The 140,944-nt window shown below is 51.9% G+C and overlaps 7 protein-coding genes across 9 annotated transcripts; 4 read left to right on the top strand and 3 right to left on the bottom strand.

The window, feature by feature from the left end:
- Positions 1–61,718: 61,718 nt before the first annotated feature.
- Positions 61,719–73,818, top strand: LOC308048029 (uncharacterized protein; the record flags this gene model as incomplete). Its single annotated transcript, XM_080356871.1, has 7 exons — positions 61,719–61,779; positions 62,082–62,168; positions 62,511–62,588; positions 62,804–62,907; positions 63,410–63,563; positions 72,160–72,291; positions 73,190–73,818. The coding sequence occupies 7 exons, from the start codon at positions 61,719–61,721 to the stop codon at positions 73,816–73,818; spliced, it is 1,245 nt and encodes a 414-aa protein (XP_080212997.1).
- Positions 73,819–76,828: 3,010 nt separating this feature from the next.
- Positions 76,829–79,510, bottom strand: LOC308048028 (fibrinogen-like protein 1-like protein; the record flags this gene model as incomplete). The annotated part of the gene is made up of 3 exons (XM_080356870.1): positions 76,829–77,465; positions 78,416–78,535; positions 79,453–79,510. 3 exons carry the CDS (start codon positions 79,508–79,510, stop codon positions 76,831–76,833), a joined length of 813 nt encoding a protein of 270 aa, XP_080212996.1. The 3' UTR covers positions 76,829–76,830.
- A 2,635-nt stretch (positions 79,511–82,145) lies between these two features.
- LOC308048027 (fibrinogen-like protein 1-like protein) lies at positions 82,146–87,699 on the top strand (the record flags this gene model as incomplete). The annotated part of the gene is made up of 4 exons (XM_080356869.1): positions 82,146–82,149; positions 83,829–83,972; positions 85,942–86,004; positions 87,071–87,699. 4 exons carry the CDS (start codon positions 82,146–82,148, stop codon positions 87,697–87,699), a joined length of 840 nt encoding a protein of 279 aa, XP_080212995.1.
- Positions 87,700–91,336: 3,637 nt separating this feature from the next.
- VPS37D (VPS37D subunit of ESCRT-I) lies at positions 91,337–93,713 on the top strand (the record flags this gene model as incomplete). Its single annotated transcript, XM_080357207.1, has 4 exons — positions 91,337–91,459; positions 92,451–92,622; positions 92,964–93,046; positions 93,225–93,713. The coding sequence occupies 4 exons, from the start codon at positions 91,337–91,339 to the stop codon at positions 93,711–93,713; spliced, it is 867 nt and encodes a 288-aa protein (XP_080213333.1).
- A 7,167-nt stretch (positions 93,714–100,880) lies between these two features.
- Positions 100,881–102,888, bottom strand: DNAJC30 (DnaJ heat shock protein family (Hsp40) member C30). 2 transcript variants are annotated; one of them, XM_080356801.1, is made up of 2 exons: positions 101,743–102,888; positions 100,881–101,435 (listed from the first exon to the last, which is right to left on the bottom strand). In XM_080356801.1, exon 1 carries the CDS (start codon positions 102,847–102,849, stop codon positions 102,229–102,231), a length of 621 nt encoding a protein of 206 aa, XP_080212927.1. In that variant the 5' UTR covers positions 102,850–102,888; the 3' UTR covers positions 100,881–101,435; positions 101,743–102,228. The 2 variants fall into 2 exon arrangements, with proteins under 2 accessions (XP_080212927.1, XP_080212928.1); XM_080356802.1 differs by having other exon boundaries at positions 100,881–101,953; positions 102,032–102,888.
- Positions 102,889–102,916: 28 nt separating this feature from the next.
- On the top strand, positions 102,917–117,288 carry BUD23 (BUD23 rRNA methyltransferase and ribosome maturation factor). Of its 2 annotated transcripts, XR_013923075.1 has the most exons (13): positions 102,917–102,988; positions 103,077–103,114; positions 103,306–103,401; positions 103,586–103,668; positions 103,766–103,862; positions 104,686–104,782; positions 105,594–105,644; positions 106,214–106,299; positions 106,512–106,557; positions 106,850–106,911; positions 107,992–108,081; positions 108,220–108,555; positions 117,245–117,288. XR_013923075.1 is itself a non-coding variant. In XM_080356800.1 (12 exons), the coding sequence occupies exons 1-12, from the start codon at positions 102,941–102,943 to the stop codon at positions 108,272–108,274; spliced, it is 849 nt and encodes a 282-aa protein (XP_080212926.1). In that variant the 5' UTR covers positions 102,917–102,940; the 3' UTR covers positions 108,275–109,625. The 2 variants fall into 2 exon arrangements, 1 of the variants encoding a protein (XP_080212926.1); XM_080356800.1 differs by lacking the exon at positions 117,245–117,288 and having other exon boundaries at positions 108,220–109,625.
- STX1A (syntaxin 1A) lies at positions 112,064–136,815 on the bottom strand (the record flags this gene model as incomplete). Its single annotated transcript, XM_080356868.1, has 8 exons — positions 112,064–112,141; positions 112,878–112,988; positions 114,573–114,707; positions 114,915–114,988; positions 119,766–119,874; positions 129,036–129,109; positions 132,940–133,014; positions 136,770–136,815. The coding sequence occupies 8 exons, from the start codon at positions 136,813–136,815 to the stop codon at positions 112,064–112,066; spliced, it is 702 nt and encodes a 233-aa protein (XP_080212994.1).
- Between the last annotated feature and the right edge of the window lie 4,129 nt (positions 136,816–140,944).

Raw genomic sequence — 140,944 nt, 5'->3', positions numbered from 1 at the left:
GCCCTGTTGCACTGTAGCGTAGCCTTCCTAGTCAAATTATTCTCTGCTTTTTGTGATGCTCTCTGGAGTCTGGGAAGCACATAATTCAGTCTCGCCAGGTCTATTCAGAGAAGGAATAGCCAAGCAAATGCCTGAATATCAACTTTTAACCTGCTGTATGGAAGTATTATTCTCCTTATTAAAACTCCTTAGCAATGTCATTAAATACAGAAGAAAGGAAAACCAAAAATTTGCTGGAAAAGAAAGATTATGAGTATCCTACACTGAGGCCTGATTAACAAGCCAAGGTGATAGGAAAGTCAGCACAAAAACTTCTGGATGGGAAAGGATGAGCAGCAAGGTGCCAGGAAAAGAAGTCTCTTCACATGTAAGCAGCTTATTTTGGATTTTATACGACACCTTTGACACAGCATGACTTGATAAACCACAGACAATAAAAAGAGTGAGAAGCACTAACATTGGCATTCAGGAAAATATCACTGGATACTGCGACACTTTCAGGGAAAACGTCAAGACTCCGCAGCCCTTTTCGCACCTAACACCGCCAGTGATGCATACGGAGACAATTTTCATATATATATGCTCAGCAATACCACAGAACATCAAACACAGAACTTTTTGAAATGACTGGAATATTTACTTTAAGGGCAGAAATGAAGCATGTTTATAGTAGATCTCCAGTTGCTTTTTGCATCTATAGTACATCCTAGTTCAATTCCATTTTTGTAAGTTATTAAACTAGCTAAACCTAAAATCATTCTACCCATGCAAATAATCTGTCTACTCAAAGCATGATTCAGATGCTAATTTTATTCAAGTAGCTTCAATAAACCAAGTTGGGAGAGATCTTTATAGACACCTTAAACTTAATCCCCAAGGCCCTATCAGAATAGGGATCATCACAGTCCTGCATTTTCAGTGCATGGATCCAACCAAGTACATCTCCAGACAGTAAAGAGTGCAAACCTAGGCCTTCAGCGATGGACCCTTCATATAAGAATATTGATACTACAAAGACCACAGAAGCATGACAGCAGCAGATTTCAAATATGTCCTCTTGCATCTTTTTCACTTCCCCCACTCAAACAATTTTAGTTCTTTTTCTGTGCCACAATCACTGGGTTGCAATTCAAGAAAAGGAGATAACAATCATGTGGAAGGCTGGTATTTTATACACACTTTGATGGGTTTATTTTGCAGGTCTACAGGCACTGAGGTTGTTACTAAATGTTTCATCTGTTGTTATTTGATTTTATGCATGACGCCACCATAAAGACATATTTTTAGCCTTGTGAAGTGTTTTCCCCTCTCCGTTAATTATCAAGTACCTGACTGATTGCTCATGATTGATGACCGACGGGGAGAAGGTTCAGCAGGTGTTAACAGTTTCATTAATGTGAGAGGCACAGAGGAAGGATGTGGTCCATAATTCCATCAAACTGCTTGCTGCTGTTGCCTGTAAGTGGTTTTCTCCATGGCAGAGTGTGTGTGCTAATGTATTATAAAATGAAAACTGAAATTTCAATAAGGTGTTATTACTAAAAAGAGTTTTACTAAAGGAGTGTGATTATTTCTGATCTTTGTCTATGGAAATTATTTTTTATTTAAACATTCAAGTGACATAGAAGGTATAGTCAAGTGAGAAAGAACTTGAAGTGGAATAATCAAATTAATTACCACAAATCAGAATCAGGAAAAATAACTTCCATTTTTATCTAAAACCTATCCCAAAAATTTCATATAGTTGTGAAGAGAAATTCATCTACATGAAAGACTTAAATCTAATTTTTAAAGTTAGTAATTGAACAGGAAGTTATCTTAACAGCACTATAACTTCCTTTGAGACGTGAAATGTAGCCAAATTATTTAAATACATAACAAATTTGAAATTTATTTATAATGAATCAAAATATAGACCCACCTTTCTGGTGTCTTGTGCTTTGGTGGAATCTGTGCTGTTGTGGTTATTTTTCTGTGTTCATAAGCATTACCCCCATCTTACGTTTCCTTAGCTCTTCTTAGATCCTGAAAGGGGTAGGCTAACATTTTTGCCTACAAAGCACTTCAGTGAAAGAAATCACGATACCTACCAAAAAAATAAAATCTGATAAGACTGGGTTTTATGTAATCTCAGGTAATCTGTTACATACATGTGGTGTACACAACTGAAGTAACTAATCCACCTAATAGAAACACTTGTGCATACAAACTTGGAGATCATGAATATGAAAGAGATGACCTGATGATTTTTTTTTCAAACTTTCTTTTATATTATTCTCAAATAGTTACATTTTTCTATTTCCAAAAGGGGAAAAATTCCTAGAAACAATAAAATCCTCAGTCCAACAAAAAAATCATAAAAATAAATAAATGTGAAAGAGACAGCTTTGGACTAAATTAATGCTTTAACATGGTTCAAAAAGGTAGCTAAGATGTGGACATTATTTCAAAACCGCAGTTTTAAAGCGAAAAATTAAAACTGTATAGAGTATATGCAACTATACTTAAATATATACTACTGAGTATGGTTAGCAGTGAATCCTTTGCTACAGAAATAATAAGAGCTTTTTTTTTTTTAAGCTTTGACATTTTCCAGGTAAATACAGGGATACATATATTACCCAAAATTATTAAACATGCCAGAAAATCAAGCTAGATGTGCTCCTTGATGCCAAAATCTGTATTTATATTAATTTTGAAATACAGATTATAGAAATCTGTATTTGTAACTCAAGATAGATTTGATGCAATAATTTCTTATAAACTATTAAATAAAAATACAACCTCTGAATATCCCATCATCATTTCATTACTATAAGTGTTACTGAAAGTCATAAAATCCTACTTCAAGACCTCTTGAAATTTTAGCAAGCTTTCTAATCAAGGCTGATATGATAAATGATTCCAAGTCTGAATCCTGTTAATCTAACATGCAGAAAAAATAGTTTAAAAAATCAAGTACAAAACAAGAATATGTTGTGTTTACGAAGATCCAGCAATCGTGTACGTGATGGTTGTAATGTACTTTCTTTGAGGTTTTAAAAATGTGAATTCGAACATCTAACAGCATAAAATACCACATGCTGCTCATATCATGAACTGTTTAGAAAAGTTTTATTAAAAGAAGCTCTTAGGTTTTAAAAGCTGTTACAAATTTCAGGTATAAAATTCCTGCCATGTTCCAATAGGATTTCTAATTCTAAATTCAGTAAAAGCTTTAGTAAAATCTTGTCCTCTTCTTTCTACCACATTGGCAACCCTTTCCTGAAAACTTCTTGCTGAAACTGATTCTTTTTGCTGTTGAGACAGAACAATGAAGTTTTCTGAGCACTACGAGAACCTTTGCTCCTTCCAGATTTTGAACACTTCTACAGGAACAAAACGATTTTGGTTTTAAAAAAAACAAAAAACACATGTGAAGGCTTTTACTCTGAGTAGGAATGGCAAGTTAGACATTTATTTTTCTCCAGACTTCAATACTTTCAAGTTGAAAATCCACATCAGTGACTTCAAGGAAAGTGGTAGACACAATAGGCCTTTTTACAGTGATGTTAAAAAATGGGAGGGGGGGGAAGGTCTTCTTGAAAGTAGCAAAAATAGGAAATTTCTGGTTGCTTTCAGTAACAACGTGGATGAAGAGACTGGGTGTACCCTCAGCAAGTTTGCTGATGATACCAAACTGGGAGAAAGAACTAACGCACCAGAAGGCTGTGCTGCCATTCAGCGAGCCATGGACAGGTTGGAGAACTGGGCAGAGAAGAACCTAATGAAGTTCAACAGGGGCAAGTGTAGGGTCCTGCACCTGGGGAGGAATAACCCCAGGCACCAGTACAGGTTAGGGGTGGACTTGCTGGAAAGCAGCACTGCAGAGAAGGACTTAGGAGTTCAGGTTGACAATGTGTTGACCATCAGTCAACAATGTGCTCTTGCAGCCAGAAAGGCCAACGGTATCCTGGGGTGCATTAAGAAGAATGTGACCAGCAGGATGAGGGAGGTTCTCCTCACCCTCTACTCTGCCCTGGTAAGGCCGCATCGGGAATATTGTGCCTAATTCTGGACTCCCCAGCTTAAGAAGGACAAGGAATTACTGGAGGGAGTCCAGCAGCAGGCTATGAAGATGATTAGGGGTCTAGAGCACCTTTCTTATGAGGAGAGATATGAGAGAGCTGGCTCTGTCCAGCCTGGAGAAGGCTGGGAGGAGATCTCATCAATGTTTATAAGTATCTCAAGGGTGGATGTCATGAGGATGGGACCAGACTCCTTTCAGTGGTGCCCAATGATAGGATGAGAGGCAACAGTCACAGACTGAAGCACAGAAGGTTCCATCTGAATATGAGGAGAAGCTTCTTTACTTTGAGGGTATCAGAGCACTGGAACAGGCTGCATAGAGTGGTTGTGGAGTCTCCTTCTCTGGAGACATTCAAAATACGATCACAGAACTTCAGAATGGCTGGGTTTGGAAGTGTGAAAAATGCAGTTGTGATTCGTGCTAAGATGTTTAATGTTTACAGGTATAACCAAATGAGGCACGGACTCTGAACTTGGAAAAGGAAAATGTGGTTAAGTTCTATGTAAAAAGTTATGAAACTTGTTTAGGAAGTTATATTGATAGAGGGAACTAACACTTTAAGGGTTAAGCAACTATATAATAAGGGCCTACTAACAAGCTAACATTTTAAATAACATTATTAATATCTAGTTTAGAGCTGTATGTAACTAATTGTGCTAAAAAAAGCAGGACTTCATTAAATGCCGAGATAAGAAGTTCTACAGCACCAGCTGCAACCTTGAGGAGACAAGATAGCCAAGATTTACAGCAAAAAGGGGGCGCCAGTCTGGTTCCAGTCGGTTTGGTAGCTCGGGTTCCAGCCAGTTCCTCCTAATGAGCCAAAGGTAAAAAGTCCACTGTGATGAAGCTGAAGGAGCCTTCACCCAAAGACCCCTAAAGACCCTTCCTCAAATTCACCAAGTGACACTGCGCAGGCGCAACAGGGGAGGGTCAAGGAGGCGAATATGTAAATGGTTATCTGAGACTCATTTTAATAAAAAGCGGGAAAGGTCATGAATATGTATAGGCGTTTCTGGGGTCATTATGAATATGTAATACCATACTGTATTTAAGCACACTTCTTATTGTTAAAAGTGTGCGTGTTGGGCGGAGTGAATCCCCCGCGCACCCAGCGCTGTTTTGCTTATGCTCTAATGAACACGTTTTTACGGAACACAAGGAAATGGATTAAATGTTGTTTATCCATAGAAAAAGCGTAAGTTATTTATTTCAATTGGTGACCCCGACGTGATAACCTTGGATAGCTCTGTGTTAGCTCAGGTTCAAGGGAGGCGTCCCACTTTAATAGTGGCCCTTGGACTGGGTGTGCGGAGAGCTACCAATGTTATTCAAAATTAAAGCATAAGCAAAAGAACTGAGAAGAACTGAGCTCACTCCCCCTGAATGCTGCAGTTTACCTGTAATCCAGAGTGCACGAAGGTCCCTGACGGGAAAAGTGGACTGTAAGTACCGCCGCGTCGGGTAGGTCCTGATGGGAAAAATGGACTGTAAGTACCATCAGGTCGGGTAATGTGATTGTGTGACTGGTGTTGTTTGAGACGCAATCTGGTTGCAAAGCGAGTGCCGAGTCCTTCTAAGTCCGGTTCCAACACCCCGCGAGGGGCTTGGCCACTGAAGGGACAAAGTGAGTGAAGCACTCTCTCTGTGTTGTGGGTTTATGCCCCACATTGTAAGCTAGCGGGTTCGATACCCACGTTGTGAGCCAGGTTTCGTGGGTTTGAGGTTCCCACAGGAGGTCGAAGGGGAGCGACCTGCAGGAGGTACCCCCCCCGACAGTCCCTTGGCGGGGGGGGGGGTCATGTTAGAGTTTTGGACCCCTCAACAGTCCCTTTGGGGGGGGATCATGCTAGAATTCTGGGATGAAGAGAAGTTCACCCAAGGAAAAAGCAAAGGATAAATGGAGTCAAGGAGTGGACCCCCCAGTTAGTAACAAAAACCTGGGGAGATATAATAAAGAAACTAGAAAAACTCAAAGAGATAAGGAGAAACAAGGAGTTAAGTCACTCCCATCCCATCTGTTGGGACGGGACAGTTTATTTGGTGTCAGAAGTGGGATATTCTGTGAGAAGCGGTTTGGGGGGGGATAGGAGCCAGAGGCTCTAAAGGAGGACAGATCGGTCTGTGCTGTGTTCTCCGGCAGTAGGTCATGGCATCCTGGGTCAAGCCAGGCCTGGACTGCTCCCTGATATTAAGTTTGCTGAAAGATTATAAGGCTTGCCGGAGTCCTGAGGGTCTTAGGTGGGCTTCTGGACATTGGTTGTCTCCAGATATTGTAACTGAGCAAATAAGAGACTTGGCAAAAGAAAGCAGATTTGAGATTTCTGCTGTTTTGGAAGCAGCACTGATAGCTGCCCCGAAAGACAAGCAAACTGAGCAAGAGATCATTAAATCACTGTAGACAGATTTACAAGCAGAATGGTTTGAGCTTCAACAAGCGGAGAGAGAATTAGCTGATAACAAATGAACCACAGAAAAACTTGCAGAACAGTCTGCAAGATGCCTTTTAGTACTAGCTTTTTTTCTTTGTGGGTATCTTTTTGAATGTATTGCAGTTTCGTAAGTCTTTGCCTGTTGTATGGTATAGTAAGATCACAGATTGACCCAAAATGTACATTTTGTGACGATGAGCAATTTGGCTCTTGACTGTGTGAATGTGGTGATGGGGTTTTGTGTGTGATAGCCATTGCTTTTCTTTCTGGCATGCTGGCTTTGTTCTGGCATCTGGACTTGCACGGCTCTGTGATAGGCTGTGTCTCATCTCGGTGTGCTGGATTTGGCTCTTTCGTATGCACACCGGATGGGGGGTCCTGGTTTGGGGATGGCAGTTGTGGCGCCCCAGATGAGACACTGATAAAAGCCTTGCCTGGTCCAGCTTGCTGCGGTGGGGGTGGTGAGTGCCCATGGATCTCCAGCACGCACTGACCTGTTTTGTCAGGGAGACCCAGCGGTGCCTCCACCTGCTGAGCAGTGAGCGGTTCAAAGGTGCAATGCTAAAGTTGAGATATTGTCTTGAAGAAGTGTAATTGTGGTCTGTTCGCATATTTGAACTTGGTATTTGGTTTGCGTGTCTGAGCTCAGTATTTTAGTTAGTATATTTATATTTGGTACCAAAATAATTTGTTTGGGGAGATCATTATAAAATGAGAACCGGTTCCATTACTAAAAGTACCACCTTGCTCCCTCTGAAGATGCATCTGTACACATGAGAGTAAAATTAGTGGGGGAAGTGATTTGAATGTGAAATTCTGAGTTAGCTGTATTGAAGTTAATGTTGTTCTGTGGATAGACTGATTTGGATCTAAAATTAATGTAAGGGATTGATGTTTAATATGTTGTTTTTCTGACGTCTGCAAAGGTAAATGGGACTGAGGAACGTAACTGTTGCTGAGCTAATTGGAACTGCATATGAAGTGTATTATGGCTGGAATTAAATGGAAAAACAAGAAAGCAAAATATCCCAGGCCTGTGTTGTAACATAAATCACAAGCCTGTGCTAAGCTGTAAGATAAACTGAACCTCCCCCGTCCGTGTGGCCTTGCCTGTGTCTAAACTGCAGCAAGGAGAGAAAGAAAAATATAGAGGAAAAAAAACGCTGCTGGAAGCGGCGGAGGGGGAAGGAGGCGGGGGGAGGACAATCTGTATGCCTCTCCAGGTAGCCTGACACCTGAAATGGTGCGAGCTTCTCTAGAGAAGTAATAGAAACTGAGGGCAACAGAAAGTAGAAATTTGGAAATGCTGTTAGATGAAGCTTGGAGATTATTCAGGAACAGGGAAAAGGAAGATTGTTGAAAGGATAAGGAAGTATGGAACTGAGGAGGTTGGAAGGCTTTGGAAGCCTTTAGAGAGAGGTCAGTATATATATATTGGAAAAATGCATGTTGGTGAAGGTACAGAGGAAGTAGGCAGAGAGAGAGACGGACAGTAGCAAGTTTTGAAAAAGACTGATGGGAACCTGGAATGAACAGAAACAAGTGGAATTTTTGATGGATGGACAATAAGTAACAATTACATAGTAGGTAAAGGGAGTCACTGGCCAAAGTGAAAGGGCATATTTTTGTGAACGTTTGAAATACAAATTGGGTAAACAAGTAGGTATTGATAAATTTCTATATATGTCCAATTCCTTGAAACCTTTTTTGGGAGAAATTTGTTGGAACAAATGGGTGCAGTAATCAGATTCAAAAAAAAAAAAAAAAAAGGAGAAATTACTCTGGAGGTAAATGATCAACAATATATGAAAATAATGGGCTTGCTTTTAGCAACTGTTCCCACAGAAGGCAAGATTAATGAAGAAGTCGTGAACCAAGTGTATCCCGGGATATAGACTACTGATGTACCTGGAAGGGCAAAAATGTTGCACCCATCGAGGTAAAAATCAAAGAAGGAGAAAAGCCGGTAAGGTTAAAACAATGCCCTTAGAAAAGAGGGGAACAGGGTTAAGAATTAGAGGGAATAATTTTGCTGACCAAGAAGCCGGGAAAGCAACAGTGCTACCTTTAAAACCAGTTGTTTTACAGCTTCTGAAAGAAGGATCAGAAAGTACGGGAGAGAAGTCGTTCACTCCAAAAGAAACGCAAGAATTAGAAAAGATAGGAGCACAACTTAAAAATAATAAGTGGGTATTACCAGATAATAGAGAAATGGTTCCAAAAAGTTATGCTAGGGTAATTTTAGACCAGTTGCATCAGAGAACTCATTGAGAAACCCGAGCATTGGGTGATCAATTTCGTAAGTATTTTGGGTGTTTTGGGATATATGAACTAGCGAAACAAATCACCCACGGGTGCATGACTTGTCAAAAGATAAATAAAGGAAACATGAGGAGGGCCCAAGCACGGGGAAGAAAAACTGCATATAGACCTTTTGAAAGGATCCAAGTAGATTATACAGAACTTCCAAAAGTGGGACGGCACAAATATCTGCTAGTTATAGTGGATCAATTAACACAATGGATTGAAGCCTTCCCAGCAGCGAGAGCTAATGCTCCGTTTGTGGTCAAGATATTGTTAGAACAAATCATCCCCAGGTTTGGGATGATTTTGGCCATTGATTCAGATAGGAAACGTATTTTACATCTAAAATACTAAAGGCTGTAGTATCTGCTTTAGGCATAGCCTGGGAATATCATACTCCATGGCATTTCCAGCGTTCCGGAAGGGTAGAAAGAATGAACCAGACTCTGAAACAACAACTATCTAAACTGATGATTGAAACTCAATTATCTTGGGCCTTTAGCTTTACTGAACATAAAGACAATGCCTAATTCAGACACTGGCCTTTCCCCTTATGAAATGTTGTATGGCATGCCGTTTACTCAGTGGATGCCAACATCCCCTCCTGAAATTGGAGATTTATCTTTCCAACACTATGTGATCATGGTAAACAAAAATCAAAATGAACTAAGAGAGAAAGGGATTTTAAACCAGACTCCGCCTTTAGGGTTTCCGATTCATAAAATACAACCTGGGGATAAAGTACTAATTAAAACCTGGAAAGAAGATACTCTAACTCCACGATGGGAGGAGTCTTTTCTTGTTTTGTTAACTACAGAAACAGCGGTTTGGACTGCAGAGAAAGGATGGACACACGCCTCTCGAGTTAAAGGACCCCTGACGGAAGAAAGAATCTGGAAAGTAACTCAAGGACCGGGGGAATTGAAATTGAAATTAACACGGGATCGGTGATGTAACTACTATCAGTATTGTTCATATGAATGTCCAGTATAAATGAAAATCAGTATGTTTTAATAGTTAAGCATGTTGAACTAAGTTGGATATGTAATTCTTTTATCTGTATTTGATGTTTAGGTTGTAATGAACTGTGGTATAAGCATATCCACGAAGGGAAATTACCAACAGGATTGTGTAATAAGCATTTAAGAATAGAAGATAAGGAAACCAAAGCTAGGTTGAGAACTCTAACAGTTACTGGAAGGATACAAAAAGAATAGTGAAAAATGATGGGAGGTATTTACTAAAGGGGTGTATGGGAATTTAGAGAGTCCACCAGTGATAGGAAGAATAGAGTGTAAAAAGAGAAATCAAATTTCGTGTTGTCCTGTTGCTCCTGGGGAGTGAAGGCCAAGAGTCTGGAATACGATAAAAAGTCATTACCTAACGGCAAAAACAGGAAAGGCGGGGACACTACCCTTGCTGCCGAGAAGATGATGAACTCAGCTGCCAGCGGCAACCTGGTCGGCCAGAGAGGCAGAGGGTGTAGAAACCTGGACCTGATCCTCTTGCTAGGAGTGGTGACTTATTGTTCCCAACTTAGCCTGGCCAATCCCTGTACCAAGTGCTATGAGCGCGTGAGAATAGGACGACTGACACAATATGTTCTCAGTCATCACACTCATGTTAATTCTGGATGTTATGATAGAATAAAATTGGAAAAGTGTGAAATCCAAGGGCAGAAGTTATGGGTAGCAACTAATCTAGGGAAAGGTGGACTCGGTGTAGGCTCTGCCTCCTGCCTTAGGGGAGAACAGAGTATCTGTTTTTCACAAACTGGTATGTGGGGCTATTCAGATGGAGGGGGAGTGTAAGATCAGTATAAGGAGGAGTTAGTTAAGAGTGCTACTCAGGAATTGAAAAGAAGGCAAGAGAAACAGAAAGCGGTACAGAAAAGCAGTGATTGGTATGAAGAAATAAGGCAAAAAGACAAGGGATTACAATTACCAACAGTAGGGAAAAACCTGTTTATAGATCTTATGGAAAAGACAGCCTGGGAATTAAATGTCACATCATGCTGGATATGTGGGGGGTCTCAAATGGCAGAACAATGGCCTTGGAGAGGAGAGAGTGTAAGCCCAGAAGGAGTATGGAACAGAACTCATATAACTCGAGAAAAAGACCAAAAGCATGGGTATTAAGTCACTTAATAATAGGGCAGATATGCATATCAAGGGATGATGGTAAACGAGATTTTACTGAATACGCTGGACAAACCCCTTGTAAGTTAGTGTTGCGGGCAAATTAATCAAATACTTCTATTCCTCCCACTTGGTGGCCAGGTCCACCTAATGGATATTGGTCTCGAAATTGTAGCCTGGGAAATGAACAATATGCTGGAAGAATCAAGGCAAAGCAAACCCCTTTGAGGAAATTGGAGATTGAAGGAGATATTGGCAGAATCCTGGCTCTACCGATATAAACGAACCATGGAAAGCCCCTGATGAATTATTTTGGATATGTGGGAATAGAGCTTATAATGAGTTAATGCCTAGGTGGAGAGGGTCCTGTACAATAGGGATAATTCAACCAGCATTTCTGCTTTCACCAAAGGAAAAAGGGAGTCATCTGGGGAAACCTCTGTACGAAACTTTAAACAGAGAGAAGAGGGGTTTAATAAATGTCCCCATAGGAGGAATGCAAACTTGGAAAGATGATGAATGGCCTGCAAAAAGGATAACTGAATATTATGATCCAGCCACCTGGGCCCAAGATGGAAGCTGGGGATACAGTACTCCAATATATATGCTAAACCAAATTATCCGTTTGCAAGCAGTGGTTGAAATAGTAAGCAACTGGACAGCTGAGGCACTGAATCTTATAGCAAGACAATTGTCTCAGACCAGGGCTGCAGTGTACCAAAATCGGGTAGCCTTAGATTATCTTTTAGCTGAAGAAGGGGGTATCTGTGGGAAATGGAATACTTCTGAATGTTGTTTGGAAATAGATGATAATGGGGAAGCTATAATGAAAATAGCAGAGAAGATAAAACGAGTTGCGCATGTACCAGTACAGAAATGGAATTCTATACTTACTAGCCATTGGTGGGATAACTTATTTGGGGGAGCCTGGTGGAAGAAAATTGGGTTCATGATAGTATGTGCATTTCTGGGCTTACTGTCTGTACCATGTATGATTCCGTGCTTTATTCGGTTAATACATTCAGTAATCCAAGGCATGCAAATCTCAGCCATGCCTATAGATCAAAGAACAGGGTATAAATTGATGATTTTAAAAGATAACACCAAATTGGACCTAGCCGCTGCCAGGCAAGTACTAGCTAACTTTGAGGCTAAAGCACGAATCAATAGGATAAAAAGAAAACGGGTGAACTGTGAAAAATACAGTTGTGATTCGTGCTAAGATGTTTAATGTTTACAGATATAACCAAATGAGGCACGGACTCTGAACCTGGAGAAAGGAAAAGGTGGTTAAGCTCCATGAAACTTCTATATGAAGTTATATTGACAGAGGGAACTAACATTTTAAGAGTTAACTAAAACTTATAATGGGTGCCTACTAACTAACACTTTAAGGCTTAGTCACACAATAAATGCTTAGTTTAGAGCTTTATGTTAAGAAGAACAGAACCCCATCGAATGCCAAGATAAGAAGTTTTACTGCACCTAGCTGTAAACTTGAGGAGACAAGATAACCAAGATTTACAGCAAAAGGGGGCGCCAGTCTGGTCTCAATCGACTTGGCAGCTTGGGTCCCAGTCAATTCAACATAATGAGTCAAAGATAAAAAGTTCACTGTGACGAAGCTGAAGGAGCTTCATCCAAAGACCCCCAAAGACCCCTCCTCAAATTCACCAAGTGGCACTGCGCAGGCGCAACAGGGGAGTGTCTATGGAAATGGTTCTCTGAGACTCATTTTAATCAGAAGCGGGGAAAGGTTATGAATATGTATAGGCATTCCTGGGGTCATTATGAATATGTGATACCATACTGTATTTAAGCACACTTCTTATTGTTTAAAGGTGTGCGTGTTGGGTGGAGCGAATCCCCCGCGCACCCAGCGCTGTTTTGCTCATGCTCTAATGAACACGTGTTTAAGGAATACAAGGAATTGGATTAAATGTTGTTTATCCATAGAAAAAGCATAAGTTATTTATTTCAAAACAAAATAAATTAATAACTTTAAAAAACATCACGCAGAGGATACATGAACGGCCACTAGCGTCACAGAGGCATCCCAAAACAACTACAGGTAAATAACAACAGCTAAAAAACCAACTTTAGCTCTGAACTGAATCCAAACGACAGACAGTCAGCAAAATGCAGAAAACAAAGCGAGGGTGGAGGGCAGAGTAAAGGGCTGGAGGCGCTGGCAATCCAAAAATCGACCAGCACTCTGGCAACATTCAATAAACTGCGGGTTCCATGTCCTGGTTGGGGATGTTATTACCACACGACCCCACAGGAATGACGACACCCACGCTGCAGCCCCTCACCCACACAAAGAAGAGGCCTCTCACCCACGGGTACCAGAAGAAATAACCACTTGCCTGAGGGGGACAAGGGCTCAGTCCAGGATACATCCAGAAGAAAATCACTCACCAAGGAGGAGGTGGGGGCTCAGCCCCAGGATGATCATCCTTAGACCGTGTCCCTGAGCTGAGGTGAAGGTTCTGTCCGCAGCCCCACGGCTCGAGAAAACCCCTCCCAGGGTTCTTCGGCGCGGGCTCTGGGCCTCTGCTCCAGAAGCTTCTCCGGGCCTGGGCACCTCATTGGCCTGTTGATCGGGGTCTCACCCCCCCGCTCCCCCAGCCCGGGGGAGGCGACTGTGAGGAGCCACCGTGCCCGGGCCGGGGGGACAGGCACAGAGGGAACAAAAGCTGCTAAAGAGCCATCAGCGGCCCTGTTGAAGGCCCCGGGCCCCATCGGGGTGTGCCGCTGCCACACTAGTTACACAGACAAACGCTGCACCAAAAGTCCTGCTGTGTTCAGAATCACAGAATGTCAGCGATTGGAAGGGCCCTGGAAAGCTCATCCAGTGCAATCCCCCCATGGAGCAGGAACACCCAGATGAGGTTACACAGGAAGGTGTCCAGGCGGGTTGGAATGTCTGCACAGAAGGAGACTCCACAACCCCCTGGGCAGCCTGGGCCAGTGTTCTGACACACTCACCATGACGAAGTTGCTTCTCAAATTTAAATGGAACCTCCTGTGTTCCAGTTTGTACCCATTACCCCCTGTCTTATCATTGTCTGTCACTGAGAAGAGCCTGGCTTCTTCCTCATGGCACTCACCCTTTACATATTTATGAAGGATGCTGTTGGCCTTCTTAGCCACCTGGGCACACTGGTGGCTCATATTCAGATGGCTGTCAACCAACACCCTCAAATATTTTAAATAACACAAAAAATGTATTAAACAACAAGCCCCTTACACAATACGAACAGCTGGTAAAACATATTCAATGGGCTATCTGACCTTAAAGTCATCTAGGAAATCTTAATCCACAGGAAATGCAGACAAGTATTGTGCTTTTAATTTTCTAAGCTGCAAACATCAAGCAGCATGAGCATGGATACCCACAGATGGTAAGATCCTTCCTAGTGGTTTTTGAAATGAACAGGAAAATTCCTGTAAACGGACCTCTATATGCCATACGCGCACTTATTGTGAAAGGAAACAAGACAGAGTAACACAAGCAGGATCACTTACTCAAAGAGTAAAGTTTAAGAGCAGACAGGTATATCCAAGAAAGCTAATAAAGTGTTATGAACCCATTTTATACTGCCCTACTAAAATAACATTACAGACTTAGAAGTTGATATTTCCTTCTATTATTGTATTTCCAGTTTGTGCTGATATATTTTAACTCTTTGCACTCACTGGTCAAGGTAAATATCTGAAATACCTATTAGAAAATACCAACAGATTTCAATAGTGTTTAAAGAAAACATAGCCTTCTAATTAAAGTAGCCCAGGAATATCTTAAAATCCAGGCAGAACTGCACAACTAGCTATTATAATTTCCAACTGAAGTAAGGAATGCGAAGCTTCTCTTTGTACACAAGATTTGAAAGGTTGTCTCAGGAACAGAGTCACAACATACCAAGTTAAAAAAAAAAACCACCAACACAACAGTGAAATAACAGAACCTGCTAAAATAATTTAGACACTACTGTAACTGTTGTGTGTAAAAATGAAGATAAAATACTTATCAGTTTGCTATTTATACCTATATGAGACAGTCTTTTTTTGGTGAAAAACTTAACTCCTGCAGGAAGAGCTTATCATGTACTGAAATAACCAGATTGAAGTTTTGACATATTTTTGAAAACAAATACTGCTCTTAATTGTAAGAACAAGCAATTTTAAAGATAACCATGAAATAGGGAAAGCTGCAAAATATCCACTAGCTTTCATTAGACGTCTACTCAGTGCTCAAGTTATTTGACTTGATGAACAGCAGAGCTCAGATTTTTCCAAATTAATGGCCATGCAAGTCGTGAGTTTATTACATTGCACAGACTTAGGTAAGCTGGTTACTAGAATGCTTTTCAATGACAATAAAAATAGCAACACATAGTAATGGTGCAAAAGTAATTTAAAACCGCAACAGTAGACCTTTAATTACCTTTTAACACTACACCTCAGACAGTTGTTAATGACCTGTAAAGAGATGCCAACGCTAAAGCAGCAGCTTTGCGGGCAGTACTTTCTCAGCCGTTTAGAACGACCCGCACTCAGCCCCAGGCTGCCCCGCGCTGCCGCAGCCACCCCAGCCACAGTGCAGCGCAGCGAGGACAGAGCTGCCGCCGCCCCATCACCTCACCTCTCCTCATCCAAGGGATTTATGTCTTCCACTCAAACCCTATCAACCTCAGTAACACCGACAAAAGCAAGGCGGAAGTAATTCTATTGGTGTTTTTCTTGACCGCTCCAAGAGGACAGGGGAGTACTTGGAGACCGTGTCAGAGACAACAGCTCTTGCTGTACTTCAGAGCGCATTACTAAACTCAGGAGCCCCCCACAGGGCTCCAAACTGCTCCCAGCTCCGGCGGCCTCACGGCTGCTCCGGGCGAACTCCAGCAGCGGCATTTCCTGACGAGAATCTCAGCGCGTTCCCGGGAGCGCGCGCTCACATGGGCGGGGAGGGGCGGGGCGGGGCCGGGCGGAAGATTGACATTCAGAGCGACACGCCCCACTGGCACGTGACCCCCGTGCCGTCTCGGGCTGAGCGGGGTGCGGAGGGAGCAGCTGAGGTGCCCGTGGGGCGGGTGGCCGGCGGCGGTTCCTCCCGTTAGCCGTTACGGGGCGCGTGCCGAAGCGGAGCGGAGCGCCCGTTTCTGGGGCGCGCGGGTGCCGTTGGGCGCCGTTTCCCTGTCGGGCGGCGGTGGCGGCGAGGTCGCCGCGGTCGCCGCGCCCGGTTGAGCGGCGGGTACGGAAAGGGAAACTGTGATTGCTGCCCCAGCTCCCCAAAGCAGTAACCGCGGCTTTGCCTTCCGAAAGAGGCTCGAGCCGGTGGGTGAGGGAAGGACGTTACTGCCTGCTGCTTTCTCTCGGGTAGCTCTCGCCTTCCGTGTCCGCCGGCGAGCCTGGAAATCACAGGCTTTTCCTGGGCTTTTTCAGGCTTTCCTGAGCGGAACTCTGAGCGGCGGTGGAGCTCTTCACTGGGAATACGGCCTCTGAGCTCGCTGGGGCGGCAGAACCAGGTGAGGGCTGTGCGAGCGGTCGCTCTCGCACCCGGCACGGCGCGGCTCGCACCCGGCACGGCACGGCTCGCACCCGGCACGGCGCGGCTCGCACCCGGCACGGCTCGCACCCGGCACGGCGCGGCTCGCACCCGGCACGGCTCGCACCCGGCACGGCGCGGCTCGCACCCGGCGCGGCTCACAGCCGGCGGTGTCCCGGGGCTGCCGGAAGGACGGAGCGGAGGAGTCGGGGCCTGGCCGCTGCCTCTTGGGAGTCAGTGTCAGTTTCTACACAGGATGCAAACTCTTTTGCATGTAGTTGCAGCAATGAGGATTTATTTCTATTCTGTAGTGCTTCTAGTGTTTGCTATAGCGAATAACGACAGCAAAGGACTAATAATTAAAAGCTGCTAACGAGGGTAACAACCAAAAATAACACCTCTTTTCTCTGGTTAAGAAACTACTGCACCTCCTATGTTTGGCTTGTACCTGAAAGGCAAAAAGCTGCCTTGCCAGTTATGCATAACATTTGCTTTAAGAACTAAAATCAGTATTTTTAAGTGTGTGCTCCTTGTTACAATTTTGATAACTTTAAGCTTAATATGATTGAATCAGAGTACAGTTTCATTACTTATCAGCAAAATACTGGGAAAAATTGCTCTGCACAATTTATAGACAATGAGTTGATAGGCTGTCCCGAATATGTTACTGTCACTAATGAGTGTTGTGGGAAAACTTGATAGCACAGTAGGAAGTAGGACAAGATCATAGTGCATGAAGTGCTACGCCTGTGCATCACTTGAACCTCAACATTTTAACTGATACTAGATTTTGTATGACAGCTTTGGTTGGCCAAAGATGATAGACCAGCTCATAAGCCCATATCTTTATCAAGTTTTGCATGAGTATTTATTATACCATGATTTGAACAAATTGTGTGTTTTCTAATATTGATTTTGCATTATATTATTGATTTAGTTTGTTTGGGTGCAGCTTCTTATTTATAAATCATTTGGCTCTAACTAGAGCTCAGACTAAATTCATGGTAAAGTGGTAAGAGTTGCCTGTTCTATCAAGGAGTTGAATTCTCTCTTTTAAAAACTTCATGTGTTTTGAAGGCTGCCAAATAACAAATTTGAAGTTGGCTTGCATACCAAGTGATTTAAGTTGAGACTTGCTCTGAGTCCAATATATGGATTGATGTTCCTCTTGTTTTATGAGTGTGAAATCAAAGTTCTAAAATGCTGAATGTGTGTAATATGCATAAAGATACTCTCTAAGCACTACTAAATATTGCTTTGTATCATAAATACCTGTTGTGTTAAATATGTAGCTGTAAAGGAGATTCTCAGAATGAAATGATCAGTTATGAATTGAGTTTTAGCTGTATTTAGTAGCCTATCACAAAAACATACAATGAAATAGAGGAATTACATATTTTTGTGATAAGCTACTAAATACATAAATTATTGTATCAGAATGTCTTTAGGGATTCACTGTTGCAGGTGAGTACACCTGTAAGTGGTGTTGAAGGTTTGACCCCTTTTGCACCTGTGGTCTCTGATGTTTGCAGACTGCTGTGCCTGAGGAGGTTGGCTACTTTTGCCTTTCATGTCCTTCAATATCCTTTTACTCCTTTTTATCCCCTCTATAATTTTTCTGTTGTCTCATTTAGGAGGTAAGAACCACTTGGATGTATATAAAGAAAAATAGGCAAAAAGTTGTTTTAAATCAAAACGTTTGCATTACCTTCCTGACTTCCTTTTTCTTCCTCTTTACCCATTCCAGTTACAAAGGTGTCACTCAGATTTTGACGTATTTGTTAGAACAAGGAACACTCCATGAACAGTAGAAAGAGCTGTTATTTCTCCCTTGCAGCCTTCTGCTGGTTCTTTCATTTGTAGCGCGAGTCATCTCTGAAATCCCAATAGCCAGAGTTCAGATGAATAAGGAAGAGTGATGCCTTAGCTGATGTTCTAACTCAGCAGTATGAAATCTCATTATTCATTATGCTTTGCTTCTTTTAGAGAAAGCATCTTCTGACAGACTGCATTTCTTCATTCATGTTTGTGTTTGTTCTGGATGTACTTGAATGCTTATATCCATTTATCAGTGAAGCTCTTTTGACCCAAATTTTTTGAACGTTTGTTAAGAACTGCAGGGTTGAGTTCACAACAAGAAGTTGTCACACATCCAGCTAATTGAATTGGACACACAATGTGATTTGTCATATTGAGGCCTTGTGGATCATTAGCGTATATGTGTTTGTGGGGTTTCTAGGCAGAAACTCCATTTTTAAAAATTTCTAAAAGAAAGCAGAACAAATGCTAAAGAAATAGAATTCATTATTATTACACCATCTTTGTAGGCTTTTTCAGGTCCCATTTTCATTAAAATAATTGTACTAAATGGAATAATTTTATGAAACATGTGCATTCAAAGCGCTACACTGTTACACTTATTTCTGACTGCTGTCAGGTTTATCTAGATGACAGCCCATGTTGTAGCTGTGATTCTCAAACATTGTATTTTGCAGATCAGAGGCCCAGTGTGGCACTTGGACAGTATGAAATACATGATATTTTCAGAACCACTGTTAAGCAGGTATGTGAACCCAGGGATGGAAGTATTACGAATTTTTGTTATGAAACTGGAGACAAACATTTGCATACATAGAGCACAGCCTGCTGCAGTGTGGCCTGGCCTTGTGTTGGGTCCGTCACACAACTCTAGAGTTGCTTGTTGTTTTTCCAGGCAATAGCAGAAAAAAACTGCCTTAGCAGTGAATTCTGTTACTTTCATGCATTTTTAAAACTTGGTAATCTTCAGGAGAATATATCCCTGAAAGAATACTTGATTTCTACTTTAGTAGACTTTTTCACTTTTTAGACTTCTCTTTTGTAAGAGATTGGTCTCATGTGGAGGTAACTTTTTGAGCTGGGAACCATATGGCTCTCTGAAAGTCTGTGCAGAAGATGGGGCATCACCACTTTGCTGATGCCAAGATACATGGAAATTAACTTAGAACTTGCACAAATGTAGGATTGTTTTTTTTAAATGAAATTATTCCACCTCAGATGCAATTATGCTTTCTATCAGAGCCTCTCTAGGAAAAAAAAAAAAGATAATTATATCAAATTGGGCCAGAACTCAAAGTTTTTTGAACATAAACCTGAAAGTGATCATGTGGGATATTGTATATGATAACAGTACAGATAGAACGACAACTTTGGGTTGCATATAAAACTGTAAAACTACCTGCAGTCATGTCGATCTTGATTTCAGTAAAGCGTTTGACACAGTCCCCACAGCCTCTTTGTAGCTAAAGTGGGGAAGTGTGGACTGGATGATTGGGTAGTGAGGTGGACTGAAGGAAACTGTGAACTGGCTGAAGGAAAGAAGCCAGAGAGTCGTGGTCAGTGGGGCAGAGTCTAGTTGGAGGCCTGTGTCTAGTGGAGTTCCTCAAGTATCAGTACTGGGACCAGCGCTATTCAATATATTCATCAACAACTTGGATGAGGGGATAGAGTGCCCTATCAGCAAGTTTGCTGATAACACCGAACTGAGAGGAGTGGCTGACACTTCAGAAGGCTGTGCTGCCATCCAGCGAGACCTGGGCAGGCTGGAGAGTTGGACGGGGATACATTTAATTACACAAGGACAAGTGTAGAGTCTTGCATCTGGGCAAGAACAACTCTGGATATCAGTATAAGTTGAGGAATGACCTGTTGGAGAGCAGTGTAGGGAAAAGGGACCTGGGGGTCCTGGTGGACAACAGGATGAACATGAGCCAGCACTGTGCCCTTGTGGCCAGGAAGGCCAATGGCATCTTGGGGTGTATTAGAAGGGGGGTGGTTAGTAGGTCAGAGAGGTCCTCTTTCCCCTCTACTCTGCCCTGGTGAGACCACATCTAGAATATTGTGTCCAGTTCTGGGCCCCTCAGTTCCAGCAGGACAGGGAACTGCTGGAGGGAGTCCAGCACAGGGCAACAAAGATGATCAAAGGAGTAGAGCATCTCCCTTATGAGGAAAGGCTGAGGGAGCTGGGTCTTTTTAGCTTGGAGAAGATGAGACTGAGGGGTGACCTCATTCATGTTTACAAATATGTAAAGGGTGAGTGTCAGGCCATTAGTTTTTCACAGAATCACAGAATGTTAGGGATTGGAAGGGACCTCAAAAGATCATCTAGTCCAATTCACCTGCTGGAGCAGGAACACCTAGATCAGGTTACATAGGAAGGTGTCCAGGTGGGTTTTGAGTGTCTCCAGAGAAGGAGATTCCACAACCCCCCTGGGCAGCCTGTTCCAGTGTTGTTTTACTCTCACTGAGAAGAAGTTTCTTCTCAAATTTAAGTGGAACCTCTTGTGTTCCAGTTTGAACCCATTACCCCTTGTCTTACCATTGTTTGTCACCAAGAAGAGCCTGGCTCCATCCTCCTGACACTCACCCTTTATATATTTGTAAACATTAATCAGATCACCCCTCAGTCTCCTCTTCTCCAAGCTAAAGAGCCCCAGCTCTCTCAGCCTTTCCTCATAAGGGAGATGCTCCACTCCCTTAATCATCTTTGTTGCCCTACGCTGGACTCTCTCAGCAGTTGCCTGCCCTTCTTGGACTGAGGGGCCCAGAATATATAGGGGAAAGTACGCCTGCACCATGCTTCACAAACTTGCTGGCCTATGGTCTGCCTCAAGAGAGCTTTCCATGAAGAAGCTGGAAAACTGTCCAAATTGCACGGTGTACTGAGTGTTTGGAGAAGTGGTGTTGTGAAATGAAACATGCATGTTTTATTTCACTAGATGTTCTGATATGGATGCAGGTCCTTTCCTAGGTGATGTTCAGATGCACCAGCTATTGCTCCTCTTCTCTGAACATTTGATCTTGGCCATGCAGTCCAACTCAGTCTTGCTAGTGTCGATATACCCAGCTTTTTTCATTCTTAATAGTTTTTCATATTCAAAAAATTCTTTAAATGTCTATTATCATGGAGACTGAGGTGGAGGTGGTGGGACTGTCCTCTCAACCACAGAAAAACTGAACTTTTTAATGTTTCATGTAAGCACTGAAAAGCAAAGTAGTATGTTTAATAATTAAAACGTGATGCATACAGAAGGCAATTTTTACTTGTGATCTACATGCAGAAGTTTTACTCTGGTTTTGGTTAGTGCACTTAGTTCAATCTGTCCATCATAAAGATTCTGCAATTACCATTTTTGAACTTGGCTGATTTTGGAAGGCAATTGAAGCACTATGCTTTTGTTGCACTGTTTAGTTAACAAAACAGTCTATTTGACTCATGTAACTGAAATTTCTACTCAATTAAGTCCTAAACTCTTATCTCAAATCTTTGCTGCATAAAAGATGAGTTATCCACTGTATCCCTAAAAGAACTTGAGTTAATTAAGAATCAATCTGTAACAGCTATGAGAATTTCAAAAGCCAAGTTTAATGCTCATAATGACTTCTGAATGCTCAGGTATAACAAGACTTAGCAACTGTTAAATTTAAAGGGCATCCTGTGACTCTCCTTACAAAAGAAAGTTCCTTTCATTTACTGTATTACACTGAATTAAATTGTCCATCTTTTACAGTATCAGTTGGAATTAAAAAGTGAAAGAATGAATTACTGAAGTTTGTGTCACTGAAATGAATGCTTACTCTTGCATGTTTTTGTGTTAGGAACAAGTGAGTGAGATGAGACTGAAATGTGAACAAGTCATCAAGGAAAATGAACGGTAAATAATTGCACTGCCCTATTACTGCTGCTGATTTTTTTTTTTTTAAAATTTCTAAAACTTAATCTTTTTTTAGGACCTTGAAATCTTTTGAATCTACTTAATAGTTGAAGATTTTATACTCACAAGCTTAATGTTGAAGTCTTGAAGTGCCTAATATAGATTACAGCACCAGGTTTAGCAGATCTAACTGTGTCTCTTAACTAGCTGTTAAGCTGTTTCAAACTGTTTGTGTTCATAGAGCATAACTTGATTAATAGATTTAAATACGAGTTGGAAGTAAACAGTATGTACAGATGGAAGGTATGGTGTACTTCAGTTGTTAAAAAAATCCCTGTTAAATACTTTGCTGAACTTAGTTTTTTGAATTTCAGGCTGTATGTGGAGTTGAAAGATGCTGTTGAGGACCACCTGGAGTCTCTTCCTTTCATGCTACCAGGAACTGATATTCCTGGAGATGAACAAACAGTGAGAAACTATCAAGAACAACTACAAGTGATGAAACAAGTGCGTGAGATGAAACATTTTTACAGTTTTATTTCCTCCTATCCTGGATTCATATAGGAAGTTTTTAATATTAATTTGTGCTTGTAATTTTACCTAGTTGACTTGATCTTTAGATTGAATCCCTGACCAGAAAATCGATGAAATATTTTGTTCAGTTTAAATGTTCGGAGTAGTTTGTCATTTTGATTAAAACATTGTAATGTGATGTGAGAAGACAAGTATATATGAGATATAGAAAGTAGTAATTAAATCTGAGAATATAAGCAAAAATTTTGAGTTTATTATAATGTATCAATCCTGCTGCATATGATTAAGTTGAAGTTAAATTGACAGCTGAATTGCATTTGAATATTATATATACTGTAGACCTACAGTAAATACCTGTAAGTTTGAGCTATAAAAAGTCCATAAAACTTGCAATTCACTTGTAGGTGGAATTTGAACTTGTAAGAATCTGCTTTTTTGCATCTGAATTTGGTCTTTTGTCTGTGTAGTTTTAATATATGCAGAGGTAAGTAGAGAAAATGGCATTTCTTCAAAATAGAACTTAAGACTTCTCTTTTTAGAGAATAATACATGAAGGAAAATGTGATCTAATTGAGTATTTTATATAAACCATTGTTTTGTCTGGCAGAAAGTATTACAGGAGCTTAAGCAATTCCAGGAGCAGTGCCAGGAAGGTACAACTGAAACACAGATTCCCATGGCTGAAAGGCAAAATCTGAAAGTAATTTTCAGTTCTATTTTTATTAATTTTGGTATGTCTTTCTAGAATGTAGGGAATCTGGGTCTGTGTAATCAAAGTGAATTGGATGGGGGGCGGGGGGTGGTGTTCTACCAGTACTGTTAATTACTTTCTATAATAGCCATCTGAAGTTGAGTGGTCAGATGTGGCCAGTGATTAATGAGATCAATTCACTGTTAGGACTGGAAAGGTTCTTTATTTCAAATGTATGGACAGGAACTAGGGGAGTTCACTGAGGATGAATGTGTATGTGCACAAGATATGCATTTGCATATAAATAATAAATTTGGATTGGATGGTTGGAAATCTTCAGTAGAGTTCAACACCTGAAAAAGCTGCTAAAGATTTCTGAATTCCAAGGTGGAAGTCTTTCATGTTGTTCTCATATGTTTGAATCCTGAATTTTGTCTCTAAGATCACAGTGGAGTAGTGGGAAAAAGTAGTCTCTGTTTCCTGTTGTCATTCGGTAAAAAAGCATGTGGAAACAGATGAAGAATAAAGTTCACCAGTATTCTTCTAACACTAGCGTCTATTGAGCAGCTGGTTTCTCTGCTGCTGTTTCTGGGGAAGGTCTCTCAGTAAATCTTAGTTCAGAAAAGAAGCTGGTTTGCTCTGACAAGCTCTGTGAAGATGCTCAGCGTGTGAAGAACTAATAGAAACTTCATGGATGTGTCCATCTCACTGTTGATATTTCTAGGTCTATAAAAAGATAATACAGAGTTTTAGAATTTGCTTTCTGTTTCCAAGTACACTGGACTTGTGGGCGCTGTTACAATTCACCTATGTAACAAATTTATTTTTTAAGGATTTTGTTGTTGTTGTTCTTTTGTGTTATTAAGTCCACCTCAGCAATATGTTATTTTCCAAGAATCGGGTAAAACATCTGTACAGCTGTTGTGCTCTGTCAAGTTTCATAACTATTCCAAGGAATAGTTGTGAGGACTATTTTACCTGTGTGTAGTTCCAACTTATTGCTCCTATTCCTTCTGTTATTTTTTTGTTGCATTGTCAGTTGCTGGTAACATACACATGGTAGAGCACACAGAGTCATTGGTAGCTGTTGCAGAATTTAGGGTTGGCAGATTTCACTTCTCATTGGTAACTAAATTCTTGGTGGATTGTAATGCCGTCGGAACAAGAGTGAGGTTGAGCTGCCTTTTATTCTTAAATGCTACTGGTCTCCCACAGAGAAAGACTTCTCAGCTAAATACATGTTATTTTAGGTTTTGCTTTTAATGGTGGAGCAGAAAATAGCTACCAGAGGTAAATGGGTGAGACCAACTAGAGTTAGAAGTGACAGAAAGCAAAGGTGAGAGAGGAGACCATTGTAAGGGTTGGACATAAATTAGGGAGTTGTTGGAATAGGTTTCTGGCATATACTTGGCCTTGAGACTGTTAAATAAACACCGCACAGTACATGCTCTAGCTCAGGAGTATCTTCTCTGCTCTGAAATCACTTGGCATGCTGCAGATAATTCTTTTTTTGTTTGTTATGCTGGTTTCCCTAGGAAAATAGCATTCAAGTTCAGGGACTCAAAAGTTTAATCTAACAGGTTTTTGTATAGACACAAGACATTCCATATGGCAAAGAGCAAATTAAGTGTGTCCATACAGGCATTATTTTTAATTATGAAGGGGTACATGTCTGCTGATCTGCTTAGCAAATTCCTCTAAGTAGCATTGTAGTCTGTGTGGCTCTTTAAAGGCACTATTCATGTATGCTTTCATATTTTGATAGTAATAGTGTATGAGTTTTGGAAGGAGGCAATATGTAACTGAGTGAAATTCAGATATGCTTGTCAATACTAAACTTAATTTGCCAGATTACTAGGTTAACAGCTAAAAGTAATCTAACAAAAATCTACACAGGCATATTGAATTTTCTGCAACACATATACTTTTTTTGAAAATGTTTTAAATTGACCATGGAACTCTTTAATCACACACTTTTTATGATGATTATAAGAAACTCTGAATTCTTGTTCTAGAATGAACTGACTAGCCTTCAACAGTTGATTGAGAAACTGCATACAGCCAATGAGAAAACAGAGTTGGTAAGTAAAACCTTCTAAACAGTGACCTAATAAATTTTGGTTTTTTTCCTACTAGAGCCTCAAAGTACAAAAGAAAAACAAAGTCACACATAGACACCTGGAAAAGAGCTTGTGCCACTCAGATTTGCAAACTTCTCTAGTCACTATTCAAAAATAGAGTAGCAATGGCTTTTTTCCCTGAACTCCAAACACCAAATCAGGGTGGCTGAGAGATTAGCTCTTAATATTGTGTGAGCTCTTTGTTCAAGAAGTCAGTGGTAAGTTTACATGCCAATTTTTTTTTAGGAATTTTTCTGAGGCCTAATCTAGCGCATCATCCACTTCCCTAGCTTTATCCTAGGACTGCCAGGAGTGACAAACAATGTTAGTGTCATAGGAAAAGTGAAGTGAAAGACATGGTGAAGTTTTTAGCTGAGCAGCTGCTTCTCTGCAAGATCTGATTCCTGTATGGTTTTTGATCAGTGTTTGTCTCGGATACTGGCAGTGCAGAAGGACTCCTAACCTGCTCTAGGCAATTTGCTCTCTTCTGTCTTTAGGGTGTGAAATATCGTAGGTATGAAGGAAAGATGACTCTGTATTTGTCATGGTGCCTCTGCTATTGAAAACTTCTATATTGCCATCTTTTCCCTTTCTCCGCCTTTTCTATTTTGTTCAAAGCAAGTCAAGTCTTTGTTCTTTGACTATGTTTTTAAGATATCTAATCATTCTTCTTGCTCACCTTTAAATTCTTTCCATTTGTGTCATCATTCTTGATCTGTGGTGCTGGAAACAGTACAATAATCCAATTGAGCACTTAGTAATGTTGAGTAGTATAATGCAGATTACTACAGAATTGTATCTTGCAAAGCAGTTGTCCTCTTTCCAAGCCATTTTGTTAGTATTCGTAAAAGCAAAATAATGCACTCAGAGGAAATTTGACGTTATGTAGTCAGAGATGGTCTCAAAATTAACTGTTCTCTAAAGATAGGTACTTCAGAGTTGCTGGAGGTGTTGCTGTCCAATAACAATTTCAGGCAAATAAAATGATGAGCTTTTAAAGCAATTTGATCTGCTATTGCAAGCAAATCAGTAGTAGGTATCTGAACAAAATAGAATCAATGCTTAAAATAATAAAATTGGAAAGAAATGATGTGGAGAGGAAAGGAGTGAAATATGTGAACTCTTTGAAAGACATAATGTTAAGATTAAGGTAATCAATTTGTTTGCATTATCTGTTTGGCAAGGTCTGTTACCAAAGGCCTCAGAATGTCACGGGATAAAGAAGCATGCTCTCTCTTGAACTAGTGAACTTAGAAATGGGCAGTGAAGAGCCAGAGTAACTAGTCAGGTTTTTATTGTGGTAAAACAGCCGAGTTTCCTAGATGTGCTTGGGTTGAAGCTATTAAGCATATTTACAAATATTCTGGAAATGAGGTTCGGTATTGAGTGTTCACTAGTGATGTTATACTATTTAGGGTAATGAAAAGTGAAGTGAACTGCAGAAATCTGCAGGGAGGTCTCATGATGTTGAGTATCTGAGTGAGTTTTAGCTGACATTTCATTGGTATTAAAGCCAAATAATGCATGTGGGCAAGAGGGAGCTTTCACTTTGGGTGCTCTGTGATGGTCTTGAAATTATCACTCAGAATAGGTATTTTAGAGGTAGGAAGCAACAGTCAAAAAAATAGGAAGTTGGCAATTATTGGGGATGGGGTGGGGACGGGCATGGACTATTGTGCTTAAGTTCATGGTACAGTGGCATCTTGAATGATGCCTGCAGTTGTAGTCATCTCTGGTATCTCAAAAGGGGATGCAAGATCTAGAAAAGGCCAGTAGGGTAATGAAAATATGGAAGGATTTTCACATGAGAAGGCAGCTGAAGAAGAATGACACCTCCAGCACTATGGCTGGCATGGAAAAAGTGAAGGAGAAACACGTGCTCCTTGTTTCTTGCCTCAGGGCTGGAGAGCATTAAGCATGTCAATAAACAGCCGATTTAAAACAAAAGAATTATTTCCAGCAACATGTGGTCTGCTGTGATACTCATTGCCACAAGCTATTCTAGATATCTAAAGTGGATGGGAATGTAGGTGATAGGTCTGAGCTATTACAGCTCTCAACTTGGAAAGTTTTTACACTCCCTAAAGAAGGGGAGAATTAGGTAACATTACTCTGTGTTTGCCTTTCTACAGTATTCTACCTAAACCTGGGCACTTGGAGACCAGCCACAGTGTTAAATAGCCCTTATCAGCTATTTTTATGGTATTATGTACTGTAAAAATGCCCTATACCAATTATATATATATATATATATAAATATAAACATTTTCAATCCAATATGGAGAATGTTACAAATATCTCCTTATTTTGCAGAGCAATTGACAGTTGCAGGAAACTGTAACAGAACGGAATGTGGAACTAGAGGAGCTACGAAAACAGCTGAGGTATAAGCCAGGCAATTTTTAAAATTGTTAAAGATCTTTTCTATAGTTTTTCTAACCTGTTGCTGTATCACGGGCATTGTTTGTACTGCAAACTGATTTGATGGTGATAGTCACAATAGTTTCAGTTAATGCCTGTTAAGTTCATTACAAATGTGTGCATCATTATTGTTAGGGTAGCATATTTCCAGTTAGTTTTGTTTGATCCAGCTGATTCCTGACATATTTAACATTTGAACAAAGTGTCAGTATCACAGCAAAATTGACTCTGAAGATAGGCTTTCATTAGAATACAGTTTATAAAAATCCAGACTTGTTACTCTATGACTATAAATCAATGTAAATCTATTAAAAACATCCAAAAGTATTAGAATGGTCTACAATGTATGCTATAAAATCCATGCAAACTACTTCTGTGTAACTTCATGTTGAGGAAACAACTGGTAAAAATATTCCAGATTTCTCTGAGCATCACTGCAGGAGTTACTTTAGAGCTATGTAGAGCTGCTGTCATTAGCTTTGTGAAGGTAACATTATACCAGTTTTAGGGCTGCAAGAACTTCTAGCTAATCTGAGAGGAATGTGAGTGTAATCAGTGCCCTAAAATAGAGATACAAGATTCCTCTGAGACCAGTTTGTCCAAAACCAAGAATGCTATGGGTAGAGTAACAATGGCAAAGGTTGCTCCTGGTCATTATCAGCCAGATTAAACATTTACGAACAGAGTTCTGAGAAGACAGCTTGAAAGGAAGCATGAAAACTTGTGTTTGTGGGTGACAGACCTTAGAGTGACAGCCTAGCAGTGAAGGTGTGTTGCAGAAAGTCCCCGCAGAGCTGTGCCGGCCCCGGCTCCAGCGGGGCGGGTGTGGGTGAGGAAGGGCTGAGTTGCCTTCCCCAGGAGGGCTGAGCCACTTCTGTTCAGCCCAGGGAGAGGCCGTGGCTGAGCTCTCCTGCCCCAGGGGCTGAGGATCTTCTGCAGGACTAGGAGCACAGTCCAGGGCAGGGAACGTCCGTCTATTGCGGAGCCCGTAGGCCGTGATGGCCACTGTCAAAGACAACAAGAGAAGAGACAACTGAGGCACTTGGGAGAGACACAGAAAGGGAAGCGGGCAGCCTAAGGTATAACCCAGCCTTAGACCAGGTTCTAAGCTCTGGTTTGTGTCTGACAGGTGTTTACCACGTGGGACGGCTTGGTGCCTTATCCCTCTGGAGCACCACAGCAGAGTTAGGAGAAGACCTCAGTGAAACCCTGTCCCTGCCCATCCAGCTCCATAAGCTCCAGGAACAGCTTTATCATCTGCGCTGGAGCTCAAAGGATGTTGCTGAGCGGGCTCTGCAGGAAGGCGTGAAGCAGGCAAAGCTCCCAGGCGTTACCGGACAGGTAAGGGCACAAGGCAGAAGGATCTGCTCAGGGGTTTTATCCTCCGTCCGCACGTATCCTCCTCCATTCCCTGTCACGGCCAACAGGCTGTTGCTGCTGGGATAAGTGCTGTCATGGCCACGCTTCCTTTTCCTGTTGCTCCACACTTCCTTATGGGGAAGAGAGAGCGTGACGGGAATGACAGCTGTCTGAGTCGGACCTTCCTCTGCGCCCAGATCTCGGGTCCTCCTCAAGGGAGGACTGGAAAGAAAGAATGGTCTCAGCAGTGCAGAGTTAAGCTGGGCCTATCTCATGCCCAGAAGGCTTGTCTGCCCGTGCTGCCTGGCCTGGGGCCACTCCACAGGAGAAGCCCCTTCCTGCAGCTCCGGCATTCAGAGCACTGGAGTGAGCAGCCCCCCCTTTCTGATCCTGTCAATCAGAGCAGAGAAAACTTGGGAGACTTCCAGGCAATGTGGATGTTCATTCCATCTGAGATGGGCCTTGTCCCCGTTCACCTTGGTTGGCCTTGCAAGGGAGCTGCTTGCCTCTTTCTTCTGCTTTAACTGCCTGGTGGCAGACGGCTGCACTGCCCGTCTTCTTCTCTTTCGTTTTGGGTTTGAACTTCAGTGCTTAGAAGTGCCACAGTTGAAGCTGGAATCAGCTTGACTGTCTGGACCCCAAGTGCACACAAGCGGCCACATCCTGTAGGACGTGGGACTGCTGATCTGCCAGTTAGAGACCAGAAATACTGGGCTTCCTGAGGGTTCTATCGGTGCTGGCAGTGAGCAGTGACAGGGAGGCCATTCTGTTTCCGTGGCTTTCTAGAGAAGGCAACGAGACATTATAATGACACCAGCACTGGGTCTTCTGACTGTGGAAGCCTGTGCCCCAAAGCAGGCGAGAACTTTCCAGTGTATTTGCTGAGGCACCTGGTCGCTGCTTCTTCCTTTGCAGTTCTCATGGCCCAATGAGGGAACATCTGGACCACGACAGGTCAAAAGCCCCCGCGGGGCAGCGGGAAGGGAGCTGCTGATCGAGGCCGTCACTGCGGCACTTCTGTCAGTGCTCACGGGCCAGAGAGGAAAAGGCGACTCATTTCTCCTTGTCCTTGCAGAACGAGCTCCCTGGGGTCGTGAATTACATCAGGATTCAAGTGCTGAGCAACTGGGGCCACCCGGACTACACCTGCCTGTATCGGTTCAGGGTGCACGGTGATCTGCCCAAAGACAGGGGAGACACAGCAGTTTCATCTGTCGATAAATTCCTTTAATGTTCACCCAGCCGAGTTCCCGTCTGCTTTGCCTGTGATGCTGCCTGGTCCTCCCTGAGCTCAGTCGAGCTCCTCGGCCTTCTCTACACCCACCGGCTTATGGGAGACTTCAGGAGGCCACAGCAAGATTGTCCTTGTTAGGGAAAACGGAAAACTCAGTCACAAATCTGCAGAAAGCCTGACATGCACACACTTGCTGCGACACAGGAACATCAGCAAGGCCCTGCCTGGACACCAAAGATCAAATTAGTGGACAGCTTTCCTGTGCAGGAAGCAACTAAGGATCCACTGAGTGGAACCATCTGTTACCTGTTTTCACAAGAGGCACATGCTGCTTCCGCTTCCATCTTTCAGTCTGTTACCTATGAGAAAATGGAAGTGTGGTTTTTGGGAAGAAGGAAACCTTAATTGGAAAGTTGCTTCATGGACTTATTTGCCTCTCTGGGCACATCTCAAGTTAATAGCCCAGGAAATGTTACAGAGTGATTAGCAAAGCAATCCCAGGACACTTAAGAGATCCCATAATCACACGAATCTGTCTTTTCACCCGCGCTCCCCAAGCCCCAAGGCAGGAGCAGGCAGGGCAGTCGTGCGCTCGGGACGCACCAGGGAGGAGAGAGCAGGACCAGCGCTTGGCACCCAGGGCTGGGAACAGCAATTTGTGCTCTGAGCTGGGGTTTAGTCCATGTGCAAGCCCAGCACGGGTCCAGATACCAAACTGAGGGTGTCAGTTCATCCCCGGTGCCACACGCACGGCGTCTTCTTCCATCGCCTCCTCCCCATGAGCTGTTTTCCAGCCCCTTCCAGCTCACACACCTGCACTCTGGCTCAGGGCTGCCTGGGGCTGGTGGCCCTCAGGGCAGCAGCAGGAACCGCTCTGACCCTGGTTGTGGGGCTGCCCCTGGGCTGAGCCCTCGGGCCCAGGGCTGCTGAACTGGGCCATGCGGGGGCCCAGGCTGCTGAGGTCAACAGGTCCCCCCAGCCTGTCCGTGCTGGGAGACACCTGCTCCTGCAGCACCCCTGGTCCTGATCCCGAACCTGGTCCATCCTCATCCAGAAGTACACTTTAGTCTGTTTTCTTTCTTAAAACTGGAGATAATTCAGGTAGAGGCAGAGTCTGTTTACACATCCGAGTAGTTTGGGGACAGAGGCCAGTGGGGGGCTGGGACCCTTGCGGGTGGGGGATCTTTCTGCCATGTGCCCTTGGCCTGGCGCTCACAGCTGGGAAGGGACTTTCCAAAATGCTGCTGGGAGGAGCCAGATGTGGCCACCCCCGGCAAAGCCTCAGGTTCTGCTGCCAACCTGCCCTCAAATCATCTCTGCCCAGCTGGACATGGCCCAGGAATCACTGCCAGTGCTGCAGTTCTCCGTGGGGCAGCGTGGTGCTCACCAGGCACAGCCAAAGCTGTTCCTGTGCCAGGAGAAGACTTCACACAGAGCCTTGGTTGATGGTGACAGTTCCCACCAGCCATCCCACCCTGGAAGGTCCAGATACCACAGAGGAGACGCTGACTGGTTGTCACTTCTCTTGCAGGAACAAGTTTGAACAGCAGGAGGGAGGCAGGACCAGAGAGTCCAGGAGGTCAGAAAGCACATCAGACAGCTGGTACAGTCATGGTGACAGCAGAGGGAGAACAGAAAGTGATGAAGTGACCTGGCTGGGACAATGTTTCTGGTGTGACACCTGCCACACAAACACAGAGACAGATACATCACCACATGATGCAGAAGGCAGAAGTTAGAACACATGAAGCACCGTGGATCAGCTAGGGACCATCCAAACTACATGTGGGAAGGACGATATACCTGGTGACAAGAATCATCTGCCAAAGGATGCAACAGAAGAGCACTTGAAAATGAAAGATTAGATAATGTGGGGCAGCAGCTGACCTAACAATATCAAAACTAAGTACAAATTCTGGATGGTTCCCTATGGACACAACAAGACATGCGTAGAAAGCAACTGAACAGGGAGAATAAATCAATTGGTATAATATGTGTGAAATGTCAACGGCACAAAGAACACACCCTCCTGGTAGAAACTAAAGCTGCACTATTTTAAGGAACATTTAACGAAGAATTGTTGTTTTTACATAACTGAGGACCTGGCACCTGACCCCAGCAGGGGGGAAGGACCAAGAGACACGGGGCTATGAATCCTTAATGTAAAGCAGTCTTTGGCTGGAATATATACTGACACCTGCATACATACTGATACCTGTATATACAAGTTAATTTAGGGGGAAGGACCGAGAGACATCAGACTATGAATCCTTCATGTAAAACACAATCTCTTCCCGGAATATATACTGATATCTGTATATATACTGATAATTGTATTGACAAGTCAATTTAGGAGAAGTGCAGCCAAAGTACCAGGAATCCATATTGATAAGGGGAAGGGTTATTGTCTGCGCCCAGGGAGTCTGTAAACCCTGAAGTACCAGCCAATGGGGAACAGGGAGGAAAATTGCGGCCGGGATTTTGGGGAGATATAAGCAGGGGCTTTTTGCCCTATTTGGTGTGCCTGCCTTTAGGCAGAACATCCGGGCTTGCAAAATCATTATTAAAATGTGCTTTGCTGAGAGATCCTGCCTGGGCCTATTATATTTGCAAAATAATTGTTTCCTACACTATTTTTTTTTTTAAATGCAGTACATTTATTATAAACATTCAGACAGGGAAAAGTTAGGGTTACCCTTCCCATTAAAAATGTTTTTATTTCATGCGGTTATTTGATGGCATCAGTGTGGAGAGTGTTTCTTTCCTTTTAGTCTCTATAGGGACAGACAGAGGCCTCGGTGGGTCCTGGAGGAGGTGGGAAAGGTGCCTGGGAGGGAGGACAGCACGGGGAGATGGGGACAGAGGTGCAGACAGAGAAAGAGCCGGTGCTGGCACTGAGGACACTGCTGCTGTGCCGGCGCTGCTGGGGTCACAGCTCCAGAGCGGTGACAGACATGAAGGGGCCACTGGCTTGTGCTGGTCCCTGGTGGAGCAGAAATCCCCCTGCAGCCTCTGGAGCTCCGCGCAGGAGCAGTGTCGCCACCACGACGGTCCTTTCTGCACCCCTTGTTCCACCCATGGACGTCAGGCTCTGGTCCCACACGACCCAACACGTCCTCACCAACCACCGCTCCCCGTCCCCCGCTTTGATGTCACACACAGACAGTTGCCCACAGTCCATGGGCCGCCCCTGTGAAACGTCCATGAAATGTCACAACAGCCATTGAGCTCATGGAGTCCGTGGCTCTGGGCTCCGTCTGTCCCGTGGCCGCTCCGGGCAGCACACGTGTCTGTTCACGGGCACCAAACCCAGCTCGGGTGGGAACCAAGAGGGTCCCCTCGTGTTCAGTCCCAAAGCACCACCTGTAGCATCTGCCCGTCCTGTGAGTGCCCAGAGCCTCCTTCTTGAGGCCAAATCCTCATGTTCAGGGTCCCATCGTGTCTTTTATCACCCACGGCCTTTGTTCAGGGCCCACAGTTTCGTTTTCAGGTGGAGCTCGTTGCCTGGCAACAACCAACCACAAATCTATGGGAAGTCAGAGAACCCAGGACAGCCAATCACATTTGAGAAGGCGGGGTGAGTCATGTGACTGATAGGTAACCAGCCAATCAAGCTTTGAGGCCTGCAGGAAAGGTGGTTGGAGTCGAACAGCTTGTCAGCGTTGAGGGGCGGGCTGTGCTGGCTGCACCAATCACGCCTGGCGGGAGTGCAGCACATGGATGATTGACAAGAGGTCTGACCAATCATTTGACGTGAGGAGCCAGGGAGAAATCCCAGACCCAGCACCGCCATCCTGACAGGGCTGAAGAGGCCCCAGTGTCTAAGCAGCTCCATCGCTGCTCTCTCACGGATGGTGGGAAACGCCCCGCGGCGCTGGTTCCAGCAATGGCCGCGGAGCCGCTGGCCGCGCAGAGCCCAGCCCGTCTGGGCTGCTGGATCGTGGGGATATTGCTGCCCGGCTGGAGAACCTGCCCGTCAGAGTTTGCCACGGAGAAGCCATGTGCCCGAGAGCCGGTCCAGTGAAGAGCCCGACCGAACAGCCAGCGGGGACGGGCTGCCCAGGGTAAAGTGGCTGAGGTAGATTTGCACTGGCAAGATGAAGGTGAATTATTGATGGCCCATTGGGCCCACGATGCCCCAGGTCACCGAGGAAGGGATGCGACACACAGATGGGCTCGTGATTGAGGGGTGGACTTGACCATGGACTTAACAGGTTATCCACCATTGTGAAACATGCGCTACGATCAAGCAAGACACGCGGTAAAAGCCTGTGTCGTATGAGGGGTGGTGACAAGTGTCTGTATCACAGTGCCACAAACCTGCCATGGCGAGAGCTCTGTGCTTACAATGGTGCAGCCACCACCGGATGGCGGGAAACATGCACCGTGCCCCACGGCACCGCCCGCAGCTCTGTCCTGGGCCTTGAAAAGCGAGTCCTGTGGCAACGTGGTGTCGCTGGGGAGTAATTGAGGGTTCTGCTCCCTGCAGAACAGTGTTTAGATTTCTTAAAGACAAGTGCAACTTCAAGAATTCAGTGGCAGGTTGCCTCTATTATTTACTGCATGGGGGAAATATGCCAAGCCGAATGCTGCTGGCCTTCTCTCCAGGTGCCTGTACGCGTTCACGAAGCAAACTGTCCGGATTCTTGCCTCCCTGATAACCGTTCACGCTGGAGTCTGTGTCCTGGAGCTCCGAGGACAAACTCTCAGGTGAGGCCGTACCCATCACGGTGCACACGGTCAGGATTCTTCTCTCCCTGATAACCCTTCGCTCCAGAGCCTGTATTTCAAGCTCTGAAGGCAAACTTTCAGGACAGGCCTGTACCCGTTTGCAAAGCGAACTTTCAGGCATTCCCTTCCTGACAACCGTTGGCCCTGGAGTCCATGTTTAAAGCTCCGGTGGCAAACTTCTCTGGTTCCACGCGGGCTTTGTTGTGTTCAGCTGCAGACATTGCTTATTGTCCATAACCTTGCAGTTACTGTTTTGCCTGAACGCAGATTTCTTTCTTCTCAGTGAACTGCAATGTAGGCCTTATCTTGTAAGTGTTCAGTGTACTTTGTAGTTGCTTTTGGTAGATATGAGCAGAACTTTACAGCTTAAAATGTTAGCAAATCCAGCTTACCAAGTAACATGAAGCAAAGAGTATATTAAAAACCATGTCCCTAAAGAATGGATTGTATTTAGTGTGCATCTACTTAAGGTAAATGATTAATATTAAATTGGTCTCATCCACTGATCTCTGAGTAGTAAAACCATTGCCACACAGCTCACTTATTTATGAGGGAGATCTCAAAGTGGCTTATCCAGGCTGTCATATTTATGGAATGAAGTGATTGACTCGTAGTCAAACTGCAAACAGTAGGAAAAGTCTGCACGAGACTTGTGCGCCCACGAGTTCCCGGCGTTCAGTTGCCGTTCTGCTTCCCTGTGGGTCTCCGGGCAGGAGTTCTTGGCCTGGTTACGGCTCAGGCCCTTCCCTCCTCTGGAGCCTGGACCAAACTGCTGCGGGTTTGGCTGGGGGTGATTGGGGGATCGAGTGCATCTGCCACACGTGGCAGCGCAGAGAGAACTGAGCCAGACAACGCGACTCCTTTCCGCAACATCCTCATAGACGCCTGGAGCAAGGAGCGTGGCATTGAGTAGGTCTGTGACATCCCCATCATGCACCAGCCGCTGGGAAAATGGAGCGGTGCAACGGACTGTTCAGGACTATGCTCAGAGCAATGGGTGCTGGAACTTTTAGAAACTGCGATTGAAATTTAGCAGCCAGCTGCCCAGGGCTGAGCTGGCCTGAGCCTCCCAAGGGGACATCCTGACCCTCCCCGCCCAGGCACAGGGTCACAGTGGGGCCCTTTGTGACCTCACTTGGTGACACCCACTGCCCCGCTTGTGATCACTGCAGCTGCAGCCCCAGCCCACACTGTCCGACAGGACGGTGACGGGACAGGGTGTGAGCAAGGAGCTGGCGAGAGCCCCGAGCGTAGCCCACGTCTGTCAGAGAATCAGAGAATCTTTTTGGTTGGAAGCGACCCTTAAGATCACCGAGTCCAACCACAACCTAGCTCAAGCTGCCCCCGGCAGACTCTCTGCTGCCCAGGGCAGACTTGGAGCGAGGAGCTCCTGAGCTCAGCTCACGTCTTTCTCCAACGAGGAGCACACGGGCGCATCCCACACCTTTCACCGCTGCTTTTGGCAGAGCTGCATCACCGAGGAGTTTTGCTGAAGCGTCCGCCTTCCCCATTCCCAGTCCTTCCCTTTGTCTGAAAAATGGCAGAGAGACCCCCCATCCGACCTAGGCTGGCCTGGCAGCAGAGACCCCCCAGCCGCCCCCGGGTGGCCTGGCAGGAGGAGGTTGGGGCTCCCCAGGAGGTCACATGTCCACCGCAGCCCAACCAGGTGGATGTGGTCCAGCCACCACAGCTCGGTGAGTGAGGGGCCCTGATTGTCTGGGCAGAGTGGGGCCCAGCGATCACTCCCCGCTCGACACCAGGGTCACGGTTCCCCACACGCTGGCAGGGGGTTCCATGGGTGGTGATTATGCTGCCTGAGGCCCAGGGCTGCTCGGAGCTGGGAGCCGGCCCCAGCACAGCCTCTGCGGGCAGAGGGGACCCAGCTCCTGCTGCAGGGCACGGGCAGCGAGAGGCAGCTGGGCGGGCAGGAGGCAGCCGTGCTGTGGAATGGGGACCTTTCCTGCCCCTCTGAAAAGAGTTCCTCACCCGCTGCACTGGGCGCTTTCCCCGTCCTGCCTGGCTCCAGCATCGCAGCCCGTCTGCTGGGCACCCCCAGCCCTGACACGCACGGGGAGACTGTGCTGGGGCAGTGGGTGTGGGGCTGGATGGGGGGCCGAGCTCCTTCTGCTCTGTCCTGCCTGCAAACCCTCTCTGCAGCCCTCCCTGCTCTCCCCCTTTATTAGATGCCGATTCGTTACCCATGAATGGATTTTTAAGGGGATACATGGACTCCATCGTGTCCTTTCTCAGCAGCCCAGAAAAGGTAAGAGCAGCCGCTTTAAAGGTGGCTGTGCCAGCGTCTGCTGACAGGGGCTCTGCTGCGGGTGCTGCAGGGTGCTGGCTGGGCAGAGCTGCTGCGCCCAGGTCTCTAATGGGCACTGCACCCCCATGCTGTGGTGCCACTGGCCACTTGTCCCCATCTCACGCTCCCTGTTTGTCTCTCTGCTCCCCGGCTGCCAGGAGGAGAGCCACAAGATTGGGTTTCTTATGGACATCCGTGACCTGTGCGACACCAGCAGGCGCCGCTGCTCGCCAAGGGATCTAGATGTCTTCTGCCAGAGACACGAGCTGGCAGAGAATATCGAGGTGGGGGGATACCCGGCAGTGCTGGGGAAGGGGTCAAGGACTGTGGCACCAGCACCTGTGAGGACAGCGCTGGGCAGGGCCAGGGGCTGGTGGCGCTGGGTGCTGGCAGCTGCAGGTCCCATCCCGGCTGTGCTCTGCAGGTGCTGCTGGAAGAGGAGCCCAGGGACCAACTGCGCACGGCGCTGCGGCAGATCGCCATGCGTGCCATTGCCGAACTGAGGTACCTGCCCATCCCTCCTGGGGACGCCTGCACGAGGGCTCGAGGCGGTGCTCCAGATACCAGCGTGCGGCTGGCTGCTCTCTCTCTTTGCAGCGCAGTGGAGAGGGTGCTGGAGGGCAAGGAGACAAGGCTGCTCCAAGCCTGCTTCTCCAGTGTCTTCTTGCTTCCTCCAGAAGTCAAGGACATGGACCTTTACCTCTACTTAGAAGTAAGTGCTGTGTGAGCTACAGGAGCCCCCAGTCCCTCTGTCTGCTCCCCTATCACCCCGTGCTGCAATATAACCAGAGATCCAAGGCAGGGCAGGGTCTCAACTCTGCTGTCACACCCTCATCCCTTCGTCCCCTGCCTGTGGGCCTGGCCACGTTCAGTTTCACAGGCTGTTCTGCCCATAGCAGATTATTTGCCCCAGGCACAGCGCAGCAGCGCGGGAGTCGTCCCTCGGTGCTGGGAGTACACATCAGTCTCCTGGGAGTGAGAGGGATGGCTGGAAACATGATCACAACCCGTTGTCTTCTTGCAGACCATGCGGTCCATGGACAACATGCTGCAGGCGTTGCTCCTCAACTCTCGTGCCTCCAGAGTCAGCGAGCTGCTGCAGAATATCTTCCAGGTCTGGGTGTGCGAAGTTTGGGCTTCACAAGGGCTATTCCTCACCCTGGGGGACGGGGTGTCCACTCTGGAGGTGACAGTCCCACCCCATGCCATGCAGAGAGCGCACTGCCGGGAGGGTGCCCACCTCCCCGGAGAACCAGGGGCTGCCCACCAGACTCTTCCGCAGCACAGTGGCCGCAGAGGGTGGCATCTGCCTTCCTGCCTGGCCATGGGGCTGGCCCGGGGCATTTGTCCCAAAGCTGCCAGGGACCCCAGGGCAAGAACCTCACTACAGGCTTTGGTCGAGTCCTGGGGAATCTTTAATGGAGCGGGACAGTCCAGCACAGGAGTTGAGTGGTGCTGCTTCTGCTGGAGCGGTGGCTGCTCCCAGGGCTCACCAGCAGCTTCTCTCTTCCCAGATGCTCTTGACTTTGAGCAGCTCCGAGAGAGAACATGTGCGGCAGAGGGCCGTGGGGAGGATTGAGTGGCTGAGCTTCGTGTTGGCTGAGAATCCCACACTGGAGGTAAGGAGCCAGGCACCCTCCGGCCAGACCGTCTGCCCACCCCTGCACCCCAGAGCAGCCTGCAGCTCTCCCCACGCGGCGCTGTTGCCCAACCAGCTGCTTTAGGAGCTGTAACCGGCACGGCCCTGGAAAGTCCTGCCTGCCCACGGAGCCCTGGACATGCGCTTGGGTTCAGGGCTTTGGCACCAGCTGCCTGTCCTCAACCCTCCTGCTGTTCTGTCTCCCTCACCCAGGCCTGGTGCCGCTCTAGGACAGACATACACGGCCCTGTCAGCTATAGAGACATCCAGATCCCAGAGCTGGGACAGCTGCTGGGGCATCTCCTCCTTTTCCAACATTCCTGGGAAGAGGCAAGAACTCTGGCTCGAGATGCAGTGCAGCACCTCGCTGTCTTCTTGGCTGGACAAAAGAGTAAGAAACGTCGTGTTGGGCTTGATCCCTCTACACACAGGCATCTCCCAATGGGTCTGCTCCTGTTCCTCACCTCCTTTGTCCTTCCCAGCTGCTTCCCATAGCATCCCAGCTGCCATTTTGCTGCAGCAGCTGAGCGTTCTCCCAAAGTCTGGGATCTGTTCTCTGCTGCTCTCCTTCCTCCCTCCCTTCAGGATCCTGAAGCCCGCTGTTTTGTGGTTCCCAGACCCAAACATACGGCTGATTGCCATGACCCAAAGCTATGATTTTCCTGCCAGTGAAGAGCAGGTCTATCTCTGAGTCCTCCTGGCTAGAGCTTCCAGTGCTTGGAGCAAGAAGCTATTCCTGATGCCCTCCAGAATTCTCCTTGACCACTTATGCCCTGCCATCATGAAGGCAGATCTCGGGGTGCTTTGAGAAGCTTGCTGACAAAGCTGCTGTGCTTTACTGAGTTCTCTATGTTTCCCCACCGTTTAGACAGGAGGAATCAAGCACGACAGCCCCACTTGGAAGATCCTGACAGCTCCTCTGAAGATTGGCTAAAACCCAACATCATGGTAAAGAGCTCTTGCTGGCACTCTTGTTGGTGGCACCAGCAGGAGACTTGTGTGAGCAAAGGCCTCCACAATCAGGGGGCTGGTGTGGCCTCCCTGTCCCTGCTGAGAGGATTCCTGCTGTCCCTGAGCAGGGAGGATGCGAGGGCTGCTCTCCAGTGTCCCAGCAGCAGCCCCAGTCCTGCTGGCCACCAGCAAGCCCTGGTTGGTGGCAGGGCCAGCACCCTGTGCCCATGAGACCAACCCTCCTCCCTCACCCCGGGCCTCTCTCCTCCTCCCCAGCAGTCAGTGCCGCCCCTGCTGCCAGCTTTGCTGCGGGCACTGCCGCAGCACTGCCGGGCGTCTCTGCAGGGCTGCTGGCACTGCCCGGCTACGCAGCAGCATCAGGGCACTCGGTGTGACTTGGCTTCGCTGCCTCCCTTCCTCCCGTAGTTCTTTGCAGAATACCTCCAGCCTTCTGAGAGAACAGACATGGTCCTGGTGTTCATCGGGGCAATGAGAGACTCCAGCACCTTTGACAAGGAGGCGGCCAGAAACATGCTGGACATGGTCAAGGGAAACTGCAATTTCTGGCTGGTGGATGTAAGTGGCCTGAGGCTGGATTGCCCTTTGGCCCTGTCAGGCCTTGTTCCTCCCTCCGTCAATCTCTTCCTCTCAAATCCCGGAGTCCTGGGCACCTGAAGCCACCTGAAGGTGGAAGAGAAGGATGGGAAGGACAGCTGAGGAAACGGCTGCACTCCAGTGGCAGCACCATCCTCACCTGTGTCTCCTCCAGGTGCCAAAGATCGTGAGCTGCATCCACAAAACCCTGGGGTGCATCAGCACAGCACCAGCCCGGCAGAGCGTGGAGTCCCTAATTGTCTGGATGGCTGACAAATGCCCTGGGGAGGTGGTGTCGACGCTGCTGACAATCGCACCACCAGGAGACAGGTACTGGCTCCAAAAGCCATGAGGGCTTGTTCCCTGTGGGGAGAGGGGCCCGGAGACGCTCTGGCTGCCAGCGCCAAGGAATCCTGCAGGACACCCCCGAGGAGCAGGACCCTCCATCCCACCACGCTTCCCAATGCTGGGGGTCAGCCAGGCCCGCAGCAGCCACAGCTGAGCAAGCCAGCCCAGAGCCCCGCACTGCGCTCCTGCCAGCCCCACGGGAGCAGCAGCTCAGCCTCTGCTGCTGCCCAGGGCATCCCAAGCGTCCTGCAGTGCGGAGCCCGGACACGCTGCTGCGGCCCAGGCTGCCCTGCTGACAGAGCGCTCTCTTGCAGCACTGCCCTGGCACTGTGGGAGGTGATGTTCTCCGTGCCCCAGACCCTGCAGAGTGTTTTGAAGGAGCTGCTCATCCAACTCCGGGACCCAAAGAGCAGGCTCTTCTGCACGTACCTGGAGGACCACTGCCTCGTTAGCTTGGCTGTGAGTGACCGGAAAAGAGCCCTGGCGCCCTTGGCCTGGGCTGCCCTGGGAACCAGGAGCTGCACGGCGCCAGGAGCCCCAGCAGCTCTGCCGGTCGCTCACTGCTGGCTTGCTTTCAGATACTGGCCAGCAGTGATCTGGGAGATCAGGAGTTTGCTCTGATCTACATGGCCTTCAGGTTTCTGAAGGAAGAAAGGCCGGCCATGCTCTCCCTGGTGCTCAGGGGCATGATGACGCTGTCAGAGAGAGACGAGATGGTGAGTGGGGTGTCGCCAAGGGCAGCCATGGTGGCAGCCAAGGGCCGGGGCAGTGGGTTCGGGCTTGGCCTTGGCTGGCAGTCAGGCGCTGGGGTGACTGCTCCAAAGGCCCTTCCTGCCGTGGTGGGGCCTGGGGGCTGCCTGGGGAGCTCTCCAGGCATCGACCTGGTCCCAAAAGGGCAACTCTCTTCTTCGTACAGGCAAGAAAAATGAAGGTCATGCTGCCAGACCTGATGTGGATCCTGCAGTACGGCAATAAGGCCATCAAGATCAGGGCTCTGATAGTCTTCAGAACCGTGATGGCTCAGCTGGAGAGGGAGGAGGCCAGCCCCATCGCCGCGCTGCTAGCAAAATTACTCCTGCCCCTCTTTGATGACGTAAGGCTGATGTATAAGGCTGATGTATAAGGCTGATGTATAAGCCTGAGTCCTGCGAGTGGGCACTGGACAATGACAGCTGCCCTTCTGCCCAGCCACTCAAAGCAGGGGCTTCTTTCTCCCCGGGGCTCCTGTGGGATGGTTTCTGCGTTCTGCAGCCCAGCCCAGCTTCTCCCTGCCAGCTGCTCCCACAGCTCCACCCCACCATGGCTGCTGAAGCTGGTGGGGGATGCTGGGACGGCACTTTGAGGCACAGGCACTGCCTGAACAAGTCCCTTGAGTGGCCCTTCACGCACCCAGGGCTGCAGATCTGGCCACAACTGCAGCGTGCACAATGCCGCCCTGGAGCGTCTCCCCTCACATCAGCCATGCAGGAGCTTCTGCTCCCCGTGGGCAGAGAGCTGCTGGTGCTCAGGTCCTACTGTGCTGCTCCCTCCCAGGAGCTGAGCCAGCTGAGAGAGAGCTCCATCAGCCTCTTCAGAGACCTGATGAAGATGGTGGTGCGGAACGACAAGAGAGAGATGAAGAACACAGTGCGACTTGGCCTGCTCCCTCTCTTCTTCCACATGAGTGACCAAGTGCAGAGCGTGGCCAAGGTACAGATTCCAAAGCTGAGCAGTGATGCAGGGAAGAGACCCCTGGAGGTTTGGGCCAGGGCATGTCCCTGCTCCCTAAGGGCAGAATCACCCCAGGAACGGAGCCCAGAGCAGGGGGACACCAGGTCTCCTTCCCCAACCGTGGTGCCATCTCCCAGCTTCTCCTGTTCCACAGGCCGCTGGGGAAGCCCTCCTCGGTGCAGCAGAGCTGCTCAGGTGGAAACAGCTCAAACAGCTGGTGCAGACAGAGCAGACATGGCGGATTGGAGAGAGCTTGGTGAGGACAACCCCCAAGGCCCAGGGCCCAGGCTGGACGGGGCTGCCCCACGTGTCTGTGCTGTGGGCTCTGCAGATGTGCCTCGCCTGTCCTGCTGCAGCCCTGAGCTGCATCCTTGTTCCCTGTGCTCAAGAACAGAGCCCCCAAGGGCTCTTCCCTCTGCCCCGCAGCCAGTGGGAGGGAGGGCTCTCAGCACCCCTGGGACCCCTCGGCCTGTGTCTCTCTGTCAGCCTCAGCCCCACAGGACTCCTGACTGGAACACGGGAATGGCCGGAGGGGAAGGGGAACGTGGGTTGTTGGCAGGAGAGACTGATCCAGCCAAGTGGGGAGGGACAGTGACATGCCCATCCCCTTGTGCTCTCTCCAGCTGGAGCACGACAGGAGCAGAGCTCAAGAGCTCTTGAGTCAGAGCCTGCCGTACCTGAGGGATGCTCAGGCCAGCTCCCGAGAGGCGGCCGTGAGGTTCATCGGTGAGTCACAGCCCCCAGGTCCCTCTTTCGGCAGCCCGGCCCCAGTCCCCGCTGCTGCCCTGGCACAAGGAGCAGCCCTGTGGCTGCCAGAGCCCCGGCTGCCCCGGGCAGGGCCTTGGCCTGCCCTCCCAGCCCTGCTCACACAGGTGGCCGTGGTGGCCGTGGTGGCCATCTTGCTCGGTCCCACCATCTCGGCTCCTGCTCTCCCTGGGGTCAGCCCTGATGAGGGGAGGGAGCAGGGGCTGACGGAACTCTGTGCCCAGGGCTGGCTGCGCGGCCCCTGAGGGACCGAAGGCAGGAGGAGGAGCTGGCTGAGATCTGCAGCGGTGAGTAGGGAGCGTGGTCGGGAGGGGCTGCCCGGGGGTCTCTGCAGACATGGGAGCTCATCTCGGTTCTGCGTCTTTCTGTTGCAGCCCTTCAGCCCTTGAAGCAGGACAGAGAACCCTCCATCTGCTCCCTGGCAGCTCAGACCATCCGCATCCTGGGCAACCCAAGGGAGCAGCCAAGATCGCGATGGACCCTGCGAGCCCTGTGCTGCTGGCCCCGCTAAGCCCGGCGGAGATGCAGCTCTTCTCGGGAGGAGGGCTGGAGTTTAATAAAGCTGGAGGAGAATGCCAAAGCCCTGGTGTCCTTCAGATGTGCAGCGCCCTGAGCAGACGGTGTCGTTGCTGGGCTCTCCCGCTGCCGCAGGACGTCTGTCCCTCAGCACAGCCTGGTTCCAGCCGTAGTTACGGTGCCGGCGGGCGGGCGCTCGCTGGTCCCCAGGCCCTGCCCTGCAGGGTGAGGCAGGGGAGGCAGATGGCCGTGCGGGTACGGCTGGCACGGGGGCAGCAAAGACGCGCAGGTTTAGAGTGGGGCTGGTCCCAGCGCCTCAGGAGCTGTTTCCCACTGTTTTGCCCTCAGCTCCCGCCATCCCCCGAGGGTTTCCACAGCGCCGCCTCAGCGAGCGAGACCCAGCCTGGCCTGGGGTGTCTCCAGGGATGGTTCATCCACCACCTCTCTGGCCAACCTGGGCCAGGCTCTCACCACCCTCAGGTGCAACAATTCCTTCCTCATGTCTGGCCTCAATCTCCCCCTTTTTAATTTAAATCATCACCCCTTGTCCTGTCTCAATGGGCCCTGCTAAAATGTCTCTCCCCATCTTTCTTACTGGTCCCTTTCAAGTATGGAAAGGCTGCACTAAGGTCTCCCCGAAGCTTCTCTTCTCCAGCTGAACACCCCAGCTCTCTCAGCCTGTCCTCCCAGCAGAGCTGCTCCAGCCCCAGATCATTGCTGTGGCTCCTCTGGTCCCTCTCTGGCAGGTCCATGTCTGTCCTGTTCTTAGGGCTCCAGAGCTTGACACAGGATGCCAGGTGGGGTCTCACCAGAGAGGAGACCTGCTGGCCACGCTCCCTTTGATGTAGCCCAAGATACAATTGGCCTTCTGGACCGCAAGTGTGCATTGCCAGCTCATGGCCCGTCTTTCATTCTCCAGCACTCCCAAGTCCTTCTCCACGCGGCTGCTCTCAACCCCTTCATCCCCAGCCTGGACTGGTACCCGCGCCTGCCCCGACCCAGGTGCAGGACCTCGCGCTTGGCCTTGTAGAACCTCGTGAGGTTTGCACAGAACCACTTCTCGAGCTTGTCCAGGTTCCTCCAGATGGCCCCCGTCCCTCAGACGTGTCACCTGCGGCACTCAGCTTGGTGTCATGCACAGACTGGCTGAGGGTGCGCTCGATCCCACTGTCTGTGTTGTTGATACAGGTATTAACCGGTACTGACCCCCGTACGGACCCCAGAGGGACACCCCTTGTCACCAGGTGGTCAATTTGGGATGCCCTAACTCTGTGCCCCCCCAGCCCCGGGGCATGTGGCTGAAGAACCAGGTGGCCATCAGGGAGGACCCCTGGCTCCTGGCCCGGCACAGCCGGGGAGTCCTGACCCCCCAGACCTGCAAACCAGGGACAGGGGCACCTACAGCTGCTGGGCGGTCACCAAGCTGGGGAGGTGCTGAGTGCCAGCTGGAGATCCGGGGTGCAGGGGTGTCCCCAATACCTCAGGGAGGTGCCTGAGATCTTGAGGGGCACCCTGGGGTCCGGGAGATCCCTGGGATATGGGGGGGGCAGTGGCAGCCCCTCAACATGTGCCTCTCCCTGCACAGTGCCCCAGCGAAGGTGATAGTGAAGTAGGACAGGGCAGGGGGGGGCACGATTTCTGGAGACCTTGGGGGCTCTGGGAAGGGTTAATTGGAGGGCTTAATTGGTGGGGTAGTTTGCGGTGTGCTCAATTAGGGGCTGTGCTTTTTGGGGGTTGTATGTCTAGCTTTGGGGTCTGTCTTTAATTTGGGGGGTGGACTTAATATTGGAGGGAGTTTAATTTGGGGGTTGTTTAATATTGGGGGTGTCTAATTCTGCAGATGTATGTTTAACTGGGGGGGTCAGTTGGGGGGTGTAGGTTTAATTAGGGAGCTGTATTCAATGTGAGGGGCTGTGTTTTATTGGGGGGTGTTAAATTATGGGGTGCTTTATTAGGGGACATTAATTATGGGGGCTCCATTTTGGGGGCACGGCACTCCCTGTGATGCCCTCCCCGCCCAGGGCCAGAGGTGCACGGGGTCAGGGGGTGACGGTGGCACTGGCCACGCCAGCAGCAGGAGGTCGGGGAGCGGAGGACGGGGCTGGTGGCTGCGGTGGCCACTGTCACCTGGTTGGCGGCCTTGGTCACCTGCGGGGACAGAGACGTGGTGAGGGGGGGATGGCGTGGGGGGGCAGGGGCATGTGGTGAAGGGGAGACATGGAGGGGGGGCCATGGGAGGTCGTGGTTGTGGGGACAGGCTGGGGGGACAGGGCCAGAGACAAGGGGACATGGAGGGAAGGGACAGGGGCACCGGTGACGGGACACAGGGAGGGGAGGCAGGGACATGGCTGAGAGGACACAAGTTGGGGGACACAGTCCCATTGCTGAGGGGACAAGTGGGGTCCTCCCGTCCCGCCACCCTGCGGGGGCCACGTGCTGGGGCATTGCTCCTGCTTTCCAAGGAGAGGAAGAGCAACTGCACTCGATGGCAAAGGGCTGTCAGGACTCGATCAGCGTTCGTCGGGATGTGGGGGGGAGGAGGAGGTGAGGCCCACCTGGTGGAGAGCCAGCCGCAGGCTGAGGTGATACGATGCGCTGGCCCAAATCTTAGCGAACTCTGGAAGCACAAGGGAAAGACCCGTCATGCTCTGCGGCAGCAGCCGGGAAGCCGGCAGTGCTTTGCGTGCCCGCGGGGGCACGGGCTGTGCTCCACGCGGCTCTGGGGGGCTCAGGGCAGGCCCTGGTGTCTCCCCAGCAGGGGCTGGTTTTGCTGGGTCACAGCTCTGAACACACAGAGCCCACGCGGCCCACGAGCACCTTCAGCTCCTCTATTCAGACATGAGCTCAGGGTGGGCAATGCCCAGCGCCAGGCAAGGGCAGCCCTTTGGGGCCAGGGGCTTCTGCCTGGGCTGCCCCAGGAAGGCAGGGGCCACGTCAGGAAGGGAACCAGGAGCCCTGGCTGCCACATCAGCCCCTCAGCCCTTCGGGATGGTCGAGCAGGTCCCTCCTCGCAGTCACCACTCCTGAGCAGCCACCCCCGACAGTCCTCGGGTTTCCATGCCTGATCCCAGAGATGTCCTTGACCCGGCCACGCTCATGAAGTTGGGCCTGAAGGCCTTACCATAACACTCCAGCTTCTCAATGGCTGGAGCCAGGTGAGGCTGCAAGAGGAGGCGTCCTGCCATCTTAGTTCCACTCCTGCTTCAGGTCAACAACTGCAGAGAGTGGCTGGACGATGGCTTTCCTGCTCCCCGCAAAATGCCTCCTCTTCCTCCTCTCTGCTCTTCTCGTCTTCCTTTCTTCTCCTCCTTCTCCTTCTGAGCTCTGGTCAGTTGTGGGGATGGACTAGAAGCTTCTCTCATCTGAGGGGTGTCCCTGGCCAGGGGCCCTGTCCGCCAGCCAAGGGACATGGCTGTGACCGTAGTGCGCTGGTAAATAAAGAATGCCGCTTCACGGGATCATTGACTCTGCTGTTATTTCTCCATTTCAGTGGGAGGGGGCAATGAGGACCCTGTGGGGGGCGGGAAGGGGTGACAAGGCCCCAGGGCCTGTGGGGAGACACCCCCCACTGCCATCCACACACAGACCCCGACCCGGGTCCCCCGGCCTGAGCAGCGCCCGGGGCTCGGCTGGGCTGGGGCTGGGCCTGCCCACCAGCCTGGGGTGAGAGATGCGGTTGTGATTCATGCTGAGATGTTTGATGTTTACAGATACAACCAAATGAGGCATGGGCTCTGAACCTGGGAAAAGGAAAAGGTGGTTAAGTTCTATGTAAAAAGTTATGAAACTTGTTTAGGAAGTTATATTGATAGAGAGAACTAACATTTTAAGGGTTAAGCAACTATATAATAAGGGCCTACTAACAAGCTAACATTTTAAACCACATAATTAATATCTAGTTTAGAGCTGTATGTAACTAATTGTGCTAAAAAAAGCAGGACTTCATTAAATGCCGAGATAAGAAGTTCTACAGCACCAGCTGCAACCTTGAGGAGACAAGACAGCCAAGATTTACAGCAAAAAGGGGGCGCCAGTCTGGTTCCAGTCGGTTTGGCAGCTCGGGTTCCAGCCAGTTCCTCCTAATGAGCCAAAGGTAAAAAGTCCACTGTGATGAAGCTGAAGGAGCTTCATCCACAGACCCCTAAAGAACCCTCCTCAAATTCACCAAGTGACACTGCGCAGGCGCAACAGGGGAGGGTCAAGGAGGGGAATATGTAAATGGTTATTGGAGACTCATTTTAATAAAAAGTGGGAAAAGTCATGAATATGTATAGACGTTCCTGGGGTCATTATGAATATGTAATACCATACTGTATTTAAGCACACTTCTTATTGTTAAAGGTGTGCGTGTTGCGCGGAGCGAATCCCCCGCGCACCCAGCGCTGGTTTGCTCATGCTCTAATGAACACGTTTAAGGAATACAATTAAGGAATTGGATTAAATGTTGTTTATCCATGGAAAAAATGTAAGTTATTTATTTCACTGTCACGGCCACCAGCTCCCCATGGGCACTGGCGCCTGGGCCAGCACCAGCGCTCCCGAGCCGGGAGCCCCAGGAGGTGATGGGGCCCCAGGGGTTTGGAATTTGACAGTGGACTTTGAGGTGCGGAGAGGGAAACTGGCAGCTCCTACACACCAGGAGGCGCTGTTTTCAATTAGAATGAACAAAATGGCTCATGATGTTCAAAGACAGTTTAGTGCAAAGGACTCAAAAAGACACTGAAAAGAACTGCTCGTTCACAGGAGACGCCATTAGATGAGCCATGATGGTTTCCTTGTCCAATTCTGGGGTTCAAGAAGGCCCATAAGCAAAGCCCCAGTGTTATAGTCAAACACAACTCAAAGAAATTTAGAATATCTTTTATTAAAGATAAATGAGCAAAGCAGCGCTGGGCGGCCGGCAGTCCCTGCTGCACCCAAAGGCACGCACACTGAACTGGGGCACACAGGCGCTTATATACCCACTGTAAGTACACGCCCCCGATCTTCTCCCTGATTGGTCGGATGGGTTGCTATGCTGTCAATCAGTCTCCCCCGCACAGCAAAGCACATCCCCCCATGAGCACACAACATCTTTCCCGCCAAAACCTGCAAAAACAGAACGTGGCAAACTCTGGTGGTTTAACATTTACACAACTCAGTGAGTCACCAACTACCAACATATTCTTGGTGTGGTTAGCAAATTTAGTTCAGTTATGCAATCTATAACCCCGGTTTTCCACTAAAGATGTATTTCAGTCACATCCTCCAGCTTCTCACGTGCAGAACCGTTGAGGGCAAAGATGGAAACGAAGCCCCATCCAGCAGGAAGCCGGTGTTGCCAAGTGTTGAGCAATGGTGCCTGCTCAGGGCCAGGACACACCTCAGCAGGCCATGCGGCCTCACCCCCTTTGTGTGCTGGGGCCAGGACCCGGGGTTGAGGCCACGCTCACCAAAATTGTCCCTTGGCCGATCCAAGGTGGGATTCTAATATCCTTATACCAAGGGACAGGCTGAATCGTTAATGCGAAAAACCAGCAGTGAGCTGGAAGAGAGTGACTGAGCAAGACTTGAGATCAGCCCCGCGCCTGGCGCAGCGGAACCCCATCCTTCACCTCCCGGCTGAAGCCTGGCTGGCCATCCCACCTCAGCTCCAGCCTGCCTTTCCTACCAGGGGCTGTCCAACAGAGCTTTGGCAGAGTCCGGCTACCCAGCTGCCCCCCATGGCTTTCCTGTCCCCAGGCACGGCTCCTGCCTGGGCTGTCACTGTCCCCGTGGCACACGGTGGTTCCTGCACAGCTCTGGGTGCCCCTGACAGCGCTGGCCTGGGCGCCCCGCAGTGCCCTGGCTGGGCGAGCCCCTGGATGTTCCCCTGCAGCTCAGCTCCCCCGGCTGCCCAGCCTCCCTATCCCCCTCCTCCTCCTCTTCTCTGCCCTCCTCCTCCTCCCTGCTCCTGTCAGGGATGTGCAGCTGCCCCCTGGAGGCAGGAGGGGTTTCAAGCCCCTCTCTGGCCCCTGCCGTGGGGTCTCACCCAGCCCGTTCCCGTGGCTGCAGAAGTCCCCGGGCGCCCTGTGCGGCCCCGTGGCTCAGGGTTGGCTCCCTGTACCCACCACCACCGGCTCACCCCCCACCGCCCCAGGGCTCGGCTGGAGCGGGCTCACTCGTACCGCTTCGGGGGGACGGTGTTGTCCTCAGGGACTGTGAGGGGCTCTTCTCCGGCCTCTTCCCAGTCCTCCATAATCGTCCTAATCTCCAGCAGGTCACAGCTGGACTCGTCTGACTCCACGCTGCTCGGAGAGCTGTCTGAGGAGCACTCGGAGGAGTTGGATTCCTGCACAGGAGGAGACTCTCATACAACAGCCCCGCACCCGGAGGGTGCTGCTTCCCAGCACGCAGACCCCAGAACACTTCTGGCTGGACCACACGGGACAGGGAGAACCGGGAGAAGGAGCTCAGCAGGCCCTTGGGGTGACCTCTGAGTGTCACCAGGGTTTCACTGCAACTCCTGGTCCCCGCTCTTGCTCAGGAAGGGCAGCATCACCCGCCCGGCTCTGCTGCAACAACGCTGCTGTGATGGCTTGGGTGCTAGAGGTACTTTGCAATCTCAGCCGCCCCGCAGGAGAAAGTGCTCTTTGCCTGCAGGAATCCCAAGTACCTGGATCCTCTGCATCTCCTTTGGTTGTTCTCCCTTTCCTTTCACACTGGGTGTCTCCTTTTCTGCCTTGGCCTTTGCTTTCATTGCTCCGGCTGAGTGCTGTTTCCTTTTTTCCCCTACCGCCAGCTCTGTTTTCTTCTTTTCCTCTTCATCCAAGTATTTCCAAATGTATTGTGGAAGCTGCTCCTCCTTCTTCTTGGTGTTGTTCTGTGAACTGGAGGCCTATTGTGTCCCAGTTCCAATGAGAGTGATGTACAGGTCTACTCAAGTGAAACAGCGAAGTAAACTTAACAGCAGAGTCAATTATATTATTAAGCAGCATTCTATATTGACAGAGCTGGGGAGCTCTGGGGATTATCGCCCAGCAACTGGATGCTCTTGCGTTGCTTATATTCACACAATTTTTGCATGTTAATTACAATTTGGGGGAATGTTTAACATACAATACATCTGTACTAGGAAATTATTACATAAACATAAGGTGCAGTTATTTATTTCATGGTCTTTGCTGCTATCTAGTGTCATTTTACCAGTACCACAGTCTCTTCTGGGGGGCTTCTTGGTGTCTTTTTAGGTGTCTGCTGATTGACCTCTCCACATCTTCGGCTCTGGGCACAAATGCAATTAGTGCTTACTTACATAAGTAATTCATCCGTTTCTTACCTACAATGCACCTACTAATTTCTAGCTAAACAAAAGCTAAATACCCTGCTGCTAAACAATATATTACTTAATCTTTTGTCTCTAGCTTGTCATGCAAGAGGATCTAAAACTTCCAAAATATCCCTTTTGTTTGGCAGGTAGTTAGAAAGCATTCATGGTGTCTATTGATTAATGATGGGTACATCCTTTGCAACTTAATCTCAGTATACATTAATTTAGCAGCTTCTCCTCAAAAGCCTGTGCTAACACTGGGGAAGGTGGTCCTTTTCATCCCTTGGGAGGAAAGCCATGTTTCCTGGCAGGTCTTGGGCATGTTCTGACACTGTTTTTTTGTCCAGGTCCTCGTGCCTACAGTGCACCGTTATTCCCGGGGGAAAACTGTCTGGGTGGCTTTCTCTCCTCCTTGTGCTGAAACGGGGGGTTCCCTGGCACAGCCGGTGGTCTCCAGGAGTCATTCTGGGGAGGGGAATCATTTTTCTCAAGGGAACCCAGCTCTGGGATTTCTACATTGGTCCTGTGCACACACATTTGCTGCTGGAGCAGGTTCACTCCACAGGCATTGCTTCTGAGACATCTGAGCACATGATGGAAAGAAGCTCTGATTATCCAACACCCTCTTGAATTCCGATCTTGCCCTTCCAGTTCCTTGTACAGCCTCACAGATTAATGCCTCTGCAGCTAAAAGGAGTCACCTCCCTCCCCTCAGTCGTTGATAGCACTGCACAGCAATTCTGGCACAAGGCAGAGCTCTGCAGAATCCCACCAGATGCAAGCTACCGTTTGGACAAGAAAGTAGCCCTCTAACCCTCGGCCCCAGGCAGATGGCAGTCTCACACACAGGAAAGAAAAGGAGCAGGAGAAACCTCGTGGAAAATGTTGGCTAAATGCCTTTCTAGGTCTGCAGTAGGACAGATGCATAAAGCTTTGTCACTGTCCCATGTTCCTCAAACTGAAGAAGACCAAGCAGGGAGGTCCCCACCAACGCAGCCACTCAGTCCCGTGGCAGTTGCACACACCGTGAGGAGATCTGGAGCTTTCAGTAGGGTAGCTAATTGCTCTTTAACATCTTTTGTGCCCCATTGTGCCTATTCTCAGTACACACCTAGGTTGGTGCCAAGATGCTGAGAGTCACATCCTCCTCCATGCCAAGGCATGGTGACTTAACCTCCACCTGGCTGCAAGGGCAAGAGGGGTGGGACGCTTAGTCCACATAGAATAGTTTGGGTTGAAAGGGACCTTCACAGCTCATCTAGTCTAATCACCCAGCCATGAGCAGGGACATCTTCACCAGCTCAGGTTGCTCAGAGCCCCGTCCAGCCTGGCATTGAATGTTTCCAGGGATGGGGCATCCACCACCTCTCTGGACAACCTGGGCCAGTATTTTACCACTCTCATAAAAAATTTCTTCCTCACCTCCAGCCCAAATCTCCCTCCTTCAGTTTAAAGCCATCACCCCTTGTCCTATCACAACAGGCCCTGCTAAAAAGTCCTCATCTTTCTCATGGGCCCCTTTTAAGTCCAGAAAGGCTGCATCAAGGTCTCCCTGGAGCTTCTCTTCTCCAACTGAACACCCCAGCTCTCTCACCTGTCCCCCAGCAGAGCTGTTCCAGCCTCGGGTCATTCCTGTGGCTCCTCTGGCCCCTCTCCAGCAGGTCCATGTGTGTCCTGTGCTGAGGACCCAGAGCTGGACCAGCACTGCAGGGGGTCTCACAGAGCAGGGCAGAGGGGACAATCCCCCTCCTCCACCTGCTGGTTGTGCTCCTTTTGATGCAGCCCAGGGCACCATTGGCCTTCAGGGCTGCAAGCACACGTTGCTGGCTCATGTCCAGTCTTTCACCTCCCAGCACCCCAAGTCCTCCGCAGGTCTGCTCCCCATCCCTTCATCCTCCAGCCTGGACTGATACTGGGGGTTGCCCAGACCCAGGTGCAGGACCTTGCACTTGACCTTGTTGAACCTCATAGGGTTCGCGTGGACCCACTTCTCCAGCTTGTCCCTCTGGATGGATCCCGTCCCTCAGGTGTGTCACATGCACCACTCAGCCTGGTGTCATCTGCAAACTTGCTGAGGGTGCCCTTGATCCCACTGTGTCACTGATGAAGATGTTAAACAGTTCTGGTCCCAGTACGGACCGCTGAGGGACACCACTTGTCACCAGTGTCCATCCAGACATTGTGCCACCATCTCTGGGTGTGTCCATCCAGTCAGTTCCTCATCCACTGAACGGTCCACCCATCACATCCACATCTCTCCAATTTAGAGAGAAGGATGTTGTGGAGGACCATGTCAAAGGCTTTACAGAAGTCCAGACAGACGACATCCATAGCCCTTGCTTTGTCCACTGCGGTAGTTACTCCAGCCACAAGGTTGGTCAAGCAGGACTTGCCCTTGGTGAAGCCTGAACATTTGTCGAGTTTCACAGAACAACTCTGTGTGTATGTCTACATGTATATTCAGCTTGCTAGTTTTAAACTATCATGTTTTATTTTAGAGGAGGGGAAATATCTGTATCCTTTATATATCTTATACACTATTCGTTATTATACAGATGTCCTGGTTTTGTTAAACACAAGTTTCTTTTTCAGTGAATTTTGCCTGTCAGCTAAAGCTTCATATTAACTGCATTTTCCTGGAGAACCAGACACATGTTTTGGTAAAACCCAGCAATGGAATGCAAACTTATTGATAAGCACAGATGGACATCTCGCGAGAGGGGCGACGAGAAACAAGTGACCAAGAAACTGACCAACTGTGTATAACATTCCATTCACATGAATACTTCATATAAAATCAGAGATCACGAGGATCTCGCTCTCTTTTTTCCTTCTGCTTATGGCCGACATTAGGAGAGGACCTTGCTAGTCGTCCCTGCGAACTGAGGCCTAGTGAGAGACTGAATCCAGCTCTGGTTGGCTGTGGAGTCTAATCCAGGACTTTGGGTGCCGGCTCTGCAGTTGCTGAGACTTTCAAGATTGGTTTTGTACATTTTGTATTATTTTCTCTATTCTTATTAGTAGCATTAGTAAAACATCTTTAATTTTTTCCAACTCTCTTCTCTCTGTCCTTTTTTCCTCCCAATCGCCTGTGCTGAGTGGAAGGGGGGAGAGGGAGGGACAAAAAGGGGGAAGTGCGGGGGAGAGGGGGTTAACAATACATCTGCCAGGGCTTTATTGTCACCCCGCAGTCTTAACCCTCGACAACAGAATGCCTCATTGTGGCCTACAGCTTCCTCCCAAGGGAGCAGGAGGGGCAGGGTGAGCTCTGCTCTGTGACAGTGACAGAGCCCAGGGAACGGCAGCAGATGTGCCAGGGAGGGTCAGTGGGACATGAGGAAAAGGTTCTTCCCCCAGAGGTGCTGGACACTGAACAGGCTCCCCAGGGAGGTGTCACGGCCCCAACCTGACAGTGTTCAAGAAGAGACTGGACACCGCCCTCAGACACACGGGGTGACCTGTGGGGTGTCCTGTGCAGGGACAGCAGTTGGACTCCATGATCTGGGTGGGTCTCTTCTGTGAGAACTTTGGAGCGCTTCCCCTACCCCATCCTTAGCAGAACAAAGGACCATGTTATGCCTTAAACATCTGGGTTTTGTTACTTTGGGAGGATAAGATAGATGGCTGTGTAGGCAGACATCTCCCTTATCTTTCCCAAGATGTTGTGTTTGGCAGAAGAGATAGATGGTTATGGTGTCAGACACCTTGTCAATCACTGTGAAGGCCTCATGGCCTAATTGAAAGGAGATGAACCATCTGTCAGACAACCAATTATCAGAAGAAACCACGAATCAACAGCTACCCCTGACAGGCAAGACAACTCACTTCTGGTCAGTACCATGAACTTTCCCCTAGTTTGAAGACCCCAGATCCATTTTCAGAAGAATCTTCCTAATCAGTATGAAGAGCGAACAGACGGAGGAGATGAACCGCCCACATGTAAATGAACTGGGGTTATAAGATGACCCTGTGTGTGGTGTCAGGTGTGGTATGTATGTGCTGCACAGCGTGACTGAAGTCTTCAACACAACCACCCTCCCTCCACTGGACATCGCTGGATCGATAACTTGTGGAGTGGGAATATCTTATTTTCTCTCCTTCTCTCTCTCTTATATCTTAGTTTTCCTTCTCTCTCTCTCTTTTTTCCTTTTTCTTGAACATATAAAAATAATCATTTCAAGTTCTGCTGTTAAAGTCTTGTTCAGTTTTGCATTATAGTTACTTATTGTTGCCAATCCACCGTTTTTAGAAGGACTTTTTTTGTCAATATATTGATAAGATTTGTGATACTATAACATGCTTTTGCTATGTCACTAATCCCTGTAATTTGTATAACACCACTGTTGTGTATTGAGAAGGATCATGGCTGAAAACATTGTGGTGAAACTAGTTCATCCAGCCACAGGAGATGACACATTCAGTATAGGGGGAACTGCGATTTACATATCAATGACAAGCTAAGGAGCCACAGCCCAGGCCAGCTGGCCGATACCGGAGGTGAGGGATGAGCCGGAGGGCACAGAGCTCCATCTTCCGATATGCCCAGCTTGGCACGCAAAGGGGAAAAGCTGAGACCCCCTAATATGGCCCAAGACTTGTCGAGACTTGTCGATCTTTTGCAATCACCCGTTCTCCACGGATTTCCCCTACTCAGAGAGCTATGAAAAAGCTCACCAAACCCAGCACTGATAGGGGATCCACCACCCTGAGGACCTCCTGCGCACCAGCCTCACCGCAGGAAGTAGACCAGACATTGGAGGACGCTGTGCTCCCAAACTACAAGCCCCAGCATCCTCGCCACGGGACACTGGAGGCCATACATCGTCATACAAGCTCTGTCATCCCCACTGTGGAGCCATGACTGACTGGATCCCTCACCCTTCTCTTTCTTCCTTTTTCTTTGCTCTTTCCTTCTCTCCTTTTATCTATATCCCTATTTCTTTGTCTCTCCTCCTGTGATATGTTACTCTCTTTCTCTCTTATGCCTTAGCTTTCCTTCCCTCTACCACTCTCTTTCTCTCTTTTCCTTTTGAACACAAAGAGTAATATTATCTTAAGCTCTGTGGTTGGATTCTTGTTAAGTCTTGTATTATAGCTACTAATGGTTGCCAGTATATTGCTCATAGTAGGACTTTTGCTGTTAATGTATTTATAAGTTCCATGATATCGTAAAATACTTTTGCCAAGACACTATTTGCTGTATCTAGTATTCCAACACATACTTTTATTAAAACTCATAATTGAATTGGACACCTGGAGTGATTGTCTGTCATTCACTTTGCACAACTGCACAGAAATCCCCGGAGTTAACTCACACCCGATCTCATCAGTTGAGTCAGGACACGTGTTGTGTTCAGAGTTAACTCATCCCATCTGTTGGGAAGGGACACCTTCTAACTCAAGACATTCCGTGGTTCTATAAAATGTCCATAAATTATTTCTAGAGTAAAAATTCTATGTCAGAGTCTACCAGATTAATTATGAGTGATGTTCACGTTCCTAGGAAATAAATTGTATTGCTTCAGTGCCTCTGCGTCCATCTAATATTAAAAGTAAAACTGAGATGATGACGCTGTGTGTCACAGGGTTTTCTTTATGACAGTTCCCAAGCCAAATCCTATAATTGGATTATTTAACAAAATTGATCCCGAATACTAGAAGGACAAGAAAATATATTGCCATCAAAGGGAACAGTGCAATGAGCCAGAGTGAGGGACTTGACCTATTAGTTAAATGAAAACAAGTACAGCAACTGTGTTGTCCTGCAGGATAGCTCCAGGCACAACATGTTAAGAAATTCACAGTGAGAAATTAACTACTAAACAATGTCATTTTGTTTCAAACCCTTCTGCCAAGACTGAGCTGTCAGCCCAAAGCTAAAGGCCAGATCATAATTTGCTGCTGTGAACAGAGAAGCTCATGAATAGATGGAAATGTTTACCACGTGTTGGAGTGCGGGTGTTGAGGACTTGGTTCAAAGTGCAGCTGAAGGGTACTGGGGTCTTATGAACACACTTGGACACATAATGTTTTGGAATACATGCTGAGGTCTCTGATGTGCTGACTATGCTTCAGAATAGCATGGGCTTTAAAAGGTGGGATAGGAAAGAAAGACCTGTAAGAAACACCAAAAAAACCCCTGTTCAAGCAGATGATCAATACACCTTGTGACTTTTCTGAAGCTCAGCAATTAAACAGAAGCTCATATTTTTAACAGGGGCACAACAATTGCAGCTCAGTTTCTATAGCTCTTCTTTGTAGTCTTACTGCCATTGCAACTCACATCATGTTTGTTTGGATAATATGGAAGAACATATAAGGCATAACCCTTTCTAAATTGTGTACTTATTGATTGAATACATGATTTGATAGCACTCTGACACAGTTATGATGTTCCCTGAAGTGTATCATAAGTTACTTTGCCTCAGTTTACCAACAAACACGGGAGGCATCAATGGTAAGAAGCTGAGCCACGCTGAGCTAAGGCTTGACTTAATTATTGCATGATATATGATTTCTAACTTACCAGAATCAGTAAAACAAATATTCTTTCATTACACATAGCACATAAACCCAGAGTAATTAGACGAAAATAAAAATTATTGTTTGAGACATTTGAACAATCCCCTGCCACTCCAATTTTATTTTAAAAGCATGTATATATAAATAAGGAGATTTTATAGCCCTGAGTGGATTAGAACTTCTATCTCAGCATGCCATAACGCCTCAGTTTCTTCCTTTATGTTAGTACACCAGTATGAATAGGAATTATTGCTGCACATTTGTCAAAATAAACCTGAACATCGGTGGTCACAGGATATCGCAGCTTTTGCAAAGTTCAGTTAACTGAATATTGGTGAAAATGATCTTCTATAATGGACATCTGGAGGAATTCCATGTCATTATTGTTTCGGTTTTGTGGTGTGTTTTTTTTGTTTGGTTTTGGTTTTGTTTTGTTTTGGTTTTGTTTTACAAGCCCTATGGGGAGAGGCTGAGGGAGCTGGGCTTGTTTAGTCTGGAGAAGAGGAGGCTCAGAGCTGAGCTCAGCACTCTCTAGAACTACCTGAAGGGCAGTTCTGGCCAGGGGGGGATTGGGCTCTTCTCCCAGGCATCAGCAATAGGACAAGGGGCCATGGGCTTCAACTCTGCCAGGGGAAATTGAGGCTGGAGATTAGAAAGCAATTCTGTGCAGAGAGAGTGGTCAGGCATTGGAATGGCTGCCCAGGGAGGTGCTGGACTCACCAGCCCTGGAGGTTTGTAAACTGAGATTGGACACGGCACTTAGTGCCATGATCTGGTCAATGGGCTGGAGTTGGACCAAGGGTTGGACTGGATGATCTCTGAGGGCTTTTCCAACCCAGTTCATTCCGTGATTCTGTGATTTGTTTGGGGGATTTTTGTGTGGTTTTTGTTTTGTTTTGTTTTGTTTTGTTTTCAATGGGCAGGGCACTTTTCACTGATTGAGGCTTCCTTTAAAGAACATTTGAATTTTTCTTCCATTTTTAAATTGTCTCTCCAGAAGGTTTTTAACGCTGGGTTGGAATAGACTGAGATAAGGCATTTCAGTTTCTTAGACAGCTTCCAATGATCCATTTTGTGTGACTTGATGAAATCCCTGCTGAAAGGCTGGCCTGGGTTCCTGTGCTCCTGTTGGTCTCAATGGCCCAGGTGTGGTGTGGTCTCCACTGCATTAGTTGCATCTCTCTTCCTGTTCAATTAACATGAAACAACCTCAGAATATCTCTTCCATGTGGAAGGCTGTGACTCCAAGCTCTCAAACTGTGATGTGCCCAAGAGGAGAAACCGTCGGACCAAGATGGAATGAAACATTTCTACATTTAAAAATTAAATTTCCTCAGAAATTTTAGATAATAATAATAATAATAATAATAATAATAGCTGCTTTGACTCTTCATGGGATGAAAAAAATATTTAAAATTGTATTTTTCTTGCAATGTGAATTGGAAGTCTGAATAGCTCCCCGCAACATTAAAGTCCTGACATATGGGATTTTAAACTTCTTGCTGCCCTCCTGTGGATCAAATGAATAATTCAGCAGTGAGGGGGAACAAAATGGGAAAAACTGCCCTAGTGGAAGATAAATTCCAGATAAACTAATAAGATCTATGAGTGATCTGTGGGACATGGATGCTGATTCTGCCGCTCAAGAAAACTGTTGAAATGAGACAAATCAGATTTAATCTTGGTTACAGTTTTCTGTATAATGCAGACAACTGAAGGATTGGCTGTGAAGGTACATTTAATAAAGTATATTAAAATCCTTAGAAGAAAGAAGTGCAAAATATTTTTACGGAGCACATTGATGCCAGACTAAGTGTGTGATCAAACAACAAGTTCCAGGATGGCAGAAAAGATGGTTCTTAATCTAAACAGCCCTAAAACTGCTGCCTCACATGGCTGGGCTACCATGGAGGATACTGAAGAATCTTCAGTTCTCCTTTTCTGTCACCATAGTGGAAGATGAATGGGTCAATTAGAAAACTGTCCTGGATCCTAGATCCAGGAGGTTCCTGCATTCAGAGCTCCTGTTCAATTGCTTTGCCATAAGAAAATGAAAAGAAATTACACAAGAAGTTGCACCTGAAATGAACAACTTTAAAAAAACTGCCTTCAGTGTTAACTGCTAAAGCCCCCTCTTCTAAGACAACCTCATTTCTACATCTGTTCTTCCCAGTCCAAAACTTGAGAGACAGCATCACTTTCACATGCTGGCATGATCTTAAAGGTCTTTTCCAACCGAAATTATTCTATGATTCTATGATCTGCCACAATATCTCACATCATAATTCAAAACAGCACCTGTGAAACAGAGTAAAGTGCTTAATTAAAATTTTTGTCCAAAATTGTACAATGATTTTTAAAACATAGTGTGGATTTTAGAACGCAAATCCTGAGTACAAACCTACAGGTCTTGTGTTCTCAATCTCTTTGATGCTGCTCAGAGTCTCATACAGACCTCTTACCATTTGATTGGGTTGTGCTAAAACACAAATGGAACCACATCTATTTTCTGGGGCTGCAAACCTTAGAATTATAGAATAATTTAGGTTTGAAAAGACCTTTAAGACCATCAAGTCCAACCATAAAACCTAACACTGCCAAGTCCACCACTAAACCATGTCCCCAAGTGCCAAATCTTCTAAACCCCTCCAGGGGTGGTGACTTGACCACTTCCCTGGGCAGCCTGTTCCAATGCCCAACAACAAAAGAAATGTTTTGGCATGGAAGGTAGCAGATCTGGGGAGATCAAATGAGGGTCTGGGAGCCCCTTTTCCAGCCCACATGACGCAGGGGACCCATGTGTCTGGTTATCCCCACTCTTTGAATCAGGCATCTGGGACCTGCCTAGTAACACCACTGTCCCCTGGAGACCACCTGGAGTTCCACCTAGGAACCTTGCTGTTCCCTGGGCACCCAGGCACCTGGGCTCCACCTCGGAATCCCACTGTTCCTTAGGGACTCGGGCACCCGGGTGTTGTGCTTTGGGGCCATGGGGTGGTGGTGTGCACCCATGATGCTGCTGTTGGTCCTCTGGCTCCCTCGAAACCCAGGCATATGGGCAGGGGGACTTGGCTTGTGGTGGTGGGTGGCCTTGGTGTCCTGGTTCCCTGGCGTGCACCCCTGCCTGTTCTGCTTTTTGGCTCCCCCCGATCAGAGACAGTTGTGCCGTTACATGACTGAGACCAGTGCCAAGGAGACCCAGCATCAACTCTGCCTTGAAGCCCTTGTTGAGGCTGCTAGACCACTTGCCTCTGTCATTGTGGGTGCGTCATGGGACCCCAGGGACGCCCAACCCAACAGGGACTCCAACCAAGGACCCCCATCCTGACTGCCACTTCCATCCCACCAGAGAGCCCCATTCCAAGGTGGACCCCCACCCTGAACAGGACCCCAGAGCCCTCTCTGTTCCCCACTTCAACCAAGGCACTCACTTTGACACTGGCCAAGATCCCAGGCAGGTGCTTTCCTAAACAGAGACCCATCACAGACAAGCACCTTAAGGACTCCCAACCATGACAAGGTCTCCCCAGTCCTGACCTGGACCCCAGGGACCTCTGGGAACCCCAGCCCTGAGAATCACCCAAGCCTGAACAGGAACATAGTGGGGACTCCCTGGGACTCCGTACCCCTAGGATCCCGGGCTAGGACCTTAGGAATCCCCAGGGGTAGCTGACTTTCCCAGTATCCCTAATCCCTGATCAGGACTCCAGGAACCCCCCAGCCCTTAGTGGACCCTCCTGTTCCTGAACCTCCAACCCCAACTCCGCACTGGTCCCAGTGCCCCTATACTGGTCTCAGGGGAGAAGCAGCATATGGCACTTCAGAAGATCATCATGGACGCTGTGGATTTTGTGAAGGAGCAGAAGGGCAAGAGTGAGCAGGGAACATGGGATGTGTGAGGAGATAGGGCCAGGACATGGGGCATAGGGGATGGGATGTGGAGGCCTTGAATGGGGGGTGTGGTGAAATACAGGATATATGGAGGTCTGGGGGCTATAAGGGGATATTTGGGGAATCATGAGGGTAGAGGGGTTTCAAGGTATACAGCTTCTGGGTTTTTTTGAGGGGATATATGGGACTCCAGAATGGATATTTGGGGTCCAGTTGTACAGGCAATCTGTGGGATTCAGGGAGGGTTTATGGGGATCGGGGGCAGGGTACATCGTCTCACCCAGACATCTGGGACACTCCAGAGTCCTTTCGGGTGTCTCTGAAGGAAGCCATTAAGAAAATCCTGGTGAAGCTGAGACAGATGGAGAGAGGTATGGGGTCAATGGGCACACCCACCAAGGACTCCCACCCTGAGGAACCCCTGGGACTCAAGGGACTGTCACAGAGACCCCCACCCTGGACATCTACATCCCAGGGACCCCCATCCTGGGCACCTCCCTATCCTGGAGAGACCCTCAGACACCCCATCTGGGCTGGACAAGGGCTGAGCCCTGACAGCTCATCACAATGAACCCCAGTCTAATGCTGCTTCCTCCCCATCAGCTCCAGCCTGCATCCCCCCCTGTGGTGAGTGCTGATCCCTCTGTTTTTCCACCCCCCGATCCCTAATACATCTCACATACCCCTGAGACCACCAAGTTTCTCCCTCCTAGGAAACCAGAAAGCTGCCCGCGTCTTCCGATGTTCTACCTGCCACATCATGCACTGCTGGTTTCCCCTGGACTGCCCAGGTATGGGGTCACAGTAGACCCAGGCACCCAGTCTGGGCTGAGCCCCGCCATAGAGCTGGGTGCCTCCAGGGCTATGGGAGCAACCCTCATTCCTCACACATGGACATGCCTGGTGGGCCCACCATGAGCACACAGGAGCGTGCCGAGATAAATGCCCACCCCTCTCCACCATGAGCCCGTGCAGGGTGAACTCACCTGTGTGTCAATGCTCCCAGTGCAGGTGGTGACGGCCCGCGCGGATGAAGTTGTCACACTGCACTGTGATGTGCCCTTTGCTATCCCCCCGAACTGGTCCATTACCTGGATGTTTGCCAAGGATGTGAGTTGCACGTACATGCACAAGGGCATATTAGACATTAATAAGAACAGTGGGCATGGGAAGCAAGGCCTGCATGCACATAGTTGTGCGCTTGGCATAAGGACTATCAATAGATACAGGTATTACTTATACAGTAGATATGTGTGTTATAAGTAGCACATGTATCAGCATGCACAGGATGCAAACAAGTGCTCATCCATGTGAAGTGTGCATGCAAAGGGGGAGGTGGGTCACTCGTGTTTGCAGATTTGTGTACGTTTGTGGATGCAGGTGTGTGTAGGAAGTGACTTTTGTGTCTCTTCTGCTTGTGCATCCCTGTGTGCACACACAGGGCATAAAGAGCACATGTGGGACATGAGGTGCATGCACATGCACAAGCAAAGAGTACAAGCAGCATGAAGGGGACGTGATGAGCATGTGCAGGACACGGGTGCCTTTGCATGCACGTGTATGCTATTTTGTGTACCTGGTACACCAGTCTGTGCTGATGTGTTCCCCCCAGATGCTCACACAGGATCTGACACTGTTTGAGGAGCTGCAGACGAGTGAAGAGGGACCTCTGAATCTGACCCTCTGGGGCCCCGTTCGGGGAACCTTCGCCTGTCTCCTGGCAGACCTTTTTGAACCCTTCATCCGCAAGTACTTCTACCTCAATGGTGCGCTGACACAACTGAGTGCCCCGGGGGCAGTGAGCAGTGTGGGATGGAGTGGGGCCCCAGACACCTGAGTCCACAGGAGTGGGATGCATGGGGGTGTGAACAGAGTGCCAGGACACCTGGGTCCATGGTGGACGGGTGGAGTGGAGCACGTGTTCCCTGCTCTGGGGCCGGTGGGGCATGTGGAATGGAGCAAGGACTCCAGACATCTGGCTCCCTGGGGGCAGTGAGACCTGTGGCTGGAGCAGGTGCTGCAGGGACACCTGGTCCCTGGTGGGCAGTGCCCCATGACCTGAGGTGCCTGGGTCCCCACAGTATCAGGGCAAAACGTGGAGGCAGAACGGGGACTCCAGGCTCGGCTCAGAGTTGTGCTACGCTGGCCCCATGACATGGCCCCCATGCACCCCATGGCGTGGCTGGGGCTGGGGCTGGCACTTGGCTCCATGACACTTGTGATGCTACTGGGGTGAGTCCTCATGACCTAGTAAACCTTACCCTCAAAATCCCCATGCTCTGGGGTTCCCTGCAGACCAGCATGGTGCTTGTAACCCACCCTCCCGAGACCCCTCAGTTCCTTGGGATTCCCTACAAATGTGAGGGCACCTGGGTGTCCAAGGCGGGGTGTAGACTGCCAGGACTCACAGGACCCCCTGTTTCCCCCTGGGACTCCCATTGTCCTCTGGCCCATTCCATGACCCCCCCCCTTGCACCCAGGACCTCTCCAGGCTGCCTTGCCTCCCCCAGATTCCCTAATTACCCCTGAGACCCTGCCACTTTCCTCCATTTTCCCCAGAACTCCCACTGTCCCTTTGGGGGCCCCAGTTATAGTCATTTGACCCAGTTTCCCCCAGGCTACCATACTTGCACCCTTAGACCCATCTGTTGTTCCCAGAAGCCCCCAGTTGCCCCTTGGGCTCCACAGATGCCCCATGATCCCCAGCCCCCCAGATGGGGATAGAGGGGGTCCTTCCCCCTCCTCCTGTTTCTCCATTCTTCCTTCTGCCTCCCAGAGCCATATGGCAGTGTTGGAGCTTCTCCAGATCTCGCTGACCCCCCGACATCCCACAGACCTGGACAACAGGCTCCTCCAGGGGATTCCAGATGCCTGGACTCACCTTGGGGGAACTTGACATTTGGATCCATCCCTGAGGACCAACAGTTTTTTTGCAATTGCTTTTCTTGCATTGGGGGTGGCATGTGCAAATGAGAACAGTAAAAAGAGAACCGCTGAGCTCTAAAAATCTGGATTATGATGGAAGATCGAAGGATGTTGGGTTTGCATACAGAAAAACTGGGTACTGGGCAGTGCATAAGTAGTCCAAAATATAGTCCTGACTCTCCTGACCCTGCATTTAAATACCTAGCACTAAAGGAAAGTCACAGAATCACAGAGTGGACTGGGTTGGAAAAGCTCTCAGAGATCATCGAGTCCAACCCTTGGTCCAAATCCAGTCCATTGACTAGATCATGGCACTAAGTGCCATGTCCAGTCTCAGTTTACAAACCTCCAGGGCTGGTGAGTCCAGCACCTCCCTGGGCAGCCATTCCAATGCCTGACCACTCTCTCTGCACAGAATTGCTTTCTAATCTCCAGCCTCAATTTCCCCTGGCAGAGTTGAAGCCCATGGCCCCTTGTCCTATTGCTGATGCCTGGGAGAAGAGCCCAATCCCCCCCTGGCTAGAACTGCCCTTCAGGTAGTTCTAGAGAGTGCTGAGCTCACCTCTAAGCCTCCTCTTCTCCAGACTAAACAAGCCCAGCTCCCTCAGCCTCTCCCCATAGGGCTTGTGCTCAAGTCCCTTCCCCAGTCTTGTTGCTCTTCTCCGGACCCTCCAGCACTTCAATCTCTTTCCTGAGCTGAGGGGCCCAGAACTGACCACAATACTCCAGGTGTGGCCTCCCCAATGCAGAGTCAGCCCTGTAGGAAAACTTTCTCTTGATGCTGATGTATTAAAGACATTCACATATAATAATACCTTTATATGCCATGGCCACCACAAATGCCAAGTTACTTTCTCCTCTGACTGTTCACCTAGAAGCATTTCATCACACATTTACTTTTATACCACTGTATAACTTAGCTGACTTCAATTTGGTAATTTGGATAAATGGCTGCTACAGATCTTTTAGACATGATGTTTGTAACGAAATGGCCAAACAGCAGAGGAAGAATGTTACACAACTCCTTGAAGAAGAGATAAAAATAAAACCAAACCAAACGCTTAAGAATGTGACCAAGATATCTCCAGTTCTCTATGTTGCCTTTAAATATACCTAGACTTATGTTAGAAAAAACAAGTACCAGAAAAACATTAAAAACCAGGCTGCAAACACAGTGCACACAGCGTGTTCCCGTAGCCCGTCAGTGCATTGTCCCAAGCAACTGGTAAAATGCTTCCATCACCTGGGCTGACATTCCAGCTGTATTCAGTGCTGTCAATGCTGGTTATGGCTGAGGAACCTGAGCTGCAATGTCTGGGCTGAAGCCCCAGCCTGCGCGCCCCCCAACACACAGCCCGGGCCTGACCGGAGCAAGGACCTTCTCGCCTTGCAGGCATCTGGTGACGCAACAGCCATGATGTCCCCATCCCGGAGGCTGCAGCTCACGTTCCTCATCCAGGTAGTAACATCTATTAGGAACACAATGTGGTTTTGTGATACCCCTGCCTATTTCTTCTGCTGCTAACAAGTGGACTTTGCGGGGTGAAGGAGTGGAAATCACATTCATTTCAGTCGCAGGTTGCCCTCGTGTGGATGGCTGTGTGAATCAAAGGGAAGGGGATGAAGCTCTTCCCATCCTGAATACTGATGACAGGAGCATACGCAAATGGTGAAGGCAGGTGACAACATTGGCTCTCCTTTCCTCTCAGACGTCTTTGGCTCTTTTCTTGTCTTGGGCACAGGGCACAGCAAGCACTGAAGGGGCCCAGCACGGCATGGAGCAGCTGAGGGCAGAAAGGGAGTTGGTTTGCTGCAGTCCCACTGTGGAGGGCTTGCTACCCGGTCATTCGCTACACGGAGAGCAGGAACCCTGTCCTCCAGGACCCTCACTCCTTATTGAATCTCTGGAGCCGTTTGGCAGGGGGGTCAGCTGTACAGCAGCAGCTCCCACAGCCTTGCTGGAGTTCCAGCACAGAAGTCGTCAGCTGCCAAGCACAAAATCCAGTTCATGAAACTATCCAAAGGGACTGACCCACGGGAAGGAGCACTTATGGCCCACTGCAGGTTGGGGCTGACCAAGGGTCTCCATGATGAAACAGCCAGAGTGGACTCTCCCTAGAGACTGAGGCAGCTCTTGGGCCTTCTGTTATTTTGGAGAGGAGGCTGGCAGTGCATCAGAAAGTGTACCAGCGTCCTCAAGGTGCTGTGCCTGCTCTGCACCACTTACCCTGCAACCCCAAGCAGAGAAACCCATGGAAGTGGGGGCCACCAGCCCACACTCCTCATCCCAAAAGCAAAACAGTAGATAGAGACAGGGGACATATTTTTATTATTTATGTTTACATTGTATTTTTCTTACATATTTCCTGCAAATGAGCAAGAAATCAAACAAAAGTAGCAGAAGGCTTGTGTGGATCAGCAAGGAGTTCCCAAGTAAACTTAGACACATAAAGAAAGTGTTCAAGAGATGGATGCAGGGCATGATGGCTCCTAGAATAAAGCGATGCTGTCCAGTCATTTGGGGGTGGAGTTAGGAAAGTGAAGGCTGACTTGCAGTTGAATCTGGCAAGGGATGTGAAGGGCAGCAAGAAAGATTTCTACAAGTATATAAACAAAAGGAATAGTAGCAAAAATGTGGGTCTGCTACTGAACCCACATTAAAGGGCCCTGGTGACACAGGGCATGGAAAAGGCCAAGGTACTCAATGACTTCTTCACTTCTGTCTTTACTGGGAAGACCAACCCCCAGTAATCCCAGGCCCAAGAGATCGGGGGAAAGTCTGAAGCAAGAAAGATGTATTCTCGGTGGAAGAAGACCGAGTTAGGGAATACTTAAGCAAACTGGACACGCAGAAGTCCACGGGTCCTGATGAGGTGCACCCGCAAGTGCTGAGGGAGCTGGCCGGTGTCATTGCCAGGCCACGCTCCATAATCTTTGATCAGTCTGGACAATTGGGACAAGTGTCTGAAGACTGGAGGAAAGTAAATGTCATTTCTATCTTCCAGAGCAAGAAGGAGGACGCAGGGAATTGCAGGCTGGTCAGCCTCACCTTGGTCCCTGGAACAGTGATGAAGCAGCTAGTCCTGGTGACCATTTAAAGACACATGAAAGACAAGAAGGTGATCTGGAATAGTCAGTGCGGATTTGCAAGGGGAAAATCATATTTAAGTAACTTGACAGCCTTCTACAATGAGGGACTATCACGATGGATGAGGGGAGAGCAATAGACATGGTTTACCTTGATTTTAAAAAGCTTTTGACACTGTCTTCCAAAACATCCTAACAGACAAACTGGCAAAATATGGGTTAGATAAGTGAAAAGTGAGGTGGAATGAAAAACAGATGAATAGACAGGCCCAGAGAGTGCTGATCAGTGGCACAAAGTGTAGCTGGACATCAGTCACCAGTGTTGCTCCCCAGGAGCCAATCCTGAGGCCATCCAGCTGCAAGGTATGGCCTCGAAAAAGGACACGGAGATCTTGGCTAGCAAGAAACTGTCTGGGCAAATTCAGAGGCCACAAACATATGGGAGGCCCTTGACTGAACTAGAGGATTGTTTTGGAGGGTGTGCCCATCCAGGACAATGGGGACAGGGAGTACTGCAATGTGAGACCTTAATAAGTGTGGTCTGACCACACTTTGCTGCCATTGAGGTGAGAGATTTTCTGGCAATGGGAGGAGGCAAGAAATTGTCCATCAGCCAGCAATGTATGGTCATGGTAAAGAATGTCACCAGGATCCTGGGCTGCATTAAGGGGAGTGTTGCAAGCAGGTCAAGGCAGGTGATCCTTTCCATTTGTTCAGCACTGATGAGGCCATTCCTGGCATCCAGTTCTGGGTTCCCCAACAAGAGAGAGACACGGACATGCTAGACAGAGTCCATCAAAGAACTGTGAAGACGATTAAGGGACTGGAGCATTTCTCCTTTGAGGACAGGCTGAGAGAGCTGGCACTGTAGAGCCTGGAGAAAAGAAGGCTTAGAGGGGAATCTTATCAACGTGCATCAATACCTGAATGGATGGAATGAAGACGTGGGAGCCAAGCTCTTTCCAGTGGTGCCCATTGCCAGGACAAGATGCAATGAGCACAAATTCACATACAACCAATTCCATCTAAACACAAGAAAACACTTTTTCACTGTGGGGGTGGCAAAACACTGGCACAGGTTGCCCAGGGAAAGAGTCTCCATTCTTGGGGACATTCAAATCCCAACTGGACACTTGTCTGGTGGCCTGCTTTAGCTGACCTTTCATGAGGAGGGGATTGGACCAGGTGATCTCTAGAGGTCCTTTCACATCTTGCCATCACGTCCAAATGAGATGGCAAGAGGGGCCATCGCATTGCTATTTGCCTCAGCAAACCTCTTCCCAGTTCCAGAAAATCTCTCACCTCAATGGCAGCAAAGTGTGGTCAGACCACACTTATTAAGGTCTCGCGTTGCAGTACTCCCTGTCCTCATCGTCCTGGATGGGCACACCCTCCAAAACAATCCTCTAGTTCAGTCAAGGGTCTCCCATAGGTTTGTGGCCTCTGAATTTGCCCAGAGGACCCCGACCCTTGCCCAACCTACCCCAAACACTGTCACTGCTACAGGTGGAACAACACACAATGGGGCCATAACCCAAGAGACCTTAGAGTACCATGGCACTTGGGCACCCAATGACTCTGTCCTTTAGCCTTTGTTATGGAAGCACAAACCTGTCTTTAAGTGGTACTTGGGATCCTTCTCTATCTCTGCAGACATGCTGGGTCTGTGGCTCCAAGCAAGCAATGGGCTGTCACTGTCTCCAGACTGGCTTCTTACCCTGACTTTCTACTGAGCGTCCTGCACAAAGAGGTCCCTGCTACCCAGGACCCAGCCAGGGCCTCTGAGGTGACAGGATTTGCAAGGGGGAACAGAGTGCATAAGAAGGCAGCGGAGGGCTTGTGGAGCACCTAAGGGCATATGGAGGGTTGTGGCATGAAAAGGAATGCAAATGTAGGACAGTGGGATGCACTGCAAAGAAAATAGGGGGCAGGACCAGGTGGGAAATGGAGGACTCTGAGGTGTACATGAGGGAAACCGGAGGCCTCCAAAAGTGCACCTTCTTTTGGATCCACTAGAAGGTAAATTGAGTGATTCTTAGGGGACGAGAGGACCAATGGAAGCCGCTGCATTGCACAAGAGAGCTAAGAGAAGACCCTGGAGAGCACATCAAAACCATTCATTCAATTCTGTGTGCATTCAGATCCCCTCCATTTCTCCCACATGCCATTGTGGTCCCTTCCATTCTTCTCTAGGTGTGCTCAGGCTCCCTCTGTTCCCCTCTGTGCAGCCTTGATTACCTCCCATTCCCTTTGGGTGTTAGTAGATCCTCTCTGCTCCCCTACCTGTGCCTTGGAACCTCACAGTTCCCATCCATGCATGCTCAGATCTTCTCCACTCCCCTTTGTGCACCCCCAGTCCCTGCCACCCTTTCTGAGTGCCTTACATCCAAGCCATGGCCCCTCCACATGCTTTCAAATTCCCTCTGTTCCCTTCTGGCTGCTTCTAGATCCCCTCAGACTCATTCTGTTAACTTCCAAGCACACTCAGATGCTCTCCATTCATATCCAGCTGCTTTCACATCCTCTCCATTCCCCTCATTGTGCTTTCTTGGAACACTTCTGTTGTCTTCCTTGCACGGATTCTCGCCATTCCCCCTGTTGTATGCTCAGGTGTCCTTCATTCCCCTCTCTATGCATTCAGATCTCCTTTGTTCCTCTTCTCTCTTCCTCTCCTTACATATTCAGATCTCTATTACTTTCAGTGCCTACTTAGTGCTGACTTCTCTCCTCTGTGCACACTCACATCCTCCTATTCCACAAGTGCCCTCAGATTCCCCCAGTTGCCCTCCTTCAACACTCAGGTCCCACCTGTCCCTTCTATGGGTGCTCAGTTCCAACGGGTTCTGCTCTCAGATCCCTTCCAGTCCCTCTGTGCACCCTCAATGCCCTTCGTTTTCCCTCCATACACACTCAGATCTCCATTCCCTCTCTGTGCACACGGGGTCTGGTATTATGCTTTCCCCGCTGTGCACGCTCAGACCCCTCCATCCCCTCTGTATGTTCTCAGATTGCTATTGCTGCCCTCCATCCAACCAGTTTCGCTCCGCTCCTTGTTCTTCTCTGTAGCCGTCCATCCTGCATGACCAGTCTCACAAACCCAGTGCCCCAGAGACCACAGCTCTCTCAACTGGCCTACAGATACCTTTTAGCCAGTGTCTTTCAGCAGGTCCATTCACCTGTGTAGGACTGTAGCCTGCTGGGGAATAGAGACCTCTCCTGCATCCCCAGATGGAGAACACCTCCACCACAACCCCCTGTCGGCTGTCATGCAGCCCAGAAAACAGCAGCTGCTCCAAATGGTGTCCTGCAGCAGCCATTCTCTCTGGGAGTGTCTGGGCTGCTCTGACTTCCACACTAAGACCTGGGCTGAGCTTATCAAAGCACCGATTGACCTGGCAGCACCCTGCTGAAATGTGGGAGGCGGGGACATCCCCCCTGTTTGCTTTCCATGCTGATTGGTGACTGGCATTTAAGTGTTTATTTGCTGAACTGCATTCTTCAAAGCTCCCAAATATGCTGTTCCCAGGGGAAATTCCATCCAAGGAGCTAAGCACTCACAGAAGAGATCATTCCAAGGACTCTTGCTGGTTATTTTCTTTGCAGCTCAGGAAGCTAAGCACCTGGTACCACAGGTACCTTCATCTCAGCTTGTGTTTTCTAAAGGTACGAAGGAAATCCAGCCTGATTTCCTGCTCCAGCAGAAAGGAAGCTGAGAGAGGGGGTAGGTCCCACTCACCCCACCCACTGCAGAGGGCACTACAAATGCCTCCATGCGACCTGCCCCTCCACAGCACTGTGATCCAGAGGCCACTCCTGTGTGGACGCCATGGGTGAGTACGGGGCTGGGAAGTGGGGTGCTCCTTGCTAGCAATGGCAAGTGCATGGGCAGGGCAGCCCAGCAATGGGGAGAGGCTCCATGCACTGGTCCTCATGCGCTGATGGGGAGCAGTGGCACCAGTGCCCTCTGAGGGCACGTTCCCCTGCCACCCCTTCAAACATCAGCAGCTTGGGCCCTGCCTTCTGGCCCACCCCAGCCTGTCCCCTGCCTCAGTGGCCAGGAATGAAACTTGGCTCAGTCAGTTGTTGGGTGCTTTGCTCCACCTAAAACTATCTCATGCATGGCAGCTGGTCAGGGGGAAAAGACAAGGTTAACTGCCCCTTGGACACTGAGGCCTTTTGTCAAGCTTTCTGTCTTGCACAGACCAGCCTGATGCAGCCCTACATGCTTGGTGCATCCCTGCATCTGACATGGTCATGTTTCACCGTGCCCTGCTGGACCCATGAGTGTATTTCCCATCTCTCTGGAGGGAGGGTCACATTTCATCTTTTCTCCATCTTTTCCCTTTCTAGCACCCCAGGGCCTTCTACTCCTTGCTTGTGTGCTGGTCTTGGCTGCCCCAGGCCACTCCCTGCATATGCAAACCCTAAACATCTTCAGGAAATCTCCCTCCAACACTTCGGCGAGTGCTCTGAAGAAAACCAGTATGTAGCATCCTGTGGGCATCACAGTGCTCTCACCAACTCCTTCCAGTTCCTTAGCCTAGGTCAGCCCTGGTGGTGAGCTGCCCCAGCCCGTGCTCTGGGCCAGGGGAGGCTTGGTAAAATGGTGCTTGGCAGAGGGTGTGCTGTGATGACTTCGATCTCAAAAACACCTCCATGGTGCACACGGGCAGGCAGGCTGAGACGCAGCATCTAGCCCAGGTTTGCTCAGCCAGGGAGAGGGGCTCTGCCCATCCGGTAGGACGACCTTACTGCAGTGGGAGGTCCTGCAGCAAGCGAGCTGAAGGTGTGGGGAGACCACATCTGCCAGCACAGGGGGAAATGTGTTGTGTGCTCATGTACGGCCAGCTCTGGGTGGGGGAGGCCATACACTGTCCCTAGCCCGGGCCCTGCTGCAGGACAGGGGATGGGAGATGTACCGCGGAGCTGTGTGTGTGTGTGTGCACAGTGTGCAGCATGGAAAGGGTGTGTGTTACAAGGGGTCATTTTTCTCCTGTTCCCTCAGTCACAGGTAAGGGTGAGGTCCTTTTCACCTTCCTCCCCGGTGTGACCCTGTTTTAGTGACATAACCCCTATTTTAGGAGGCCCAAATCAGCCCACTGGTGTCCACATCAGCATCCTGGCCTGACACCAGCATAGGCCAGTGGGTCTGAGGCCTTTCACTGGGGCTGCTTGCTGCTAGGTGATGTATGGAAGAGGAACAGAGGGCAGAGGCAAACCTATCTCACCACTGGCAAAGCACGTTGACCTCTCTGGGCTAGGACAGCTGATTATCCCCTGGGTACACTGGCCAGATGCCCCTCTATCCTACCACAGGGTGAAACATGTTCTTTGTCCTGGCACACAGGCTTCTGTTAAATTACCTTCTCTCCTGCCTCAGGTTTGCCTGCTGACTGCAGCGAGGTCTCTCCTGGCAGCCCCAGTGGCGTCTACTTCATCCAGCCCACCGGCCTGCACCCCATCATGGTGTACTGCGAAATGAGCGTGGCAGACGGGGGCTGGACGGTCATCCAGAGGAACCGTCACAACACGGACATCACCTGGGCCGAGTCCTGGACCACCTACAAGTACGGCTTTGGGAACGTGCACACCGACTACTGGCTGGGCACCGAGTACATCCATCAGATCTCCAGGCAGAAGGTCTACCGGGTCAGGTTTGTCATCTGGGATGCTGCGAACTATGCCAGGTTTGCAGACTACAACCCCTTCAGTGTGGAAGATGAGTCCCAGGGCTACCGGCTGAGGCTGGGAGTGTACTCAGGGACAGCGGAGGACGCCATGTCCTCAAACAATCCCAGGAAAGTGCACAACAACATGAAATTCTCCACAAAAGATCGGGATCAGGACACTTACAGAGGGAACTGTGCCTCCCGCTCTGGGGGCGGCTGGTGGTACTCGGCGTGTTATTCTGTGCGGCTGAATGTCAAGGAGGGCATAACGTGGGGCAGCCTGTGCAACGGGAACTGCAAAGGGTCTGCCATCCTCATCAAACCAGCTCTGCACCAGTAGTGCTCCTTCCCCTCCTGTCTGCGCTGGGCACATGGCCAGCCCGGTGCCCCACTGGGGCCTGCTTTTCTGGCTGCAGGGCTGGGGGTGAATGGGGGTGTTCCTGTATATCAAGAGCTGATTTATTTTCCTCTTCCCTTGAAAAACAGCAAAGCTCCCTGCTTTGTCTCTGGCTTTTCACCTGTGGTGGCTTTTTAGGGATCATTATTAGAACCAGTCTTTATAAATGCTGTGGTTTCCAAGCATGTTCCTTGTGGGGAGAAAATTGTGCTCAGAAACCTGGACCCCTCCTGAACTTATTATTTCGCTTTGAGGGTATAGATGACTTGAACAGAAAAATATCAGTCATCACTAGCTAACCTGATCTAAGCTGCTCTGAACCCAGGTGGGCCACGTACACACCATATCTCAGCTGTGGTCTGTGTTCTCTCTGCAGAATAAAAATGCTTTCAGAACCTGCGCAGATGTGCAAATGTCCTTCATTTGTTCAGGAACTTGTCAGAACTGCTGTGCTTTCTTGCCAGGAGCAAACCTGAGGTTTCTGCTGCAGTGAGAACAGACTTCCAAAGGGAAAATTTTTCATGAGTCAAATGAGGAATTAGACAAAACTTCCCCTTAAAGAAGGGAGTTGGGTTTCAAGGTGGGGACCTTTCAAAAAGGGAATGCAGTACCATATGGTCAAGAGCAAGCGCTGAGGGTAGGAGGGAGGCCACAGCTCAGTTCAGGCCCTACCAGCCATGATCTGGAGCTAATCAGAGACAGCAGCAAATTGCTGTTTACCAGAAACCACAAGCCCTGTTCTGTCGACTTCTCCCCTCCAGTTAGCTTGTACATCCCGGCTGGAGTGCAAATGACTATTTAAACCAGCAGACACATCTCTCAGTCCATAGAATCATAGAATCATTTTGGTTGGAAGCGACACTTAAAATCATCAAGTCCAACCATAACCTAAATCTAGCACTAAAATATGTCCCTTGTCTATATATCTTTTAAATCCCTCCAGGGATGGTGACTCCAGCACTGCCCTGGGCAGCCTGTTCCAATGCCCCACAGCCCTTTGGGGAAGAAATTGTTCCCAGATCCAACCTCAACCTCCCCTGGTGCAACTTGAGGCCGTTTCCTCTGCTCCTGGCGCTTGTTCCTGGGGAGCAGAGCCCTATGATGGGACTGACTTACCTGTACCTCTTGCCCTCAGAAAGTCCACCACCCTCTCCATGCTCCAGTCTATGGTGGTTTCTTCACTTCCCAGCACAGAGCAACCACCCAACCATGGATAGGGGCAAACTATGAGTGACGGTTTTGTGAGATACTGGGCTTTGCTGGCCCTGTTATTTAATCATAGTCTTATGCAAAGTGGCTGAAACAAGCCACTGGAAACAATATTGCATCCAGAGACTTGATAAATAAACCACAGGCAGAAGTAGGTACAATTGCTGTACTCAGCTGTGTACAACAACCATACCAAAGGGAGAAAAGCTCATGTTACAGGCTGATGATAGGGACAGTCAGCAGCTTGGAGAATTGTCAGGCCTTTCACTATGGAACATTGAAATATTTCAGAAAAAAAGAAAATTCAGCATAAAACCCCTGCATGCCACTCCAGCTCTGCACCAGCTCATCCTGGGAGCAGAATCAGCTCCACACCTGGCCTGGCACAGCAGTGCCTGAGCAAATCATCTTAAAACCAGAAGCCACCACACCAGCCCTGGGGGAGGTGAGTTCTGGATGTCCCAGGGAGAACTGGCATCCCTTGGGTAGGTTTGTCTCCTTGCCCAGGAGAGGACCTACATGATATATGTAACATAAATACTGGGCAACAAGAGGATGGACAGCAGTCCCATGGAGAGGGATCTGGGGTTTCTGGTTGACAGCAAGTTGAACATGAGCTAATAATGTCCCTGGCAGCCAAGAGGGCCCCGTGTCCTGTGCACCCAGCACAGCACGGCCAGCCGGGCAGGGGGGATTGTCCCGCTCTGCTCTGCGCTGGGGCGGCCTCACCTGCAGCATTCACTGTGTGCAGGGCTGGGACACAGGAGAAAAGGAGACAAAGCTACTGCAGAGTGTCCAGAGGAGGCTGCGAAGCTGGTGAAGGTTTGGAGGGGAAGCCGGATGAGCAGCGGCTGCAGTCCCTGGGTTTGCTCAGCTGGAGCAGAGCAGCCTGAGGGCAGAGCTCATGGGCTGCAGGTTCCTCAGCAGGAGCAGGAGGGGCAGGGTGAGCTCTGCTCTGTGACAGTGACAGAGCCCAGGGAACGGCAGCAGATGTGCCAGGGAGGGGCAGTGGGACATGAGGAAAAGGTTCTTCACCCAGAGGTGCTGGACACTCAACAGGGAGTTGTCATGGCCCCAAGCCTGACGGTGTTGAAGAAGCATTTGGATAACACCCCCAGAGACTGGTGTGTATTTCATGGTTGTCCTATGCAGGGACAGGAATTGGACTCAGTGATCCTTGTGAATCACTTCCAACTTGGGACATTCTATGATTCTATATTATACCTACTTTCCCCCAGCTCCACCAGCCCAGAGGCAGAACAGAGTGATCCCCACACACTTATGTGTCACTGCAGCAGGCAGACACGAGGCAGCAAGTCTGGCTCCAGGGTTTATTGTAGCTGATTTCTCCCACCGTGGGCAGCAGAGCTGTGGGGTCTATGGGGCCTGGGCGGAGAGCAGGGCCTGAGCAAAGCAGGGGCACACCGACTGCGCAGGGGAGGGAACGTGCACTGTCTCCCTCTCCCCAGGACAGGAGTGGGGGCACCCACCCCAAACCAGTGCCTGCGTCCCAGTGCTGGCCAGCACTGCGGCACCGGGCACAGCTGCCCGCATGCCCGGGGCTCCGGGCGATTGCTCCTGAGCCCCAGAGCCGCTGTGTTCCAGCTGCTGACGGTGCAGCAGCTGCAGCTGCGCAGGACGTGCACCGGGGCTGGCACGGGGTGTTGGCAGGCACGGGGACGGGGCACTGAGCTGGGGACGGTGGCGCTCCCCAAAACCCCCGGGAGGCCGGGCGCTGCGGCACGGTCAGCACACGTCTGTGGGCTTGACCAGGATGAGGGAGGATGTACAGTCGCCATTATCGCAGAATCCTGGCCAAACAATGCGTTTTTTGGCATTGAGCAGGACGTTCTGGCACCTGTCGTACCACCAGCCCCCGTAGCTGTTGGCGCAGTTTCCACTGTACTGGTCCTGATCCTTGTCAGTTGTGCTGAACTTCATATTGTCATGTATGCCCCCTTTCTTAGGGTGATAGATGGTCAGATAGTCCTCCCCATCACCAGAAAACCGGCCCAGCCGCAGCGGGTACCCACTGGCTTCGCTCTCCACCCTGAAGATGTCGTATTCAGCGTAATGGGTGACATTGGCTTTATCCCGCACGATGAAGCGGACTTTGTAGGTGCCTTGCTGTGTCAGCAGGTGCAGGTACTCCGTGCCCAGCCAGTGATCACCTTGAACGTTCCCAAAGCCGTACTTGTAGGTGGTCCAGGATTGCTTCCATGTGAGTTCAGTGTCATGAGAGTTTCTCTGGACAACAGTCCAGCCTTTGCCTTCCGTGTCCATGTCGCACCACACCACGCGTGGAGGAGAATGTGCCGGCTGGATGACGTACACCCCGCTGGGGCTGGTCTTGCGGAGATGGCTGCAGTCTGGGGGGAACCCTGCAACAGCAGCAATGGCAAACACAGGTTGGGGTGGGAGAGAGAAGGATCATATGAATCTGTCAGGGCAACAAGGAGCTCCTGTAGGGGAGTGAGGGCTCGGGACAAAAAGGACTGGTTTTCTCTGTAGTCTCCTTCACAGTATAGAGTAGCTTTTCCTCTGGCTCATCCACAGTGCAACCAAAGGTCTCTGAGACAGTCACCCTAATAAGTGCCCAAGGATCTATTTCTCATGCCTTGCTATTTCATTTGGAGCCTTCTTGCAAGGATCAGAAGTGTGCAAAATGCACAGTAGATGAGGATATGTAATGAAAATTTATGGGTTTTCTGGTGATCATGGTATTGTAAAAGAAGGCTAAGTTCTACCTTGATCTCATAAGGATCACTTCTGCCAGCTTGTTGCAGTTTATCTGCTGGCAGGACTGATCTGTTATGGCTTACTTGCCAAACTAATTTGCTGCCTAATTTGTTTTTCTTGTTTTGCGTCTGATGAGGGACAATTTCCTATGGGTAATTCCAATTCCAATTCAGCCCATGAATTTCTGTTTTTCTTGGCCACACCTGTCTTGCAGGGAGGAAGGAATACTCCTAATCCAACAAGGGCTCAAAAAAAAAAAGCTGGGATGCTCTCTCCTAGAACTGAAGTGTAAAAAGACACCCGCCACAGAGGAATCCTGCCGAGTTACAGTGTTTGGGCAGAAACCCCTTGGTTTCAGCACAGACCCGCAAAGGGAGTGAGGATGGCTTGACAGGTGTCAGGCTGCTTACTTTACAAGCCACGGCCCAGGGGTGTGTGTGTGTGAGGAGATCTTGTGTTGTGCACCATCCTGGGTGCATGCTAGCCTTCCTAAGACTTAGCGGACCTGAGAGTCCCTGCTCTCGGGAGAGACTTTCCTGCTCTGTGCCCTGGTGCCCAGCCAGTGCCGCCCATCCCCTCCCTCCATACTCACCACCCCGGGGGCTGGCAGTGGGTACTGCTGGGCCAGCACTTGCGCAGAGGAGAAGCATCGCCACCACCGTGGGTAGGAGGACAAGGTCCCCATGGAGCCGGCTTGTCCCAGCCTGGAGCCCTGTGGAGGAAAGGGTCCAGCACCATTAGGATCCCTGAGCAGCCCCCTCTGCCCTTGCCCATGGCTCCTGGGGTCCCAGGATGGCAGAGCCATGGGGCACAGGCAGGGGCAGGGGGGTCCCGGGGTGGTGGGAGCTGCAGCTTCAGTGCAGGCTCTGCCCATGCAACGCTGAAGGATGGTGAGAAATGGCTTTGTCACCGTCTTGGTCAGACCCTTTCCTGCACCCGACAGAGACCTGCAGATCTGTTCTCAGAACCTACAGCCCAAGAGTAGCTAAGAGAGGACAATTACACAGTAGTAGTAGTTTCCCAAGGGGAGGGATCACAAGAAACAGGGGTTTTTTTGAGTAAATGCATAAGCCTTTTTATATTAGCCACTCCAGCCCAATGACAGCTAGCAGGGAACCAGATGCAAAGGACTGGTCCTACTGCACAGATGCCAGCTCCCAAACAGACAGAAGGAAGTCTCCTGGGCCTACACAGTGACTCAAGCTCAAAGCTTCTGTGCTGGCCACCAGCAAACACTGCACCTTGCACTAGCTCAGTTACAGGGGGAGATGCCATCATGCCTCGGGAAGGACCCCTGTGTAACCACATGTGCCACGTGCATTAATCAGAAAGGGAAAGGACCAAGCTGCAATCTAGGTCTCCACAGTAACCTCCCTTGACAGGATGTGGGAATATAGGGCATACATAGCCCAGGGAAAGTACAGGCTGGCACCAAGCATATGTGTCATTTGGTGCTTCGGTCTTGCATCCCTTCTGCTACCAGGGTGCCTGGCAGCGCACACCGCCCAGGCAAGATCATGGCTGCTGTCCTGCTAATCATCTTATGCCTTTGTATACTCACCCCCGTCGGGTCTGGTTTGAGCCCAGCACCACACCTGAATGCAGCGTGCGGCTGGGAAGATAACTCACCCATCACAACAGCACAGCTGAGCAGAGAGCAGGAACCCAGTCGTGCACCCTCCCACATCAAGCTTTCCGTGGCGACTTTATAGGCACTGCACACACCCACTTATGTTCAAGCTTTTTATTTGTAGAGGCACAAGGAGGCACTTGCAGATTGTGACTCGAGCAGTTTTCAGATCCCATGACAGCACAACGGAACCCCCTGAGGGGAGGGAGGCATGTCTTCCAGCCAGAGAGGTACAAAATAATCCCTTCCATGATGGGGGATTTCAACTATTGACTCTATCAGCTACACAAACACTACATGTGAATTGCTCACTTGGAGCAAATTCTGGAGAGTCATGGTCAAACTGGAGTGGAGAGATCCAGCTTTTTAAGGGCGTACACAGAAACTAGCAAAGGAGGAGAGATTAGGTCTCCTATTGGCTCAGTCCCAAAGGTGACCTTGGAAAGATAAGGACAGGTGGTCAGGAGACGTGCCCACTTGCTAAATGTCTGCTGGCAGGTTTCAGGATCAATGAGTTAAGTCACTGGGCTGAAACCAGTGTCCCCTGTATACACATTGTCCCCTGGCACCCCAGTCTGCATGTTGTGAGAAGAGGGCAAGGGGTCCAGGTAATAAACAGGTACATATGGTCCCTTTGCCACTCCTTCCCAGTCACTGCCTTTGGCCTAGTGAGACCCCGCAGATCCCCTCCCAGCCCCAGCAATGTCAACCAGGGGTTGGTCCCTCTACAGAAGCAAAATGCTCTCAGGACAGATTGTTTGGGAGGGTTATTATTTGTGCCAGAAGGTGCAGACAGCTCCATCTCTTCATCAAGCCAATTTTAAGAGGAAAAAATTGCCGCCTTTCTACCTTCTTCTCTTGTGTTGGTTTCAGTAGCCTACTGACCAGATGTGTTGTTCATGGTACAGCTTTATACCTGGTGTTCACAGCAAGACAGTGTCCAGGCTGAGGCTCCCAACACACCTTCCATACTGCAGGAGTCCACATCAAGCAGTGCCACTTGCACTGATGCTTCTGTTCACCCAGGCCTCTCCCAGGTAAGAGATCCCTGGATCAGCTTCCATCTGAACCCTTGTATCTCATCCTTGCTTGCTTTGTTAGAGTTGAGAGCCCTTGTCCGCAGCCTCATTTAGTTTGGGAGAGTCATAAAACCAGCACTCCCAAGTCCACGGAGGGAGAAGGGCCCAAGCTGCCCTGGGCAGAAGGACCCAAGGCAGAGGAGCCATGTCCCCTTTCTGCGGAGGCAGGAAAGGCAGCTGACTTAGGGGCTCCCATGGGCTGTCCCTGGAGCAGATGCTGGTCCTGAGCAATGCAGCACCTTGGGTGTGGTGTGTGTGGGTGCCCGGGCTGGCAGGCAGGCTGCCGCTGGGAGCCACCACTGCAATCACTTGCTGGCCACAGGGCTGCCAGGTGCAGTGGGAACATGGGCCCCACAGGCCACGGAGAGGACGTCGTCCCCTGCCCCTGTGTGCACCAGGTTCCACTGGGCTGCTCTGAATAGATGCAAATGACAAGCAGTGTATCAACAGGACAGCTTATCTACAGTCCAGCAGAGACCCCTGTCCTGTCAGGTCAGCACAGCCGGCAGAGCTGAGTGTTGGCAACAGCTCCAGGCAAGGCAAGCAGCCGACCAGGTTTGAGATCCTAGATGAAAGGACACGGTGGAAAAGGCAGGTCTGGCCATGAGCTGCAACACTTATCTGAGTGCTCCACCCTGGAAATGAGCTGTCTGCAGTGTAGGTCTAAGATACACCTGGAAAACAAGGCCAGAGCGGGGACTGGAGACCAGTGTTCATATGGTGTAGCTCAGGTTAGGACTGAACGCCCAGGACCAAGCTCAAACAAGCCTCATGGGCCCAGGCAAAGGCCCTCCTGTGCTGTCCTGCACAAGGTGGATACTGGGGTACAGGACTCCTCATAACTCAAAATACTGAACCTATCAGTCCCTAGGAGAAGGATGGTCTGGCATTTTCTCTAAAAAATCCATGGTGTAAGCACTCCTAGTAGAAGAGGGTCTTGAAGTGAGACCATTTTACATCAGCATCACATCAGGTTTCACAAACCTCCCTTGTGACTGGTGCGAGGGCCGCGGCGCATGTTGCACAAGAGGCAGTGTGGTGGTGGCAGCCAAGCACCTCAGGTGGCACCTGCAGCGGCGCTTTCTGAAGTTTGGTTCGCAGTTTGTCAGGAACACTGGAGTACCTCTTCCCTGGGAGCTCTAATGGGGTCCCCCGTTGGGCTCGGTGCCTGCTCTGGAGAGAGTGATTTACGCCTGATGTTTGATTTCCATTCAGAGGGGTAATGTCACCTGGGTATTTACGTATGAGTTGAAAGGTGTAGAGGTGCCCAGAGGTTGCCTTTCCCTGGGGAAACGCTGCCAGGGTGGGGGGCAGCCAGGCACTGTGAACTGCAGTTGTTTTAAGGCATTTACTTATTGGCTTGAATTATTTGCTTTGCTAATGAAGAAAGCTCTTCACCTTTGTGAGGCATAGCCTTCTTTGTCTGAGGACATACCACTTAATGATAAAGAGCAAATAAGCCATAAACCACTAGTCCTGTTGCCAACCAGAGGACAAGTGCTGCGGTTTGGGTCTTGTGCCTCCACCCCCTCCCCGCTGAGCCCTATAACTTTCAGGCTGGACGCCCCTCCTGCCAAGCCAAACCCGCTCGGTGTCCTCCCCGCAGAGACAGCATGGGTGAGTGTGGGATGGGACAGGACGGGACGGGACAGGACGGGACGGGAGGGCACTGCCGGTGGCTGCAGGTGGCTATGGGTCACAGGCATCCTGGCCCTTTGTCTTCATCAGGGTTCCCTTCTCCCCGCACCCCAGCCATCCCTGCGCTAAGTTCATCACATTGCCTGGGCTCGCTGTCCCGGGGCTGGGAACTGGAGCAGGAGCCTGCATGTTCTGCAGTTTTCAGGCTGTGTTAGTGTAGCCCTGCAGTGCCAGGTAGCCCATTTTACAAGCCTCATATTTACCAAATATTCTTTGAAACTGAGAATTACAAAGAATGTTTAGTACTGAAATTTCTCCAAGGAACGTGTTAAATACCCTAGAATAGAAAATTGATTTTTCAGATGTTCTTGCTTAAGGAGCAATATTGAACGGGTATCAAGATCTGGAGGTCAGATGCTCAAAAGCACTTTTCTGTCCCCAGAGGAAGACCCAGGAGAGGCTGATCTGCATCCCCTTCCCACCTGGGCTTTTCATGACCATTCATGGGGGAATGGGCCAGTAGTGGAGGGAGCATTGCTTCTCTGGCGACCTCCAGAAGAGATGTCTTTAAACGTGCCCCTAAACACAAGCGTATCAAGACACTAATTGTTATGTAGGAATTGAGAAGCAAAGTGTTTTTAAAAGACCTTGCTGTAAAACTGTAACCAATGGAAATGACCGGGACAGTTCTGAGCCTCCCCAGAAAGGGGTGCTTGTCTCTAGGATGGCTGCAATCACACACAGCACTTCCAGGTTGGCATCATCGATCGTTTTCCTTCTCAGTCATCTCAGAGAATGGTGCCAAACCCAGTGACCCCAGGGCAGTGCAGGAGGTTTGCCTTTGCTCCTTTCCGAACAGTGGAGGGATCACACTGGTAATCTGCCAGGGCAAGCTACAGCTATCATATAACAAACAGATTTCCCCATGGCGGGTGTCTCCACAGTGCCCCACTCTCTAGAAATCATGATAAACTGTTATTTTATTTAGATTAAATATTGCAAAAATTGTGCTGGCTTCCCTAGCTGCTCTGAACAAGAACAAATCAGAACAGCTGGCTACTTACGGAAATTTTGAAGTAGCCATATAACCATATAAAGGTCATAATTTGCACCAGCCAGGCAGTAATTCCTGAAAGTCTGTTCTGCCCCTCTCAGTCGTGCTGCTTTCATGCAGAGCAGAGAAATACAGCCCTGCGTGGGCCTTGTTCCCACACAGACATTTGGGTTCTTACTGCCCATAAAACTGAACTGGCGGCAGGTGTAGGCCCAGCTTACCCCGTGTGAGCGTGTCACGCAGTGCGATGGGAGCTGGGACGAAAGGGGATTCCTCCCTCTCTGCTCATCCTGCTTATCTCCAGCCCCAAGACTTCTTTTTTACAGGGATTTCTGACGACAGTCACTTTGGGTTTGGACAAAGTTTTCACATTTCTGTCTCAAAAACTACCAACAGCAGGTGCTAGAACTATTGACTCCTACCAATGAGTATATGATGGCTCATCTCAATGAGTGACTTGGGGCTTATGGCTCCAAGAGGGAGCTCTACATATAAAGAATTTCATTTTCCTGCTTTACTCTGCGAGGAGTCAAATGGGATTCATGGTTCTCTAATGAAAGAGTTATGATCTCTTCCTTATTTTTCCTATCTCTTCCCATTTCAGCTACCCAGTGTCTTTGTCTCCTGCTTTTCACCTGCCTGCTGGCCCTGGCAGCATCTCTTCCTGCCCTTGACATAAAAAACTTGCATCTACTCAATGGCACACTGGATGAAATTATGAACGTTCCCCCCGAGTCCTCCCAGCTCGGTAAGTATATCACTACAGTAGGGAGTAGCAAACAAGGTCGTGTTCAGTCAGATCCTACACAGACCTCCACACCAACCCAACCGTGCCCCTGTGACATGGAGGAAGAGCTTAACACTGCTCTATGTGTGGACAATGCCAATGCAATGTAGGTTGTCTCACAGGGTCCCAGGAGAATGGACAGGTCCAGTCTCATTGGCAGCAAGACCAAGCCAGGGGTGTTCTGGGCCGTGGGCTCTTCCTTGGAGAAGCAGTGTTAAAGATGTTCAGGAAAACATGAGGACATGGAGAACAGTGGCCACCTCTGGAAATCACATGGTCAGCGGAGAACTAAATTCAAGAGAGATTTGAACAGAAAGAGGAACTAAGTTACTACAAAGAGTCTAAAGCACAGGGTGTTTCAAAAAGATGGACCAAATTTGAAGTCATATTGCTTTGAAATTGGGTCCATCTTTTTGAAACACCCTGTAGTGGCAATGACACAGAGCAACCAGCCAGATGATGACACAGAGTAACCTACAAATACCATGATATATTGGAACAATGAGGAAGCCTCTGAGAAATGCTCCAGGAATAAAACTGAGGACTGTGGGTCATGACAGGACAGAAAGAGCTGTTTTCCCTTCCAAGGGAGGAGGAGGAGTTCCTGGCAGAAAAGCTCAAGGTTCAAGTGTTTGAGGCTGGTTCCACATCAGCCTTCGCTGTCAGGAAACCACCAACACAGGGAGCACTGAGACAGGAGATTGGGCTTCACCAAGAACTGCAGGTTTGAGTAGAAAAAGATGCTGTATTCTGGGCTCTACACCCTTCTCTCACCCAGACCACTGCTTTGAAAACACAGGCAGCAGGAGTGCAAGAGGGATAAGCAGGGAGGCATGCCAGAAAAGATAGGCTGACATTTTAAAGTCTTGACATGTAGAGAAGTGCTTCCAAATGGGTAGGAATTGAAGGCAGAAAGGAGCAGGGACAGTCTGGAGCTTAGAAAACGAACATGAGTGAACAGCTTCATATGGCTTTAGTAAAAGTGAATACCGTGGTAGGAAAGTCCTCCAGACCATGTTACGTGAGCGCTTTCCACTCCACACAGGCTCAGGCCAACCGCCACTTTCACTGGTGGGCTTCAGGATGCATTTGGAGAGAGTCAGAAGGAAAAGGGTCAAAAATCTGGCAGGCAGACTGTGTCACAGAAGGCCGAAGAGCTGAATGGTGTAGCGCCCAGACCAGAAGACCCTGGAGGAGGAAATGACAGCAATATTCCAGTCTGCCTGCAGGAAAAAGTATACTCTGGCAATAGTAAGAGAAGGAATGGGCTCATACACAGTACAACAGGCTGAAGTTAAACACTTCATAAGCGCGGGGATAAGAAGGCACCAGCTTGCAGCAGGACGCAGATATTTGAGGATGTCACAGACCAGCAGCTGCAGAGTTAGGCTTCTGCTTCAGAGAGGGGACAGAATCGCTTTTTGTGATGCCATAGGCCTGTGATTCATTCCTCTGGTTTATAGCCATCAGTGGATACACACAAGATGTCCTTGCAAAAGAAACACGTTAATTCACTCTAAACCATGCTCTCTTCCAGCAACACCCTTCAAACTCCCTTCTGAGCCAGCCCTCTCCCAGCTCCTGATACCCACACCGGTTTTCCTGTGTCTGCTCTCACATTTCTCCTCCCTCTAATCCCTCTTCCTGAGTCCCTTCCTAACTGCTTCTACTGCACTTTAACAACTATCTTTCTACCATTGTCACCACCATTTGGGGTCTTTTCCCCACACAGTGTGCCCAAATCTTTCTCACCAAGGATGCATCTGCCCCACTCTAACACCATGGAAATTTCCTTGAACTACCAACTGGTAAAGTCTCTCTAGAATTAGGAGCAACAACAGAAAAACAGGGATATCATACTCTCCCAGCAGGCATTTGACATGTCTGCTCTCAAAACTCACTCCTGTCTCCTCTGTTCTTGTTCATTCAGATGATGGCGACAATCATGTCCGGCAGGTCAGAGACGTTGCCCCTCACCCACCGGCGGGCCGTGGTAAGTCTCTTCTCAAGGAGCACATCTGCTCATAAGGTTTCACACTGCTGGGAGCCTAGATGCTCATGAAGAGCTGAGAGCTGGTTCCTCCCAGGAAAAATGCTGATCTCTGGCTACAAAGGTGCCACAGCTCACAACCTCAGGAGGAGACAATTACCAGCCATGTCCTGGACTCAGTAGTTGATGAGGATCTTCTGCATGGGGAATTTCCCACCTAGAGATCCAAACCAGAAAGTGATGATTTGTTACTGGCCTTTGAGAAGTGGTGATTGGTTATTTTCCTGTTTTCACACTACAGCCGATGAGAAGATTGGGTAAGAGAGGGGCTGACTGTGTTGCTGAACAGACTGAGTCAACATTAGCCCACAGGCCCACAAGATATAGCTTCCCTGGGTAGGAATAACCAGTAGCAGAGGTACTGGGAGTGGAGCAAATCCCTTCCCAGAAGTGTGTAGATGCATTGATCTGTTTGTTGTATCAAGGGTTTACGCTCTGGAGCGTGGAAAGACCATAAGCAAATCAAACCAGTCTGGAAGTCTCTAAAGAGCTACTTGGGTAAGCCCAGAGAAAACCAATGGATTTGCCCTATTGAGATCACAGGGGCATATTTAATTATTAGTGATATGGATGTCTTGATCACACTCTCTCGAGGGTTTCTGAGGCTGCTATAGAGCTCTAAAGCCTCTATGCTGTAACCGAAAATGGCTTTATAACTCAGATTTGCATTCGTCTGTGTGCTACAAGCAGGTCACCCCAGCCCTACAAGAGTGAATCCAACCTGAGCTATGGTGCATTGTATGCTGGGTGAAGGTGACATCTGGCTTGGTCTCAGCAGACCAAGACATTTTGGCAGTGTGTCTCCATCAGTTCAAATCCTTTATTAGGAAGATATGAAGTCCAACTCTTACATTGGTCATTTCAAGACTTTGATGTACTCCTGTGAGTGCATGGCAGGAACACAGCCCATGAATGCGTGTGCAATAGGATATAGGCACAAAAGCAATATCAGATGCTTTCAGTGTCTTATTGTGTGGGATTTAATAACCAACTCTGTTTCCTGCCCCAGGTTGGCCCAAAGACTGCAGCGAGATCCCCGCTGGCAGCCGCAGTGGTGTCTACATTATTCAGCCAAAAGGGCTTCACCACCTCGTGGTGTACTGTGAAATGAACGTGACGCACGGGGGCTGGACGGTCATCCAGAGGAACCAGAAGGACACACCAGTCACCTGGGCTGAGTCCTGGAGCACCTACAAGTACGGCTTTGGGAGCGTGCGTGGCGAGTACTGGCTGGGCACTGAGTACATCCATCAGATCGCCAAGCAGAAGGTCTACCAGGTCAGGTTTGTTATTCAGGACTCCACAGACAGCACCAGCATCGCAGACTACAACCTTTTCAGCGTGGAAGATGAGTCCCATGGCTACCGGCTGAGGCTGGGCTCCTACTCAGGGACAGCAGGGGATGCCATGACCTCAGACAATCCCAAGACCATGCATGACAACATGAAGTTCTCCACAAAGGATCAGGATCAGGACACTTACAGTAAGAACTGTGCCTACAGCTATGAGGGCGGGTGGTGGTTCTCAGCATGTTATTCTGTACGGTTGAATTTTAAGGGCGGCATGACATGGGGCAACCTGTGCAAAGGGAACTGCAAATCCTCCCTTATTCTCATCAAACCAGCTGCATATTGTTAGTGCTTCTTCACCCTCCTGTCCACACTGGACACTCTGCGGAGGCTCTGCATGGCCAAAGAGCTTGAGCCTTCCTGGAGCAGGGGGGAGCCCAAGGGTAGTAGGGTTTTAGTGAAATGCCACTTTCCATTTCCCTGCTCTGAGTGCAGGCTCCCCTTCTCCTCAGCTCTTTTCCCCTGTGCTTGCCAATGATTCCTTATTATTATGATCATGATCAAGAATAAAAACATCACTTGTGAAATCTGTGGATTCCACATGTACCTTCCCTCGGGAGAAAGACACTCAGCCCTGGAGTAACTTTTCATCAGAGTTTCTTAGCTGTCTCCAGAACCCGCAACAAGCAAAAAGCTGCATGCTACAAATTTCCATATACTCTGTGCCTCTCTACAGCATCTGAGAAAGCATCCCGATAAATTTGCTTCCTTGAGCTCATTCTCCATTAACAAACGTCTGTTCTGTATCTCTGACGTGCTCCCGCAGAGACCAAAGAAATTCCATGTCAGGCGTCAGGACTGGAGTCTTGGAGCTAATGACGCTGAGATAAAGGATCTGTGATCTACACAGAAGGGTTCACAATGACCTGTCATGTGGGAGGACTCTTCCCACATCATTGCCACATTCACAGTCCAGGGTCAAAAGCTGGGGCAATGTCCTGGCACCGGGGTCTCGCTCCTGCTGGAGGCTGCACCTGGTGGGATTTATCTGCACAGACATGCTTCGATCCTGCAGAAACACTGTTTCAAAGTTATAAGTAGGTCTGTCTGTTGTCACTGTGAATCAGTAAACTTAAACGGAAGCAAAGGAGAAGTAGGTTAGATGTTAACTGTAGAGCGAGATAAGGACTAAGCAAAACAAGTCGATTCAATGTGAATCACGCTAAGCCATTTATTACAGAAACAAGTCTCCTTATATACGTAACTATATTCTAATCACGCGTCCACGCTCCAAGCATGGATTCGTTAAATGAGGATCGTGGGCTGTCCGTGCTCTGGAGTCTCACTGATGGCACGGCCGGTGATTCACGCCACGCCAGGACCCCGGTGATTGAGGAACGCCCCTCTTTCTCATAGCAGACTCTGTTCTTGAAGCGGCCTTGAAATCCCTTTGAGCCTGACTAATTCAGCAACAGGTCTTAATCTATCAAAACCCATCCACACTGTTAACAATCACTTGAATTAGCAGACACTCTAATGAGGGAACACCTCATTACAGGAATGGGTTCACCATATCCAGGTTTATGAGACCTATTTAGATGAACCTTTACCAGGAAGGAGCTGATGCTGTGAGGCTGCAGGACAAGGGCCCTGCAGCTCCTCCATCCCACAGCAGCTTGGCACTGCCAGGACAGATTGTTTGAGAAGTATCTTCACCTTCACAAATCTTTTCTGGCTTTGTCTTGGGGCAGCACAGCCATGACAGCGAGTTCCACCTCCAGGACAATCAGCTAAGGGAAAATCCAGCCCTCGAGTGCCAGCTGCAGAGCCCAGTGCCCACTGGGAGCCACCCCAAAAGGTGTGAGAAAATAGAAAATACCGAAAGAAGTGAGCAGTGGAGGACCTCCAAGACAGAAAGTACATGACACTACTCCAGGAAACTGCCCTCAGCACTGCACAGAGGGCACCTGCACCCAGGGATGTCTGAGGAGGAAGAGGGCTCAGGGCTGCTTCTACTGAAAGCAGCTCTTGGGTGAAGCTCCTGAGAGCCTCCAGCACCAAGCACTGAGCCCCCTCAAAGCAGAGCACAGAGGGCTGGTGGAACCTCAGCACACAGCTCATCCCTGTCTTGCAGTGGGCACCAGAGCACAGAGAGGGGGACACAGTGCAGCTCCATGATAGACTTGACACTGGCTGGAAGAGGCAGCATGAGATGGCAGCAGCGCCCCCAGAGTGGATTTGGCTGCCAAAGTCAGCAGGTGGCAGCGGGTGGCACTGGGCAGACTTTGAAATGATGCTGCTGCTGCTCCTGGGCCTCTGGAGTTTCCAGGCAACAGGGAAAATCGGAGTTGCCTTGGCACTGCTGGACTAAGGAGCAAAAGATTCTTGTCGCACCAGTGCTGTCTTCTGCTAGGGCAGTCCAAAGGGGAGAGACACAGGCCAGGAGACAGAATCATAGAATCACAGAATCAGTTGGAAAAGACCCTCAAGTTCCAACTGTTAACCCACCCCTGGCACTGCCCCATGTCCTGAGAACCTCATCTCCGTCTGTCCAGCCCTCCAGGGATGGTGACTCCAGCACTGCCTTGGACAGAAGTTGTTCCCAATATGCAATCTAGTCTTCCTCTGCTGAAACTTGAGGCTGTTTCCTCTCACTCTGTCACATGTTCCTTTGGAGAAGAGACTGACCACCCCCTGGCTCCAAGCTCTTTTCAGGCAGTTCGGAGATCAGAAGGTCTCTCCTCAGCTCCTGTTCTCCAGGCTGAAACCCCCGGGTCCCTGAGCCGCTCCTCATAAGATGCAGAAGAGCATTGTAAAATAGCCTCACAGTACAACAGGGCTGGCACCCCCTGGCCCAGGAGGATGGGGGCAGTGGGTGGGTGTCTCTGCATTGCTGTCTCATCCCTCTGCCACAGGTATCTCTGTGTACAGATGAATTCTCATCTCTCCTACAGCAGCATCAGCTCCACACAGCTCCATATTCCAAGCTACCCATCCAAACATTTCCTAAATCCTGCTGGGCTCTTGGCCACCCAACAGCAGTGACTCCAGTCCCCAGTGGCTCCTTGGCAGCTCCCTTCGCTCAGCACCAGCAGCTAGTGTTGGCCTGAGGTGACATCTGAGGTCAAGCAGTGGACATTAGATACTATCTCCCACCAGATATTTGCTCCATGGAAGTGCCAGGGCCAGGACAGAGCAGTCCTAGTGCATGGCTCTCCCTGCAGCTATGGTTTTTCACTAAGGTAAAACTTCCCTGGGGAGCAATTCCCATCTCCCATGAGTTCCTGGTTTGCTACTTTTCCCCAGCTGCTCCACCACATCTTTTTTACTAAAGGACTAAAAATGTGGCAAAGATACTGCAACACTCTGCTGCAAGCAGGTCCCCATGACAAGTGGGGCTGCACTGCCACCTCTCCACTCCCCAGAGGACGTAGGGGACCTGTAGAGAGACAGCAGTGACAGGGTGCCTTGTTGCTCTTTCTCTCCTGAGCCCAAGGGTGCAGGGGTGCCAGGATGCACAAGTGCAGTTCTGTCAAGTACAGGATGAGGCCAGTGCACTGACAACCAGGATGTACACAGTGCAGTGCAGTACAGGGCAGACACCGTGCAGTGCATGATGCACATAGTGTGGTGCAGTGCAGGATGCAGGCACGGAGGTGCAGGATGCACACAGCAGCGTGCAGCACCGCGGACGCACACAGCGGGGAGCGGAATGCACAACGGGGTTGCAATGCAGGACGCACAGCGCGGGTTGCAGTGCAGGATGCATACAGCGGGGTGCAGTGCCGGTTCTCCCCCCGAGCCGGGGGCGGCGCAGTGCAGGAGCGCAGCCCCTTGTGCTCAGATGCGGCTCCTTTAAGACCGGCGGGGGGGCGGGGAGGCGCGCAGCGGGGGCGGGCGCGGGGCGCGCGCGGCTCCCGGTGGCTGGGAGGGTGTCCCGGTGGCGGCGGGGGGTGTCCCGGCCGCGCCCGCCCGTGCCCCGGCCCATGTCCCGGCCCCCGGCGCCGCCCGGCTCCCCGCGCCGCTTCGGGGCGCTCAGCACCGCGCAGCTCCGCGCTCTGCTGCAGGACGAGCCCCGGCTGCAGCGCGCCGCCCGCCTCAGCAGGAAGGTACGGCGGGGGGACCCAGGGCGGGCCCGCGGGAGGCCGTGTCCCGCGGGAGGCCGTGTCCCGCGGGAGGCCGTGTCCCGCGGGGCAGCGCGGCGCTCGTCCCGAGCGGGGCTTCCCCGGTGCGCGGGGTGGAGCCGCCCGCAGGCGGTGCCGCCGATCCCCGGCACTGCTGACCGTTGGTTTCCCCTCGATAACCGAAATGCCGAGCCCGAGGGCTTTGGAGGAGCCGCAGAACCCACCAGCTGGGTTGAGGCGGCCGCGGGGAAACCTCAGCGTGGGGCATCCCGGCCGGCGGCTGTCCCCGGGCATCCTGTGCTGCTCGGGGGTTCAGCAGCCATCGCCTGCCCAGCAGCCTCGGGCCACCAAATCCCAGAGCAGCGTGACAGCCACTGCTCCCACTGCTCTCCCTCCACCGGGATTTTGGGGAGGCTGGGCGGCCCTGGCCCCTCTCTGTGCCCTCCACACCTGGCTTCGCTCCCTGCAGCAGGGATGAGCTCCCAGTGCTCCCGACCTCCAGAGGCTCCTGGAGCTCCTCTGCCAGGAGCTTGGCCATGTTATTTTACAATCATTCTCAGCCTCATTTCAGCAGCTTTCCCCTGAGTCTTTCAAGGCACAGCCTGGCACCTCATTTTGCTCCCCACTCTGCGTGGGTGGAAGACGTGTGTGCAGCGTCAGAGGGTGTCTCTCGCCTGACATCCTGGTTAGCTAGCAAGCCTTTGCCTCTGCACAGGAGCCTGGGCAGCCAGCTGTGAGGTTTGCCATATTCAGTGTAAGCTGCCCTGCGCTGTGGGTAGCCCAGGTCCTGCTGTTGCATCCCTCCTGGGACGTACCCCCTTTCCAAGCAGAGCAGAGGGTCAGGGACAGTGCAAGACCAGACGATTCACCCCTGGGTGGAGACAGAGCCCTCCCAGCAGGCTGCCTGCTCTGACTGGTTCTGCCCATTTCTCCCAGTGCTGATACCTGCCCCATCCCCCTGTTCCCATTCTCACAGTTTCAGAGCCTACAGCTGGAACGAGAGATGTGTTTGGCTTCAAACTGCACCCTGGCCAGGGTGAACCTGTCCCTGCGCCCACGGCTGGAAGATGGAAAGGCGTCCCTAGCCATCAAGTATCAGGAGCTACAGGAGATAAGAGAGGCATGTTGGGACAAGCAGCAGCGCCTGGGTGAGTGGGGTGCAGAGTCCAGCATGGTCAGAGCAACCCATGTTTATATAAGGGCCCAGGTTGGCTCAGCACCCTCGAACCTGCCCTGGGGAAATAGCCCAGCCGTGATCGGGAGCAGCCGGGAGTGACATTGCCTGTGACACCGCCAGCCAGCCCTCAGCTGGAACCCAGGCTGTGGTGGGACACAGGCCCCGGTGTGCACGTGGCTCCAGTGATGTGTTTGGGGGTGTTTCAGTTTGAGGGGGGTGGAGCTGACGCTTGGGGATGGGAAAGACCACAGCCCCAGCAGTGGGAATGTCTGAGGGGAGGTTTGTTAGCAGTCCCATCCCCTCCCGACACAGAGGCGTACCTGGAGAAGTGGAGCCCGCAGAGCGCGCTGGGCCAGCTCCAAGCCAAGCTCGATGCCTCCGAGGCAGAGTCAGAGGTGAGTCAGGAGAGACCCCGGTGCTGCTGCCCTTTCCTTGCCTGGGCTATGGACTGCTCTCTATGCCCTCCCATGTACCAGGCCCTGGAGAAGAGGCCACAGGGATGCTCAGCCATTTGGGCTCCTTCTGTGGTCCCATGGCTGTTGGCTTGATGCTGTCCCACCACCCAACCCACAGGCACAGATCAAGCAGTTCCTGGCCCAGGACCTGCCCCTTGATTCCTTTCTGGAGTCCTTCTGCCAGAGCCGCACACGCTCCCACATCTGCCGGACACAGCTGGAGAAACTGCAGGAGCTGCTACAGAAGGACCAGGTGGGCAGGAACCCTGTGGGCCCCATGGGGTACCCAGGTGCCCTGGCTAGCCTGGCACCAGCCCGCCTTCCCCCATTGCGCAGTGGAGTAGCCCCCAAAGCCTTTGATCTTTCCTATGGCTTTGTGCCCGCCTTTCTGATCCCCTCGGAGGCCATTGTGCCATTCGCCGTGCCGGCTGTGCCTCCCAGACACCGCCTCCCAGCCCTGGGACACCAGCAAGTATCTCCCTGCTCCGAAATCTCCAGCCCAAGCTCACCCCTGCACCTCGTTGGACACGTCTCCCTGCTCAGCCCTCAGCCCTTCCGCAGGCAGCAGCAGCTGCAACACCAGAAGCAGGAGCCCCCACACCGGTAGCAGGGCAGGGATGGGGATGTCCCCCCTCTGGCCCTGTGCCTCCACGGGGGCTGCACAGAGACACCCCGGCAGGGGAGCACGCAGGGGTGGGTGCAGGCACAGCTCCGAGGCACTGCGGTGCCTGTCGGGCAGGGTGGCGGTGCTCGCGGGGGGATGGAGGCGCTTAGCTGGGGGGCGGGAGGGGGCAGGTGCCATGTCTGGGGAGGGGTCCTGCACTTGGGGAGCTGCATCCACAGCAAGAGGAGCAGTGACAGGAGGTGGAGACAGGTGGTTTGTAGGGATGTCAGTGGGCTCAGTCAGGTGGGAGATAGCAGGGAAGAGGGTCCAGGAGCACTGGGCACCATGTGCTTTCTAAATAAAGGCTCTTTTCCATGCTGTGTGTTACCCCTTGGCTCTGGCTATGAACAGAGGCAGGGAAGAAGCAGTTGTGGGGAGGGACACTTGCCAGGCTTGGAGTTGACTGGCAGTCCAGGGTTCTTCAGCCTGGGGAGCCCCCAGTACCTGCACTTGGCTCAGCCCATCAACACCCTGGGGAAGGGGGCTAGAGCCTGCCCAAGTGGGGCAGAGAGCCCAGCAAGGCAAGTTTGGCCCCACACACGGTGAAGACTTCTGGTAAACAGAGATGCCTTGTGCCAGCAATCAAGTCTTTGTCCCCATGAGGGTTATACCCCCCAGCCAGCTGGTCTCCCTCATAGCAGTGATTTTTAGTACCTGTTACGCATCCACCCTCCTTCACTAGCCCTGACTTCAGCCACCACAGGACAAGGCTGCAGGAGGCCTGAGTTGATCTTCTTTCATCCCAGGCTCTTCTGTTGCTTTCCTTGATTTCACACGATGGGTGATGAGACAGGGCTGGGGGAAAGCCCTGGTTCCTCCAGCTGCAGCCCCTGGGGTACTTGTTCCCTGGTCCGGGTTGTCGCCTGTGCTGTTTATAGCTTTAGATTTGGTTTCAGACTCTTCCTGTGCTTTCTGTCCCTGTCTAATTGTGGTGGGTTTTAATTCTTTCCCTGCAGCTTGGCACTGTTACGTAGACTGTTTAAAAATCATCTCAAAGTGTCCAGGGGCTCTGGTTCTGGCTACAAAGCACCCCAAAATATGAACCATTGGCTGGCAGTGTCTGATCACCCTCTCTAACACTGAGGGTACCCCATTCCTACTCCAAACTCCAGCCCTCACACATGGGACTGGGGCTAGTCATCCAGTACAATCAGTCAAAATGGGTTTAAGACTAGGATAAATTGGGGACCAGACACTGTGGTTTTATTGACAGGCAAGGAGACGGTAGGCACTGGAATATATGGGGTTTCACAGGGCACTTCCTGCTTTCCTGGATTCTACCAGGCTCAGTCAGGCTTGGTGGCCACATGTCAGAAGAAAGGACCATAATATGGTGGTAACCATGGCACAAAGAGCTTCGTTAGATCCCCATACCAGCCCTACAGGGCTAAACTAACCAGGGAAAGAAGGGGACTGAGCAGGAGCACTTAAGCAGCCAGTCAGTCCTTCTGGGACCAACTGTGCTGTGTCTTGAGGGGGGTGGGATGCACAGGCAGTTCTGTCCTACCCCGCGTGCTGGGGTCCCCCAGACAGTTGCCCAGGCTACCCCGAGGGCTGCAGTGGGTGCTGTGTGAGATGACCAGAGCTGTGGCTGCAGCATGGAGATGTGATGTGAGTGCCTTGAGCTATGAGGGCTCTGAGCACGCCCACACAGGGGTGGTGGTGGGTAAGCACAAGACTTCTCCCTGGATCTGAATGCTCACCTGGGAGAAGAAGGCCACCTTCGCACTTGGCACAGAAGGAAAGGGTCCCAAGGCAATGGCATGAGCATACAGTGCATGCTCAAGCCCAGGACCAGGTACCTATATGGGCTTAATGCCAGCCAGAGGCAATGCTGGCCAGCTGTGTCACTGCCCTGCAAGATGGGACCAGGCGCAGCACTGGGGCTGGCACTAGCACGTGTGCAACCATGCACAAGGAGCCAAACCACCCAAAAACCAGCCAGGCACAACCAGTGGTTCTCCCCAGCCCATGGCTGCCTTGCATGGCTCCCCGGGGCTGGGCAGTCCGAGGCAACGGTGCATGGACCTGTCACCAGCTCCAGGACAAACTTCCCTGGCCCTGAATAGGTATTGAGTCATCTTACAGCAAAGGACAAATGCTGCCCCATGAGTGCGAACCCTCAAGGTGAGCAGCTGCCTCTCTGCAGCCCAGGGAGGATGTGTCACACCACAGCTGGCAGCGCTAAGAGTGATGGTCCAAAGAACAAGGTGAAATGAGCTGCTATGGCCCTGGATGGATTTCTATCCAGAAGAGCCCTGCAGCACCCCCAGGCACCCACCCAGCTCAGGGAGTGGTGGGCAGCCTTGTGGTCCTGTTGTGCTGGCCGCCACTCCACTTCAGCCAAGGTCCCTTAACCACCGGGAAGGTGCCAAACAAGGTGAGCCCCTGCCCTGGGGAGGTTCCTCCTGCCCTGGAGTTAGTCCTGTCCAGTTTGGAGCAGGTAGTGCCCCAGGTGGGTGGCCAGACCCCACCAGGTGTAGTGGCCCTGGTGGGGAGCGTATGTGCAGTGTCAGAGCATGCTGTGCCTCTGGGGAAGGTGACAGTGGTGGGTGTCTGCCCCTTTGTCCCTTGAGTGCACAGGCAGTGCCTCACCATACGGGCAGCTCCAACCCTTCTGCAGGCAGCCCTGTGCTGGGACCTGGGGAGGCCAAACCTCGAATCCTGACGGCAGTTTTGAGCCCCTCATGCCAAGAAATCCCTTGAGGTGCTGGAGCGAGTGTAGAGAAGGGAACGGAGCTGGTGAGGGGCTGGAGCACAAGTGTGATGGAGCGGCTGAGGGACCTGGGGGGTTCAGCTGGAGAACAGGAGCTGAGGGGAGACCTTCTGATCTCTGACCTGCCTGAAAGGAGTTTGGAGCCAGGGGGGTCGGGCTCTGCTCCCCAGGAACAAGCGCCAGGAGCAGAGGAAACGGCCTCAAGTTGCGCCAGGGGAGGGTGAGGTTGGATCTGGGGAACAATTTCTTCCCCAAAGGGCTGTGGGGCATTGGAACAGGCTGCCCAGGGCAGTGCTGGAGTCACCATCCCTGGAGGGTTGGACAGACGGACATGAGGTTCTCAGGACATGGGGCAGTGCCAGGGGTGGGTTAACTATTGGACTAGATGAACTTGAGGGTCTTTTCCAACCAAAATGATCCTATGATTCTGTGACACAGTCCAGCACAGGGTGCAAGACAGGGATGCTGGTAACAGGCAGGAGCTGGCAGCAGCACCTGGTGATTCCTCTGTGCCCTTCCTTGCCTGCACAGTGGCTTTCACTCCCTGTGCCAAGAACTGCCTGCCCTGCAGGGCCGCACTGAGAGGGGGTCAATGTGCTCCTGCTCAACCCGGGGAGCAGCAGGACCTTGCCAAACAGGTGCTCACCTGCATTTCTGTACTGGGCCAGGCAGTAGCCTGGTGCCAGCTCAGCCCCTCTGCCAGCGGGTGGGCAGTCAAACCCCAGAGGGGCAGGCAGGGAGCAGGCACAGGCAGGAGTTGGCCCTGCCAGCTCTATGGCCACCCCTTCCCCTGAAGCCAGGCTTGGGTAAGTGGCAGCTCCCAGCCCAGGAGGGACAGGACGCCTGGGACAAAACAGGTGTCCCCAACATGGGCAGCCTCCAGGAGACCTTCTGAGCCATCACCCCATGTTGGTGGGGGATGCAAAGCCCCAGGCTGGGGCTGGACCATGACCGGGGGTGTTGGGGTGCCCCAGCTGGGTCCCCCGGGCAGCAGGCACTGCGCAGGCAGCAGGGCTGTGAGCAGGAGAAAACTCTATTAACAATTAACTCTGTTAACAGACGAATCACCGCAGGGAATGCTGCAGAGGCGGGGGGAGCTGCCCTCCCACCCACACATGCGGCCAACTGTGTGGCCATTCTTGGCGGGGGGTAGAGCCACTGTGGGCACAGCAGTGTGGGGGTGCAGAGCTCTGCCCACAGGGCAGGTGAGGGCTGGGGCTGTCCCCAGGGCTGTCCCCTCACCCCCCTCCCTGCCAGGCTGGGTGCGGGAGCCACCCCTCCAGTGCTGCCCAGGACCTTGCTCACCCAGCCTGCAGCTCCTTGTCTCTGCCCCGCATGCCCCAGCCCAGCTGGCACCCCCAAAGTCCTGCCAGGAGCCAGGTTTAATCCCTTCCTCACTAAGAGCAGCCCAGCTTCTCCAGATAGAGGGAAGAGGCCCAAGTGAGGCACTGAGACCCCATGCCCGCAGGCTGCACCCCCCAGCAGCTGAGGAAGGCAGCTCAGCACTCCAAGCCTGCGGTGACAAGGACGACAGCCCACGAGAACGGGCGGGGATGGTGCTGGGGAATGGAGTCTGCGCTGAGCTTGCAAGGCCTCAGGACTGGGGCTGTCAGGCCTCATCTGGGCTTGTCTCAGCTTGCCTGGAGCTTTCATTTGATTTACTTAGTTTATAAGAGCATCTAATTACCAAGTGGTCATTAACTGATGAGTTTTAGTTTTGCTTCCCTTTTACAGTGGCATGGTACAATGTCTGTTGTTAGTAATTCAAGGGTGTGAATGAGTAACCAGAAGATAAACAGAACAAACCCTGGGGTGAAGGTGCAGGGCAGAGCACTACGGGCCTGGAGGGGTGGGCACAGAGCGACAGCTGAGGCCCCACCAACAACTCACCCTTGGGCAGCTCTTTCCAGTGACACAAATCTGAGAGCTGATAAAAATTGGTGCCAGGTGTAGGTGAGCAAAGAATGAGCATCTAGTGTGCATAAAATAGATCACTTACTGTAAATGCAGATGCAATGCGGAGCTTCAGAACGATGAAGGGAAGGGTAGGATGTGCTGGTAAAAGTGGTCCCAGTGGGACTTGAGAGTGAGGAGGAAGAAATCCCTACTGTTAGCATCACACTCGTCCTAGCAAAGGCCTCAGGACAACTCACTGTGACCTCCTGCCCAGCTGAGACTGCTGTCCTCACCCCGCGAGGGCACAGGCCAGGCCAGGGCTGTGCAACAGCTGTGACTGCAGCATCTTACTGGGATTAGTTCTGTGGTAACTGGAAACATCCTCCAAAGGAGGCAAAGCCTGCAGGAAACGTGTGAGTGGAAGCCGTTCCCTGCTGTGACCTCCAGCCACAGCTGCCTTGCCCCCAGCTGCAAGAAGGCGGGCTCTGTCACAGAAACTACCCTCTGGGGTTCAGTATCCCCTTAGGATCTGTTCTTGGTTTCCCTTAGGTGTGAAGACAGCAAAGGTGACAGGCAGTTGCAGAGCTTCACTCTCTCCTGCACAAAAATTTTCACTAGCACTGGTGTGGTCAGCAGGCCCAGGGCAGTGACCGTCCCTGTGCTGGGACCTGGGGAGGCCAAACCACAAATCCTGGCGGCAGTTTTGGGCCCCTCATGCCAAGAAATCCCTTGAGGTGCCGGAGCGAGTGGAGAGAAGGGAACGGAGCTGGTGAGGGGCTGGAGCACAAGTGTGATGGAGCGGCTGAGGGACCTGGGGGGTTCAGCTGGAGAACAGGAGCTGAGGGGAGACCTTCTGATCTCTGACCTGCCTGAAAGGAGTTTGGAGCCAGGGGGGTCGGGCTCTGCTCCCCAGGAACAAGCGCCAGGAGCAGAGGAAACGGCCTCAAGTTGCACCAGGGGAAGATTAGATTGCATATTGGGAACAACTTCTGCCCAGGGCAGTGCTGGAGTCACCATCCCTGGAGGGGTTGAACAGATGGAGATGGGGTTCTCAGGGCCACGGGGCAGTGCCAAGGTGAGTTAACAGTTGGACTTGATGAGCTTGAGGTGACACTGGGGAGAAGTACACATTGTACCACCCCAGAAGTGACAGACTGGATGCCCCAAGCATCTCTCCACACCCTGCACGCCATGCTTCCCCTCCTTGGACCAAACAGCAGCAAAACTGAACGCCACCCGCAGCGTCCAAGTGCAGAGTGCGGGGAGCACAGAGGGTTTGTCACAAGCACACAGCAGCTCCCGCGTGACAGAGCAGCACAGAGTGGATCTCTGGCAGGCAGAAGCGAAGGCCATGGTGGCCCGGGGGGCCATCTCAGCCACTCCCTGCTGACCATAGGCAGCATGCCTGCCCTTCCCAGCATGGCCTCAGGGAAACAGGACTCCCCTTCTCCCCACCCTCTTCCTCAACCTGCTGCAGTCACTATGTGAAACACCAGCTTGTCCTCTCTCCTCCATTTTCCAGCAAGTACAAGGAATATTTACCACCCAAGCCCCTCAAAAGAAAGCTGTCATTTTGCCAACATTTTAGGGCTGGATATCTTTCATGTTCAAGATACATCAGGGAGACCTGAGGATGAAGGGGAAGAACCAGCAACATGAGCTGCCCAAACCACCCACTGAAAGGCATATGGATTAGCTCAGTTTTAAATACCTCACCCCGCAATTTCTGACACAGAGCAGGAGAGTCAGCCCAGCTGCCTTAATGGAGCAGCTCTTTTCGCTCCCAGTGTCAGGAGGCAGAGCGATGCAGGGGCACACCAATGAGCCTGGTTCTCCTGCTCCAATCTGCACTGCACCAGACCAGGAAGCTGAGCTCAGGGCTGGGTACAGAGCCAACCTGTGGACACAACCCACAGCCCAGGCCTCAGCACCACAGACAGTTCAGAAATATCGGTCCAGAGGACACCTTGTGTTTGGCAGGGCATCTAATAAACCTGCAAGCACTTGACATCAGGAACTGGAAGGTTGCTCCTTACTACCCACCACTTCCCGTGGATGCCTCTAGCTTTTGCAGTGTGAAAGAGAACATTTCCTGCCAAATTCTGCTAGAGAAGCTGCCTCTGGGCTTTCAGGTGACTTGGTTTATAGCATCAAAATGCAGCAGCATGTGACACAGAGCCACAACTCCAGAGACTTTCACTCTGTAACTAATGCTCGTGAATGCCGAGCTCCTGCTGACATTTCAGCACTATAATTCCACACAGAGGGGTGGACTGACAACTAGAGAGGATCCTGGAAAGCTCGCTCTCCCCACCTTTGGGCTGAATTCGCTTCAAACATGCAGCAGTCTCTGCAGTCTGCAGCTGGAAGTAGTACCATGCTTTCCAGACAAGGCAGAAAGCTCAGCTAACACCCCCTACCAGTGGACATTACATTCCCTGCCACGCTATTGCCCGAGGCTCAGTTCAGCATCACACAACTATGCAGCTGGAAAACATGGGGCATTCGCTTTTAATGTTTTTATGTTGGAAGAAAACAGAACCCAGGCCCACTGCAGTGAGAGGCGAGGGCTTGGCGCCTGTGCAGACCACTGCCAGCCAGGCCCAGCAAACCTGGTGCAAAATAACAGAGTCTTTGGCACACTCAGCGTTCACTACCACAAAGCTCCACTCACTCCATGTAGTACCAGCACAGCACGGGTGAAACCTTCACCCAAGCAAAGACAAAAGCTCTGAGAAACACAATCTTTAGTTCTAAGAACACTTAAATAGGTAAATACTCTTTATGTGCAAATGATGCTTAGACACGTGTAAAACACTCAGTGCTCAGAAGTGCACTGCTCCCAGGCACCAAGGCCTGGGCGGGATGGTCTTGTGCGAAGTTCCTGGCCAGCCCTAGACAGGACAGGCTGTTCTAAACACAGAAGTGTTTTGGGCAGCACCTCCAGGCGATGGTTCACGCTGACCAGGACACAAGCTGGCATGGGCCCAGGTTTCACTCTTCTAGGCTGCTGAAGCCAAGACTCCCATACTCACCACACAGCGAAGGAAGCCCTGAACAGGGACAGACAAGGGCAATGATGCAGTTTGGAGATCAACACTCATAGAATTCCCCAAAGATGTGGTAACAACAGGTGTGACAGCGCAGAGGTGACAGGTCTTCGATTATCAGAAAACCACAGAGAGCCATAACTCAGCAGCAGTGAGAGCACCCTCCATGAACCCACACAGCACGCAACCACCACTGACAGACATTTAATCTCTGCTGAGGCTCAGAAGAGGCACGTGGGTACTGCCAAGGTCAAACAGCTGGAGGGGACAGGTCACAGTCCACAAAGCAGAGTCCATGAACAGCATTTACCTGTCAGGCACTGTGTCTGCAGGCCGTATTGGCACAGAGGGCACATTGCTTGTTGAGCCCCTATGTCACATCAGCAAGGTCACACGGGCGGCGGGGCACATCACAGCCTGCAGAGCAGAGCCCACCCGTGGCATCCAGCGGTCACACACGGTCTGCAGGTCACAGTTGTGGAGGTCCCATCACAACCACGTCTGCCAGATGCGCTCAGTGTCTGAAGGTCACACAGGCAAAGGGGTCAGGTCACAGACCACGGAGCAGAGCCTACTCACGGTACTTGCTGGTCACATACCGTGTCTGAAGGTCACACCAGCAGGGGGAAAACGTCACAGCCTGAGCAGCAGACACCAACACAGCACCTGCCAACTGTGTAGGTACAGGGGACACCCCCCAGCCAGCTGCCATGCCCACTGGTGACACTCCCTCCCACTGCAGCAGTGGAGCTGGGTGGGCGCCCCGGTGGCTGCCCAGCTCCGCCGTGACCTGCTGTCACTTGAGGCCGTAGATGATGGCGAAGCTCAGGACGAAGAAGAGCCCCACGGAGAGGTCAGAGAGCAGCCTGAAGTGCCCCTGGGCCGCAGCCTCCTCCCGGCGGAGCCGCAGCTGCTCCCTCCTCATCCGCAGCAGCTGCTCCCGCTCCAGCTGCTCCCCGTAGTGCGCCCGGTAGAAGGCGTCGAAGTCGAAGGGCGGCGGGACGGAGCCCCGGCGGGCGGCGGGGGGGCGGGGGGGCGGCGGGGCGGGCGCGGGTGGGCGGCCCGAGGGCTGGGGGGCGCCGCGCAGGTCCTCGGAGCTGAGGAGCCCGCGGTCGTACTTGCGGCGCAGGGCGGCGCTGCCCAGCACCTGGTAGGCCTCGCTAACGGCGGCGAAGCGGGCGGCGGCGGCAGCGCTGCCGGCGTTGCGGTCGGGGTGGTAACGGAACGACTGCTCGTAGTACGCGGTCTTGATCTGCGCCGCCGTCGCCGTGGCCGCCACCCCCAGCACCTCGTACAGGTTTGTTCCGCCGCCGCCACCCGTCTGCCCGCCGCGGGACGACGCCAGGGCCCGGCCGGGCCGCGGGGCGCAGCGGGCGGGCAGGAGGCGCCGGAGGCGGCCGAGCGCTGCCGGCTCCATCGGGCGGCGCGGCCTCAGCGCCTGCGCGCCGCCATCTTGGCCGCGACGGCGCCTCCGCAGGCGGCGCAGGGCAGTGACGTCACGCGGCGGCATGGCGGGCAGCGGCAGCCGGCCCGAGCACCGGGGCCCGCCCGAGCTGGTGAGCGGGGAAACGGGGGCAGGGACGGAGCCGGTGGACGGAACCGGGCGGCCGCGGCCTCACTGCCGCCGTGTCCTTCTCGTTGCAGTTCTACAATGAGGCCGAGGCGCGGAAGTACACTCAGAAGTACGGCCGCGCGGTCGCGGCGGAGCTGCTGGGCGGGCCTGTCGTGAGGCGGCGGTGCCGGGGGGCCGGTCACGGGGCGGACGGCGGGGGGAGGAGGGGGGCCGGTCCTGCCGGGCGGGGCAGGGGAGAGGGGGGTGAAATCCTGCCCTGGGGGCCCGCCGCTATCTGCCCGGCCTGTGCGTGCCTTGCAGCTCCCGGGTGGTGCAGATCCAGTCGCAGATGTCGGAGCGGGCTGTGGAGCTGCTGGGACTTCCCGGGGACCGGCCGTGCCTCCTGCTGGATGTGGGGTGAGCGGGGGCCCTGCGCGGTGTCCCGGCACGTGGGGCGTTAGCCGGGGGTGGCCGAGGGGCGTCCGGGGCCCGCGACTCCAGCGTCTCTCTGTGCGGGTGAACAAGAGGAGCGGGCGGCTGCACCTTTGTGGCCTCCGACCGAGTCCATGATCCTTGTGCTTTTCCCCCTTCCTCTGTCCAGCTGTGGCTCTGGGCTGAGCGGCGATTACATCTCTGAAGAGGGTCACTACTGGATTGGCATGGACATCAGCCCTGCCATGCTGGGTGAGTAGTTCCTCCTCCCTTGCCATCCTCACCTCACCTCCCGTGTGGTTCCCAAACATGGGAGCCGGTTGCCTGAGCTGTGCTTTTTTCTGTGCAGATGTGGCTGTGGAGAGGGAGGTGGAAGGAGATCTTCTGCTTGCAGATGTGGGTCAGGGCATTCCCTTCAGGCCTGGCATGTTTGATGGCTGTATCAGGTGAGTCTGTGTACATAAGCAAGTTCTTTTGATAGTCCATATGGCTGCATTGTCTGTACAGTACACACGATCCATGTACAGAACATAACCAGATGAGCATGACTGTCCTTATCAGTCACTCTTTTGCTCCACGCAACTTGACTCCACCTCTCTGGGACAAACTGCTGAGATTCTGGATAGTAGAGGCAGCTTCCAGCAGTTGTTTCCCAACTGACACTTGTCTGTTTTTTCTGCTGGTGAACTAGGAAGTTTATTGAAGTAAATTAAAAAAGTCTGGGGATATTGCCAGGAGGCTTGAGACCTGCTCCATGGGGGAAACCAGAAAATATGTGTGTACCATTGCTCAGCTGCAAGGTCAGGCCCTGGATTCAAGGTTTGATGGTTGGTTTTGAGGAGGCAGGGATAGGTGAAGGGGACAGAAACACTTTTCTTCTTCACGGATACCTCAGGTGCTGGGAAGGAGCAGGGACTGTCCATTGCTGATCCAAACACTCTGTTTGGGGTTGCTCATTGGCAAAAACCACACAGCCATGCAGGGGCCACAGCTGAGCATTTGAATTGTTCGAGCACCTGGCCTAAAGGGAATGCTTGGTGATTGTTTTGTGCTTGAATAACTACTGTGCCTTGTAGGGTTTTGACATAGTGAGTGTCTGGGGGGCGCTGTGTAACTGCAAAACAGAAGGTGAAGCTACATGGAGAAAATTAAATGGTTTCCTTGAAGCCTCACACATGCTTAGTGCTGGAAGTAAGCTCAGGGAGAGGTGACGAGCTCTGCAAAATAATTGATGGCTCATTATTCTGGGGGTCTTGTTTTCTTTCTCAGTATTTCTGCAGTACAGTGGCTCTGTAATGCTGATAAGAAATCCCACAGCCCTCCAAAACGCCTTTATCAATTCTTCTCAACTCTTTATACGGCCTTGGTAAGTGTTGTGCTCTCCCAGTCAGTAGACCTCTGCCTACTTTTACATCCTCGCTGGTACATTTTACCAAGATATTTTAAGTATTGTAAGTAAATGTTGCTCTGGACCAGTGGACTGGCAGGAGCACCCAGCCCTCTCTCCTCGCCTGCCTGCATGGTGTCTTCTGCTCCCGTGATCCCTGCTGTTACCCCTGGGCCTTGAATCACAGAATCATTTTGGTTGGGAAAGACCCTCAAGATCAGCAAGTCCAACCATAACCCACCCCTGGCACTGCCCCATGTCCTGAGAACCTCATGTCCGTCTGTCCAACCCTCCAGGGATGGTGACTCCAGCACTGCCCTGGGCAGCCTGTTCCAATGCCCCACAGCCCTTTGGGGAAGAAATTGTTCCCCAGATCCAACCTCACCCTCCCCTGGCGCAACTTGAGGCCGTTTCCTCTGCTCCTGGCGCTTGTTCCTGGGGAGCAGAGCCCGACCCCCCTGGCTCCAAGCTCCTTTCAGGCAGGTCAGAGATCAGAAGGTCTCCCCTCAGCTCCTGTTCTCCAGCTGAACCCCCAGGTCCCTCAGCCGCTCCATCACACTTGTGCTCCAGCCCCTCACCAGCTCTGAACTTGCTTCAGCACCTCAAGGTCTTGTCGTGAGGGGCACTTGCTGTGCTGTGGGGGAGCTGGCTCTGCACTCTGAGCAGCTCTTCTGGGAGAGTTTCCCTGGAGGCTTTGGGGAGGTGGGCACCAGTGTCTTGGTGAGGAATTGGCTTACTGGAGGGGCTGCCTGCACTGAGAGATGTTTGTGACTAAATTTATTTCCTGTAGGCCCGAGGATCCCGAGCTGTCCTGCAACTGTATCCCGAGAACTCAGAACAGGTACAGGACATCAGTCAGTGGGGAGGAGGTACAGACAGAGCCAGGCAGAGCAGTCCTATGCTCTTGAGCGCTGTGAATGCATTGTGTTTCTCCATCTGTAAAGTTCTTCAAGAGGCCCCCCCCAAAAATGTATGAGAATGCCCTATGTAATTTCTTTTGCTTCACAGGTTGTCTTGGGCTGAGCTTTAAAATCAAAGAAGTTGTCAGGATGCCATCTGAATCTGCTGTCATAGATTTTTCCCATGTGACTGGTTTGAAAACTGGCCTGTAGTCCTCAGCACCGTAACGCCAGGGCTGGAAAATCCAGCCAAGTATCCCTCTCCTAGAGACTCTGCTGCCTCAATTAGCCCAGGCTAGGCAGATGGGCAGGGAGAACCCAATAAAGGCAGCAGAGGGGTGTCAGAATGGCACTGCAGAGCTGGGAGCTCGGTGAGCTGAACAGAGTTGAACAGGAGGAGGAAGGACCGCACTTTGGCACACACAGTTAGCTATGGCTGAGCCCACAAGTCTCATGGGGGTCGCTGGTGGCTGACTGCTAAATAACTCCGGCATGTGCTTTTTTTTTCCAGCTGGAGCTCATCACGGCCCAAGCCATGAGAGCTGGTTTTACTGGGGGAATGGTGGTAGATTACCCCAACAGCGCCAAAGCCAAGAAGTGAGTCCTGTGTCTCTGACTATGCGTGTGTTTGGGTTGAGGTCTGGGTTTTGCAGTGATTTTTCTTACCAAGCTGTTCTGTCTCCCCTGATACAGTCCTGGAGAGAAGTTACAGCTTAGATCTGACTGTTATCAACAATCTCAGTCTTGCTTAGGGTTTGGGAATCAAAGGCTGAATCCCAGCTTCACCTTCCTTGTTCTTGTTCTTTCAGGTTCTTCCTTTGTCTCTTTGTTGGGACATCTGGCACGTTACCAAAGGTGAGGAGCTCTGTGAGGCAGCAGAGTTGACTGTGGAAGAGGTGTGGACAAGAGTGGGAGCCCAGCAGCTCTTTGCATGCAGATGTGACTTCATTTATACATTTGCTCTCAGTCTCACCAACCCCTCCTCTCCCTGAGATCTGGTTTCTTTGCTACAGTTTCGGGAAGACCAGATTTTTCCTGCTCCACTCCTTCCCTTTGCAGAGCCCTGGCTTCCCCTTTATTTAGGTGGCATGACTGTTAGCTCTGTCTGCTCTGGAGAAGAGTGAAACTTCTTAATTTTGTTTTTTAGGGCCTTGGTACTGAGTGTGCTGATGGAGAAGAGATGCACCAGGCAAAGTTCACCAATGAGAGGTATCGTGTAGGGGGTGAAGCTGCAGTTTCTCCCCAGGCAGGTGGTGTGGAGGGTGTAAGAGCTGGGTTTTGCTCAGGACCACAGCGCTGCCATGTGAGAAGGGACTGAAGAGAGTGGACTGGGAGGACCCTTGGCAGCCCCGTTGGGCACTGCTTGATCTTATCAAAGGGCCTCAGGCACCAGGAATGGAATGGGTTAGTCTGGAGGTTTTTGCTGTGGCATCGTGGGGCTGTTGTTGGCGCTTACCCGAGAACTGCAGCTGAGCAGTTTGAGGTGTGCATTCTGTCCGGTGCTGGGCTCTCCAGCTCCGTGCTGTAGTGTAGGCCGGTGGTGATGGGAGGAGGAACGTTTACAGTGCTGGTGGTACTATGTGTGGCTGTTTTAGTTAGAGAGGCAGGCTGCTGTGCCTGAAGCCTGGTGTTCCCTTTCTTCTGCTGTCAAATTCTTTGCTTAGTTTGGGGGGTTTCTTCTGCTGCTGGCCTGGTCTACTTCCATGGTAGTGGTGCAAGCAGGAGCCCCTCTTGCAGCCAGTGGGAGAGACAGAGAACAAAAACCAGAGGGAAATCGTCATGGCTGCCAGGAGCTTGTGGCTGCCATGTTTTCCTGCCTCTTACACTGCTGTTCTCTCCTCATTTAGTCCAGGGTATGTGTGGTTTTGGAGGGCAGTAGCAGAACTGGCAACTTTTTAGGAAGCCAGAGGTTTTGGCTGCTTTGTTCAGAGCAGAGCATGCAGGGGGAGGGTGGTTGTGCTTGAGCACGTATTCCACTGAGATCCCAGAGCCCAGCGTGCCACTAGTGTGTCAGGCGTGGCCTAGGGAACACTGCCCTGCTGCAGTCCATGGAGGGTGGGTGTCCCTCAGCTCAGAGCTGGGACTGGAAGCAGCCTCCTCCCCCCATGCATCTGGAGCTGGACTATCTGGCCACCTGCCTCAGTGCTGGCTGAACCTCTTTCAGTCCCAGGGGTCCTCGCTGGTTTTAGGAGGCAGAGGGTATGCCCAGTTTTGGGTGACAATCCTCCATGGCAGAAAACTCTGACCATGCACCTCAGTTCTTCCAGCTTCTGTGTGCTTCCTCTGTAGGACACGGTTCAGAAACGCCAAAGGCAAGTCTGTGAAGAAAAGCCGGGACTGGATCCTTGAGAAGAAAGAGCGTAGACGGCGACAGGGCAAGTAAGTTCAGCTGGGTCCTGCCAATTGTGCTCGTCTGGCTGCTGTCACTTCTTCAAACTCCTGCCACAAACCCGCTTCCTTTCCCCTCCCAGAATGACCCGTGGGTTGTACTCAGATGCTTTCTGCTTTTGTTCACAGGGAAGTGCGAGCAGACACGAAATATACTGGTCGAAAGCGCCGCCCTCGCTTCTGAATTGCTCTGGACACTGCTGGCATGGAAGATGGTGTGTTGGTCCCCTCAGTGCCTCCTGTGGATGGCACAGATGCACAGCCCAAGCCTGGGACTTGCTGGGACAGGTCACGCTGGCTTTTGGTGTTGTAAACTGGCTCAGGTGCTGCCCAACAGCCAACTGCAAAGCTGCCAGCCCTGTTTTCCTGGTGAAGGTGGAGCAGCAGACAGTGCTCCGACCACTTGGTGTCTGCAGTGCCATTGATTATCTGCCTGAGAGTGCAGTGAGCCAGCTGGAGCTCCAGGTGAGCCCGAACTTATATCCAGTCTCCTCACTAAACAGTCACCGGGTCAGACGTGTTGCTGGTCTCCTGTGTCCTGCCATCAGTGCAGGGGGTGCTGAGGTGGGAACAGAGCACCCAGCTCCTTTCCAGTATCCCCTCCACCCCCAGGCAGGGAGTCAGGCAGGATAAAGGTGCGTGTCCTCTGAGGACAGATCTTCCTCCCGGAAGAAGTGTTATTCCTGTGGTGATTGCTTCTGTGGGTGCTTTGCTTGAGGCCCCCCGGTGTGATTTAATGCTCCCACAGTGCTCACATTGTCCACACCCCTGCCCTTGCTCCTCATCACCTGTTCCCATCCCCTGAAACAGAGGAGTGCCAGCCAGAGCTTTACAGTTACAAATGTTTATTCTACATAAAAATTCCACAAAATGGGAAGCTGTTTTGCACCCCAAAGCTTTGGGAGAAGAAAGGGAGGCTAGCAGGGAGGGAAAGGGGGGAGGAGAAAAGAGGCAACATACAGTGTCATCCAGCCCAGTGAGACAGAGCAAGCCAGGGTCAAGATCCACACAGAAAACAAGGACACTTAGCTCACAGTACAGCAACAGTACAACTCCACAGGGGCTCGGAAAGCCTTCAAGTACATTAATTACAAAAAAAAAAAAAAAAAGAAAAACCAATCCCCAGTTCGAGTGCAAGCTGTGCGTGCCCCACACTGTTGGTGGAATACTGCATCACCACGCTCCCGGCGCTGGGAGGGCAGGTGGCACTTGGAACAGAGGTGGTGAAACCCAAAGGACAAGCGGTCTGAGGTTGAGGGCTGGAAAGAAAAAGTGAAATGTCTTCCCAAAGCACAACCACACTGTTGGTGATTTGGTCTGTACATGCAACAATGGGGTAGGTAAAAAGGAACCGAACGGGGCTTCCCATAGTGCAGGGGTAATTATTGCACCAAAACACCCTCCCCTCACAGCGAGGACAGTGTGAGCCTGCGTGCGGGGCGGCGAGGGCAGCCTGCTCCTCTGCCTCCCTTGTGCCGGAGCCTGGGGCCACCACCACCCGCAGGATCCCAGCAGAACGCTCAGCTGTGGCCCCATCCAGCTCCTGCTGCTGGGGGCTGCTGGTGGTGGTGGGACCAACAAGGAAGGAGCAAGTGCCAGGACTCCCCCAGTGCTGTTCTTGGCCTCGTGCCTTTGACAGGGGTGGGCCACAGCCCTGATGGCGGTTGAGCTTGTGCCACAAAAGCAGCTGCTTGGAAGAAAAAAAAAGTCACCTTGTGCTTGCAGTGGGCATCGCTGCAGGGCAGGAGCCTGAGAGGAGCGTGTTTTGCCTGCCTGCCTTGGAGCAGCGCCCCCAGCAGCGTTATTGCTTCCTGGAGGAGGAGGCCTGGTGCTCACTGGCTCGGCAGAGCAGAGCGTGCTGTGGGGCAGGTAGCTGCACAGGGGCAGGAGCAGCTGGTGTCTCCTCCAGGTCCCTTTCCTGTAGCCAGACACATCCTCACAGAGCCAAGACCCTGCCTGTGTGTCTCCTGGCCTACTGGAGCGGGGCTCCAGAGCTGCCCCTGCTTGTGGGGGTCCTGGTGCCCCCAGCCTTTCTGTACACACAGGCTGCGGTGCTGGAGCTCATGTTGGTGGTGGGACTGTGGAAGAAGGGGGCTCTGGTCTTCGGTTTTCTCGTGGCCCAGCACCCACTGGTGGCTTGGGCTGGGCAGAGGACCCCAGCTGGACATGCTTCCTTGGGGCAGCTTAATGTGCCCAGAGGCTGGATGGTGGGACCTGGGGCACGGAAGGAGCCATGTTGGGGTGGCCACAGGGCAGGGCTGCACCTGGGGAAGGCAGCACCATGTCCTGGCTCCAGCCACCTCCTCTACCCCTGCAGCCATGGGCACCACGCATGGGTCAGCATCAGCAGCCACACTGCAGCCCCCAGCCAGGGGAGCGCAGGGTGGAGCTGCTGTCCTCACCCCAGTTGGAGCAGGGAGGTGACATGCTACCAGGTGCCATCAGGTGCCCTTTTTCTGCTTCCAGCATCTGGGCTTGTGTCCAGCCCCTGTCCCAGTGGGTGGCTGTGAGCTTGGCCTCAGGTGCCTGCCTTGCTTTGGGCTCCTCTAGCACTTTGGCATGTGCACAGGTGAGCTGGAGCCCTGGAGGCTCCCAAGGAATGTGTGGGCAGAGCCCTGCCCCCCAGCCTGAGGAAGAGGGACAGTAGCAATACTGGGTCCCTCCAAGCTGGCAGCAGGCTCAGGCCACCCCACAGGGGCTGCACCCATGTGGCTGGTGTGGTGGAGGGCACAGGGCACCATCTCCCCAAGAGTGGGTGCCTCGCTGGATGGCTCAGAGGGCAAGCAGGCAGAAGGGTGCTGTGCCAGGAGGAGGTGACGGGGCAGGCAGGTGCCAAAAGGTGGCAGAGAGCTGGAAGCGTCAGTCAGGCGCTGCCCTGCTCAGGGGCTGGTAGCACAGAGGAGGAGGAGGAGATGGACAAAGGCTGCTGCTCTCGCTTGCAGGGCCGTGGGTGCAACCAGGGCTGCTCCTGGGACCACAACAGGAGAAAGCCCAACTGCCTCCAGCCCCCACCCACAGGTGCCTGTGTGGAGAAGTGGGGCCGGAGGCAGCCCCGCTCCCGGCTGAGCGCTGTCAGGGCCTGCAGGGAGCACAGCCCATGCCTGGGGACAGCAGGAGGCAGGGCTACCATGTCTTGGGGCTGAGAACAGACCAATGATGCTTGGGTGCAGAGTGAGCGGCCAGTGAAACACGCTGGCCTGAAAGTCCCTATACTCTCCTGCCCCATCAGACCAGCACCAGGGTGTAGCACAGGTCACCACATGGCCGGTCCCCATGCCCAAGCCACCATGGTTGCCCCAAAGCAGCAGCTCCTCATCCCACACTGCTCCATCAGGCACCCGCCACCAGCAGCGGCACATCCAGCCTCTGGCACCCACACTGGGGCGAGGTCTTACAGCTGGGCATGGCCGCAGGACAGACAGGGACCTGGCAGAGTGCACCCCTGGGGAAGGGCCCCGCAGGAGAAGCAGCCCAAGGAAAGGTGTTTGCAAGCACAGATGTGGCTGACAGACGTGAGAGCTCTGGCTGGAGGTGATGGGGATGCTGGGGGAGATTGACTGGGGACTGTGCTCCCAAGGACCCTGAACACTCTTTGTTGGTCCCTCCTCATCCTTGGCTGTGGCCACCCCAGCCTGCCCAGCCCAGGAGGAGCAACAGCGCCCATGGGCACCTCTGTCCCCACCAGCCACCCAGGCTGGAACAGTGATGGGGGCTTGGGTCCCCCCACTAAGGGTTCCCCTTGCGCCCATCACTGTCCCCTGCACCCTGCCTGCACCCCGCCTGCACCCCGGGGCCGGTGCTCCCTCCACACAGATGCACCGCACCGCACACACAGCATCACAAACAACCATGCATTAGAAACTGAAATGCTGCTGGGAGGCTCCGGGGCTGCATGGGTCACTCCGGCGTGGCTGCGGCCCCATGGCAGGCGCGGCTTCATCCATTGCACACAAACTGTCCCGTGGGGGTGAGTCTAGCCGAAAATGCCGCCGAAGGTGGAGGCAATGACGATACCCAGGATCACGCAGCAGATGATGATCATGATCTTCTTCTGCTCGGGTGTCCCAGCACCAGCAAGGAGAGAGGGGAGAGGGGCAGGAGTGAGTGCTGCGGGACAGGCTGGCCCTGAGCAAGGAGCTGCCATCTGCCCTGTTCTCCTTTGCCCGTGGTGGGGTCTGAGCAGCACTGGGGGAGCCAGAGGGGCTCCAGCAGCTCTGGGGCAGGGATGGGCACCCCAGCGTGCTGGGCTGGTGGCCCCGGGGTCCTTGATCTGCCACGAGACCCAGAGTAGGGACCAGGACAGGCAGCTGGCACCACACGTGGTCAGAGCTGCACCATGCTTTTTCTCCGGGGATCTTGTTTATGCTTTTAAATATCTCCAGGGTGGGTGTCAGAGGATGGACCAGACTCTGTTCATGGTGCCCAACGCCAGGGTGAGGGGCAATGGGCACAGACTGAAACACAGGAGGCTCCATGTGAACATGAGCAGAAACTTGTTTGCTGGGAGGTGCCAGAGCCTGGCCCAGGCTGCCCAGAGCGGGTGTGGAGTCTCCTGCTCTGAGACATTCAAACCGCCTGGACCCACCTGTGTGATCTGCTCTGTGACTCTGCGTGAACAGGGCTGGGCTGGGGATCTGCAGAGCTCCTGCAGCCCAGCCAGACTGGGGTTCTCACAGCTGTCTGCCCCACAGGGCAGTGGGGGCAGGCAGGGGCGCCAGGCAGGGTCCTGCCCCTGGGATGGAGGTGTGGGCAGGGAAAGATGGGCCCTGGCCAGTGCTGTGACTCACCCGTCTGGCTTTGCTCTGGTACTTCACCGCTTTTTTGGTGTCAGACACAGCCCGCTCCACGTAGTCCACAGAGTGCTCCACATTGTACTCGATACGGTCAATCATCTCTCCCTGCAGAGCGGGGACAGGGCCCACGCAAGCCCGGACGTGAGCTCCTTCCTGCGCCCCAGCACTGTGCGGGTGTCACCCTGCCCAGCGGCCCTGTGACGAAGAGAGAGGGACTGTCAGGTACCTGTAGGCAGCAGGTGCCTCAGGGTGCTCTGGGGCGGGAGCTCTGGACCAGGGGGTTGGGACCTGTGTGCACATCCCATCAAGGGGATTCCCCAGCCTGGTCCTGGCCCAGTGGCTGTCCTGTCTGATCTCTCAGGTGACATCAAAGCCACAACAAGATCCACGCTGACAGTGCGCTGCACACTGCGGAAACAGGCGGCATGGTGGGGAAGCGAGGACAGCACCAGGTGGGATGCTCACAAAGCCGCGCACATGCAGGGATGGCCACTCTGATCTGCACAAGCACCCTGCCCAGGGTGGAGGGTCCTGGAGCTGGGCTGGCAAGGCTCCTGTCCCTCTGCGCCCCCCAGTTTCAGGGGTGGGCTGGGAATGTGGGGCACAGCCTAGGGCAAGCTCCCCAGCGTGCCAGCCTTGCTTGGCCCCCTCCTGAGTGCACAGGGCAGCAGCCAGGTTCTGCAGCAGCTGCAGAGTCTGGCAGCTCATGTGACCAAGAGGGTTGTAGGGGTTGGAGAGGCTCAAAGCCCAGTGCCCCACTACATGGCACAGAGGGAATCTGGGCTTGGGGAGTCATGGCCCGCAGCTCCACAACGCTCATTTCTCAGCTTAATGCCGGAAAGCACAGGGAGGACAAGCTTTAAGTCCAGACATGCACCCCCAACTCCCCCTCCCAGGCTCCCTGCTGCCCCTGTCCTGTGCCTGTGCCATGTCAGCCTGCCTGCCTTGCCTAAAGCTGCTGCTTCTCCTTCCCACCTGTGCCATGCCTGGGGCAGCACAGGCAGCTGCCAGCACCGCTGCCAGCCTGGCACCCTCTGCTCCCGGTGCCAGCAGCCCAGAGCCCCCCACCCCGCAGGACAAGGCAGGGGGTTGGCATGGCCCAGCCTTTAGAGTGGGGCAGGGAGCTACAAATCTTGCACGGCAGACAGCAGAGGGCACCCAGGCTGCCGGGTTCATGCGAGAGATGCAGCCATGCAGGGTGCAGCCATGCAGAGCGGAGCATGCAGCATGGGCAGGGGCTCGGCGGGGCTTTACCTTCCACTGGCGTCTCCTCGGGCCGCGGCAGCATGGCGGGCAAGAAGGGGGGTGAGCAGAGACACCACAGCATGTGCCGGGTTGAAGGGCCAAGCACCATGGGCTGGTGGCACACCCAGGGGTGGCCTGACAGGACCACCGAGGCCAGCAGCACCCCGAGCTCACCCAGCAGGGCCCGGTGCTCTGGGGCACATGGAGGACTCTCCACCCGCATGGCAGCCACCCGCTGCCCTCCTCCAATGCCCTTCAACCCCAGCACGCAGCAGACCCCAGTGCTGGGGCACAGGGGAAGCGGCTCTGGCCCTGGGGGGCCGAGCTGAGCTTCAGTGGGAGCCACATCAGTCCCAGATGCAGGTTTTTTCCCCTCTGCACCCACCAGGCAGGGACTGCCAGCAGCCCCGTACCCCTCCAGCCCTCCCCAGGTAAGCTCCGTACCTGGCTCTCCACCAGCATGGCCATGTCCATGAACATGTCATGCAGCTCTCGGATGCTGTTCTCCAGTTTGATGATCTCACTGTGTCGTGTTTCAATCTCATTCAGTGCCTGCTTAGTGATGTTTGAATCCATAATGATCTGCAGGAAGACAGGGTCACGGAGCACTGGGCTCAGCTCAGGTGCCAGGACCAGGGGCACCAAGAGAGGTCCCACCTCCCGTGTGGGCTACGCTCACCACTCCTGTCCTGGGGCCACCATAGCAGCACATCCACCAGCCAGGCTCCCCGGGATGAGGGGGCTGGCTCAGCTTTTGGCCATGCTGGGCTTGGACCTGGTGCTTACCCCAGACGAGAAGATGGCCGGGTTACCGCTCTCCAGCATGTCCTCCAGCTCCTCACTGGTGGTGGTCCTGCCAGCTGCAAGCAACACAATGTGGGTCAGCCATGAGCCTCCTGTCCCAGCCACAGGTCCCATGACCCAACTGCAGGGCTCTGCTGGCTCCACAGCATCTCCTGAGAGTGGAATGGAAAAAAGCTTCCAGTCCCAGAAGCATGCTGGGCAGCTGGAGGGGATGCCACCCCACAGCTCCACTCTGTCGCCCCTGCAACCCCTCTTTTTAAGGGGGTCAAGTAGCCAGCTTGGTACAACTCACCAGGAAAGCCAGTTTACCCCTCCTGGTCAAGCTGCGCATTCCTGTGGGGCGGGGACTGGTGCAAAAGGACCAGGAATGCTCTTTCCAAATCCCATTTCAGGCCATTTCAAGGCCATGAGGACACTGGACTCAGCAGGGCATGCTGGGCTGGTGGCACTGCTGCAGTCACTGCGCTGCCAGAGCTTTAGCCCCGCAGCTGCATAACAGAAACCAGGCTTCCTCCTTCCCCCTGCAACAAAGCCCTCTCCTGGACCCAGGCTGGTACCTGGATGGATGGATGGATGGATGGATGGATGGAGAGCACCCTGCAGAGAAGGACTAAGGGGTGCTGGTGGGTGATGAATGGGATATGAGCCGGCAATGTGTGCTTGCGGCCCAGAAAGCCAAGTGTCTCCTGGGCTGCATCAGCACAGCGTGGGCAGCAGGCGCAGGGAGGGGATGCTCCCCCTCTGCTCTGCTCTCCTGGGACCCCCCAGAGCACTGAGTCCAGCTCTGGGTCCCCAGCACAAGACACACACGGACCTGGCAGAGCGGGGCCAGAGGAGCCGCTGAAACGGTCCAAGGGCTGGAACAGCTCTGCCCTGGAGAGACGCTGAGAGAGCTGGGCTGTGCAGCCTGGAGAAGGCTCCAGGGAGACCTGCTGGTGGACCCTCAGTACTTAAAGGGGGCTGTAGGAAAGATGGAGAGAGTTTTGACCAGGGCCTGCAGTGATAGGACAAGGATGGGGTTAAGTTGGACATGGGGAAGAAATGCTGCACGATGAGGGTGGTGAGACACTGGCACAGGCTACCCAGAGAAGCTGTGGGTGCCCCATCCCTGGAGTGTTCAGGGTCAGGCTGGACGGGGCTCTGAGCAACCTGCTCTGGTGGGAGATGTGCCTGCCCATGGCAGGGCTTGGGCTGGATGATCAAGTTCAAGTTCTCTTCCAACCCAAACCATGCTGTGAGTCCATGATCCTCCAACATGACTACAAGAAAGCCCCAGGAGACAGGGCTGGAGACAAGCTGTCTTGAGCATAGACCTGAGCTCACCATGCAAACAAGGGCAGAGCCAGAGCAGAGCCTGCCTGAAAGGAGGTTGTAGTAAGGCGGGTGTTGGTCTCTGCTCCCCAGGAACAAGCGATAGGACAAAAGGAAACGGCCTCAAGTTGCATCAGGGGAGGTTTAGATTGGATATTGGGAAAAATTTCTTCCTGGCAAATGTTGTTGGACATTGGAACAGGCTGCCCAGGGCAGTGCTGGAGTCACCATCCCTGGAGGGCTGGACAGGCGGAGATGAGGTTCTCAGGACATGGGGCAGTGACAGTGCTGGGTTAACTATTGGACTAGATGAACTTGAGGGTCTTTTCCAACCAAAATGATTCTGTAATTATATGACCTGACCCACCTGACTGTCCCGCAGCTCAGACAGGTCCAGCCCTGCCCACAGGGGTGTCAGGATGAGCAGATGTCAGCAATAAAAGCCTGTCCAGCATGTCACAAACTGCCACCCACCTCCCCATCCCTTGAGACCCTTCTGCTCAGCTGGGTGGGACTGCAGGGGCCAACTTCCAGCACCGTGCAGGCACTGGCACCCAGTGAGAAATTTTTAGCTCAGATAAACCCCATCGTCATTCCTGAGATGAAAATGTCACAGAAATCCTAAGTATAAGCCTGTCCCAGCGCCCGGGGACCACCTGGGGCTGCCCAGAGGAGCTGCTGGGGACAGAGCAGCCCCCAGACTCTCCCGGCTGGAGGGCAGCGCGGGCTGCAACAACTCGCCCTTCTGCACACACACTGACCTGGACTCACAGTGGGGCAGGGCTAATTAATTCCCTCCGTGCCTTTGGAGATGGCAGATGCTTCATTTTTGTCTCCTCGGTCTCACACGTAACAAAACTGTTCATAAAAAACAAGCTGCATCTGTGCAGCACCTCTGTGGCTTCAAAGCTGCACACCCACCACAAAATGCTCCTCCAAGCTTCAAATCCAGTTTCTCCGGGAGCAAAACCTAATTAGATTTAATATGCCGTTTGTCATAGCAGACAAAATGGAGGCGAAAAAAAGCGAAGGAGCAACACTCCCCATCACAGGCAGCACGGACGCTTGTGCCATGGAGCAGAGCTCCCAGCAGCAGAGGTGGGGACGCTGCTGGGACGAGGAACAGACCCACCAGCCAACGGCCACCAAGCACCTGTCTGGCCACCACCAGCCCAGGACACGGCGCCTCCTGTGATGCCTCTGTGGCATCTGCCGTCTCAGTGCGAGTGGGGAAGAGGGGGGTGAGGGCAACTGATTTTGCTGTCAGAGCTCACGGCACTTTCTGTCTTTGGATTTATCAGCTGAAAATGAGAGCTGGGGATTGTAGAGCTTCAATGCGGTCACCACAGCCCAGCTGAGCTCCTTTCGAAAGAGCCTGTTCGAGAGCCCCTGAGCACCAGGCACTGTAGGTGCTGGCTGGGACACCCCAGGACGCTCTCCTGGTAAAACCTCCATCACTTTGTTACTTGTGATGAGCCTTTTTGCCAGAAGAGATTTTCCACTGTCCTGACAAGGAACCCAACTTTTGCAACAAACTGTGCACAGGACTGTGGACCTTCCCAGCACAGAGCCCATCCTGCACCTGCTCCACATCTCCGCCCCAAAGGGAAAGCAGGTCCCCACTGTGGCCAGCTGGGCCACCTCCTGTGCACCCACCCAGCGCACTGCGGGGAGTCCTGAGCAGCCTTTTCCTTGCACCCTGTCAACAGGCACTGACAGCTCAGCAGGCTGGACAGACTGAAGACAGGTGTAATTTAATATATCTGCATCCTTCAAGCAAAGCTGCCGAGTCCTTCCAAAACCCAGGAGTAAAAAAACACATGAGGAAGGTTTATTTCAAGCCTGCAGACAATTAAGGTCTTGGCTAAGTCCTTTCAAAACTTCTCTCTTAGAAGGGAGGCATAGTGAGACCTTCATTCCTGTCTATGTTACAAGCCACTCCTGGAGCTGGGTATCACCTACAGAATGACATTAGGTGACAAATGAGTCAGCTGGAGCAGTGACACACTCATCATCCTGCTTTACATTAAACGTCAAGTTCTTGTTGAGCCTCTTGTCAGTCAGACTTTCCATTCAGCCGGTGTAAAATGTTTCTGTTATTATTACACATCATAAAGACCAATCTTAGAGGGGAAAGGCTTGCACAGCCGAATCTCCTTCCAGCCCTCCCCAGAAACAGCCACACCTCATTGGCACCACGTTCCCAGTCACCACGGCTCTCGAAGGACATTCCCAGAGCTGAGCTCCAAGGACACCATTCTGACCCAAAGATCTCACACCTTATTATTCACGCCGAGTTGTGACAGGGAAGAAAAACACCTGCTTGTTTGTGAGGGAAAAAAACCCCAAACCTGGACTCACGAGGCCCCAGACTTTCATTTTGAGCACAAAAACACATAACGCCTCTCTGACAATGAGATTATTTTCAAAAATCTCTTTTAATCTCCACATGTCCTGACTTCTCCCTTGCTTGCTTATCCCCCTCATTCCGGCAGTGGTATGGTTCTTCTGTGCTGGGAGATGACCGCGTTCCTCTAACCAGGTATCACCGATGGCCCACAAGAACCACCAGCAGAGCAGGTTTTGTGGGCAGGCAGGACTAGAGCTCTCCTAAGTGACAGGCTATGGATGACCCAGGGAGATCTTATGGGTGGTGACGGCCTCAGAGGTGTCACCTGTGGCCAGAAGACACCACTACCGGTCCTTGGGCCAGGGAGATGCCTGGGACAGGCACCAAGGCTTGTGCTTCTCCTGCGGCAAGGGAAAGCACAGGGAGCAACGAGAGCCCCCAGCTCAAGAGCTCGCTTAGAACCATCGAATCACAGAGTCATTTTGGTTGGAAGAGACCCTCAAGATCACAAGACCAACTGTTAACCCAGCACTGGCACTAACCCATGTCCCTGAGAACCTCATCTCCATGTCAGTTAAACCCCTGCTCAATCACCTCCAGGGATGGTGTCTCAACCACTTCCTTGAGCAGCCTTGTTTTATATTGTTTTCATTTATTTATTTGGTTATTCGTTAATTTATTTATAACTATATTTATTATAGATAAAAATATACTGATTTTGTCTTTTCTATTTATACTTCTCTGGTTTTACATTCAGTTCAGTTCACCCATGATAGAAAGCACCCGGAGGAATGGCAAGGCAGCAGATGGGAGTCATGAATTGCCACGAGCTTCTTTGAATTCAAAATGAGCTGCAAACAAGGAAGAAATGTCTCTCCCTGTGCTCTCTGCACTCTCTGCACAGCACTGAAGAGAATCTGAGGGCAGTTTTTGTATCTAGCTGGATGCGCTTTGCTGGATGCGGTTTGACTCTGAAATGTGAGGTCCCACCACGCGTCTGTCCCCGCAGGAGCCGTGTCCTGGTCGCTCCCGTGTGCAGGGTCCCTGTGCCCCCGCGCTCCCCGGGCAGCTCTGCACAGCAGCGGGAGCAGCTCTGAGCCAGCCAGAGCCTGCGCAGGATGCGGCCCCACAGTGCGCACAGCCCAGCTGCATCACCCCCCAGGTTTACTCACTGATCTCCAGCTGCCTCTGAATCCTGCCCTTGCAGCGCTCCCGGTAGTCAGTCTGTGTGGCGTTGTACTCGGACATCACCTCCACAAACTTGCGTGACAGCGTAGAGTGCTGTGGAGGGGAGAGGAAGAGAAAGGGGGGTGAGGGTCCCGCAGGAGGAGTGAGTGACCTGCCACCCGCGAGCCAGGGGAAGGCTCAGCCCTGGGGTCCCCCTGCACCTCTACCAGCCTAAACAGTGTTTCTAGTCCAAAAGCTCCTCCAAGGAGTGTGACAAAAGCACAAGGTGGGGAGGCGGCAGCAGGTGATACAGCCCTGGTGATGGGGGTGGAGCAGATGCACCCCTCACCCAAGCACAAATCAGGCAGAGCCTTCGCCCCCCGACGACACGCCAGGGTGGCAGCAGAGCCGTGGGTCACGACGGCAGCACGGTCCTGGCACCACAGCACAGCTTGTGCCTGGGTCAAGCCCCGCCTGTCCCTGACTCGCTGATGGGACGTGCCGGACCCAGCACGGGCACAGGATGGACCTGGCGCGGTCACTCTGTGGTGCTGGAGTTGGGCAGGAGGCCCCAGGGGGATCCTGTGCCCCAAGGCATTAAAACCCCGACCCGGCCTGGGGCAGGGCTGGTGGGGGAGCCCTGGGGACCCAGGCAAGCAGGGGGAGAGGGGATGCCCAGAGTAAATGTCCCCACTCTGGGAGCACGCTCCCACTTTTCCTCCCCACACTGGAGGGCTGCCCCAGGCACTGGCCCCACGGGGATGTGGGGGACGAGTGTCTGCCCCAAACCAAGCGCTGCCGCCAGAGCTGCCAGCCCCCGCACACAGAGAACCTCATCTGCTTAGGCTGTTTCCCATTCTCCAGGAAATGTGCCAGAAAACCTTGGAATTACACCTGACCAGGGTCTAGCTGAACATGCTGAGCACCCGATGCTGCCCCACGGGGGAAGCTCAGCCCCACGTGAATAACTGCACCAGAGCCGGGTTTGCTGTCTGATCCGGCTGTCAGGCTGAGCACACCAAACAGGGCTGAAGATGTTCCAGGAAGGTCAGGACAGAGCATTACATGCATCCTTCATCCCAACACCTGTATCTCTTGAATGAGCCCTTTCCCCAATATACCAGAAATCAAGTTTCATAAAATCATGGACTCACAGAGTGGTTTGAATTGGAAAAGAATTTGAAAGAACATAGAATCATAAATGTCCTGAGTTGAGAGGGACTCACAAGGATCACAGAGTCCAACTGCTGTCCCTGCACAGGACACCCCACAGGTCACCCCGTGTGTCTGAGGACGGTGTCCAGTCTCTTCTTGAACACTGTCAGGTTGGGGCCGTGACACCTCCCTGGGAGCCTGTTCAGTGTCCAGCACCTCTGGGGGAAGAACCTTTTCCTCATGTCCAACTTAACCCCATCCTTGTTAAGTTTAAAACTCTTGTCCCCTGTCCTGTCACTGCAGGCCCTGGTCAAAACTCTCTCCATCTTTCCTATAGCCCCCTTTAAGTACTGAGGGTCCACCAGCAGGTCTCCCTGGAGCCTTCTCCAGGCTGCACAGCCCAGCTCTCTCAGCCTCTCTCCAGGGCAGAGCTGTTCCAGCCCTTGGACCGTTTCAGCGGCTCCTCTGGCCCCGCTCTGCCAGGTCCGTGTGTGTCTTGTGCTGGGGACCCAGAGCTGGACTCGGTGCTCTGGGGGGTCCCAGGAGAGCAGAGCAGAGGGGGAGCATCCCCTCCCTCCGCCTGCTGCCCACGCTGTGCTGATGCAGCCCAGGAGACACTTGGCTTTCTTGCCAGCTCACATCCCATTTGTCACCCACTCGACTCCCCAGGCTCTTCTTTGCCGGGCCAAAAGCCTTCCTTCCTTTCCAGAGAAGGCGAATCTAGTGCATGAGTCTCAAGTGAAGCCAAACGCAATACTGTGTGAAGGAAGAAACACGTGTGCACTTCTCCAACCGTGCATCAGAAGCATTGTCTGGTACCCCCATCGTGGGCACTCAGCATCACTCTCGCATGCAGTGGTCACCTGTGAGCCGACACCACTGCGGGGGGAAGAAGGTTGTGTTACCCCAGCCTCACCCTGTGGACTGCTCGTGCAGGGCAGCAGATATGGAGCCATGGTGGAAGATGAAAGGAGAGGAGATGATGGACAAGGAATAGGAAAAGAAGATACTCAGAAAGAAGTTATGGAGAGACCGACACCATGATGAAACTCCCAATGAGTGATCCCACGAGGACTTTCATGGCCACCAGCTTGGTGTGAGCTCCCCGTTAGAGAGTCACTGCTTACAGAGAGCCAAGCCCATGGGCCAGAGCAGCTCTCAAAGCCTCTGCAGGGCTGGTACCACCAGCCCAGCCCCAGCCAGCACAGCCCTACCTCCAGGAGATGGCACTGGAGACATCCTGAAGATATAGTTGTTTGCTTTGCAGCTATTCTAAGCGAGCAGCAGCTCTGTATTTATGGCAGGGCCTCAGACTCAGCTCATCTTATGATTCTGCTGGCAAAGCTCAAACACCCCCAGCAGCCTCAAGCCCAGCAGGCAGCTCAGGAGGCGTCAGCCCAAAGCAAGGTCAAAACAGCTCCCGAGTATCAGTATGGCTTGAAATCAGGCAAAGACATGATGTGCCATCCACACAACTCTCCTTCTGCCTTTTCAAAATTGTTTTCCTAAAATCCAGTCAATTCTCATTCAGCTGAAAGCCATCAATGTACGTTGATTTGCAGCCAAATACAGCCTGGGTGTTAAATTATGCTCCTTTCTGCTCATCAGTACACCACACCATATCTCTTTTACTTAATAAATTATTTAACTTAGTGTTTATTTTGTCAGATTGTTATTTCAGGTTCCCACGGGCATCCCACATGTCTACAGAATGCATTTGATTTTTGAGGGAACAGGGAGCTTCATGCAAAACGGGCTCTGGAAAAAATAATTTAAATGGTTTTCAGTCATTAAATTTAAATATAAAACTAACGGAATATTCAGAGTAAATAAAGAGCATATCAAAATGTACCTTGCATCTGAAAATTCATTAAACAGAAAATATTAACTAAAGGTAGGAAATGGGGTTGTTTTACCTCAGGCCAGAAAGTCTTCACTCCCCAAACGTGGGGAAGGCTGAACCACCGTTTGCTGAACCACCAGGGTGGATTTCCAAAGAGCCTCTAGAGATCTGGGTACCCACAGGGGCTCTGAAACCCTCCCAAAGCACACACTGAACATGGACCTTGGCCTTCCATGTTTTTAGTGAAGAGAAAGACACTTCCAAAGCGCTCACCCCGGGGGGGTACCGGGCTCCCGCCTGCGCCCACCGGGGTTACGCGGGAGCAGAGCCCCCTCCTGAGCCCACACTGGACGCGTTTGTTCCAGTGTTTGAACTAGTCCCAGCAAGGTGAATATTTCCACCACACCGGCTTGATAAACCAAGCCAAAAGCAAGCAGAGCAAAAGCTCTTCGGAATAACAAGGACTGAAAGTACTGACGTTTGGAAGAACGTAAATAGCGGCTTTTGCTCTGCTGTGAGCTCAAAAATTGAAACTTACAGGAACATGGAAAACACTGTTGAGATGTCTGGGAACCTGCATCACTAGCAATGTTTCTGGGCTGGGGATGCCCTTGGGAGCTGCGACCCCAAAGCCCCTGTATCTTGCTGCTGCCGCGGAGCTGCCCGAGGCAGCGTGCTTCACTCGCTGCCGCTGTGAAACCAGGACACAGTGCTTTTCATGTAATGAATTTAGAACATGAAAACAGCTCTTCCTCGGTGCAGAAGCAGCTCAGGAGCCAAGCTGCCCCTGGGACCAGTTTGCTGGAGGCTGGTGGAGCTCGGGACAGCCACGGGGGGGCCGCACTCGTGCTCCCACTACGGGCTGCCCTGGGACCGGCCATGCCCCTGCGGCTCACACCAGCCTCCCTGCGCTGCTGGCGCCCAGAGCCCCATCAGTTGGCCCGGGATAAGACAAAGCTGCTCCTGGGAAAGCTCCAGGCCTGATGAGGCTCTTCTGGCTGGAGATGGCAACTGCAAAGCCAGAATAAGAACCCATAATCTTAATGCTCAGTTAGTCCTAATTTACAATAGGTTAACCCCGGGCTGGGGAGGAGCATCCGCTCCTCGTTCCTCCTTTTACTCACTGATTTCCTCACAATAAAGTCCATACAAACCCTCATTGCAGAAATACCTACCCAAGGACCATGCTTCAAGCACAAGGCATACCCAAATCAGCTCTCCAACTGATTTGCTCTCCAGTTCAACTCCCCCAGGCAAATGCAGGAAGGGAGGCGGGAGCAGGGCCGGGCTCTGGGGGAGCCCACACTGACCAAGCTGGAGTAGTGTGAGGGCTGTGGAGGCAGCAAGACGTGCTGTCCTGAGGACTGAAGAGCCCAAGGAAGCTGTGGTCCCACAGTTCAATGGGGCAAGAGCTCGGGTGACCAGGGACACAGCAAAGGCTAAGGTTTCCCCTTCTTCTTTTGCCTTGGTGATCACTGGTAAGGTCCGTCCTTGGCCTCTCGGTGCCCTCTGAGCATGAGTGGCACGGAACACCACTCATGGAGACAGATGTAGACTTTGGGTGTGCTTCAGTCAACTGGAAATATTCAGGTCCATGGAACCAGGCGGGATGCATCTGAGCATGCATCACACATAGATGAGGTTTTTAAGGACATGGATTAGTGCCATCCTCTGAAAGGATGATCTGGGGAATCCTCATGTTCCCCTCAGTCACTGGGGAAGGAAGGCATTGAGTAAATCCTCCCAAGACAAGAAGGTAACTGGAAACAGCCAACATGGATTTACTGAGAGAAAATTGTGCTGTGCCATCCTGATGGCCTTGTCCGATGAGATGAGTAGCTCTGCAGACAAAAGGAGAGCAGGGAATAGCACACCCAGATTTTAAGGCCTTTGACACAGACTCCCATTGTACATTTATAGCCTTTTTGATGGGACACAGCTTGGATAAGGCTGATGGAAAATTGTCTGGACTGCCAGGTTGTGATCAGCAGTACAAAGACCAACCAGTGGCCATTTCCAAATGGTAACCCCTCAGTGAGCAATGGTGGGTCTGAAAACACCATTAAACACCTTCACCAGTAACTGGACTGGAGTGTCCTTTCACCAGGTTTGCAGATGGAAACCCCATGAAGCTCAAAGGCAAATGCAGCATCCTGCGATGGAGTCAGGATGCACACTGCACGACAGGCTGGGGCCAGCTGGCCAGAAAGCACCTAGAGCTTCCTAAGTCCTCAAGGACACCAGGCTGGCCAGGGCTCAGCAGTGAAGGTAGAACTCACCACGGGCTGGGTGAGCAGGACAGCCAGCAGGGGGAGGACAGGGATTCTTCAGTTCCACCTAGACCACAACTACAGCTCTGTGTTCTGCTTAGAGCTACTCAGTGGGAGCGATGCCAGCTGAGGCCACCAAAGTGGCCTCAAGTAAGTGGCCACAAGTAAGGACAGGCTCAGAGGAACAGGGTTTGGTCAGCTGAAGGTGACAAAGCTCAGGGGGATCTTATTGATGTCTACAATGATCCAGTGGAAGAATGGAGAGAAGCTGGAGCCATACTCTTCTTGGAGGTGCACGGGCATAGGACAAGAGACAATAGACCAAGCTGAGACACACAGAATTCAAGTTAAATATTAAGGGAGAAAAAATCATCATAAAGGTGGTCAAACACTGGATCAGGACTCATGGACTGATGCCTACGGCACCTTCATCCTTCTAGACACAAAGAACGCAGCTGGACAAGGCCATGAGCAACCCAATGTGGCTGGCACTGCTCTGTGGCAGGGCTGGCACCTCCCGAGGTCTCTTCCCACCAGCATGCTGTGAACCCACAACAAGGAACAAACCTGGGTGCCAGAGTTCTAGTTGGGCTATTGCTTGTCCCTGGATGACCAAGAGTCCAAGGGGGACACCCATGTGACAAACAAGGCCAATGCCAGCTGCAATAGCTCCATGGAAACACAGTGTCCCTGCTGAGGCTCTGTCCCATGGCACCAAAAATACCAAATCACACCAGCCGTGCACGGGGAACCAGGGCAAGACCAATGCCGGCGACGGCCACAGATGCTGTCACACTAGTTGGTGTGTTCCAGCCAGAAAGCTGCGTTACCACCAACTCACCCCTCACTGTTCCCTGGGTGACAGCTCCAACAATCACATCAGTAACGCTCACCCACCAGGCACACACAGTCCGACAGCGCTGTCACCTCCTCTTACCCACCACGCGTGGTGACAAGCAAAGCCAGCAACGCAGCTCTGGGACAGTGCTCTGTGCCCAGCTCACCGTCCGCCCTGCACACACCAGTGTGTGAGCTTGGCACACACAGCTGAGCACACATAGCTGAGCACACACAGAATCCCAGAATGTCAGGGGTTGGAAGGGACCTGGAAAGCTCATCCAGTGCAGTCCCCCCATGGAGCAGGAACACCCAGATGAGGTTACACTGCTGGGGATACACTGCTGGGGACACACGTCTGGGGACACACGTCTGGGACACAGTGCTGGGCACACACAGCTGGGCACACAGTGCTGGGCACACACGGCTGGGGACACACTGCTGGGCACACACGGCTGGGCACACAGTGCTGGGCACACAGTGCTGGGCACACACTGCTGGGCACACAGTGCTGGGCACACACTGCTGGGGACACACGGCTGGGGACACACTGCTGGGCACACAGTGCTGGGCACACACGGCTGGGGACACACGGCTGGGGACACACGGCTGGGGACACACGGCTGGGGACACACGGCTGGGACACAGTGCTGTGCACACACGGCTGGGGACACACGGCTGGGACACAGTGCTGTGCACACACGACTGGGGACACACGGCTGGGCACACACTGCTGGGACACAGTGCTGTGCACACACGGCTGGGGACACACGGCTGGGGACACACGGCTGGGACACAGTGCTGTGCACACACGGCTGGGGACACACGGCTGGGCACACACTGCTGGGCACAGGGTCCCAGCGAGGGGTCAGCATTCCCGGGCACATGAACAGCTGCAGGAGTCTGAGAGCACCTTGGTGAGAAGCCAAAGCCCCACAGCGGAGCAGGGTGCTCCATGCCCACCTCAGCCTCCCAAGGCAACGGCTTCAGGCTGCAGCCCTGAGGAGCTCCTCTCCCCTGGGGACAGCACCTGCAGAAATGCTAAGAACTGTCCAAATTGCAAGAAAATCGCCCATTTCCTTGACTGAGTGTTCCATGGCTGACAGAGTTGGACTTTTGGAGGAGAGAAGGCTCCAGGGAGACTTTACCGCAGCTGTTCAATATATAAAGGCAGCTTATAGGAAAGAACAAGAGAGACTTTTGACCAGGCCCTGCAGTGACAGGACGAGAAGCGGTGGTTTCAAACTGAAAAAGAGTAGGTTTAGGCAGGACATAAGGAAGAAATGTTTTATGATGAGGGTGGTGACACAGCCTTCCAACCCAAACCACTCCATGACTCTGTGGTGGAGCAAAGCCCTGAATGCCGCTCTCCCATGTGCCAGGATGATGCAGGTGCAGGCAGAGTATGGCAGCTCCGGTCAGCGTGAAGTCTCGCACACGTGCTGGGGCCAAGGTGCCACCGTGTACCTGTGCCTGATCCAGATACATCTGCACCGCTGGTTGATCCAACAGAGGCAACTAGAGTCACGACCTTGATCTCTGCTGCCTCCGTCCCGACATGCTCTGCAATCCTGGGATGTCCAACACAATTACATAGCTCTGATTTCAGAAAATCAATAAGAGTATGTCCTATTTTCACAAAGTACACACTATTTAGAAATTCAAGTCCTGGTTTCAAAAGCACCTGGAGACCACGGTTATCCTTGTCTTATGAGACCTCAGGTCATCATATTCTTCTGAGTTAACCTGTGACAATGCTGCAGGCTGTACGAGGTATGCATGAAGCTCAGTCACCTCCTCTGTCCCCAGCTCCATGTCCTTTCCCTTAGCTCTCCCCAGGCCCTAGCGCTGCCCTCCCAGGTCCTGCCTGCTGCTTCCTCAAGGAAACCTTCTGGCACTTTCTGCCAAGTCACTGGCCTTGCCACGACCCCACTGACTGTGCTCTCTCTGCTGGTGTTCTCAGAGTCTTCCCACTGCACCCACTGTGGACATCAGAGCAATGGTTGTGACCAGCCCTTGCTTTCCAGACACCCAGGCCAGAACTTGAGTGGTGCTCAGCAGGGACATCTGCAGCAATCAGACCTTCTCACTGCAATCAGATGCTCCCGAGAGAGAAAAGCCTTTCTACAAGACACTTGAACATTTCTTCCATTGAATGTTTCTAAGCTATTTCTTGACTTTGCGGGGGTGGGAGGGGAGTTACTCAGAACTGTAGGATAATTCAGGCTGGAATGGACTTCAAGAGGTCATGCAACCCAACCTCCGGCTCAAAGCAGAGTTAGTGATTTCAGTTTTCAGTGTGCGCTGCTGGGCCTACGGACAAGCCCCATGTTCCTCAACACCCCACCACGTTCCACCCCACTGAAGCGAGAACAGCACGACTGTTCATCACAACTGAGCACAACCCAGCCTGGGGACCACCCGGGCAAAGGAGAGGGAGGTGGACCCTGAGCCTCCATCTACCCCTGGATAACACTGCTAAGAAGCCCATCAAAAGAAAGTGCCAGTTATTGGTGGTTTCACAGGAACAAGAGGAAGAGTCGTGTCAGCCCTTCCAAAGTCTAACGCTTCCTGAGCTGTGAAGCCACATTGACACCTGGTGGAGTGGCAATCACAGACCCAACAGGGAAGAACCTGTCCCGCAGCCTGCACAGTGCTCTTCCAAAGACCACTCGTCTGCTTAGATTAAGGGAAATTTTAGGTGAGCAAATGAGGTCTCATTTATGAGCTGCTCAATCATCCTTCCAGGCACTGCAGAAACACATGGAGACTTCAGGTCTCTGAACATGTTGCAGACAAATGTTCTCCCCTCAAAGCTGGCACTTCAGAGGGCATTTTTGCTCCAGATAAAATCACCTTTAATGAGATGGTTAACATAAATGTGCAGAAACCCACATGCCTGCCCAGACTTGGACACACAGACAAAGCCACTGCTTGCTGCCCTGCCCCCGCAGCCCCTTCGTCACGCACTGGTGTCACAGGTCTTTCAGGCTGGCTTTTTCGCTGGTCCATTTGGAAATGTGCTGTGCTACTTTCCCCAGGATTTGCACACCAGAATTTCTTGCTCTAAAGCAAAGTGCAGCCCTCTCTCCCATCACCTCCGGGGATCCCTCAGCTGCCTCCAGCCACTTCCCTCCCCTCGGTCCCAGTGCCACAGGGCAGACACTCACCTGAGTTTTCCTTATCCGCAGGTCAGCAGATGACCTGTTCAGTCCTTCCTCTTGTTCAATACTCTGCTCAATACCTGGTCAGGGTAGAAGGACACAGATTATTTCACACTGTTTAGAGAAGGAAAAGGGGTGATTTGGCAAAAGGGCTGTAAAAGGCTGAAGGCTGCAAATCGAGGAGCACCTGGCACTGAGCAGCTCCCAGCTCCCCCAGCCCGTGATTACGCCAGGACTGTCAGCAAAGCCCCGTTTCACCATGGCAAAGCACCCAGTGCCTGGCCATCAGCTGGGACTCGGTGCTGTCAAGGGCAGTCCCCATCACTCCCAGGCTGGTAAACGCAGGTTTCAATACAAAATAGATGTCACGCTCAGGTCTGATCTCTGCACTTTATGGTATTCAAACAAAATGGAGTGCTGTTCTCCCCCTGCTAGGTAAGAGGAGGAGAAAACCCAGAGCTAAAATGTCTGTAAAATACCAAAGCTCAAGACGTCTCCAGGGACCCTAAAAATAGTAGGTCTGCCAGCTGCCCAGCCCTGCCCGGGGAGGACTCGCCAGGCTGGCAAGAACATGCAGCATCTTGCTGAACACTCCACTGCAGCAAAGCAGAGATCTGCCCTTTTAATTATGCCCAGTAGTGCAGCTGAGATGAATTTCTCACTTGCCCGAAGTCCATAAATCACATCAGGGAGGAGAGCTGCCCTGCTCAGCATCCCATCACGGTTTGGGCAGGGAGGGAGCATGGGGCTGCAGGGCAGGAGGTTTGGCACAGAACAAGGCAGTGGAAATTTGTTCTTCAAGGCCAGCTCAAGATGTGCTAATTCAAAAGCTTAAATTCAGGGACTTAAAAAGCCTGGAAGAAAGCTCCCATCAGCAGGCTGGCCCAGGTTGCAGACACCTGTCTCCACGTAGACCACCAGGTGTGAGCTGGTGGCATCTCTCACGTTTGGCTGAAGATCCCATTCCCAAGTTGTCCCACAGTTCTCTGAGCTCGGCTGTCTCCAGCACCTTCCACACTGGAGCACGTCCCACGAGCCCAGCACAGGGCAGGTTCCTCCTGCAGCAGGAGCTCCCCATTCCCTGGAGCTGCCCCTCATCGCCATCCAGTGCAACAGGGCAGAGCGCAGGACACTGACACCGCCGTGGGCATCTGGGGTTTTGTTTCCCTTTCGCAGATCTGAGCCTGTATCTCCGTGCTTCCCAGCCCAACCCCTCCTTGCCAGGCTCTCGAATCCAGTGACTCCCTGTAGCACAGTTCACAGTGTTCATGACCCCAGGAAGGCATGGACGTGTTGGAGGGGCCAGAGGAGCCACAGGAATGACCTGAGGCTGCAACAGCTCTGCTGGAGGACAGGTGAGAGAGCTGGGCTGTTCAGCTGGAGAAGAGAAGCTCCAGAGAGACCTTAGCGTGGCCTTTCCGGACTTAAAAGGGGCTGATAAGAAAGGTGGGGACAGACTTTTGAGCAGGGCCTGTTGTGACAGGACAAGGGCTGATGGTTTAAACTAAAGGAGGGAGATTCAGGCTGGACATGAGGAAGGAATTGTTGCCCTGAGGGTGGTGAGAGCCTGGCCCAGGTTGGCCAGAGAGGTGGTGGCTGAACCATCCCTGGAGACATCCCAGGCCAGGCTGGACGGGGCTCTGAGCACCCTGAGCTGGTGCAGATGTCCCTGCTCGTGGCAGGGGGGCACTGGGGGAGCTGGGAAAGGCCCTTCAATACAAACTGTTCTGTGATTCTGCTGTGTGCTGGTTACATGGGTGGTCCCACGGTACCACCTTGCAGAGAGGAGCAGTGCTGTAAAGAAGACTGTGGGCCTGGAAAACCCTTCATGGTGACAGCAGAGGGTGCCTAACAGCAGAGGATGCTCTGGGGAAGTGCTGGAGAACATCAGCACAAATTCTGCACTCCCTCCTATTCTGTCCTGGAAGAAGCGTCTGTATCTAGAGCTTATCGGAAAGGTCCTGTCTCACACAGCCAGCCGGCCATGGCACTTTCGTGCCTTCCCCTGCCTGTGAGCGCACCAGCTGCTGCCTGCCCAGCACATTGCATCAGCAATTGGTCTTCCTCCACACTTGTCATAAACCCTTCCCTCTTCCCAAGGAACAGTATTGGCAAACATTGTGCATTTAGGATAATTAATAAAATCACATTTTCCCAAGAAGCTGGTAATTAGAATTAGCCTCTGCATGAGCAATGTCTGTTCTAAAGAAGTCAATTCGTTGTCAGCAGATGGTGTTTTTGATCAGTCCTGACTGTTTTCTTTCATAGATCATGCTGGCCACAAGGCGATTCAAGACAAAGCACGAGGACTAATTGTCTATCTTTCCAGGTAAATACAATACCAGTGAGTCTTTTCTGGATGAAGGAAACAGGAATCAGAGCCTGTTCTTCAGTCTTTCAGGCTCTCAAAGCCCCTTAAGAACTACATAACATAACAACTGTGGAGGAGGATTTTTGGTTTGCACAAGCTAAACCCTGTCCCCACCTGGACACCAGGGATCTCAGCGCGGTCCATGGGAAGGGAACCCCTGGTCTATGAAATGGGTAAGCTGGCCCCCCAGCTCTCCTTCCTGGGTCCAGCTGAGATCACGCGCCAGGAGGACAGATGGCAGCAAGGGGACAACAAGGAACGAGTCTCCTTCTGGCACACACATGGGACATGGCCATGTCAGTAGTGACAAACCCAACAAAGGCTCCAGCTGCCTCTAAGTCCTCCATGCCCATGAGGGTCCCATGGAACCCTGGTATTAGGGAGAACGCTGCTGCTGTGGGGAAGCACCAGCTCCTCTCTCCCCTTCAGACACAGACAAGGTCCTGCAACAATCTCACCCAGATCCAGTGCTAAAGTCCAAGAGTACTGCAGGGAAACTGAGCTGTGCCAAGGTGACCTGCCTCCTGCCTCAACATGCTGCCGTCCTCGCCGCCCCCTGAATCTCCTGGGTCCAATCTTGGGCTTTTGAGCTTCTCCAAGTGCTCCAGCACAACCCCAGCCATCAACAGGCTGACAGTCGCGTTGTTCTCACTCTCCGCTTGTCAAAGAGATTGATTGACTCTTCCAATGGTGGAAACTGATGGTCATGTTGGCCGCACCCTGTCCCTGCACTGCCCAAGGCGGAGGTGTGTCAGGACACTGGGACATGCTGATGAGATGGGATAACCTTACCCAAGCCCAATGGCCCCTTTCTTCCCCACCACCATGCCATCCTGGCTCCCTAGGGAAGAGCCAACTCTTCTTTGGGGCTTGCAAATCCCACACCAGCAACTCTTCAACCACTCAGCACTGGCAATCCAACCTTTGGCCATGGTGTGGGTCTGCTCAGAGCTGGGGCCCACTGGGAGAGCCCAACATCTGCCAGTGCTGGTGGCATGGGACCTGCTCACAGCCCACTGGGTGCTCATGGCCCGTCCCCTCAGCTGCATCCTGGGAATGGGGCTCAAGGGGGCAAATTCCCAAAGGGCAAATAAAAGCAGCTGGAGGGTGCCAGGGGGAGGGAAGGTGACACCCATCTCTGAGTGATCCCCGCAAACAGTGGCAGACGCCACTGCTGGCTGTCCCTTCCTCCAGCTCTGCGACCTCTCTCAGCACCAGCTCGGGCTGCCAGAGGACACACAGGCCCAAACTGTGTCTGTCACCTGCCCCTTCCCACCCAGAGCAAACCGCCTCCAACTGTCTTGACCTGAGTCAAACCCCAGCTGCTGACGGCACAGAGCTGAGGTGACAGCCAGGGTGTCACAGCATTTCTGGTCACGGGGAACGCGTGGGAGGTGCTGGGCAGTGGGGACAAGGAGCAAGACCCAGGGCAGCAATGCTCCCTACCCCAGGATGGGAGCTGCGCCACCCTCTGCCGGGGCTGCCGGGCAGGGGCCCCGAGGGCAGAGCCCCGCAGCAGCACTGCAGGCAGATACTCACTCTTTAGCTTGGAGCGCACTTTGTTCGCTGTCTTCTTTATGTCAGACATCAGCTCCTCCAGCTCCTCCTTTGTTTCTGGGGAGAAGGAAAAGAGCAAACACAATGTGCTGGATACATGGGTAAAATCTGCTGCCCAGCTCCATGGCACGTGGAGACCGGAGCTGTGAGCACTCCCACCTCCAGACTGGGAGCCCCACACACCCCACTGCGCTCTCCTCACAGTCCTGGGCCTGGAAATAACCCGGCTGCTGGTGGGGCAAGCAGGGAGCTGGGCACAGCCCCAGCCTGCCCCATGCCCTGCAGCAAGGGGAAGGGACATACAGTCCTGTAGTGCAGAGAAAACCGCTGCTGGATACTCACCAATGGCTGATCACTCCAAGCCCCTGCAACACCCGCCAGCCCCGCCCAGGGCATTACAACAGGTCGTGTCCTCCACTGGCAGCCAGTGTGTGTGTGTGTGTTCACTCCCCGGCCTGAATTTGCTGCTTGGGGCAGAAAAGGGCTGAAGCAGGCAGAATCTGTCCCCAGCCCCACAGCCCATTCTCTCAGGAACGACTCTGAGCCGCCCAGCAGTGGCAGGAGGGTGAAAAGCAATTCTCATGTTTGAACAAGCAGGGGCACAGGAGTCACAAATGAAAACAAGTACAGTGAGTCCCTTCTTCCCAGTCCTCACAGGCATCCCACACGTGCCTACACGATGCATGTGGCTCCCACCAGGAGAAGAGCCCTGCGAGCACGGAGGATGTCGCTGAGCCTCAGCCTGCCCAGGGCCACCGCTCCAGGACAAGAATGCTGTGACAAGAATCTCCTAGGCTGCCATGACTATGGACTTGTCTAGAGAGAGAAGGAAACTACGTACCACACCTGAGAGAGTCCATCAGCTGGGGAAATTCTGAGCCCTGTGTGACGGATGGGACCTGGCGCAGTGCTGTATCTGCCCTCACTCCCGAGTGCAAACGCCAGGAATGGGCTCTGAGCTGACCACTGACGGCACAACCACTGTGAGATCTCTGGGCACTTGTGTCCTGTTGGACATTTCTCAGCATTGCAGCAGCACCTCCAAGCCACAAGCTGTGCTCAGTAAACCTCTGGATCAGAGCAAAGCTCCTTGATCAGCCCTGCAGAGAAGAACTGGGGGATACTGGTGGGTGACAAATGGGACATGAGCCGGCAATGTGTGCTTGCAGTCCAGAAAGCCAAGTGTCTCCTGGGCTGCATCAGCACAGCGTGGGCAGCAGGCGCAGGGAGGGGATGCTCCCCCTCTGCTCTGCTCTCCTGGGACCCCCCAGAGCACCGAGTCCAGCTCTGGGTCCCCAGCACAAGACACACACGGACCTGGCAGAGCGGGGCCAGAGGAGCCGCTGAAACGGTCCAAGGGCTGGAACAGCTCTGCCCTGGAGAGAGGCTGAGAGAGCTGGGCTGTGCAGCCTGGAGAAGGCTCCAGGGAGACCTGCTGGTGGATGTGCAATCCTTAAAGGGGGCTATAGGAAAGATGGAGAGAGTTTTGACCAAGGCCTGCAGTGACAGGACAGGGGGCAAGAGTCTTAAACTTAACAAGGATAGGGTTAAGTTGGACACAGGGAAGAAATGCTGCACGATGAGGGTGGTGAGACACTGGCACAGGCTGCCCAGAGAAGCTGTGGGTGCCCCATCCCTGGAGTGTTCAGGGTCAGGCTGGACGGGGCTCTGAGCAACCTGCTCTGGTGGGAGATGTGCCTGCCCATGGCAGGGCTTGGCTGGATGATCTGTGAACGTCCCTTCCAACACAAACCACTCTGTAAGTCCATGATCCTAAGATTAAGGAAGATAAGGAAGAAATGTTGCTTGGACTGCCCAGAGAAGCTGTGAGTGCCCCATCCCTGGAAGTGTTCCAGGTCAGGCTGGACGGGACTCTGAGTGACCTCGTCTAGCGGGAGATGTCCCTGCCCATGGCAGGGGTGTTGGAACTAGATGATCTGTGAAGGTCTCTTGCATTTCAAATCATTCTGTGAGCCTGGGATCTCATCCAGGTTCCTCTCTCAGAAACCAGAGTGTCCTTGAAGGAGCTGGGATGTGCAGGTGTGCCCCTCGCCACCCTGTGCCTCAGCAACTGCCAGACCCCCCTGAGCACTTCAGCAGGGCTGGCGTGGGGGCACAGCCTTTGTGCTCAACACATGGGTTCCCAGCTCTGCTCTGCCTGGGCAGCCCTTCATGCTGCATAGCTGCAAAAAGGCTGGGTGGTACGAGATGCCACCCACAGGCTTGTGGTGGCCCAGCTGGCTTGCTAAGGATGTAAATGTGCCCCAAATGTGGGACTGGCCAACCCCAAAATGCAGCAGGGAGACCAGCATGTTGCCATATCTCAAGATCCAGATACTAAAGGAAGTAAAAAACACTTGCCATTCAAATATGATTTCTCAGAAATGCTGCCACCCTAATGCTCCCTCTTGATTTTGATGGGATCAAGACTTACTTAATTCAATAAAACTTTGTTTAATAGACTGTAGGCACATTAACTTAGTCATTTTAATGGCTGTGGTAGCTCTGATGCTGTATGCTCCCAGCTGGCAGTCACAGGCATAATTAGAAAATCATGATGATGGGAATGTGCTGGGGGAAGGTCACATCCTATCGATGGTTGTACACATTTCTGACTCAAAGCTTAGAGCTTCAGCACTATTGGGAAAAGGAGAAAATGAACATGTCTGCGTATACCTTCACCCCAGGCCACAGGTATTTCTGAGCAAGCCAACACAGCGGCCTCACCGGGGGAAGCGGTACAATTATGTATTTACTAGAGAGTAAGCACGAATAAAGGGAAAGGAAGAGGACATTTTCAGTTTGAGTTATCAGTTAAGTGACCAATTATTTGTCTTTTCCCCATTCTTGAAAGAACTTGTATTTAACTTGTATTCATACCCCGAATCCTGGGGGCAGTTTTGGGCCCCTCACACCAAGAAATCCCTTGATGTGCTGGAGCGAGTGGAGACAAGGGAACGGAGCTGGTGAGGGGCTGGAGCACAAGTGTGATGGAGCGGCTGAGGGACCTGGGGGGTTCAGCTGGAGAACAGGAGCTGAGGGGAGACCTTCTGATCTCTGACCTGCCTGAAAGGAGCTTGGAGCCAGGGGGGTCGGGCTCTGCTCCCCAGGAACAAGCGCCAGGAGCAGAGGAAACGGCCTCAAGTTGCGCCAGGGGAGGGTGAGGTTGGATGTGGGAACAATTTCTTCCCCAAAGGGCTGTGGGGCATTGGAACAGGCTGCCCAGGGCAGTGCTGGAGTCACCATCCCTGGAGGGCTGGACAGACGGACATGAGGTTCTCAGGGACACATGGCAGTGCCAGGGGTGGGTTATGGTTGGACTTGACAATCTTGAGGGGCTTTTCCAACCAAAATGATTCTGTGATTCTATGATTAACAAAGAAACAAACCATCCTGGGCTGAGGAACTCCCCAGCTGACGGGGACGCAAAGACTCAGCAGTACGGAGGGACAACAGGCTGCCATGAACACAGCACAGACTGAAAGCTGCGTTTGTTCATCTGGAAAGGGGAAAGCAAAGAGGGTTCCTACTGCTGCCTGGGACTACCCAGCAGGACAGTGGAGAGAAGCCGGAGCCAGACCGACTGCTGGTCCTTGGAGGTGACCTTCAGGTTCTTGCTGAAACTTGGAGATGCACAGAAACAGGACAAGCAGTGATAGACCAAGCTGGGACAAGCAAAATTCCAATTAGATATCAGGAAAAAAAAATCATCATCATGAAGGTGGTCAAATTCTGGACCCAGAGAGCCTGTGTGATGTCCAGTCCTTAAGGATATTCAACATGTGGCTGGGTGAATGCCTGAGCAACCTCACCTAATGGACCTGCTGGAGGGTACTGACCAGGGGCCTTGGAGGCCATATCCACCTTCAGTCCTATGGAACAATGTCATGTAACTCACTGCTACGTTCTTTCCCTTCTCCCTGTCAGTTTGGTCTGAGGGATATGCTGCAGAGATGTCACTGAGGATGCACAGGGCAAGTGGCAAGTGTGGGGGAGCATCCTGCTGTGCTGGCCGCTCAGGAAGGGGACAGGAGCACACGGACGGATGGAGGGGACACGAGACGGGGAGCAAGGCTGCCTTCCTGCAAAATATTTCCAACTGAGCAGCAGGCAGAAAACACTCCTCCCGGCTGGCTTTGAGTCACAGGACGTGTGAGGATTACTCGGCGACCTGGCAGGCACAGGCTTGCCAGACAATTATTTTCACATCCATGGCGTCTGTTTAAGTGACTCACTCAAATCTATTTAACTGTTCACGGTGAGTAACATCCAGCAACAGGAAGCTGAAGCACCACAACATCACTGCTGCTATGGCCGGGGTTACCTCGACGAGCAGAACAGCGCTAAGGGACAGCAGATTACGTTTAAGAGGACAGGTCAGGATCCCCCCCCTCCCACAGCCTGCCCGGGACATCTGCTCTGCTGCTGCTGGCACTGAGCACTGCCGGGGAGTGTGGATGTCCCCATGGCCACCAGCACCATAGGCTGTGATCCCAGTCCCCGCTGGGAGAGACCAGGAGGCTTTGGTTGGGTTGATCCTTACACCCCTGGGGAAGCCCCAGGGCCCCACGACCTTCCCTGGAGGGGAGGCCAAGCAGCACAGGGGAGGCAGGAGTGCAGGCAGGGATGCAGGCAGGAGTGCAGGCGGGGGTGCAGGCAGGGCTGCAGGCGGGGGTGCAGGCAGGAGTGCATGTGGGGCTGCAGGCAGGGGTACAGGCAGGGGTGCAGCCAGGGATGCAGGCAGGGGTGCAGACAGGGGTGCAGCCAGGGATGCAGGCAGGGGTGCAGGCGGGGGTGCAGACGGGGCTGCAGGCAGGGATGCAGGCAGGGATGCAGGCAGGGGTGCAGAGGGGGCTGCAGGCAGGGGTGCAGGCAGGGATGCAGGCGGGGGTGCAGGCGGGGGTGCAGGCAGGCGTGCAGACAGGGATGCAGGCAGGGGTGCAGACAGGGGTGCAGGCGGGGGTGCAGGCAGGGCTGCAGGCGGGGGTGCAGGCGGGGGTGCAGGCGGGGGTGCAGGCAGGAGGGCAGGCGGGGCTTCAGGCGGGGGTGCAGGCAGGGGTGCAGGTGGGGGTGCAGGCAGGAGGGCAGGCAGGGCTGCAGGCGGGGGTGCAGGCGGGGGTGCAGGTGGGGGTGCAGGCAGGAGGGCAGCCAGGGGTGCAGGCAGCAGTAGGAGCCCTTTCTCCTCCTGCCAACAGCAAGTGGGGCACCAGCCTGGCAGAAAGCAAAGGCCCAGCCCAGGCTGGTAACAGCACTGAGCTCCAGCCCAGCCTCAGCTGCTTGGAAAAGAGGAAAACGCAGTTCCTTCATGTTCCCCTTCCCCACAGCTCCCTGAGCTCCCCAAAGCATCCCCCACACCACAGGGAAGGGGATGAACAACACTAGGAACCCCCAGAGCTGCCAAGCAGGATGGTCCTTGGGGCGGGGGACACACTTCTGCCTGCGCCCAGCGCTTAACAGCAATGTTCACCACGGTCAGTGAAGGAGGAAAAGCCTCTGAAGCAGCAGCCCTGGGCACAAGGGCAGCGGCAGGAGGGAAACCTCCCCCCTTCACAGTTAAGGGGGGGTGAGGGACACCCGCCCGCCGCAGCACATCTGCGCAGGTGACTGCACACACGATACGCCACGCTTACCCACTCATTATTCAGACTAATAAACCTTCGCCTCTTCGTGACCTGCAGTTCTATACTGACAACAACCAACGTCATCAAGAAAAGTACCACTTCAAACTAATTTGTAACTGAGTTCCCTGACAAAGCTGGAAGAAAAGGATCTTTTGGGGAAAGACATAGCATTTCCAACAAAAAATTAAAGATCCTGACCACAGTTCCTCCAAGGAAATCTACAAAAATTAACCTTTCTTGCCTTAAAACTTTTCCTCCATCTCTCACAGCTTACCATTGATGTGCCTGTTTATTTTGGCACTTATATTTATGAAATGTAGGGTATTTTTTAAAGGCATATGAAAAGAGTAAGCGCAGGGCTGGCAGCCCCCACGAGCTACCCAGTCTGTGGGAGCAAACCATAAAGGATCCTTCCTGGGGATCTACGGAGTTGGTTGAAATATTTTCCACAGTGTCCTGTTTTAAAACACAACAGGGAGGACATTGGCTAGAAAGGGTTTGCCAGCCCCAGGCTGGGAACTATGGACCAGTCAATCCGTGCCCAGTAAATCATGGAGGAGATCCTCCTGGAAGACACGTTGAAACGCATGGATGACAGGGAAGTGATGAGGGACAGCCAGCATGGCTTTACCATGGGTAAATCACGCCTGACAAAGCTGGTGGTCTTCTATGATGGAGTGACTGCGTTAGTGGACAAAGGAAGAGCTACAGACATTGTCAATCTGGACTTCTGTAAGGCCTTTGACATGGTGCCCCACAAGTTTCTTGCCTCTTATTTGGAGAAATACGTGTTTGATGGATGGACTACAGGTGGATAAGGAATTGGCTGGATGGCCACATCCAGATCACTGCAGTCAGTGTCTCAATGTCCAAGTGGAAACCTATAATGAGCGGTGTCCCTCAAGGGTCCATACTGGGACCAATACTATTTAACATCTTCACCAATGACGCAGACAGTGGGATCAAGGGCACCCTCAGCAAGTTTGAGGGTGACACTGAGCTGAGCGGTGCCATTGACACACTGGAGGGAAGGGGTGACATTCAGCGGGACATGAACAGCCCTGGGGGAGTGACTCCATATGAACCTCATGAGGTTCAACCAGGCCAAGTGCAAGGTCCTGCACCTGGGTCAGGGCAACCCCAGTACCAGCACAGACTGGGGGAGGATGGATGGATGGATGGATGGATGGATGGATGGATGGATGGATGAATGGATGGATGGATGGATGGATGGATGGAGAGCAGCCCTGTGGAGAGGGACTTTCCAGCTAAGTCCCATTTGTCCTTCAGCTCCCATAGGTTGATGTTCCTTCTTGGAAACAGAGCTCACTCTGACATCACAACTTATTTATTCGAGCTAAGTAAAAGAAGAATTAAAAATCAGACATTCGGTTTGCAAGACACTGAGTTAACCCCTTCCTAATCTTCTAAAGCTTTTTTCCACTCTGATCAATATAATCCATTGAGGAAGGTATGACAGAAAGGGGGCGCGCACAGAGGAGCGGGCAGGAAAGAGCTGCGCAGAACTGAGCAGAGCCGGGATTGTCCCTTCCATGCAGAAGCAACACAAGGAGCTCCAGCTGCTTGCTGAGCTGCAGAAATAGGACACAGCAGAGCCGGCCATCTGCCTTTGCCAGGAGCGAGGGCACGGGAGACGTCCAGGACCGTCATGAGGGGCCAGCAGCGCTGGGAGGTTTAGCTTCCAGTGTGTCAGGAGGGATGAATCCTGCTCGTGATGCAGCAAGGAGAGATGCTGCTGGTATTCAGTATCAGTGCAAAACGTCACAAGGCTTTTACATGGGAGCAGAACAGAGAAGATGTATGGAAGGGTCTGAAAAGCTCTTATGGTTCCTCTGGGACTAAGGGCACTCCCTAAAACTCCTCATCTATACCACCTGGCTGTGTTTGGAGGTGTTCCGCAAAAGTAGCTTTTGACCTTTTAAGTGTCTAAAAAAGGAAGCAGGTGAGATGTTTAACTGATGTTTCTATTACACAGACTCATAGAATGTTCTGAGTTGGAGGGACCCACAAGGATCGAGTCCAACTCCTGTCCCTGCACAGGACACCCCACCGGTCACCCTGTGTGTCTGAGGACGTTGTCCAGTCTCTTCTTGAACACTGTCAGGTTGGGGCCGTGAGCTCTGCCCTCAGGCTGCTCTGCTCCAGCTGAGCAAACCCAGGGACTGCAGCCGCTGCTCATCCGGCTTCCCCTCCAAACCTTCACCAGCTTCGCAGCCTCCTCTGGACACTCTGCAGTAGCTTTGTCTCCTTTTCTCCTGTGTCTCAGTCCTGCACACAGTGAATGCTGCAGGTGAGGCCGCCCCAGCGCAGAGCAGAGCGGGACAATCCCCCCTGCCCGGCTGGCC

Source organism: Nesoenas mayeri (genome assembly GCF_963082525.1).
Source record: "Nesoenas mayeri genome assembly, chromosome: 20".
Taxonomy (NCBI): domain Eukaryota; kingdom Metazoa; phylum Chordata; class Aves; order Columbiformes; family Columbidae; genus Nesoenas; species Nesoenas mayeri.
The sequence above is the reverse complement of the archived record's forward strand: the minus strand, read 5'-3'. Positions and strand labels throughout refer to the sequence as shown.

Coding starts and splice junctions, on each gene's coding strand:
- BUD23 (XM_080356800.1), top strand. CDS start 102,941: ATGGCGGGCAGCGGCAGCCGGCCCGAGCACCGGGGCCCGCCCGAGCTG. Junction 103,115..103,305: donor GCGCGGAAGTACACTCAGAA/GTACGGCCGCGC, acceptor CGTGCCTTGCAG/CTCCCGGGTGGTGCAGATCC. Junction 104,783..105,593: donor CAACTCTTTATACGGCCTTG/GTAAGTGTTGTG, acceptor TATTTCCTGTAG/GCCCGAGGATCCCGAGCTGT.
- DNAJC30 (XM_080356801.1), bottom strand. CDS start 102,849: ATGGAGCCGGCAGCGCTCGGCCGCCTCCGGCGCCTCCTGCCCGCCCGC.